General features: G+C 52.5%; 1 protein-coding gene, 1 long non-coding RNA gene and 1 other non-coding gene across 10 annotated transcripts; all 3 read left to right on the forward strand.

The window, feature by feature from the left end:
• Nucleotides 1-7,056: 7,056 nt before the first annotated feature.
• FLNC (filamin C) lies at nucleotides 7,057-90,754 on the forward strand. 8 transcript variants are annotated; one of them, XM_077340427.1, is made up of 49 exons: nucleotides 7,059-7,970; nucleotides 31,421-31,669; nucleotides 35,209-35,306; nucleotides 36,286-36,436; nucleotides 37,081-37,199; nucleotides 40,733-40,810; nucleotides 42,207-42,369; nucleotides 43,416-43,616; nucleotides 44,574-44,699; nucleotides 47,867-48,004; nucleotides 48,871-48,997; nucleotides 50,590-50,726; nucleotides 50,869-51,062; nucleotides 51,680-51,793; nucleotides 52,082-52,225; nucleotides 53,213-53,336; nucleotides 53,421-53,581; nucleotides 54,676-54,766; nucleotides 55,419-55,588; nucleotides 56,733-56,850; nucleotides 57,049-57,311; nucleotides 58,361-58,958; nucleotides 59,290-59,463; nucleotides 60,732-60,894; nucleotides 61,529-61,689; nucleotides 63,533-63,700; nucleotides 64,017-64,140; nucleotides 64,875-65,031; nucleotides 65,838-66,027; nucleotides 66,280-66,303; nucleotides 66,466-66,713; nucleotides 67,630-67,731; nucleotides 69,488-69,587; nucleotides 71,257-71,397; nucleotides 72,185-72,313; nucleotides 73,436-73,609; nucleotides 73,752-73,913; nucleotides 74,767-74,970; nucleotides 75,874-76,026; nucleotides 77,201-77,323; nucleotides 79,343-79,588; nucleotides 81,844-82,113; nucleotides 83,168-83,305; nucleotides 83,801-83,916; nucleotides 84,272-84,404; nucleotides 85,955-86,131; nucleotides 87,686-87,904; nucleotides 88,382-88,591; nucleotides 89,304-90,754. In XM_077340427.1, exons 1-49 carry the CDS (start codon nucleotides 7,613-7,615, stop codon nucleotides 89,489-89,491), a joined length of 8,316 nt encoding a protein of 2,771 aa, XP_077196542.1. In that variant the 5' UTR covers nucleotides 7,059-7,612; the 3' UTR covers nucleotides 89,492-90,754. The 8 variants fall into 8 exon arrangements, with proteins under 8 accessions (XP_077196546.1, XP_077196547.1, XP_077196548.1 ...); XM_077340431.1 differs by lacking the exon at nucleotides 79,343-79,588 and having other exon boundaries at nucleotides 7,057-7,970; XM_077340428.1 differs by lacking the exon at nucleotides 67,630-67,731.
• Nucleotides 10,289-10,360, forward strand: TRNAV-GAC (transfer RNA valine (anticodon GAC)). The gene has a single exon. It is a non-coding gene; the product is annotated as a tRNA-Val (tRNA).
• An 8,921-nt stretch (nucleotides 90,755-99,675) lies between the features above and the next one.
• LOC143838730 (uncharacterized) lies at nucleotides 99,676-104,374 on the forward strand. Its single transcript, XR_013231449.1, has 3 exons — nucleotides 99,676-99,735; nucleotides 100,166-100,298; nucleotides 102,719-104,374. It is a non-coding gene; the product is annotated as an uncharacterized LOC143838730 (long non-coding RNA).
• The last annotated feature ends 36,166 nt before the right edge of the window (nucleotides 104,375-140,540 follow it).

Below are 140,540 nucleotides of genomic sequence, written 5' to 3' on the forward strand. Positions count from 1 at the left end.
GAGCCCCCCTCCTACGGCACCCCCTACAACTCTGCCCACTGGGCTATCGGTAAGCGTTGATTTAATGTCCTCCATATTTTTCTGCTGTTCTGTTGCTTGTTGTTATCACTGCGTTATTGTTAAAGTAAGTTATCTGTATCGTTACTGTTTTATGTGAATCGCCCTGAGCCTTCGGGGACGGTGGCCCACAAACAAACAAACAAACCCAATATATAAAAACAAAATAAATTAATTAACCCTCCACCCATTCAGGAAGGCTTTCCATAGGAGGTAAGAAACCCCAGGGTTTCACAGAATCCTGTTTGATTGTAATGTTTGTGTTATTTCTGTATGTGTTTTTTTTTTTGCTTTTGTTCAGTGGTGACGTTGTTATGTTTAATGTTTTAAAAAAATTAAAATAAAAAAAAGAAACTCCAGGTTTTCACAATGCACAATATGATTGTGATGTTTGTGCAGGAGGCTCTTTGTATGGTGTTAACTCATGCACACCAAGAACCTCCCATATTCCAGCGCCTTCTTGGCTCAGGGCTAGGTTGCCAGCTACGGGGTGAGAAATACCCAGCAATTTGGGGGATGGAGCTGGGAGAAGGTGGGCTTTTGGGAAGGGAGGGGAGGGGCAGAGCAGAAAGGCACATTTTCTCCAGGGGAAGTAATCTTGGCCTTCTGGAGATCGGCTGTCATAGCGGGAGTTCTCCAGTTGGCCGTTCGGAGGCAGAATGCCAGAGCTATCCAGAGGATGGTCCCTCTGTGTGAATCATGCCCTGGACTTCTGACCTGGGCTGCCAAGGCTGTGACTTCAGGGCTGGGGGGTGGGTGCGGGACGTTCGGTCTCTCCCCTCCAAGGGACTGTGACTCACCCCTGACCGAACGGTGTGTTTCGCCGTTCCTTTTTTTAACCCGGCGTTTCTTCCCGTCCTCGGGTCACGGATCTATTTCGTGCCCCTCTCCTGGGGTCAGCCCCAGTGTAGGGCTCCTGAGTCACGGTCTCAGCATGCCGAGGGGGCCCCGGGAGAGTCGAAGGACGGCGCACGGCACACCCTCGCCGTTCTTCCACCGGCCCACCGAGCAAGCGGTTGTGAAGGGCCAGGCTGGGAGTGAGGCGAGGGGTCTAGAAAGCAGCTACTCCATGCTGGGATCCTTGAGGGAATGCCCACCAGCCCTGGTGACCACCTCCTCAGACAGCCCCAAAATGCTGCTTGTGGGAACAGGGTGCCCCCGGGCACCGTGTTGGGGACCACTGAGGTTTCCATCAAACTTTCTTTGAAAGGGGATGGGGCCAACAGAACAGATTGTCCATCGGAGATCTGCTAGATACTGCCAGATGTGCTTCTTATATTGATAGAGTATGCAACATTTTCAAATCACATCTTCACTTTAGAAAGTGTCTTGTTAAGCAGGGCTTCTCCCCGTCGCCTCACTCCCTGACAGCGTGTGGTTGGCTCCGCCTCCGGCAGCAGCCATGTTGTGGGTGTGTCCACCACCTTGTGTCAGATTTGCTGGCTCCAAAGAATTGGGGATACCTCTGTTCCCGGTTTGGTCTTTGCCTTCTCCTTCCAGAACATCCATCCACTTAGGATCTTTCCTAAATCGGTAGAATTACTGCTGAGTGGCTTTCCCCTTCCGACAACATAAGAGACGTTATATGGAGTTAAAAACCACTAACACCCTTAATTAACAATAAAAACAGAGAAACATTTCTTTAAAATTCCATTGACAACCTGTACCTGATAATTGCCGATCGGTATTCTTATTCCCGGGGGGAGAGGGGGTTGTCTCAGGAGGGAGCCGATGCAGAGGTTACTAGATTCCTGGCCTCAACCAAGAGCCTGGCGGGAGAACTGTGTCTTACAGGCCCTTCAAAACGGAGCTAATTCTTGAAGGGCCCAAAGCAGCTCTTGTGGGAGCTCATTCCACCAGGTAGGGGCCAGGCCCGAAAATTGTGCATTTTAGATTTGGTGCCGAAAAGCGTGGTCAAGTGGCAGGCAACCTCTGGCAGCCCCATAGGGTTACAACCAGGGCCCAGACCAAAAGGTTTGGCTGTGACTTGACCACGCTTTCAGCCACCAAATCTATAATATGCAATTGAGTTGCAAACAGATTTTGTGACAGGGTTGAAAGCGGCCGAAAGGCAGGACTGTGGCTTGTGGCCCATGCTGATGTCTCCAGCGTGGTGTCGTGGTTAAAAGCGATGGACTCTAATCTGGAGAAATGGATTTGATTCCCCGTTCCTCCTCCTCGTGGGTGCCAGCTGGGTGATCTTGGGCCACTGGCAGTTCTCTTAGAGCTGTTATCTAGGAGCAGTTCTCTCAGAGCTCCGTCAGCCCCACCTACCTCACAGGGTGTCTGTGGTGGGGAGAGGAAAGGGAAAGGCATTTGTAAGCTGCATGAGGACTGGCAGGGAGGGATCGCTGGAGAGCTGCTGCCGGTCAGAGCTGGAGATACAGCCCAGTGGAAGCAGAAGAGCCTCTGCTTTGCCTGCAGAAGGTCCCAAGTTCAATTCCTGGCAGCCCCTCTGGTGAAAAGACCAGTCAGTGGGTGACGGGGAAGACCTCTGCCTGAGACCCAGGAGAGCCCCTGCCGATCTGAGCTGACAGTACTGGACTGGACGGGTTGCCGGTTAAATTCAGTGGCAGACAGCTGCAGCTGTCCAAAGGAGGGGGACGGTGCCTCCGTCTCTGGGATTTCCTGCAGGACAGTCCGCGAGGGGAAAGCCATGCCCCTCTAGAGAGCAGAGCCCCCATGGCCAGAGGGGTGACCCTTCTGTTTGCTCTTTGCGGTGCAGGTCCCTGTTGGAGCGTTGCCTTCCCCTCCTCCACGTCACCAGCTTGTTCACAGTGACTGACGGCAGGGCTCATGGGCTATTCTGGGCAGCGGCCCATCAGAAGAGAAGAATGAGGCAGGACCCCGGCGTCTCCCCTCCCCTCCCCTCCCTCCCCCTCTCCTGGCCAGGCTGCTCTTTTGAGCCGTGAGTTGACAGCACCACCGAGGAGAAAGCTCTGGCCAAGGCCGGCTGGGGGAACCTCACCCTCCAGACAGAAAGGGTCCATGACGTCTCTGGGCAGGGGGAGGAGAAGGGGGAGACATCGGACACAGTCAGCAGAAGAAAGTTGGAGTCCAATGGCACTTTTCAGAGCAGCAAGAGGAGAACAAGAGTTGGGTTTTATACTTTTCACTACTGGAAAGACTCCCAAAGTGACTGAAAAACACCTTTCCCTTCCTCTCCCTATGACAGACACCCTGTGAGGGCTGAGAGAGTTACAAGAGAACTGCTTTGTGAGAATAGCTCTAAGAGAGCTGTGACCAGCCCAAGGTCCCCCAGCTGGCTGCATATGGAGGAGAGCTACAAGAGAATTGCTTTGTGAGAACAGCTCTAAGAGAGCTGTGACTAGCCCAAGGTCCCCCAGCTGGCTGCATGCGGAGGGAGGAGTGGGGAATCAAACTTGGCTCTCCAGATTAGAATCTGCAGCTCTTATCAACAACACAACGCTGGCTCTTAAAGTTTTATTCAAGGTATAAAGGGGCAGGAGAAATTTCACCCTTCACAGTGCTAGGGATCACAGGCACTTGAATTCGGCTGACGGGCAAAAAAAAAAGGAGGTCTCTCTTCATGCAAGACATGATTAGCTTGTGGAACTCACTGCCTCAAGAAGGGGCAATGACGGCTGGTTAGAATAAATAAGAAAAGAATTAAATCTTTATCCCTCTAAGCCGCGCTTCCAGTACAACTCAGGGCAGGAGATGACATCTTTTTTCCCTTTGGAATGTGAGAATGGCAGGTGGATTTGGATGGTTTTATAGAATCATAGAATCACAGAATCATGGAGTTGGAAGGGGCCACACAGGCCATCTAGTCCAACCCCCTGCTCAACGCAGGATCAGCCCTAAGCATCCTAAAGCATCCAAGAAAAGTGTGTACCACTGCTGAACTAGAATCACAGAATCATAGATTTGGAAGGGGCCATACAGGCCATCTAGTCCAACCCCCTGCTCAACACAGGATTAGCCCTAAGCATCCTAAAGCATCCAAGAAAAGTGTGTATCCAACCTTTGCTTGAAGACTGCCAGTGAGGGGGAGCTCACCACCTCCTTAGGCAGCCTATTCCACTGCTGAACTACTCTAACTGTGAAAAGTTTTTTCCTGATATCTAGCCTATATCGTTGTACTTGTAGTTTAAACCCATTACTGCGTGTCCTCTCCTCTGCAGCCAACAGAAACGGCATCCTGCCCTCCTCCAAGTGACAACCTTTCAAATACTTAAAGAGGGCTATCATGTCCTCTCTCCCCAGGGCAGGCCTGGTTTAAGTCCCCCGATGTGTCTACTAAAGTTTCACCTGTTCAGGCAGTTGGGGCCACAGGTGGGCCTTCTAAACTTCCTGTACTTTTGCTGTAACTTGGACTGAGTTTTTCAGAGCAGACATGTGCCAACGTGGGATAGAGAGCAATGCCTAGAGCATGAAGCTGGAAGGCTTGAGTTCGAGTCCTCCCCAGACTGAACCTTAGTATGCCCCTATGGGGAAAGTGGGCCTAACGGCCACCCAAGGTTGGCCAGAGGCAGTTTGGCTCTGCTCATGCTATTGGGGGCCACTTGGAACTGACCCTCTGCCGCTCAGCTGCCTAGCACGTGCCACGCATGCAGGAGGGCTTGGGTTGCATCTGGTGTCTCCCGCTCCAACGTTCAGGTAGCAGAGACTGGGAAAGGAAGGCCGCTGGAGTAGATGGGGGTGGGGAGGGACACGGCAGATGACTCTTCGACAGCCCTGCAAAGCTGTGTTGTGGGGCTGGCAGCTGAACTTGTGGGCAGTGTTGTGAGGAAGGGGGAAGGGGATAAATTTGCTTCGTTTCATTTATTTATGGTCTGCTGTTCTCACCAGGGACTCAGAGGCAGATGACCCCCAGTGAGTCAAGACAATCCACAAAAGGGACGTTCTGTGAACCCTGCTGTGGGATTAGGGTTGTAGAACCAACCAGAAGTCTAAAACCAGACATGAAGCCAGCCACACGTGCTGACAACATGACACGTCCAATGATGCAACAGAGAAGAGCTGGAGGCCAAGAGCACCTTCCAGAGTAACACAATTTGTGGCCGGGGAGGGGCTTCCATGAGTCCCGGATCTCTTCTCCTGCCAGAGGGTGGTCATGTTTCTCTGGAGCAGGATAAGAGAGCCAGAATCCAGGGGCACAATGAAGCCCAGCAAAATTGGTGGCAGTCTGTCTGTCTGTCTGTCTGTCCGTCTGTCTTCCTTGACCACCCCTCCACAAAAGGTTTTGGGGCAGCTTACAGCAAGAGGAATAACCTCATTCATTCATTCATTCATTCATTCATTCATTCATTCATTCATTCATTCAGTCAGTCAGTCAGTCAGTCAGTCAGTCAGTCAGTCAGTCAGTCATTCATCGGCCTTCCTCCCTGGACTCAAGGCGGATCATGTAATAGCGCCCTGTCAAATCCCATTAAAACCATTACATGCAGTCTTAAAATGCAACTAAAATGCCCCACAGCCCCGCAACCATGGCCAGCTAAACCAGGGGAATGGCTCAGGCAGAAGCCTGCTTGACAGTGCTGGTGGTTAGGCAGGGGAGCCCTTTCCAGTGGTGAGAGTCCGGCCTTGGCCTCAGCCCAACGCCTGGTGGAAGAGTGCTGTCTTGCAGGCCCGGATCCGCAAGGGCCCGGATTTCTGTGGGCAGCTCATTCTACCAGGCTGGTATTGATTATATTTACATTCCGCCCTCCCCTGAGGCTCAGGGTGGTTTACATCAAGCAGGGACGACAATGCAGGTAACTCAGTAGTTGTAAACAATAAAAATACAGTGATAACAAGAGAACATAATGGAACAGTAGAACAATGGTGAGAACATCAAGTCAACTACAGCATATTGATGGCTCTGTGGGGCGGTGGATTTCATGGGAGGGGGCTGGGGGGGCAATGGAGGGTGCTTGGTACAGGTCAACCTCAACCAAATGCCTGGCGGAAGAGCCCCCTTTGGTTCGAGTCCTGTCAGGGCCCTGATCTCCTCCGGGAGCTCCTTCCACCAGGTGAGGGCCGGGACAGAGAAAGCTCTGGCCCTGGTTGAGGTCAAGCGGGCTTCCCTGGGGACAGGGACCACCAGGAGGTTGGAAGTGGAGGAGCGCAAGGCTCTTGGAGGGGTGTGGGCAGAGAGGCGATCCCTCGGGTGCGCTGGGCCTTGATCAGATGTGGCCTTAAAGGTGACAAACCAAACTTTTAAGCCTGATCCGGAATTCGACCGGAAGCCCACACAGGTACAGCTGGAATCGAGTCCATTTGGCCTTTTGTCTCGGAGAGTGGAAAAATTCCCCTTCTTCGAATGCTGGAAGAATTCCATAGCAGGACCCTCCTCTCTGAAACCGTAATAAAGGCCCCAATCCTTTCCCCAAGAGATTTAGTGAAAGGTTTCCTATCGCAGGACCCCAAGCCAATGAACAGATTAACTGGGGAAAAAATTCATGCGACTCTTAAGTAAACCAATTTATTAATAGGAAAATGAATGAAAACACACTGGCTTCTGGAATGGGGGGGGGCAGCTCTCCCCCCCCCCCATTTGTGTCTTGTTTTACTTTCGGACTCCCCGGCCTTGAACTTGGTTCCCTTTTCAGCCCCCCCACCCCATTCCTCCTCCTTCCAACAGCAGGGAGCAGAAGGGCTCGCTCTCTCCAAGGGGGTGGGAGAACCCCGCCACACCCCCCCCCCCAATAGAGAGAAGACACTCCCCACAATATTCAGCCCTGCCTTTGTGGCCCGGGGGAGATTAAAAATAGCCCCTGATGCATCCCCCCTGCGTGCCAGCCGGAGGGGAGGGGGCTGCGCGGTGGCGTTTGGGGGGGGGGGACGGGGCGGGGGGGCGGAGGGGGGGGAGCCCTCCCTCCCTCCTCGTCCCGAGCCAATGGCGGCCCGCCTGCTATCCTTAGCGCCCAATCCACAGCTCGCGTATTATCTCAGGGGGGGATTAAAAGAAAGTTACTCATCCCTTTACTTGTATATGGTCAGAGCCCAGGCATTCCTGAGAGTCCTTCCCTCTGACGCGGAGCAGAGGGGTGGGCAGGGGGCCGAGGGGGTGGGGGAGGCCTTTAAGAACCCCCCTCCGCCCCTCCGGACCTTCCACTTTTGAATGGCACCGGGGATCGGCGCTCTCCGCCCCGTTCTCCGTCTCTCGCTCGCCCTTTCCCGATCTCTGCTCAGGAGCCCAGCTGCGCCGGGGACGCACGATCCGGAGCCAGATTAGCCAGGGAAAGGAAAGGAAGAGAAGACCCCCCGGGCCTCGGATCTTACACTCCCCTCCGCCGCTCCCCGGACTCTCCTTTCTGGCCCTTCCACCGGGAGCGGGAGGAAAAGGGCGCTTGGATTTGGAGGAGAAACTTTGCGCCAAGTTGAAGGCGAAAAGGAAGCGAGTCGGAAAGAGAAATCGGGCGAACGACCCGCGCCTTCCCGCGACTCCGCAGCCGCCGTCCGGCCGGAGCTGGTCAGTTTCACCTCGCCTCGAGTCAGAGCTGGTCAGTTTCACCTCGCCTGGGATCCGGGCTGGTCAGTTTCGCCTCCCCTCGAGCCAGGGCTGGTCAGTTTCACGCGCCCCGGGAAGCGCCTTTCGGACGGAGCCATGAACAGCAACAGCTACTACGACCAGCCGCCCCAGACTTACTACCAGGGCGAGGAGCAGGAGGAGATGCCGGCCACCGAGAAGGACCTGGCCGAGGATGCGCCCTGGAAGAAGATCCAGCAGAACACCTTCACGCGCTGGTGCAACGAGCACCTCAAGTGCATGAACAAGCGCATCGGCGACCTGCAGAAGGACCTGGGCGACGGCCTCAAGCTCATCGGCCTCCTCGAGGTGCTCAGCCAGAAGAAGATGTACCGAAAGTACCACGCCCGCCCCAACTTCAGGCAGATGAAGCTGGAGAACGTCTCCGTGGCCTTGGAGTTCCTCGACCGCGAACACATCAAGCTGGTCTCCATCGGTGAGTGGGAGGGGAAGGCCAGGGGTGGGTGGGGTCGGCAGCCCACTAAGGCGGGAGGTGGGGAAGGAGCTTGGAGCCTGTGGGAAGGTCTATCCCGGAGAGTCCCCCCCCCCCCGACCTCCAGAGGGCAGCTAGGCAGGAGTGGCCCTGGTGGGGACCTGGGTGGACAAGACTAGCCCCCTTTTAGCCGCTGAGCAGGGTGGGGAGACCACCCAGGAAGTCCAGGGGGCTGTGTAGAGGCAGGCCCTGGCCATGCAGCTCCGAATCTCTCTTGGCTTGACCTGGACGGCCCAGGCTGGTTGATCTGGTCAGATCTCGGAAGCTAAGCTGGTCGGTCCTCAGACGGGAGACCAAAGAGGCCGGCCCCACCTCTGCATGTCTCTCGCCTTGAAAATCCAGGAAGGGGGCTGTGGAGAGTCAGCTGTGAATTGGGCAGCCTTTCCTGCCCCCCGTGATGTGGTTCAGTAGGAAGGATTTTGTCACGAGACAATTGTCATTCATAAACACAAGTGCGAAATCACTAGTTGGGCCACGGCAAAACAATCTTGGTTCTTCACTCGCCTTGAGAACCCTGAGGGGTCGCTGCACATCAGCTGTGACATGATGGGAATGACGACCACAGCCATATCTGGGGAAAGAGACCGGGCTGCCCTTGAACGCTGTTGTTTCCTCGGCTCCAGCTTCTGGGGGCAACGCCAGCTTCCCCGGCTACACAGAACTCCGGGTCTGAGCTCTCGCAAGGCATCGGTACACACGTTCTGCCACATTTCCAGTTTGTGTCTCATTTCTGATGAAGTCACCTACAGAAGGGGGAAAGGCATAACTTTGTGGGGCAGAAGGAGTTTTGGGGAGGGGCCTGTCTTGTCTGCTGTGGAAGAGCTCTGTTTGTCTCTGATAACCCCTTAGATACCAAGCTTTTGGGGAATGAGATATTATTATTATTATTATTATTATTAATTTAAGGTTCAGGGCGGTTCATATATAGAACGTAATTTAGAGAGTTGGAGCTCCCTTTCTCAGTGTTGTTGGCTCCTTGGCCCACACAGGACGCATCGTTGCGTTGTGAAGAATTGCTCTGTGCAAACTGTTGTGTCGTTGAGCCTCTGGAATAAGAGTCTGTGGGCAGAATTTGTTCCTATTCCCTGAATTGCCTTTTGAGGAGGAGCGACATGGGACTCTTGCACTGAGAGATGTCTCCCAGATGAGGGAGACTTTCGGCTGCTTGAGCCAGCCAGGAAAGGTGATGACGGCTACCAAGGAATGGCGCATGAGTCTTGTCATGTTCCTTTTGTGGCTGAAGGGCTGACCGGAACAAAGTTTGAGTCCAGGGGCACCTTGAAGACAAGCACAACTTCATTCTGGGCGTGAGATTTCGTGTGCAGGCCCACTTCAGCGGATGAATGGTTGGTGAGGTCTCTTCCAGCGTATCTGAAGAGCTATGCCTGCACACGAAAGCTCAACCCCCAGAATAGATTTTTGTTGCTCTTGAAGGTGCCCCGGACTCAAACTTCGTTCTACCTGATGGGATTATTGTAAGGTTTGCTGTGTGATGCATAGAGGAGACTTGGCAAAAAGGCTCCCTCCCTTCTTGCAAGCGGGTGGATTTGAATCCAGGCCTCCGAGAGCTTTCTTTCCCTTTGCTAGGCAATGAGCTCCCGGTTTTGCCTCCCTGCTCCCTGCATTTTGAAAGCTGGCAGGGGCTCATGGGAATTGTAGTCCATGGACATCTGGAGGGCCGCAGTTTGGCTACCCCTGATCTAGGACAAGGGTTTCTAAACTGGCTCTCCAGATTATAGTTCCCATGAGCCTCTGCTGGCCTGGTCTGGAAGACCCGAATTCAATCCCCTGCTTGGGTCCGTCCCACATTCTTAGCCTATCCTACCTTGCAGGCTTGTTGTGAGGTTGAAATGGCGGAAGGGATGGTCTAATCCACTTTTGGTCCCCATTGGGGCAAGAGGCAGGGTAGGAATGAAGCAAATAAGATAATGATTTGCCAGAGCGATCATTGCAGAGGGTAGCTGGGTTGGTCTGCAGAAGAAGAGCTGGATTCCAGTCCAGATGTGGAAGACAAAAAGAATTCAGAACATCCAGCTCTTGGTGCTTTCTGGAACTGGGGACATTTCATCTGCGGAACTGGGACGTTCTGAAATAAGCTGGGTCTTCTGCTTCTTGGGGGCTCCCCTAAGACGTGTACATCAGTTTGAGCGACAGAAAGGATTTCGCTTTTGTTTGGGCAACCAAGCCCACCTGCCTCAAAGCATGGGTGTAGAGGGGGGTTCAGTGACAAGGGGCTCCCCCTTTCACGGCTTTCGGGCAGAGGGGCTGTGGCTCAGTGGCAGAGCCTCTGCTTGACATGCAGAAGGTCCCAGGTTCAATCCCCGGCATCTCCAGTGAAAAGGACCAGGCAGGAGGGGATGGGAAAGACCTTGGCCTGAGACCCTGGCTCAATGGCAGAGCCTCTGCTTGGCAGGCAGAAGGTCCCAGGTTCAATCCCCAGCATCTCCAGTGAAAAGGACCAGGCAGGAGGGGATGGGAAAGACCTTGGCCTGAGACCCTGGCTCAATGGCAGAGCCTCTGCTGGGCAGGCAGAAGGTCCCAGGTTCAATCCCCAGCATCTCCAGTGAAAAGGACCAGGCAGGAGGGGATGGGAAAGACCTTGGCCTGAGACCCTGGCTCAGTGGCAGAGCCTCTGCTTGACATGCAGAAGGTCCCAGGTTCAATCCCCGGCATCTCCAGTGAAAAGGACCAGGCAGGAGGGGATGGGAAAGGCCTTAGCCTGAGACCCTGGCTCAGTGGCAGAGCCTCTGCTTGGCAGGCAGAAGGTCCCAGGTTCAATCCCGGGCATCTCCAGTGAAAAGGACCAGGCAGGAGGGGATGGGAGAGACCTTGGCCTGAGACCCTGGCTCAGTGGCAGAGCCTCTGCTGGGCAGGCAGAAGGTCCCAGGTTCAATCCCCGGCATCTCCAGTCAAAAGGACCAGGCAGGAGGGGATGGGAAAGGCCTTGGCCTGAGACCCTGGCTCAGTGTCAGAGCCTCTGCTGGGCAGGCAGAAGGTCCCAGGTTCAATGCCTGGCATCTCCAGTGAAAAGGACCAGGCAGGAGGGGATGGGAAAGACCTTGGCCTGAGACCCTGGCTCAGTGGCAGAGCCTCTGCTGGGCAGGCAGAAGGTCCCAGGTTCAATCCCCGGCAGCATCTCCAGTGAAAAGGACCAGGCAGGAGGGGATGGGAAAAACCTTGACCTGAGACCCTGGCTCAGTGGCAGAGCCCCCGCTTGGCATGCAGAAGGTCCCAGTTCAATCCCCGGCATCCCCAGTTAAAAGGGCCAGGCAGGAGGGGATGGGAAAGACCTTGACCTGAGACCCTGGCTCAGTGGCAGAGCCTCCGCTTGGCATGCAGAAGGTCCCAGGTTCAATCCCCGGCATCCCCAGTTAAAAGGGCCAGGCAGGAGGGGATGGGAAAGACCTTGACCTGAGACCCTGGCTCAGTGGCAGAGCCCCCGCTTGGCATGCAGAAGGTCCCAGTTCAATCCCCGGCATCCCCAGTTAAAAGGGCCAGGCAGGAGGGGATGGGAAAAACCTTGACCTGAGACCCTGGCTCAGTGGCAGAGCCTCTGCTTGGTCCCAGGTTCAATGGTCCCAGGTTCAATGCCTGCACATAACCCAAACCCTGTTATTGGGTACTGAAAGCGGTCAAGCGAGTTTTGTAGCAGGGGGCGTCTTCCCCTTGAGGAGTCACCACCGAAAAGGCCCTGGTTTCCCCGCATGATCTCTACAAGAGGGCGCACAAAGCAAGGACCCCGTTGATTAGCAGATCCGTGGGGGAACCTGCTTCCGGTTCCCTGGTCCACAGTCCTTGTCGAGCAGGGGTGGCCAAATTGGCTCTCCCCATGTCCATGGACTACGGCCTCACGGCTCATGGGAATTGAAGTCCATGGACATGAGGAGAGCCACATTTTGGCCACCCCGGGGAGGAGCTTCCATGGCGATCCCTGACACTTTAATTCATCCCTGGAAGTGAACCTACAACCTGCTAGCAGTCCTGTTCGTCTGCCCCGAATTTGGGATGAAGGAGTGAAAGAAAATGGCCACAGGTGAGGAAATGTGTTCCTTTGGTCGAATGAACCCTAGACGCTAAAGGCACCAGCCCCCAGGTGGGCGGGACGTGGAAGAAACTAGCAGCTGGGCTACAGGATAATGAAATCAGCGTCCAAGGAATTGTTTTTTAAAAGCCTTTTGCCAAATGTTTCTTGGGGGATGGAGTGACTCAGACTACAAACTCACAAGTCATAGAATCATGGAAGGAGTCTGCTGGGTCATCTAGTCCAACCCCCTGCACTGTGCAGGACACTCACAACCCTCTTGCTCATCCACGGTCACCCCCTTGAAAGTTAAAAGCCTGGGTGAAAAGAAATGTTCTAGCCTGGAGCCCAAGACAGCAGAACAGCTAGAAGAAGCAGAGTTGGCTTTTATACCCCGCTTGTCACTACCCAAAGGAGTCTCAAAGCAGCTTAACAATCGCCTTCCCTTCCTCTCCTTAGGTGGGTCCGAAGGGGGGGGGTTGCTGTGTTAGTTTGAAGGAGCAGAACAGAAGTTTTGAGTGCACACGAAAGCCTAAATCCAGTTGGTCTTCAAGGTGCTTTGTTTGGGTTCAGCTCTGGGGCGAAAGCACTAAAGGAAATAAATGCGTCAAGATTGGAGGCTAAAGGACAGATGTATCCCCCACGGTGGAATGCGGAGAGCAATTAATTGAGAACTTGGCACCAGGTTCCACCCACCTCCTCTCAAGCACTCATTCCAGTCTCCCGCCCCAAATTACATTGCATGGAATCATAGAGCAGGAAGGGACCTCCAGAGGCATCTAGTCCAACCCCCTGCAGAATGCAGGAAACTCACAACAACCTGCCCCACAGTGCCCAGATGGGGCCTCCCCAGCAGCATCCTTGCCAGTCTGGCCTGGAGGAAATTCAACTTCCAACCCTGATTACATTATTGTGCAATCTGCACTGCTATTCTGTTATTCCAGATATAAGAAACAAAATCAAATGGAGAGGATGGAAAGGAGGATAGATATCAGGCCCATTATTAGCTTGTTATTCCCTGGGATCTGCTTCCTGATTCATTACTCAGCCTCTGCCTGGAAAGTTCCCCTTCCACTGGGTCCGAGGAAGCGTGAACAAGCATGAGGGCCAAAGAAAGTGAGCTAGTATTTCCAGAAGACTGAATTCTGGAACTAAATCCCCTGCTCAGCTGGGATTCTGATTTTAGAAGGAGGGAAAATGCCAGAAGTGGGCCTCGTTTCAGCCGTGTTGCTCTGGAATAAAGCCCCAGGCCAGGGGCACCTTGAAGAAGAAGAGGAAGAGTTGGGTTTTATATCCTGAAGGAGTCTCATAGCGGCTCACAATCGCCTTCCCTTCCTCTCCCCACAACAGGCACCCTGTGAGGGAGGTAAAGCTGAGAGAGCCCTGAGATTACTGAAGAAGAGTTGGTTCTTAGATGCCGCTTTTCTCTACCTGAAGGAGGCTCAAAGCGGCTCACAGTCGCCTTCCCTTTCCTCTCCCCACAACAGGAACCCTGTGAGGGAGGGGAGGCTGAGAGAGCCCTGAGATTACTGAAGAAGAAGAAGAGTTGGTTCTTAGATGCCGCTTTTCTCTACCCGAAGGAGGCTCAAAGCGGCTTACAGTCGCCTTCCCTTTCCTCTCCCCACAACAGACACCCTGTGAGGGAGGGGAGGCTGAGAGAGCCCTGAGATTACTGAAGAAGAAGAAGAGTTGGTTCTTAGATGCCGCTTTTCTCTACCCGAAGGAGGCTCAAAGCGGCTCACAGTCGCCTTCCCTTTCCTCTCCCCACAACAGGAACCCTGTGAGGTCGGTGGGCCTGAGAGAGCTCTAAGAGAACTGTTCTGTGAGACCACGATCCACACCTTGGACAATGCACTTTTGCAGCTGCATTTTCCTGTGTGGAACAGGATAATTACTTCTAAAGTGCCTTGAAAGTGCCTTGAAAGAGCCTTCTCAAACCCCTCCTCCTCCTCCCCCCACCCATTTGGGGAACTCTTCCAGGGCTGTCGAGAAACACCAGGCCTGCCCCGGAGGACGTGCCGGAGAAGGCCTGCCTGGGTGAGCATCACTCGTCACTCCGGAGGGGCCTGCGTTTGGCTTCCCACACCCCCCTGCTGTATTTTCCGTGTTTTGCAGGAAACAGAGATGCGGGGCAGGCATGCACAAACACGCCTGCACCATTGCAACCTCTTCACCTCTTCGCACGAGGCCGGCCAAACGGAGACGCAGCCTGCGCTTGGAGAGGAAATCTCTTTCAGAGACAGGGAGGGCGGCTGTGGACAGCAGCCATTTGTCAATGAGAACGGACAGGGTTGTTATCCTTGGCAGGGTGGACGGGCCAGCGGGGGTGGGCGGTGGGGGGGAGGCTTGTGCCTCTCTGCCCGCTTTGGTTTCAGCACTTCTGATCCTCCGAGGATCCCAGGGCAAGGGGGCCCTGTGCCCGCTCCCCTCCCCCTCCCCCTCCCCCTCCCCCTCCCCCTCCCCCTTGCTTGTCGGGCAGAACAAGAGAAGGCAGCTGCGTGCTGCCCATTGTGCCCGGTGGCACAGGCGCTGAGTCCGCTGGAGTGTGGGAATTTCTTCCTGGATTTAAACAGATTAGGGCGTGGCAGGGAGGGAGGCAGCAGCTGGCACTGGGGGGGGGGCACTGCAGGGGCCGGAGCCCATCCCAATCGTCAGCGAGACTCTGTCCTCTGCAGTTCTGTCTTGCAGGAATGCGCAAGATCGGTCGTGCGCACAATGCAACAGCGTACGGAGAATATCCTGCGTGGCGGGGTGGGGATTGGGGGAGGTGGGTAGTTAGCCTGTTCAGATTAAGAACTTCCTGGTATATTTCGAATGCTCTCTTCTTGTGTCCTGATCGGCTCCACTGGAGACCTCTGGCTCCTTTGTGCCCACTTCCTTTCTGCCTTCCCTCCCCAACAGTTAGTCAGTTAGGACACACACTCTCTCCCCTCTTGTCACAAACTTCTTCCTCTTCTTAATAAAGCAATTTGTGCTTTATGCAGCTGGAGCTTTGCTCCTCTCTTGCATATTTAAACCCTCCCAAAGCTGCAGTCCCTGCTGGGCGAGAAAAAGGAGGGCCCTTGAGGGGTGGAGGATACGGGACCTCGGTGCCGGGCTCAGTGGCACAGGCCGCCACCAGCTAAGATTAATTCTGGGAGCAAGGTTTTCTGCGCACGCACGCTTCCTCAGAGATAATGGAATGGGAGTTGGCAGCCCGTCCTTAAAAGTAAGATGTGAGCAGTAAATTAACAACCACATAAGGAAAACTTCTTAACGGATTCCAGGACCAAACAGGAATAACAGGTTTAGTTTAGAGGCTTTCAGGGGTTCTACTGTTTTTTTATTGTGTTATTGTGAACCACCGTGAGTTCAAATGGAGAGCAGCAGTATATAAATCAGAAAATAAATACAATAAAAATTGTACAGTTACTATCAGCTCCCTGGGAGACAACGGCCATCTTGGAGGGTGGACTTTGTGGCCCCTCCCCTCAAGCCCCCCCCCCCCCCCAATCTCCAGGTACTTCCCAACCCAGAGCTGTTTGGAGAGCTGGCTGTGGTGCCATGGTTTGAGTGTTGGCCGAGGTCACATTCTCTTTTGGACCTACCTCACAGGGATGTTGTGACGAGAAATGGACTGAAATGAGAACAATGAAATCTTTAAGAGAAAGAAAGAAAGAGAGCCAGTGTGATGCTGTGGTTAAGAACGGTGGCCTGTAATCTGGAGAACCGGGTTTGATTCCTCACTCCTCCCGCACATGCAGCCAGCTGGTTGTTTTCGGGCCAGTCCCAGTTCTCTCAGAGCTCTCCCAGCCCCACCCACCACACAGGGCGCCTGTTGCAGGGAATGGAAGGGGAAGGTGTTTGTAAGCCATTTTAGGAGTCCTTTGCATAGTGAAAAGTGGTGTATAAAAACCCAGCTTTTTTTTTAGCTCTTCTAAATCACCCCCCCTCCTATTTTCCCCACATTTACAGCAGTCTAGCTCAAATTCCCCTCCAGGTGAGAGGAACACCCCCCTTCCCTCTGCCCCTCCAAAGCCTATCAGAGGTGGTTTTGGGCACTCCTTAGGCGCTCCAGCGATGGACATGCTCTGAGCACCATCCACCCCTGCATGGGCATCTGACCCCTGGAGTTTTCCTCTCTGGCTCCCCTCCTGCAATGGAAAAACAGTGTCTGGGTGCAAAATGCATAAAGATGCACCAGTTCGTGTCCCTCCCCCCTGCCCCCCCCCAGCCTGCCCCCAGGCATTTGATAAGACCCTATCCTAGGAAGCAATGGCGGAATCAGGATCTGCTCCCAGGCCGCTGTTTCTCAGCCTCTGTCTCTTCCGGGACTCCCTTATTGCTCCCTCCTCCGGCCAAAGACGTGTGTGCGTGTGTGTGAATGAAACGGAGGCTGCTGTGTGTCTGCGGCCGTAGTAAAGCAAGGGTCTCTTAACCTTTCCTACCTACGGCGCTTGTTCTCCCTAATCTGTAGCCCTGTCTGAGACCAGGGACACCTTAGAACCATAGAGTTGGAAGGGGCCCTCCAGGGTCATCTAGTCCAACCCCCTGCCGAACGAAGACCCACAAAGTTGTATTCCGGGGATAAGCTTTTGTGTGCACGCACCCTACTTCACGTCCCCCATGAAGCGTGCGTGCACAAGGAAGTGTGTTCCTCGAATTGTTGGTCTTAAAGGTGCCGCTGGACCCAAACTTTGACTGGCGGCTTCACACCCACACAGTAACCCACTGAAATCTCTCTTTCAGTCATGTGAGTTTTGGGTGGGGGATGGGTTGATTTTTGGAGTGCAGATGTTTGAAGCTGGGAGTGCAGAGGGAGGCAGTATGGTGGCCCCGAGTGCATCAGAGAGAAGGGAGGAGCCCAAGGACAGCCACTGAAGCTCTCCCTACACGTGTGAGACTTTCCACCGTAGGGTTGCCAGCTCCAGTCTGGAAAATTCCTGGAGATCTGGGGCGTATAGGCTGGGATAGGGCGAGGTTTGTGGAGGGGAAGGGCATCAGCTGGGTATAATGCCGTTGATTTGGGTTTCCAACTGCGTATTTTGTTCAATCTGCAGGGGGTTAGATTAGATGACCTTGGAGGTCCCTTCCAATTCTATTATTCAGAGCGGCCGTGTCCTCCGCATGAGCTGATCTCTGTTGCCTGCAGATGTGTTGTAATTTTGGAGGATCTCCAGGCCCCACCTGGAGGCTGGCAACCCAAGAGGGTGTTGTGCATGCTGGGGAGAGGGCAGCTTCAGGTGTTTGTCACACAGTGAGAGACATTCACATTCCCATTCTGTATTTTAATTTATTTCTGTTCCTTCGTTTCTACTCTCTCCATGTTCTCCCCTCCTAAATGATGGCAGAGTTCAAATATGCAAAGGAGGAGGGGCAGAGCATTTGTCCTGGATGCTGAGGCTGATCCTGCACTGAGCAGGGGGTGGGACTAGATGGCCTCTAGGGCCCCTTCCCACTCTAGGACTCCAGGAGTTTTACTCACACAGAGCTCTTTCTGGCCTCCACTGAGTTTCCCTGCCCACCCCTTATAAACCTGGGATCTTGGAAGAACAGTTGTGGGTCAGCGATCTTTATAAAAGCTGAACCCTGGAACCTTTCCTTTCCCAAACGTGCTTAGTATTAAAATTCCCACTAGGGGTTGCCAGGTTCCAGGCAAGGTCTGGAGGTCTGGGGCAACCAACCCTCTCGGAGAAAATGGCTGATTAGGAAGGAGGGGGGCTCTAGAACAGGGGTAGTCAACCTGTGGTCCTCCAGATGTTCATGGACTACAATTCCCATGAGCCCCTGCCAGCATTTGCTGGCAGGGGCTCATGGGAATTGTAGTCCATGAACATCTGGAGGACCACAGGTTGACTACCCCTGCTCTAGAACATTCAGGCCTGTTGAGACCCCTCCCCTCCCAGATCCTGCCTTCTCAGGCTCCAGCCCCAAATCTCCAGGAAGTGTGGCAACCGTAGTGTGAATGCCGCTCCCCCCTCCCCAGTGGGGAGACTTAGGAGAAACTCCCGGATTCCCCCGTAGCAAAAGAGAAGCCGCTTTCTTCCTTGGGATGCCAGAAATTCCACCTCTCCCTCGGCCGGCTCCTGCGTTTCCTTGTCTATCTTTGGTAGTGGATTCTTCTCCTGGGCCTCGGGGAGGAGGGTGGCACAGCTCTGGGCCCGCGGGATGGCTGGGCTGGGAATCAGGACCCCACCGCAGCCCCCAGCTCCCCGCAGGGCAGACGGCTGCCTCCCGAGCCCGCAGCCCCGTTTCATTTAATCCATTTCCGAAATGTGTGCTCTCCCCTCTTTCTGCCCTTACAAGGCAGCTCGCCGTATAAAGCCATCCAAACTGCACGACAGGTTCGAGTGAGCTGACGTTTGGGTCTGGAGCAGCTTGAAGCTGGAAAGTTGGTTTTTATACCCTGTTTTTCACTGCCCGGTGGAGTCTCAAAGCGGTTTCCAATCGCCTTCCCTTCCTCTCCCCACAACAGACACCCTGTGAGGGAGGGGAGGCTGAGAGCTCTGACAGAACTGCTCTGTGAGAACAGCTCTAACAGGACTGTGACTAGCCCAGGGTCACCCAGCTGGCTGCGCATGTAGGAGCGGGGAATCAAACCCGGCTGGCCAGATTAGAAGCTGCCGCTCTTAACCAGGACACCAAGTTGGCTCGTCAAGAACAAGCAAGTTTTATTCAAGGTATAAGCTGTTAAGTGCGTGATCAGGAGAGCTTCCCCCTGGGATAAAACTGGGCGGGTCAATATGTAACAAATGTGTTATCAATAATATGGGAGAATGCATGTATTTTTATTCAAATCTGGATAAAATCCTACACTTAGGTTAGCCGTAGACCCAATGGGACCCTGAGCATTTAGCCCAGGGGTGGGCAAACTGTGGCCCTCCAGTTGTCCATGGACTACAAGTCCCATGAGCCCCTGCCAGCAATGCTTGTAGTCCATGGACATCTGGAGGGCCACAGTTTGCCCACCCCTGGTTTAGCCAGATGAGTTTCTTCCATGGTCAAAGACAGGTATGATACGCCGGTTCCAAACACTGCAAAACACTCTTGGAGATCTGGGGATGGATCCAGGGAAGGACAGGGATCTCAGTGGCGTACCGGACCATAGATTCCATCCATTGCTTCCATTGTCTCCAGGGGGAACTGATCTCTCTGGTGTGGAGATGGGTTGCAATCCTAAGGGATCCCCAGGCCCCACCTGGAGGCTGGACTCCCTGTTCGTAAAAGAGTAGGCGGTCCTTCTGGCCCCATTGAAAAATCCCCAGACTTTAACCCTTTGGGGGCTTTTGGGATGCCAGAGTGGGGGAAAGTTTGCAGCTTTATGGGAAGGATGAGCTGAGCCTGGCAGCTGGCTCTGGGTGAGGAGGGGCCTGGCGCTTCCAGTCCCTCTCCTCCCAGCTCACAAAGGGGCTACAGCCCAGGGCCTGGAATCCAAAGAATCTCCCCACATGCTCCTTGCCCTCAGCTGTTCGTCCTGGGACAGGTGGGAATAGCTGGGGGGGGGGGGGGAGGCTGAGCGAGCCCTGGGGCCCTCCCCTCCTGCGCCATTTAACCCTGGGCTCCCGGCTCCCGGCTCCCGGCTCCCAGCCTAATGTCCTCAGTCGCTGACAGGGAGCTCAGGAAAAGCTGTTGACGGTGCTGTTCTGCCCGGCTGGCTGCCCCGACCATGCCTCTGGGATGCTAGTTCGGGTGCCTTGTCCAGGCTATACCTTGGGGAGGTGCCTAGTGTCAACCCAGGCCACTGTAGGGTTGCCAGTCTCCAGGTGAGTCCTGGAGTCGTCCCGGAATGACAACTTATTTCTATAGAGATCAGTTTCCCTGGAGGGCGATGATTAGGGTTGCCAGCCTCCAGGGGAAGCCTGGAGGTGTCCCAGTATTACAGGTGATCTCCAGAGGACCAAAATCAGTTTCCCTGGAGAAAACGCCTGCTTTGGCGGGGGGTTTCTATGGCATTATACCCCCTCCCCCTCCCCAATCTCTGTCCTCAGACTCTACCCTCCGCCAGGTTGATAAATTCCTTGAGGTTTGGGATTGGAGCCCTGGGAAGGCAGGGTGTGAGCAGAGGAGTGTTTGTGTGTGTGTGGATGAAGCCATTGTATTCCCCCTCCAGACCAGACATTAGAGGAATAGACTTCTGTATTCTGAAATTCAGAACAGGAGATCTCCAGGTCCCACCCGGAGCCTGGCAACCCAAGGATTCACCGTGAGCTTTCACCTGCCACCTAGTTTAGCAGCCTGCCCCTTGGCCATCTCATCTCCTCTTAGGTGTGCCCTTCTTTCGCTGAAGCAGTGTGCCTGCCCAAAAGCTCATGCCTGGAATGGAACATTGTGGGTCTTCAAGGAGCCCCCGGACTCCGGCTTGGTTCTAATATTTAGCAAAAGTTAATCATCCTTCCTTCAGATATGTTTAACTAATCTGTTTTACCCCACATGGCCCGTTTTCGTCATTCCTTTCCTGCTTCTTCCATATGTCCCGTCTTATCACCTCTGCAGATCCACCTTACCGTAGCATATTTAATGTATAGAATCATAGAGTTGGAAGGGGCCTCATGGGTCATCTAGTCCAACCCCCCTGCACTATGCAGGACATCCACAACCCTCTCGCTCATCCACTGTCCCCTGCCACCCCCTTGAGCCTTCCCAGAATCAGCCTCTCCGTCAGATGGCTCTCCAGCCTCTGCTTAAAAATGCCCGTTCTCCAGACTAGGGGGTGCATGCGCAAGAATTCAGGCATGTGCAATAAGCTAAGAATAGCACAGCAAGCTTACCTAGCTAAATTGTCTGAGGACTGGCCTAGAAGAATGGGGTGGTGACAGGAAGAACTGTACCCGTCCCGATTGCAGGTTTGGGTGTTGTTGTTGGACCCCCCCCCAACAATTCTAGGCAATCAAAAATAAGGACATGGAGGAGCAGAGGGGAGAGAGAAGCACTTCTTACTAACTTTCTCTTGCTCTGGTTTATTACCTAGAGGGGTATTTCTATATCTGGGGGGTGTTCAAAAGTTTTCTCCATCCCCTCCCTCTTGAAAGGGCGTGGCTAGGGCAACCCACTCTGGGCTGGGGATACGTGGAGATTTGGAGGGAGGTGTGTGACGTCTGAGGGGGGCCAGATTTGGGAAGGGGAGGGACCCTAGTGTCCCCGCTTCTTCAGGGGTCCTGGAGAGCCATTGTAATATTGGCCGATGTCCCGCCTGGAGATTGGCAACCCTAGACAGGGCCCGGTCTGGTGGACCAGGGTGAGTCTGCGCTGTTGCCGCAGGTGTGTGCCCTCCAAGCAGATCTCAAGAGGGAAGGAAGGCAGCACTCTCTTTGAAGTTCTGACCCAAGGACATTTCTGACAGCCGGCCAAGAAGGAATGACCCCCCCCCCTCCCCGGATGGGCTGAAATCAGATATTTGGCAGGGGATTGTGGGAGGCTCTGAGCGCATGGCCGGAACAGGAACCCGGTTATTTTGGGACAGTTTAGCGTGATGCATATCAAATGTTTGGGCTCCGCGCATGAGTGTTCTGCTGGGCAACGTTTGTCCGTGGAAGACACTTAATTAAAGCGTGGGAAAGGGAGGAATTTTTGCAACTGGACTGCAGAAGGCCATTGGGGCTGTGTCCAAACAGACCCGCAAGAAGGCAGGGCTGTTTTCTGTCTTGAGAGGAGCACAACCTCTTTGCCACTCCTCCATTTGCCCTGCAACTTAGAGCATCCATGTGCCATGCCTCGGAAGGCTGGGTGCATTATTAGCTTTTTGTCCGAAATGCTTCTGGATGATTATACAGCTTAAAATGAAGTCAGCCCTGTATGGCAGGGGTAGTCAAACTGCGGCCCTCCAGATGTCCATGGACTACAATTCCCAGGAGCCCCTGCCAGCGTTCGCTGGCAGGGGCTCCTGGGAATTGTAGTCCATGGACATCTGGAGGGCCGCAGTTTGACTACCCCTGCTGCATGGCCTTAAAAACACTCACAATTTCAAGGGGGTGGCTGTGTTGGTCTGAAGCAGCAGAACAAATTTAGAGTCTAGTAGGTCCACCTTTAAGACCAACCAGGTTTTATGCAAGGCATGAGCTTTCGTGTGCATGCCCTCTTCCTCGGACACAATGTCGTGGCATGGAAGTAATCAGCTCAGACTTACAGCCAAAGCGGGAAGGCAAATTAACACACGGCACGATGAAAAAGGCGAACAGATTCCAGAGATAAATAGGAAGAACCAGCAATCTGGATTTGTTTGGATTCACTTGAGATTGAATTGCACGGGGGACATCTTGGGCTCCAGAAAGGGGTCCACACGAAGAGAATAGTGAGGAAATATCTGTCCAGTGGCTGACAGCCGTTAGGGGAGACCTCGCCCTTCTGCCCCCTTCGTCTCCTCTCAAGCATGGAAGCATCTGAGGGCCTCATCTGCTCTGAAGGAGAGCATTTGGCTGCCTCCTCTGTTTGTCAAGTTTTACCAAGCAGTTTGGAGAGGGAGTTTGATCTGTGATGTTAGGGGCGTTGACTGTGGTTAAAATCCATATGTTGAGTGCAGGGTGGATGCACCACAGCACCCACCAATACTTTCTTTGGTACCCACCAAGCTTTTCCAAAAGTAAGGCATGGCTCGTCATTGGCTCCCCTCATGCAAATTAAAGGGTTTTGATTGACTGCAAAGTAGGGAGGGAAGTATCCTGCAGCAGCCATTTTACTACTTGACTCCGCCTCCTGCGGCAGCCATTTTAGTACTTGACTCTGCCTCCTGCGGCAGCCATTTTAGTACTTGACTCCGCCTCCTGCAGCAGCCATTTTATGACGTGACTCTGCCTCCTGCGGCAGCCATTTTAGTACTTGACTCCGCCTCCTGCAGCAGCCGGTTTAATGCTTGACTCCGCCTCCTGCAGCAGCCATTTTAGTATTTGACCCATTTTAGTATTGAGGATTCGTGGCAGCCATTTTGGGGTGGTGCTCTACACTGCCTCTCAAAATTCTGTGGGTTCCGGTGGGCTCAAAAAAAGGCTGAGAGAGACTGGTGCTTTTTCTTTCAGCAAATCTCTACTTTGTCAGCTTGGAAAACAAACCGAAAGGGGCACATGAGGTGCTCCTTTTATTTGCAGTGGCTTGGATTTTGGAATCTCTGCTAACCACAAGAGAGCCAGGTAGTAGGACTTCCTTGTTTTGCATCTCCGTGAGAAAGGCAGCCTCTATAAATAACGCAAAGAAAGGGGCACTGTCTTCCTGCCAGTCAGCCCATGCGAGGGGAATTGTTCCTCTGCATCATTTGGAAGTCCCCGAGCGACAATCCTGCAGGGCGGTTAGGCTCTGACGCCAGCCTGTTGATCCTGTTCCTTTAGCTGTGCTGGGATCGGAACCCAGAGCACAGAAGGACTAGGAGTTATGTTTAGGGACCCACGGAAGGCGCTTGGGAGGCAGAAGCAGGCCACGGCTCTGGCCTTGAAAACCCTTTGCGTGTTGCCGTAAAAATCAGCGGTGACTTCTCCCTAAAGCCCCTTTAAAGCCTCCTGTGGCCATCACTCCATCCTCTGGCAGCAAATTCCATGTTTTCATTGCTCTGTGAGAAAAGTAGCCTTTCCTTTTGCCCGTCCTGAACCTCCTGCCCATCTGCGTCCCTGGACGCCTTCACGTTGTAGCACAGGGGTAGTCAAACTGCGGCCCTCCAGAGGTCCATGGACTACAATTCCCAGGAGCCCCTGCTGGCAGGGGCTCCTGGGAATTGTAGTCCATGGACATCTGGAGGGCCGCAGTTTGACTACCCCTGCCTTTTGGGAGAGGGAGAAGCGTTTCTCTTTGCCATCCTGTGCCTAATTTTAAAGACCTCTCTCTTGTCCTCCGTAGAGGACTCTTTTGCTAAACCGAATTCCCCCCCGACTCTTCAGCCTTTCCTCCTAGGGAGGGGGCTCCACACCCCGGATCCCCTTTTCCGCCCTCCTCTGTACTTTCTCCGTCTCTGCCTGGACAGGAAGCTGTGCCGGTGCTGGAATGGCCGAGCTCGGGACTTGGCTGGGCTTGGCAGCAGCTGGACAGTGCAAGGCTGGCAGAGGGTGGGGGGGAGGTGTGTGGGAAGGGGAGTCCGAAATTCCCGTGCTAATCCGGCTGTCTTCAGCCCCTACTGGGCAAGCACTCTTTCTGCTCCCAGAAGCAGCTGCTGAGAGCAGCTGACGGCAAAGTCAGGGGGAGCAGGAGCCAAAGGAACTTTCTGGAACCCCAGAGGGCGTCTGGGGGACCAGGGGGGCGTGGCTAGCCCAAGGGGGTCCAAAGCTGATCGACCCAGGAGCCAGTGGGCTTGGTGGGAGGAGCCTTGAGGCAAAGGGGTGGAGCCTGGCAGGTGTGGGTGGGGTCTGGTGGGAATTGTAGTCCATGGACATCTGGAGGGCCGCAGTTTGACTACTCCTGGTGGCTTGATGCTCCATAGCAGGGGTAGTCAAACTGCGGCCCTCCAGATGTCCATGGACTACGATTCCCATGAGCCCCCTGCCAGCAAACGCTGGGAATTGTAGTCCCTGGACATCTGGAGGGCCGCAGTTTGACTACCCCTGCTCCATAGTATTAACATTAGAGGCCTCAATTTGTCTTGGGACCATGCGGGGGCAGGAGATGAGGTTTAACTCTTCAGTTTCCAGTTATGCTTGAAAACCAGCTCCTCTTCTCTGCCGTTAACAATTTAAAGGGGAACATGTATGTTAAGATATGCATAGTTCCTCTACCAAAGTGCTCACAACCAACCAGGTTTCCCTGTTTGGAGCTGCAAAACTGAGCAGAGGCTAAAGGGTTAAACCCCTCTCTTTTCCATCCTTGACCTTAAGCTGATCGGCACTGGAGAACCCTGCAGTTTATGGGCAGCTGTCTGGCCTGGCTTCGGATTTATAATCTTTGTGTTTCCATGGATTGCAACAGTAGATTCACGGCTAGATTATTTTCGGCCGATGTCCTTTATTGTTTGCCTCTTTCACAGGTTTGTAAGGAGGAGCTTAAATCTCAAAGTAATAGAAATAATGCAGAGCCATTTTCCTCCACTGGACATTTTTTGGGGGTGGAGGGGTGTCTGGGGTCAGTGAAACCAGTGTGATGCAAGGTCCTGGGAGACCCAGGTTGGAATCCCCACTCTGTTGGGCCCCCTTGAGGCAGGCTCACCCTCTCAGCCTTACCTGTCTACCGTGCAGGGTTGTTTTGCAGATAAAATGGAGGAGGGAAGAAGGATTATCATCATCACCATCAACCCCCTTCGGCCAGCTGGCTCAGGTTTGGATTCCCGTAGGGGAGAAAAGTGGGCTAAGAATTAAATAAAACAAACAGAAATGAAATAGAACAAATAAATCAGAAATCCCCCAGGAAGGGAGAGAAACACAGATTGCTGCCCTTGAATGTGTTCTTAAAGCAGGTTTTTGAGGCAAGTACGGAAGGAGAGGCAGCACAGGAATTTGAACGGGGAAATGACCTCCCCCCCCCCCCCGAATAGTAGAGTTACTCAAGGCAGGATATGTGACCCCCCTACCCCATGCGTCCCAGGATGTGTCGGAGACAGAGATACTTCCTCTTGGCTCTCAAAGAGCGCAGGCTTCTTTGACAGGAGGGAGAAATAATCTGCCATCCACCTGGATTCTGTGCGAGCAAAAATCTGATGAGTCCAACAGATGGAGAGCGGGTGCTTGGTCAGCTTACGTCACTGGGCCAGAGCTACGATGCCGAGTACCCTTGCTCTGTCGCCTCGGCAACGGCCTCCCCCTCCCTCTCCTTGGTGCCTGTTAGACCTCCAGGGAATGCCACTCATTCCCAGCTACAAAGGGCCAGGGTATTTTTGCACCAGAAAGGAGCAGGAGCAAACGTTTGGGGTGTGTTTGCAGGGGGTGGAAGAGGATCCGTGTTTTTCAAGGCTGGGCATAGCTTTGCAGAGGGGGAAGGAACTCCTGGGCTCTCTCTCCGTCTCCTGTACGCACACAGGCTGCAGTGAGCTCATCCTCCCGGGGGAAATGAGAGATCACTTTGTATTCCTTCACACGTGCCTCTGGTTGACCTCAGTCCTCAGCTATGAGGCGCGGGGGAACTCAGTGTGCCTGCAAAGGGATCTGTGGAGGAGGCCGATGCCCCCGACTTTCCCAAGTTTGGCGTTCACCAGCCTGCCTGTTTAGCTGGACAATGGACGCCCAGAGCTGCCCCTTACCAAATCAGACCCTCAGACCATGGAGGCCAGTATTGTCAACTCAGGCCGGCAGCTGCTCTCCAGCGTCCTTCCCATCGCTTCCTGCCTGGTCCTTTTCACACTGGACAGGCCAGGATTGAACCTGGGACCTTCTGGGTGTCAAGCAGAGGCTCTCCCAGACTTGCTACCCTGGACCGTCTTGAGCAGGGGTAGTCAAACTGCGGCCCTCCAGATGTTAGTGGACTACAATTCCCAGGAGCCCCTGCCAGCATTCGCTGGCAGGGGCTCCTGGGAATTGTAGTCCACGGACATCTGGAGGGCCGCAGTTTGACTACCCCTGGTCTTGAGGGGTGTCCAAGCCAGTTTGTTCTTCCTCTGGGCCCCTCTTCAACCCCTTGGTTGCAAAAAGCTAGACTGCCCTGCCAGGCGAAACAGGACCGAACTCCAGAGGTGGCTTTTGGTGCAGCCTCAGAACGCGGAATAAGGTAGCCAAGTGACGTTGCCAACCTCCAGGTACGGCCTGGGGATCTTCTCTGTTACAACTGAACTCCAGAGGGTGAGCGCACCTAGAGAAAATGGCTGCTGGGGGGGCGTGGGGGGGGGCTGGTTGGCATTGTGCCCTGCTGATGTCCCAACCCGACCCAAACCCTGCCCTCATCAGAACCCACCCTCTACATGTCCAGGTATTGGCCCACCCGGAGCTGGCAACCTGACAGCCACGCGTGAGACTCAGCCTGTGCAGCATGTTCTCTGTTCAACGTTCAAATAATAGTGTTTCTTTTCCCCTCAAACCCCCCCTCTTGATAAAATTATTTTTTTTTAAGGGAAAGACAGACTAGAAATAGCGTGGATCATTCAACTGGAGTTGGCAACCGTGGCCCCTGCCTGCCTGCCTGGGCTTCCCCCCAGCTCCTGCCTCTTGCTGTTCTCTTCTCTGGATCCATTGCAGCTGTGCAGTCTCCAAAAATCCATTCCAGGAGTCCCAGTGCTCAGCTGGGGGCGGGGAGGAGGGTCAGACTCCCAAAACAGCTGCTGTAGACTCCTTTGAGGCAAGCCCCCCTCCCCACATCCTTTGCAGGGGGAGGGGACTGGTCTGCCAGCTGCCCCCACCAGCCATGGAGGAGTCCCCAGTTTCTGCGGTTGGAGGCCTGTCAAGTTGGTTATGCAGAAACAATGAAATCAGCAGTGAGCAATGCAACAAAAGAAGCTGGGGAGGGGGGGGATCCAGCTGTGAGCAGATGTTTGGTGTCTGCTCCCCGCAGCGCACTGCTTGCATTTTAATTCTTGCTTTGGCAGGAGGGATCGTAATTCTCCCCTCCTCCAGCTACCCAAATCTCATTGCAACCCCTACTCCCCCCCCTCCACAAGATATGGAGTGGAGAGGAGAAAATAAACTGTTGGTAGAATTTAAATATGCAAGAGTTAGGACAGGGGTAGTCAAACTGCGGCCCTCCAGATGTCCGTGGACTACAATTCCCAGGAGCCCCTGCCAGCGAATGCTGGCAGGGGCTCCTGGAAATTGTAGTCCACGGACATCTGGCAGGGGCTCCTGGGAATTGTAGGCCACGGACATCCGGCAGGGGCTCCTGGGAATTGTAGTCCACGGACATCTGGAGGGCCGCAGTTTGACTATCCCTGAGTTAGGAGCACCAGGTTTTTAAAAGAATAAAATAGTTTTACTGAGAAGAGAGACAAATTTGTTGAGCAAGAGAGGAGATAGTCCTAACAGTCTAACCGACTAAGGTTATCTGGGAAAAGCAGGTAGGAAGGGTACTCAAAGGAAGCCAGAAATCTCCCATTGACAATCAGGGCACAGGAGTTCCTAATCATGAAGTTCCTAATCTAAATATGCTAACTACCTACCTCCTTTGATGCCTGCTGGAGAATATTCTCATGCTGTTAAAATCACGCACCCAGCAGATTTTGCAAATTGTACCAAGGAATTCCATGCGCTGAGATTTGAAACATATGGGTAACAGAAAGAGTGCTTAAAAGCGTGTTAAAAAGCAGTTGTCCGCTTCCTTTCCGCAGGATAGAACTCTTCTGGCTGGCCAGCCTAGCACAAGCAATGGGTCTCCTCAAGTGTCCCCCTGTTGCTCTTCTGCGGATGAAAAAGCCGGTTTTATTATGTTTTGCAGGTAGATTCGGGTTGGTCTGAAGCAAGAGAGCAAGGTCCGTGTCCAGGGGAGCCTTTAAGACCAACCAAGTTCAGTTCTGGGTATAAACTTCCATGTTCGTGGCCAGAATGCAACTTCGTTGGTCTCAACGGAGCTGCTGGACTCTAACTTTGTTCTTTTGGATAGATTCAAGTGGGCCTCCGTGTTGGTCTGAAGAATCACGACAGAATCAGAGTCCAGGAGCACCTTTAAGACCAACAAAGATTTATTCAAGGCAGAAGCACTCTTCCTCAGTCTTGCACTCTGCTTGCACTCGAAAGCTCACGCCTTGAATAAATCTTTGTTGGTCTTAAAGGGGCCCCTGGACTCTGATTCTGTTTATTCTTTTGGATCCACTTCGTAAATTGCTGAGATTCGTGTCCAGCAACGTCCTGGAGACACGCACAAGAATTTCAGCTGATGCGCTTTTGAGAGTCAAAGTGTCCTTTGTCAGACAACTCCCAAAATCTCGCTGGCCTTTATGGTGCTACCGGACTCAAATCTCGATAGAAATGATGACCCCAAAGTTCCCAGGGGCATCAGTTCACCTTTGCCATCTGGTCCAGACCAGGGTCTTTAGGATGCTTTGGGCTGATCTTGCGTTGAGCAGGGGGTTGGACTAGATGGCCTGTATGGCCCCTTCCAACTCTATGATTCTGTGATTCTATGATTCTATAGGGTGGGGGCTCTCAGGTGGGATCTGTGGACCCCCTCGGGTGAGGGGTCATTTCTGGACTTTTTAACAAGCAAGCACAAATTGCGAGGAATCACTGGACATTTCCCCCCACGCAGGTTTCTTCTCTTTCCAGAAAGCCCCGAGATCCCTGCTGGTTTCTGCTGACTCATATTAGGAAAAAAATCCATGAACTGCTGGCTTGCTTGATTCTTTGTTTTGTTCCCTCCCGTTTTAAGCCAAAATTTCCTTTGCTCGGCTGGCGAATTCTATTTTGCACTGCAAGGAGGAATAGAGTCGCCAACCTCCAGGTAGGGCCTGGGGATCTCCAGACTACACAGAGGAGTTCCCCTGGAGAAAATGGTGGCTGCTTTGGTGGGGAGGGGGCTCTAAGACAAGATGAGACCCAGCGGAAGTCCCTCTCCCCCAACTCCCCCCTCCCCTAATCTCCAGGAAACTTGGGGACAGAGCCTGTGGAGGGCAGGGTCTTCAATGGGGTGTAATACTTAGGAAATGCAAGAGGGCGTCACCCCAAGGGTCAGACATGACCCGGTACTTGCACAGGGGATACCTTTACCTTTCAGAGCCTCTTGTGGCGCAGGGTGGTAAGGGAGCAGAAATGCTGTCTGAATCTGTCTGCCCATGAGGCTGGGAGTTCGATCCCAGCAGCCGGCTCAAGGTTGACTCAGCCTTCCATCCTTCCGAGGTCGGTAAAATGAGTCCCCAGCTTGCTTGCTGGGGGGTCAACGGTCATGACTGGGGAAGGCACTGGCAAACCACCCCGTATTGAGTCTGCCATGAAAATGCTAGAGGGCGTCACCCCAAGGGTCAGACATGACTCGGTGCTTGCACAGGGGAGACCTTGACCTTTACCTTTACCTTTACTTAGGGGGGTGTCCACCCTCCTAAGCAGCTGTTTTCTCCAGGGGAACTAATCTCTGTCAACGTGGGGGATCCCCAGGCCCCACCTGGAGGCTGGCATCCCTAGGAACAAGGCCCAAGAAGAAAGGCCCTGCGGTGCCTCAGTGGGAAGGCCTGGTCCGCCTTCCTTGGGGCTTCTTGGTGGGCCCCCCTTCTGGCCTTTGCACCTCGGCTGCAGCCTGGAGCCCAGCGGGACCTGTGCCTGGACACTGGGAGGGGGTGCCCTGGGCTGTCCCTGGGCTGCAGCTCCTCAGCCACCTTGGGAGGAGGAGGAGAGGAGGAGGAGGGGAGCAGGCTGTGGGGCTGGCCGTGCACTCTTGGCCAGGCCTGGTTGTTTGGCGGAGCCAGTGTTTATGGAAAGGCTGAGCTAAGGAGCGCTGTGCATTGTTCCCGAGAAAGCCCTGTGAGACTGTCAGAGATGGGGGGGGGATTTCCCTTCCATCTGCCCCCCCCCCCCAATCCTCCAGCCCAGCCTGCTTCCCTTTCCGCTTAGCAACCGGTACACAAAAGCTGTTTTCGGCCTGTTATTCCTTGGGAACCACAGAGGGAATCCCAGAGCTCTGGTTGCCAGCTCCAGGCTGGGGAAGAACTGGGGGATTTGGGGGGTGGAGGAGGGCATGGCTTGGAGGGGACCCCCACAGGGGGTTAACGCTGCAGATTCAACCCTGGACCTGAACTCCGTTATTGTGCTTTCACACACACACACATTCCATCCATTCCCTACGGTCATTTGCAAGTGGATTCTGCCATTTCACACAGTACAATGAAGTTGCAAAGTGCATAGGAAGAGGGTCTAAAGTGCATTATTTAGCACACGTGTGAAAGTGGACGAGGGGGGTAAAGGAGTCTTCTTTCCATGCCTGGGCAACAAGGAAAGGGTCTGAGCCCCCCCCCCCCCCCGCAAATCTACGCTTCACTGACCTTGCTCCTGCCCACCTCCCTCTTGAGCTCAAAAGCAATTTCAGCTAAACCCCCTGAAGAACTTCCTGACAACTAGAGTGGCCCCTCAGTGGAACAGGCTTCCTCGGGAGGTGGTGGGATCTCTGAGGCAGGGGTGGCCAGACTGTGGCTCTCCACTTGTCCATGGACTACAAGGACCATGCGCCCCTGCCAGCAGCATGTGCCTTTAAGAATGCACGCTGGCAGGGGGCTCATGGTCATTGTAGTCCATGGATATCTGGAGAGTCACAGCTTGGCCACCCCTGCGCTGGAGGCTTTCAAGCAGAGGTCAGATGGCCGTCGACAGGAATGCTGATTCTGTGAATTTAGACCAAGGGAGAAGGGCAGGAGCGAGTGCTCGGCTCCCTGCTGATTGCCACCTTGGAGTCAGGAACTTGGGGCTGACTCGGGCTTTTGCTATTCTCTGGGTATAGAGCAGGGGTCAATGGGGGAGATGGGACGTGTGTGTGTGTGTGTGCGGAGGAAGTAGTTGCGAATGTCCTGCCTTGTGCAGGGGGTTGGACTAGATGACCCCAAGGGTCCCTTCCAGCTCTATATTACTCTGTTTCCTTTGTCTGTCTGCAGACAGCAAGGCCATCGTGGATGGGAACTTGAAACTCATCCTGGGCTTGATCTGGACCCTGATCCTGCACTATTCCATCTCCATGCCCATGTGGGAGGACGAAGACGAAGAGGACGCCAAGAAGCAGACCCCCAAGCAGCGGCTGCTGGGCTGGATCCAGAACAAAGTGCCCCAGCTGCCCATCACCAACTTCAACCGGGACTGGCAGGACGGCAAGGCCTTGGGGGCCCTGGTGGACAACTGCGCTCCAGGTGAGTGAGTGAGGGCAGAGGGGCCGCCTCCAGCAGGCCCTGCCCCTGAACGTGCCTCCCTTTTCTGCATGGCTGCCTTTGCAGCCCCTTCTGACTATTCCTAACGAGTTCACAAGCATGGGCATTGTGATTGAGCGAGTTCAAAGTGCTTTATACATTTAAAAAATTTATTAGCTGCTTTTCTCCTTTATGGAGCTCGAGGTGGTTTGCGGTGGAGCTAAAAGACATAAAAGAGGACACATAAAATGCATTTAACAACCCCCCCCCCTCAATTTAATCCTAATTGAGGATTGCCAGTAAACGTATCCAAAGGCCGTGCTCAATAAAACCGTCTTCAGCTGTCTCCTGAAGATTCAAACCGAAGACGCCAGGTGTACATCCCTGGGGAGGTTGTCCCATTGTTGTGTAGCTGCCACTGAAAGGCCCCTGTCTCTTGGGCCTGCTGGACGAGCTTCTTTGATTTGGTGGGACAGTAGAATGGCAGAGTTGGGAGGGGTCTCCGGGGTCATCTAGTCCAACCCCCCGCAGAATGTAGGAAATTCACAACTGCCATCAAAAGTGCCATTTCTCTGAGATCTCAGTTCCTGGGCAGAAATATGGTCCTTCAGAGACCCTGGACCCTAGCCAAGTACGACTTTAAATATCTCTTTTGTGAGGGTGAGGATTACAACAAACTTGCAGGGTAGGTCTGTACGATCAAGGCTAGTTCTTTGTCTCAACGACCAGGTGGTAGATTCTGGAAGTAGCTGATGCAGCTTGGGCCTGGCTACTCCTTCTCAGTCTGGCCTACCCTAGCAGGTCGTTGTTAGGATAAAATGGGAGAAGATGGTTATTGTAGGCTGCTTTGGTTTCCCAGTTGGGAGGAAAAGGAGAGGATAAATGAAGCCGATAATTACACGATCCATGCCAAGGGGGCAGGGAAAGGTGCTTTTGAGAGGGGGGGAGCAGGCACGAAAATGCCTTTGGCCAGGGAGGGGGGAATACAATTCACTAAAGAATCTGGACCCGAAAAGGAATCTTTGATTTGCAATATTGAGCAAGGCATTTTGGGGACACGCATTTTGCATTTCTGCCGGCAAATGCCTGGTAGGAGGATTTGGGTTCAGAATTTTGTTTTGAAAGTTCTTTTTTGCAAGCTGTGCCTGAACCCAGGGCTTTGGTCCTGCTGTGCCCTGGAGGGCCTGCTGTGTTCCCTCCTCCTCCTCCCTGACATACCTGCCCCCCCCACCCCCCATAAACCACTTTTGCTGCCACTGTTGCCTGTTCCTGGACTGTGCAGCCTAAACAATTTGTCCTCTGAATTATGGCTGTGGAGAATCTGCCTCTGGCACGGGCTGGCCTGGCCAAATTTGGGCAAACCCAGAGGGTTGGGAGCCTGGGGTTTTGGGTGGGAGATCCAGGCTAAAACAGAACTGATTTGTGGTTACCCATCATGAGGGGGGGGATTTGGGGGAAATGGGGCTGTGGTCCTTTGGACAATTGCAATTTGCATAATCCCCAGGGTTTTTTTGTTGGGGGTGGATCCTTAGATTTAGTATCCCTCTCCTCTCGCCACCAAATTAGTGCATGGTTTCTCCTGCCTGCACCCAAATTCTCTCCCATCCATTTTTTTTAATGGGCCATAAACCGCATACGGCTAGATTTCCCGCCCAGAGATGCTGAAGTTACGTTCGGTTTGATCCTGTGCAGGCTTACTCAGAAGCAGTCCTCTCATTGATGGGGTTTCCTCCCAGGAAGGCATGCCGTGGATTGCTGCCTTCATGTCTCAAATGGGAACCGAGCCATCCTGGAGGCTTCCTGGGCAGATGGTTAAGGGGGCTGCATTCTGCACATGCTCAGATACCCAGTCAGCTCTGGCAGTGTCCGAGAGCTGTAGATCAGTTAGATTCCAGTCCCAGAGGACGTTAGAGACCAACCTGGTTCTTGGGCCTCACAAGGGTAGTGAAACTGCGGCCCTCCAGAGGTCCATGGACCACAATTCCCATGAGCCCCTGCCAGCATTCGCTGGCAGGGGCTCATGGGAATCGTAGTCCATGGACCTCTGGAGAGCTGCAGTTTGACTACCCCTGCAACGATGCTCCCTTCGTCAGATTCCGCAGCGTGGATTCTTGAGAGCTTCTCCCTCAAAAATCTCTGAGGTGCTACCAGACCTTAATCGAGCTTTACTGACTTTTTCCAGGGCACTGGAAAACTGGATTTCAGACCTGGTCACTCCTGGGTGGAATCAGCCCTTGGGAAAAGCGGGGGGTGGGTCACCTTTTCCGATGCCTCCTTGAAAGACCCCCTCAACCCGTTTAAGAGCACCCCCCCCCCCGACACACAAGCAGGCCCAATTCTCCATCCTCCTAGATTTGGGCAAAGGAGGAGGGGACTGCTGCAAGCCGGTTGCTCTGGACGGCGTCCCGTCAGCTGCTGCCCAAATTTACCTTCGCAGAAGCCCTGAAGGACCCTTATATGGGAAGGTTTCCTGCAAGCCTGCTCCCCCCCCCCCCCGCCTGCCTCTCAGTTCTTGGCCTAATTTCTCTCTTGCTCGGGGAGGGGGGGGGAGTGGGATTCCCACTGCCTGCGTTAGCGGCCGGATGTTTTCGAGCACCGCGTCATGCTCACGCCGCCAATTAATTGATCTCTGTCCTGATTTAATGCATTAAGTCCTCTCCCTGCCTACACTGGGCTGCTCACTCTGGCCTGTTGGCTAATCCTGCTGCATAGTGCAAGGAGCTCTCTGTAGTACACGATACTGGCCTACCATGCAGGGCTGTTGTTGAAACTTTGAACACTGGAGAATTAGAATCTGAGAATCCCAGAGTGGGAAGGGGCCATGCAGACCCTCTAGTCCCACCCCCTGCTCAATGCAGGATCGGCCCAAAGCATCCAGGAGAAGGACCTGTCCAGCCACCACTTGGGGACCTCCCGTTTCTGCATGCAGTTCAGTGGGATCCTGGTGTCACTCGATGGGGCATGTTAATACTCATGCCATGCTCCAGTTCTCTTTAGATTTGTTCTTGGCTCTGGGATTCTCCAGTCCTGTGGTATTTATTTTGATTGATTGATTATTTAATTTCTATGCCGCTGCTCCTAGACCAGCTAGCCTGTGGCGGCTTGCAACAATAATTGAACGCTCCGCCCTGCAGACTGCATTAGACTCACTCTGGGTCATCCGGCTTGAGTCCCAGAAAGGGAGGTGGACGATAAACGATGTCTCTCAACCAAATAAGATTGATTTCCCGGAGTCCTACGCTGCCCGTTTGCAGTTCCTCCCTCCCCAAATTTGCCCCCGTCCATTTCTTCAGCCCCCCATCTTGCCGGTATCCCCCCCCCCCGAAACAGGGATTCCTTGGTCTCCTCTGGAGGTTCCAGATGGCCTGGTTGGTTCTGCCCAGGAGCAGGTGGTGGACAGGATCCGGTGAGATGTGGCCAGATCTGGAGGGCCGGCCGGCCGGCCGTGCCAAGGGAAGCCACAATGCCCCTGTTGTCTTGAAATGAGGCCAAGGCCAGAGTGGGCCGTCTGACGCTTCCTCCTGCTTCTCTCCTTCTCCTAGGCCTGTGCCCCGACTGGGAGACTTGGGACCCCAACCAGCCAGTGGAGAACGCCCGGGAGGCCATGCAGCAGGCGGATGACTGGCTGGGGGTGCCTCAGGTAGCCGTTTTCCCCAAGGGCGGGGCGGGGGGAAGGAGCCATCGTGGTGTGGTGGTGGGCTTGATTCCCCACTCCTCCTCCTCTTCCATGTGCAGCCAGCTGGGTGACCTTGGGCCATTCACAGTTCTCTTAGAGCTCTTTCAGCCCCACCTCCCTCACAGGGTGTCTGTTCTGGGGAGAGGAAAGGGAAGGTGAATGGAAGCCTCTTTGAGACTCCTTTGGGTAGAGAAAAGGGGCATATAAGAACCAACTCTTTTTCTTCTTCTTCTTCAGTAATCTCAGGGCTCTCTCAGCCTCCCCTCCCTCACAGGGTGTCTGTTGTGGGGAGAGGAAAGGGAAGGCGACTGGAAGCCGCTTTGAGACTCCCTTGGAGTCCTCTTCTTCTTCTAGCCCAGAATAGGAGGTCTGCTCTGGAAGGTCACAGCCCCAAGGTCAGCTCAGGAGTTCAGCAAACTAATCTCTCTCTACCCAGCTGGGTGTCGTGGTTAACAGGGGCGGCTTCTAATCTGGAGAACCCGGTTTGATTCCAATCAGAAGGCCCCCCACGTGACCCTGCCTCTTCGGGGGGAGCCAGGAAAGACTCTGCGGCAGAACCCGCCTGCTTCTGCCTTGCCGGCCCTGTTCTGTCCTTGCCCACTCCCCGTTCTGGCTGGTTGCCAGCTCCAGGAGGGAGGCACATCGGACTCTCTCTGGGCAACACACGCTGCCACCACCTGGTTGTAGAACAGGGCCGCAGCTGGGGGAACCAGGACTCTGAGCCACCGCCGTCACTCCTGAGGCCTGGCCTCTGGGGTCTCCCACAGCTCCAGCACAATGGCGCCATGGGGATGAGCTACTGCAAGGGTCTCCCCTCCAGAGGAGTAGCTGCTTGCCAAGCTCCCTCCCTGGCCCTGGGTCTTCCCTTTGCACTGGGCTAGACGGGGAAATACTATGTGGATCAGAGGGGGTGCCTCTTGCCTGACTCCTCCCATTGCCGCAGGTGATAGCCCCCGAAGAGATCGTCGACCCCAACGTGGACGAGCACTCCGTCATGACCTACCTGTCTCAGTTCCCCAAAGCCAAGCTGAAACCGGGAGCCCCTCTGCGCTCGAAGCTCCTGAACCCCAAGAAGGCCAAGGCCTATGGCCCAGGTAGGAAGGGGGGGACCCTTCTGGGGAGGGGGAGGGAGGCCATGACGGGCCAGGAAAAGGGCAGCCAACCATTCCCAGCTTGGGGAATGCCTCCAGATGTGGGGGCCGTGTCCGCGGAGGGGGGAAGGATTTCGCTGAGATTCTACGGCAGAGTCCGCCCTCTAAGAGTCTCAGTGACTTATTGCTTACCGTGCCCGACTGGGAGACCCAGGTTCGAATCCCCACTCCACCATGGAAACTTGTTGGCTGACCTCGGGCCAGCCACACGCTCTCAGCCAAGTCTACCTCACAGGGCTGTTGTGTGGATAAAGGGAGGAGAGGGGAAATGAGCAACCCGCTTGCAGTTCGTAGGTCAGGTGTAATTTGGGGAGCTCAACAGTGCCAGGTCGGGGAAGAGGATGTGGCCTGCTTTGTGCGCAGGATGCCCTGGGTTCGAATCCTGAGATCTCCTGTTCTGGGCTGAAGACTAGCTACAAGGCTGATGTAGAAGAACGACTGGTCTGACTTAAGAGTGGGGGCAGTTCCTAAATTCAGTTCAGGATGGGGGACGAAGGGTGCCTCCATTATGGGAATGTGGTGGGGGTCTGAAAGATGCAGGCCCCCTGCCCCCCAGGCCCAGCTAACCCTCTGCACCCTTCCTGCAGGCATCGAGCCCCACGGCAACACCGTGCTAAAGCCAGCCCATTTCACAGTGGAAACCATCGAGGCCGGCTTGGGAGAGGTGCTGGTCTACATCGAAGACCCTGAAGGACACACGGAGGAGGTACCGGGCCTGGTGGCTGATGCTCTTTGCCCCTTTCCCTCCACCCCTTTGCCTTTTAACCCCCACACAGCCCTGAGGGTTGTGCCTTCTGGAAGAGAGGGATCAAAGAGTACCAAGGCAGCGCCCAGAAGCCATTCTGCCAAAACATCAGAGGAGCCCTGCTGGGTCAGACAAGGGAGGGTCCCTCCAGTGCAGGCTCCCGTCTCACCCAGGGGCCAGCCAGGTCCTCTGAAGGGCCAGCCACAGGGCAGGGAGGCCGAGGCCTTCCCCTGAGAAGACCCTCAGAAGAGCCCTGCTGGATCAGACCAGGGAGGGTCCCTCCAGTCCAGCCTCCCGTCTCACCCAGGGGCCAGCCAGTTCCTCTGCAGGGCCAGCCCCAGGGCAGAGAGGCCGAGGCCTTCCCCTGAGAAGACCCTCAGAAGAGCCCTGATGGGTCACGCCAGGGAGGGTCCCTCCAGTCCAGCCTCCCGTCTCACCCAGGGGCCAGCCAGTTCCTCTGCAGGGCCAGCCACAGGGCAGAGAGGCCGAGGCCTTCCCCTGAGAAGACCCTCAGAAGAGCCCTCCTGGGTCAGGCCAGGGAGGGTCCCTCCAGTCCAGCCTCCCGTCTCACACAGGGGCCAGCCAGTTCCTCTGCAGGGCCAGCCACAGGGCAGAGAGGCCGAGGCCTTCCTCTGAGAAGACCCTCAGAAGAGCCCTGCAGGGTCAGGCCAGGGAGGGTCCCTCCAGTCCAGCCTCCCGTCTCACCCAGGGGCCAGCCAGTTCCTCTGCAGGGCCAGCCACAGGGCAGAGAGGCCGAGGCCTTCCCCTGAGAAGACCCTCGGAAGAGCCCTGCTGGGTCACGCTAGGGAGGGTCCCTCCAGCCCAGCCTCCCGTCTCACCCAGGGGCCAGCCAGTTCCTCTGCAGGGCCAGCCACAGGGCAGAGAGGCCGAGGCCTTCCCCTGAGAAGACCCTCAGAAGAGCCCTGCTGGGTCAGGCCAGGGAGGGTCCCTCCAGTCCAGCCTCCCGTCTCACCCAGGGGCCAGCCAGTTCCTCTGCAGGGCCAGCCACAGGGCAGAGAGGCCGAGGCCTTCCCCTGAGAAGACCCTCAGAAGAGCCCTGCTGAGTCAGGACAGGGAGGGTCCCTCCAGTCCAGCCTCCCGTCTCACCCAGGGGCCAGCCAGTTCTTCTGCAGGGCCAGCCACAGGGCAGAGAGGCCGAGGCCTTCCCCTCAGAAGACCCTCAGAAGAGCCCTGCTGGGTCAGGCCAGGGAGGGTCTCTCCAGTCCAGCCTCCCGTCTCACCCAGGGGCCAGCCAGTTCCTCTGCAGGGCTAGCCACAGGGCAGAGAGGCCGAGGCCTTCCCCTGAGAAGACCCTCAGAAGAGCCCTGCTGGGTCAGGCCAGGGAGGGTCCCTCCAGTCCAGCCTCCCGTCTCACCCAGGGGCCAGCCAGTTCCTCTGCAGGGCCAGCCACAAGGCAGAGAGGCCGAGGCCTTCCCCTGAGAAGACCCTCAGAAGAGCCCTGCTGGGTCAGGCCAGGGAGAGCCCCTCCAGTCCAGCCTCCCGTCTCACCCAGGGGCCAGCCAGTTCCTCTGCAGGGCCAGCCACAGGGCAGAGAGGCCGAGGCCTTCCCCTGAGAAGACCCTCAGAAGAGCCCTGCTGGGTCAGGCCAGGGAGGGTCCCTCCAGTCCAGCCTCCCGTCTCACCCAGGGGCCAGCCAGTTCCTCTGCAGGGCCAGCCACAGGGCAGAGAGGCCGAGGCCTTCCCCTGAGAAGACCCTCGGAAGAGCCCTGCTGGGTCACGCTAGGGAGGGTCCCTCCAGCCCAGCCTCCCGTCTCACCCAGGGGCCAGCCAGTTCCTCTGCAGGGCCAGCCACAGGGCAGAGAGGCCGAGGCCTTCCCCTGAGAAGACCCTCAGAAGAGCCCTGCTGGGTCAGGCCAGGGAGGGTCCCTCCAGTCCAGCCTCCCGTCTCACCCAGGGGCCAGCCAGTTCCTCTGCAGGGCCAGCCACAGGGCAGAGAGGCCGAGGCCTTCCCCTGAGAAGAACCTCAGAAGAGCCCTGCTGGGTCAGGCCAGGGAGGGTCCCTCCAGTCCAGCCTCCCGTCTCACCCAGGGGCCAGCCAGTTCCTCTGCAGGGCCAGCCACAGGGCAGAGAGGCCGAGGCCTTCCCCTGAGAAGACCCTCAGAAGAGCCCTGCTGAGTCAGGACAGGGAGGGTCCCTCCAGTCCAGCCTCCCGTCTCACCCAGGGGCCAGCCAGTTCTTCTGCAGGGCCAGCCACAGGGCAGAGAGGCCGAGGCCTTCCCCTCAGAAGACCCTCAGAAGAGCCCTGCTGGGTCAGGCCAGGGAGGGTCTCTCCAGTCCAGCCTCCCGTCTCACCCAGGGGCCAGCCAGTTCCTCTGCAGGGCTAGCCACAGGGCAGAGAGGCCGAGGCCTTCCCCTGAGAAGACCCTCAGAAGAGCCCTGCTGGGTCAGGCCAGGGAGGGTCCCTCCAGTCCAGCCTCCCGTCTCACCCAGGGGCCAGCCAGTTCCTCTGCAGGGCCAGCCACAAGGCAGAGAGGCCGAGGCCTTCCCCTGAGAAGACCCTCAGAAGAGCCCTGCTGGGTCAGGCCAGGGAGAGCCCCTCCAGTCCAGCCTCCCGTCTCACCCAGGGGCCAGCCAGTTCCTCTGCAGGGCCAGCCACAGGGCAGAGAGGCCGAGGCCTTCCCCTGAGAAGACCCTCAGAAGAGCCCTGCTGGGTCAGGCCAGGGAGGGTCCCTCCAGTCCAGCCTCCCGTCTCACCCAGGGGCCAGCCAGTTCCTCTGCAGGGCCAGCCACAGGGCAGAGAGGCCGAGGCCTTCCCCTGAGAAGACCCTCAGAAGAGCCCTGCTGGGTCAGGCCAGGGAGGGTCCCTCCAGTCCAGCCTCCCGTCTCACCCAGGGGCCAGCCAGTTCCTCTGCAGGGCCAGCCACAGGGCAGAGAGGCCGAGGCCTTCCCCTGAGAAGACCCTCAGAAGAGCCCTGCTGGGTCAGGCCAGGGAGGGTCCCTCCAGTCCAGCCTCCCGTCTCACCCAGGGCCAGCAACAGGGCACAGATACTGCCTCCTGGCTCTGGGATTCAAAGGTTGACCATGGCTCGTAGCTCCTGATAGGCCTCTCCTCCATGTATCCGTGAATCTGTCCAGTCCCCTTTGGAAGCTGTTCATTCCTCTGACCATCGCTTCATCCCCTGGCAACGAATTCCACATTTTCACCCCTCTCTATGTAAGGCAGGATTTCCTTTGGTGCCCATCAGCTTTGCTGGAAACGAACCCCTCCCCCCCCCAACCCCCAAAAAACATTAACAACTGGGAATGTCTCCAGATGTGGCCCAATCTCTGTGAGATGAACTGGAGGTGTGCAATTTGGTACCTTGTGGTGTTTTCCCCGCACGAGAACAGCTGCTGAATTGCTCAGTTCTGCCTAGTCCCAAACCCACCTGCCTGGCCCTTTTCGCGACGTTTTGGAAACTGCTTTTGTTTTATCTTCTGGCTGCAAGGATCCTAGATGCCCCCGTGATGGTCTCCCCTTCCCCCCCCTCTAGGCCAAAGTGGTGGCAAACAATGACAAGAATCGAACGTATTCCGTCTCCTACGTGCCGAAGGTGGCCGGTCTCCACAAGGTGAGAGATTCCCTCCTTTGCTGGCATCTCAGCTTTGGCCCGAGTCTGTCGATGGGTCAAGACGGATTCCCTTGTGGGTGGCTAGCAGGCAGGGAGACCTCAAGGGGCGGTCTGCTTGGAGGAGGGATGAACTGAACAATTCATGGAATTCTACATAAATTAGGGTGGGAATCCCGCCCTGAGCTGAACGGCCCAGGCTAGCTCAGATCAGAGAAACTAGGCAGAGTCAGCCCTGGTTAGGACTTGGATGGGAGACCACAGAGGAAATGAAGGACTGCAACAGCAATCAGGACCCTATGAGGTCACCCTAAATTGACTGCAACGTGACAGCCGTTTCCATCCTCTGGGGGATCTACCTGTTGAATTTCTGTCTGTCGTGTATGTCTAAGCTAGGACCTCAGAGCTTCTGTTATGAAGAAACATGGTATTGTGTGAGCTTGGAGACTCCGCAGGTTTGCCCTGTAAGCTCAGAACTCATTGTCCAGCCGGGGAATTTGGCATATGAAATATCAGACCTGAGACTGAACAAAATAAAAGCACTCCTGGGGAGTTTCTAGACCTCATCGTAGTACAAATTAGCTGTTGTGGTTCTCTCCTCTTTCCCCTTTCTCCTGGCCACCCACCTGCATTCTTGACAAATCTGCCTTGCATTACGCTAAAGATATAGAAGCAAAGATATAGAAAAATTGTGCTGAATTGTCAAAGGCTTTCATAGCCGTAGGTGGTCTGTCAGTTTTAGTCCTGACATTTTGCCAGTCACTGTGGCTGGCACCATCAGAGGTTGGACATGACAAGATGGGAATAACTTGTGCCAAAGTGTGGAGAGTGTGAACAGTTGTTGGGCATTTTATTTACTTGGTGTGTGTGTGTGTGTGTGTGTGTGTGTGTGTACACATCAAACTCCTGTCTTATCTGGGAGTGGCTTGGAACTAGGAAGTGCTTTTTCTGTGTCTGGAATTCATTAGCAAGTCCATTAGCTTTTCCTGGGTCTGGGTGAGTTCATTAGAAAGTCCGTCAGTCAAGTTCTTAACTGGAGCAGCGTTGGGAGGTGTTTTTTTTTTTTTTTTTAGGAGCTGGTTGCCAGGTTTTGTTGCTTTTCAGACTTTCTTCTTTTTTGCTGAAACTGTGTGAATTTCATTAGCTCCCTTGTATGGTTTAACATAGTAGCCGTCGGTGTTGCCCAGTATTTCTGTGTCTTGTAATAGGCTTCTGCGTCCAGATTGGTTTAGAGCCTGTTCAGCTATGACTGATTTCTCAGGTGGTTTTAGTCTGCAGTGCTTTTCCTGCTCTGTTATGTTCTTTTCTGAGCGGTGTGGGGAGGGACCAGGTTCCTGGTAGTGCCAGGGCTGGCTGGGTGTCCTGAATTCCCCGTCTCATCCCTGCTTCCTGGGTCCAGGTCACCGTGCTCTTTGCGGGACAGAATATCGACAAGAGTCCCTTCGAGGTCAACGTAGGCATGGCCCTGGGAGATGCCAACAAGGTGACGGCCCGAGGCCCAGGACTGGAACCTGTGGGCAACGTGGCTAACAAGCCCACTTATTTCGACATCTACACGGCAGGTAAGTCACACCTGGCAGAAAGCAGATGGACCTAGTAGTTGGTCTTTCTGTGGGTGGGACTTGCCAGCCGGTGAGAGCTGGATTCATGGGAAGTCTGATGGGTTGGACAAAAGGTCATAGAATCACAGAATCCTAGAGTTGGAAGGTGCCATAGAGGCCATCTAGTCCAACCCCCTGCTCAACACAGGATCAGCCCAAAGCATCCAAGAAAAGTGTGTATCCAACCTTTGCTTGAAGACTGCCAGTGAGGGGGAGCTCACCACCTCCTTAGGCAGCCTATTCCACTGCTAAACTACTCTGACTGTGAAAATGTTTTTCCTGATATCTAGCCTATATCGTTGTACTTGAAGTTTAAACCCATTACTGCGTGTCCTCTCCTCTGCAGCCAACGGAAACAGCATCCTGCCCTCCTCCAAGTGACAACCTTTCAAATACTTAAAGAGGGCTATCATGTTCCCTCTCAACCTCCTTTTCTCCAGGCTGAACATTCCCAAGTCCCTCAACCTATCTTCATAGGGCTTGGTCCCTTCATAGGTCATGTGGTCTAGCATCTCCAAATGCCTCCTGGTCACTGTCATGCCCTGATTCTGGGCAGCATCTTCCAGTTGACCGCAGCAGCCGTTATTGGGAGGTATACTGCCTCAGGACACGGAGGTTCCATTTAGCAGTCATAACCAATAGCCATTGATGGACCTCTATGACCCTGTGTCAGCCTTCCAGAAAGCCATGAAAATCCACAGACATTTGCCACATGTCATGGCAACACAAGAATTACACGCCCTGTCATGGCAGCCCTGAAACCTCCCTCCCTCCAACAATGATAGATTCTGAGGCTGGCTGGAGCAAACGCAGGACTTTGAGGGGCCTCCTGATACGTGGAATTGTGGACACCACCGTTTGCCACGTGACCACTAAATCCCCCCTCTGCGCTCCATCCAGCATAGGCCGCTTGTCCCTGGACTGGAAGGGGGGTCGACTTGGGGGGGGAAGGGGGCCTGAGTACCGCAGGGCTCTGTCGTGTCTCTGAACGAGTCTCTGTCCACCAGGTGCGGGGACTGGTGATGTGGGCGTGGTCATCGTGGACCCCCAGGGTCGCCGCGACACAGTGGAGGTGGTCCTGGAGGACAAGGGGGACAGCATCTTCCGCTGCACGTACCGTCCTGTCCTGGAGGGCCCCCACACCATCTACGTCACCTTCGCTGGAGCTCAGATCCCCAAAAGCCCCTTCACGGTCAACGTGGCAGAAGGTACGCGCCTCTGGCAGTCCGTGCTCCGGCCATCTCTTCCCCTTCCCCTTCTTTTCTTGCCCTGTCCTGCCTTGCACCTGGATTTTCTTCACTCTATTCTAATGATTCCCCTAATGCTGGACTCACAGGAGCTATTCGGGTGTTGTGGTTAGAGGCGGGTCTCCAATTCAAATCCCTGTTTTGCCTGGGGACTGTGGGCCAGTCGCCCTTTCTCTCAGTTGGTCGGGCCTCCCTTGCAGTGGAAACAAAGGCAGGATTCGTCCGTTTGCCGCTCTGAGCCCATGGGAGAAAGCCCTTGGTAAAAAGGGACAATGAACAAGAGTACGAAGCGGGGCCTGTTTAAACACCCGTGCCCGCCCAGTCTGGATGTTGTTCTATCCCCGCAACATTTCTGGCCTGTCCTGCTTTGCTGTTTTGAATTGTTTTGAGGAAACAGGTCTTGGGCCTGTCTAGAAACCCGGAGTCCTGTGGCCGCCTACCCCCTTCGTTGTCCAGATAGGGAAAACAGGCATGTCTGCCCACATTCCTAGTTCCTGCCAAGTGTGCCCTGTACACTCTTTTTGGATTGATGCACAACGTCCCTGTGCAGAAGGCCTCCAGCAGTCCCGCTTGACCGACTTTGCTCAAGGTCCCCCAGTGGATCGACTGGCCTGGAAGTGCTTCTTGGACCAGCGGTCAGCCATGGCTAAAGGACTCTTGCTCTGCACATGCTCAGGAGCAGCCTCCGTTTTTTCTTCATGGGACGGGGTTTCTCTTTGAGGAGCCTTGGGAACAACCTCTAGGGCAGAGCTCGGCTCAGAAAATGATCAGGTTGCCAGATGGGCAAACAGAGGTCAAGATCCCCTTGCTCCTTCCCCAACCCAGGCTGCCTGCGCCTCAGGGAGGTTCCTGGCCAGGGCCCCGGTCCCCCTGCTTCTTCATCCCGCACTAACTCTTCCTCTCCTCCGACGCCCGCAGCGCTGCCTGCCCCACCTCTGCCCGGCGTCGCCCCTATTCAGATCGTCCCTCAGTCCGTCCGCACCCCGCCCGCTGACATTGCCAAGAAAATCCCACCCGCCACACTGCCCAAGTCGCGCAAACCAAGTTAGTAGAGCAAGCCTGGCCAGGCCTTGCCTCTGTCCCTCCTCAACCTGGCATGACCGGAACTGGCACGGCACGGGCATGGCGTCGGGAGCACCGTGGCGGCACCCCCTCCTCTTCTCTCCTCTCCTCTTCGATGGGTGCTTTGGCTCACCGCAGTGGCAAACAGTGCATTGAATCTGCCTGTCCCTCAACCTACCCAGGAGCTGAGGTTTTGCAGGGCAAAGGCTTGCCAACTTTGGACAGGGAGATTCCTGGAGATTTGGAGGGGAGGGATTCAGCGGGGTATGACGCCATAGAGATCCTCCGAAGGAGCCGTTTCCTCCTGGGGCTGATCTCTTGGAGTCTAAGGAGCAGTTGTAATTCTGGGAGACCTCCAGATTCCACCGGGAGGTTGGCAAGCCTATGCAAAGGCTGTTTCAACTTGGTGCGTAATGGCTGCAGAGAGCAGTGCCAACAGGAGCCCCACAAGTTTCGGGGGTGAGAGCAGCCAGCAAAGCTGTCGCTAAGATGCCCTGCAAAAGGATCTGGGCGTCTTTCATTTAGCAGAGGCAGGCAGAGCTCCCCCCTCTCCCCCCCGTCAGAGCCAGTCTGGTGTCGGGGTTAAGAGCAGAGGCCTCTAATCTGGAGAGCTGGTTGGATCCCCCTCTGCTGCTCTGCATGACTCCCGCAGGGTGACCTTGGGCCAGGGACAGTTTCCTTGGAGCTCTCTCTGCCCCACCTGCCTCCCAGGTTGTCTGTCGTGTGGAGAGGAAGGGGAGACGGTTATAAGCCGCTTTGAGGCTCCTTTGGGGAGTGAACAGTGGAGTGTTAAAAAACCAGCTCTTCTTCTTCTCGAGCACGCCCAGTTCTTTGCAAAACTGACCTGCGTAGCTTCTGTGGAGCAAGTGCAGCTCTCTGCAACATTTACCGACTCTGTTTAGTTAGGGGAACACAAGGAGGTGGGGACCAAAGGATAGGGCAGACCGGAGTCTGAAAGAGGAAAGAAGGAAGAAATAGGAAAAGGATCCCTTCTCCAGTGTGTGTGTGTGTGTGTGGGGGGGCAATCCCAGACCCATACCCCCCCCCCCCGGTCTTCCTTGGCCTGCTTCCCACATTTCTACTTCTTGCATGGCTGTGTGTGGCCTGGGCCCCGATCCCTCCCTAGAGTTGGTCCCTTTCCTTGCATCTGTCAGAATCTGTCTGTCCGTCCTCTGCCATCCAAGAACCCGGGCGACATAGCATGATTCCCTTTGAGCTGTGCTGCATTCTGGGAGTTGTAGTCTTTGCCAGTTGTCCCCCTGGGGCTTTTGTGCTTCCGCCTTCCTTCCAGCCTGCTTCCTGGACATCTGCTCTCTTCCCCACCTGGCCTTCATCCCTTCTGGCTACTCCAGCAATGCTCCCCCCCCCCCTTGCACTTTGGACCTGTCTTTTTCCTGTATGGGTTGATTGCACCTAGTGACATGCTCGGGGGGGGGGGGGGCTGACCCCCACAAGGTGGGAAAAGGGGTTGGAAAATCCTGGAGCACGAGGAAAGCACGCTCCCGTGGGACTTGGCACGTGTGTTGTTTTGCCTTGAAACTGGGGGGCTGCCCATGGTGGGGGAGCTCTAAGCAATTTCAGCCCAGGCCTGCCGATATTCAGCTGATGAGCGGGTGGAATGTGGGGCCAAAGGGGTCATGTGTGATTGTGCCGGGGAGAAAAAAATTGAAACGAAAAATAGTGCCTTGTCTGCTTAGGGGCGGCCAAACTGTGGCCTTCCTGATGTCCATGGACTACAATTACCATGAGCCCCTGCTGGCAGGGGCTCATGGTAATTGCAGTCCATGGACATCAGGAGAGCCACAGTTTGGCCGCCTCTGAATTATGGGAAGCTCTGACCATACTGTCTCTGGCAATTCCTAGAGTGACCCAAAGTGCTCAGTCCCAACCAGAGAGCTCCTGATAATTCCTAGAGCTGTCCAAATCAATGGTGGGTAGCTCTGGCAGTCACTAGAAACTCTGTGGTAAGATGGCTCGAGGGTAGCTCCAGCAATTGCCAGGAACTCTATGGTATATTTTGAAAAGTAGAAGACGTATTTCCCAGTTGACTGTTTCAAACAGATATGACAAATCTCATGTCTAAATACCCCTGACTGTTTAAGCGGAAGTGTGCCTCCCCTGGGGGACTTCAGGCCAAGACAGAGTCAGCCCCCCACCCCCAAAAGAGGATATTTTCATCAGGTTGTTTTTTAAAACTGCCCCAAAGAAGATGGACATCAAAAAAAATGTGTCCATGTCCCATAAAAAGTGCCCATCTGGTCACTCTGCTCCTCTGACCATAGAGTTTCTGGGGATTGCTAGAGGTACCCCTGTCTTTTTGGGACCTTGATGGAAAATTGCAAACAGTCCTGGAATACATTTTGCTTAGTAATGCGTTTTTATTTATAAATACTAAATGTCACACAGGTTATTTGTTCAGTACGGTGGGATTCTTGAGGAGAAGAAATTACGGATGAACCGTAGAAAGCCCAATCCGTTTAAGGGTGGGTTTTCTCTCAAAAACCACCAAAGAGCCAGCGTGGCATACTGGTTTGGGGAGACCTGGGGTCAACTTCTTGGGTGACCTTGGACCTGTCACGCCCTCCTGCCCTGGCCTACCTCAGAGGGTTGTTGTAAAGATACAGTGGAGGCAAGGGGGATTTGTGTAAGACGTCCTGGGCCCCCCAGTAGGGAGGAAGGTGGGCTTAGAAACCAATTCAGTAAACAAACAACCGCGGTGTCCGTGCCACATGCCCCTCCCAAGTTACACGGGGTGAGCCAAGCCAAATGGATCCCCTCCTTGGCCCAAGGCAGCCTGTTCGTGGCGCCCTCTGCATGCCCTCTGCTTGCCTCTAGGACCTGGCTGGCCCCCGCGAGCTGCTCCGGTGCCTGTCGGAACCTGCCCTTGCGTGCAAGTGTTTGGTCGGGCGAGGTCCTACCTGGCTGACCTGGCGAGATTTTGGTGGGCTTTGGGAGTTACCGAGCATCACCAAGCATCTTGGCACCACCAAGCGACCTGCCCCGCTCCTGCCTCCTCTGCTCCTGGCACGGATGGCGCCTGCGGAGTCTCAGGGGCAAAAGCGCACGGGGAATGGCGACACCGCAGGCAGGTCCTGCTCCGGACTCTGAGGCCGACATGACTCTTCTCTCGCCTCTCCTCCCCTTTGCAGCGTGTAACCCGAACGCCTGCAGGGCCATGGGCCGTGGGCTGCAGCCGAAGGGGGTGCGTGTGAAGGAAGTGGCCGATTTCAAGGTCTACACGAAAGGAGCCGGCACCGGGGAGCTGAAAGTCACCGTCAAGGGGCCAAGTAAAGACCTCCTTCTCCTCCTCCTCCTCCTCCTCCTCCTCCTCCTCCTTCTCCTTCTCCTCCTCCTCCTCCTCCTCCTCCTCCTCCTCCTTCTCCTTTTCCTTCTCCTTCTCCTTCTCCTCCTCCTCCTCCTTCTCCTCCTCCTCCTCCTCCTCCTCCTTCTCCTTCTCCTCCTCCTCCTCCTCCTCCTCCTCCTTCTTCTCCTTCTCCTCCTCCTCAGCAGGGTATCACACCCTACAACCCACCCTCCACATCAGGGGGTTGTGGGATTGTGAGCTGGCAGGGCAGGAGCAGCGGCCTAAAAGTATAATGATAACAAACAAACAAACTCCGGGGTGTGTGTCTGATCTCTGTGGTGTGGTGATCAGTTGTAATTCTGAGGGTTCTCCAGGACTCACCGGGAGGTTGGCAAGCAGGGAGGAAGCGTGCTCAAAGGAGCAGGAGGCCTCTAATGGAGCCAATCAGGACACGAGGAAATTCCCATCCTATCTGTGCTCAATACTCACCTCCTTTGCTGCCCCCTGCAGGCATTCAATTTGCAGATGATCCTAAACTGGGAGGTGCCCTCAGGAGGTCCACCAGCAGGGCCAGACCTCCAGGAGCCCTCCCACTGTTGCCCCCCAAGCACCAAGCAGAGAGAGCATCCCTGCCCCAGACATAAGACCATAAGAGAAGCCCTGTTGGGTCAGGTCACTGGCCCCTCCAGCCCAGCACTCTGGGTCACCCAGTGGCCAAAACCCAGGGGCCATCAGGAGGTCCAGCTGCAGGGTGAGAACTCCAGATGCCCTCCCACTGTGGGCCCCCAAGCACCAGTAAGACCTCCCTCCCTGCTCACCCGTCCTGCCTCTCCACCCTTTTTCTCCCAGAAGGCACGGAGGAACCAGTGAAGGTTCGGGACGCTGGCGACGGGGTGTACGAGTGTGACTATTACCCTGTGGTGCCCGGGAAGTACGTGGTGTCCATCACGTGGGGGGGCTACGCCATCCCGAGGAGGTGAGTGCAGGGCTGTGGGTCGGGTGCAACTCTGTGCGTGCAGAAAAGGTGGGGTTGGGTGCAGCATTGAACTTACAGCCTCAGCTTTAAAAATATAATCTATATCAGGCCAGTGACGCCCTCCAGCCCCACACTCTGTGTCACCCAATGGCTATACCCAGGTGCATTCAGATAGTCCACCAGCATGGCTAAAACTCCAGAAGCCCAGCCCCCATTGATGCCCCCCAAATCACAAGAACATAGAGCATGACTGCACCATAGAGTTATAGAGTTGGAGGGGACCTCCAGGGCTATCTAGTCCAACCCCCTGCACAATGCAGGGACTCACACCTACCTGCTTAGCCACAGTGACCCAAGTGATCCCTTCCCCAAATAAAATCTCCGAAATCCAGCCTGACCTGGAGGAAATTCACCCACCATCCCACAGTGGTGATTAGCAATTCCCTGGGTAGGCCAGGAAGGGCCTCAAGAGACAAACCCTGGCCCATCCCCAGACATAAGAACAGAAGAGAAACCACGTTGGATCAGGCCGGGGGCCCCTCCAGCCCAATACTCCAAGTCACACAGTGGCCAAAACCCAGGGGCCCTCAGGAGGTCTTCCAATGGGGCCATGACTCCAGAAGCCTTCCCACTCTTGTCCCCACAAGCACTCAGAATACAGAACACCCCTGCCCCAGATATGAACTTCAGAGAAGCTCAGTTGGGCCAGGCCAGGGGCCCCTCCAATCCAACAGGATCATCCAGAGGCCCGAACCCAGGGGTCCTCAGGAGGTCCACCAGTGCCAGAGCTCCAGAAACACTCCCACTGTGGCCCCCCAAGCACCGAGAATGCAGAACAACCCAAAGTATTCTCCAGACAAGCTCTGAATCACTTGGCATCTCCTGCAGGGTTGCCAACCTCCAGCTACTGGCTGGAGATCTTCTGTGATTACAGTTGATCTCCAGTCAACAGAGATCAGTTGGAGAAAATGTCCGTTTTGGAAGGTGGACCTTGTGGCCTTTGACCCCGTTGAAGTCCCTCCCCTCCCCTCTCCAACCCCCACCCTCCTCAGGCTCCACTCCAGGTGCTTCCCAACCCAGATGTCCAATTTCAGAGCTCCTGATTTGACTCAGATCTGCTTGAGGTGTCTTCCTTCAGGGTTCTGCAGTCCACCCCCAGCTGGATTTCTTCAGATGCAGCCAGAAAGTCTCTGAAATGCTGGTTCTGTGGACTTAGGCGGATGGTGGGTGGGTGGGCAGAGGGACTGTGTTGGTGCTTGGCTCTTGGGGCCCCTCCTTGCAGGCCCAGCAAAATGCCCATCGCCACTTTGGGGTCGGGAGGTGAATTTTCTTCAGAGATTCTGGTTTCCTTGGGGAGAGGGAGCATCATCTGGGCACGGACTTGGGGGTCACTGCAGGTGGGCAGGTAGTTGTGAGTTTCCTGCTTTCTGGGCTAGAAGACCCTGGAGGCCCCTTCCAACTCCGTGATTCTGTGATCCTACCGGCTGGCCCAGCCTGTTGCTGGGCGTTCCTTCCGCCATGACTTGCGCCTGACGAGCTCCTGCTAATGAAATCTTCAGGCCATCCTCATCCGTCTCCCTCTTCTCCTCCAGCCCCTTTGAGGTGCAGGTGGGACCGGAGGCTGGACTGCAGAAGGTCAGGGCCTGGGGGCCTGGCTTGGAGACCGGCATGGTGGGCAAGTCGGCGGACTTTGTCGTGGAGGCGATCGGCACCGAAGTTGGCACCCTGGGTGAGCGGGGCTTGCCGCAAGGACTCTGGGGCAGCCTGAGCTGGGCTGGGGGAGTGGGGTAGGGCTGCCAGCTCCAGGCTGGAGAATTCCTGGAGGTTCGGAGGTGCTCTCTGACTCCACTGCTCTTCTCTGCCTCCCGCAGGCTTCTCCATTGAGGGCCCCTCCCAGGCCAAGATCGAGTGCGACGATAAGGGGGACGGCTCTTGTGACGTCCGCTACTGGCCCACCGAGCCGGGCGAGTACGCCGTGCACGTCATCTGCGACGACGAGGACATCAAAGACAGCCCCTTCATCGCCCACATCCTGCCCGCCACCAATGAATACTTCCCCGAGAAGGTAGGCGGGCCTTCCCTAGCACGGGCAGCCAATCAGGGATCCCTCCTGCTGCGGCCCGGCCAATCAGGGCTAGCCTGCCCCACTCCTCCTTGGAGGAGCATGGTGCAGAAGGTGTGGTAGGTCAGCCAATCAGAGTGGCATTTGCTCGGGACTAACGGAGAGGTTACCAGCAGGGTTGCTGGGCCCTAGGGTGGCCAACCTCCAGGCGGGGGCTGGAGATGCCCTGAAATTACAACTGATCTCCAGACATCTCAGCTGGGTTTGAATCCCCGCTCCTCCACATGCAGCTGGCTGGATCACCTTGGGCCAGTCACAGTCCTGATAATATGGTTCTCACAGAGCAGTTCTCTCAGAGCTCTCCTAGCCCCACCTCCCTCACAGGGTCTCTTTTATGGGGAGAGGAAGGGAAAGTGATCCCAGGACTTATTCTCAAAACCTTCAGAGGGGACTTGCCACATATTTTCGAGCCTACCTTTGTGGCCGGGAGGCCAAGAAACTTGCCCCTTCCCAAAAGAATGACGGAGGCCTTTGGGAGACTGGATGACCGCCCAGCTGCTTCCCTGGCCGTTCCTGGGGGAGTTCTCCAGCTTGGTCACGCCTCTTTGCCGCTCTTCCAGGTCAAAGCGTTTGGCCCCGGCCTCGAGCCTGTCGGCTGCATCGTGAACAAACCCGCAGAGTTCACCATTGACGCCAGAGGAGCAGGGAAAGCTGAGCTCAAGATCTACGCTCAGGTAGGCGGCGTTCGAGCTGCATCTGAAGACGTGGGCAGCAGCACAAGAACTCCTCCCCTGCTGCAAAGTCCTGGAGGGGCCCCTGGGCTCTGGCTCTTTGCTGCTGCCCCAGACGGACTCCCAGGGCTGCCCATCTTGATCTGTCCCCAAGAACTAAGTCCCTCCCTCTTTGCCAAAGCTGATCTGCTTCGCCTGCAGGCGTCTGCCGGGGGTCGGTTTCTTGGCTGCACGGAGGGTTGGTTGGCCAAGAGCCGGAAGGACTTTGACCCGCGGGGTTCTTCTTTGCAGGACGCGGAAGGGGTCCCCATCAACATCAAGGTCAAGGACAACAGCGACCACACCTTCTCCTGCGTCTACGTCCCCACCAAGCCCATCAAACACACCATCATCATCAGCTGGGGGGGCGTCAACATCCCCAAGAGCCCCTTCCGGGTGAGCAGCTGTGCGGTCTTTCAGAGCAATCGCCCGTCTAGCTCAGCCTCCGCCCTTCTGCCTGGGGGTGGCCAGGTGCGGGGAGGGGAGCCCTGGCTCAGTGGGGGGGATGCCTGCTTGGCAGGCACAAGGTCCTGGGTTCAGTTCCTGACACCTCTCCCGTGAGAACATCAGGAACGGCCTTCAGGTTTGTGGTTTTGAGGACTAATCTTAGGGGAAAGAAGAGTTCCCCCCTCCCCTAAGGTTGGATTTGAGAATAGATTTTGGTAGGTTGAAAAAGAACAAAGGTTTTCTCTTATAACTTTGCAGTAATTTTAGAATACGTAAGTAATCTTATTATTCGTTTATAAATTCTGATTGTTTATATTTCCGTTGCCAAGAAACCTGAACGTTTTACTGTTATTGTTCTTTTTATTTTCTGGCTTCCTTTTTGTTTTTACTTGTTTTGTTTTTCTGAACGTTTAAATTTTTCTCTTAAAATTTTCATTTAAGAATACCGTTAAACAAGCAAACAGGAAAAGGAAAGGCCTTTAGGTACCCGAGGGCTTAGTGGGGAAGACGCTGTCAGTAGGAGCAGCCAGCTATGAATCAGACGGGGATTCCTCAGCCTTTCTGAGCCTGCGGGAACCTTTGGGGCTCTCCCCAAAATGGCTGCCCAACATGGCTGCCCTGGGAGGTGGAAGTAAGCAAGCAATGACTGTCTCAGCTGACCTGCAGCCACACCGTGAAATCCTCGTGCTGGCGTGGGAGAGGCTGCCAAAGCAACATTTTAAGAAATCTGCATGGCCAGTCAGACGCCCAGTGACCAATCAGAAGCCTTGGTGGGCAAAAGCCCCGCCTGGCCCTCCCACTTTCTGCAAAGACTTGGCAGGTGCCAGGAAAGGGGGCCCCACCTAGGCAGGCCAATACTTCCCTACAGTCAAAAGTAGCTGGGTGCGTTCATGAGTCGCCCATAGCGTTGACAGCCTGCGAATTCCCTCCCGGCAGGTGGCTGTGGGTGAAGGGAGCCATCCCAGCAAAGTCAAGGTGTACGGGCCCGGAGTCGAGAAGACGGGCCTGAAAGCCAACGAGCCCACCTACTTTACGGTCGATTGCAGCGAGGCGGGGCAAGGTAAGGGGGCGATCTCGGTGGGAAGGTGGCCTTTCTGACCCCGGCGTGTCCCGTTCACCGGGCGCTGCCCCTTCTGTCTTCCAGGGGACGTGAGCATCGGCATCAAGTGTGCGCCAGGTGTGGTGGGGCCGCTGGAGGCCGACATCGATTTCGACATCATCAAGAACGACAACGACACCTTCACCGTCAAGTACACCCCGCCGGGCCCAGGGCACTACACCATCATGGTCCTCTTTGCTAACCAGGTGGGCAGTGGGCGGGATCCTTTCTTTTGGTGCGCTTCTCTCCCATCCTTCTCGCAAGGGACTCCGGGTGGCAGTAACCTCCATGGCAGTGTGGGAATTTAAACTGCAGTGGTCCCCAACCCCCAGTCCGGGGACTGGTCTCGGTCCGTGGATCGGTTGGTACCGGTCCGCAGCTCGTCCTAGTCCTCCTCCCCGGCTGCTGCCTCGGGGGCTGCCCTGCCACTCTGCCGCCTGCTCACCTTTGGGGCTCTCCAGGGATCACCATGGCTGGGGCTCCCCCTCAGCATGGCACTACACAGTTGCTGCTGGCAGCGCCCCCCAGTGGGAGGCGGGAAGTCAGGGGCACCGGCAGAAAAGCAAGCGGATCAGGGGCTCGGCAAAAGACTCCCCCCCCCCCCCCAGGCCTCAGTAAAATTGTCAAGCGTTGACCGGTTCCCGGTGATAAAAAGGTTGGGGACCGCTGTGCTACTGTACGAAATATCAAATATACTTTAATTTTACAGGTGTAAAAATAACGTTTTAAAACCATCTTCTAAAGGTTCTGTGTATTTAGGTACCTATGCTTAATGTTGAGACAAGTTTAGACATTAACATAAATGCAAGTTAAAAAATACAAATTATTTCCATAAACAGGAACCGAACGTGTTTCGGCCAAAAGCCTTCCTCAGTGCTAAAGTTCAAATCGAGGTCTCCATAAATTAAACATAAATAACCATATTCAGATGGGACCAAAAACTCATGCAATGCAAAGTGATCCATATTTACACACAGATGTACAACAGGGAGTAACTGGAAATAATCTTAAAAGGGGACGTGGACAATTCGTCCAGTGGTGCATATTTCTTATGCCCAAGGATCTTTTTGGGCCTCATCCCCAAAATTCTGACTGGCTGCTCAGATGCACAATGAAAAACATCAAGATTCAAGGGGGTGGCAGGTGACAGTGGAGGAGCGAGAGGGTTGTGAGTGTCCTGCACAGTGCAGGGGTTGGACTAGATGACCCAGGAGGTCCCTTCCAACTCTGTTATTCTATCAACCAGGATTGTGGAGGAGTGTCCTTTAGACTCACAGTCTCGCCTTCCTTCCCCCCCCAGGAAATCCCCATCAGCCCTTTCCACATCAAAGTGGACCCCTCCCACGACGCCAGCAAGGTGAGAGCCGAGGGGCCCGGACTGTGCCGGACAGGTGAGCAAAAGTGGAGCAGAGAGGATGGTGGAAATTGCTGGAAAAAAGGAATGCCTGTGGGGCATTTGGGAGGGGGTGGGTGGGACCTTGAGGGTGAGAGGGGAAAAGGGGCTTCTTAAGAAATCTGCCTGCAGCCTAGAAGTCTCAGAGGGGACTTGGCCAAGGGTTTCCAACCTGGGTGGGGACATTCCTGGGGATTTGGTGGGTTTTGTTGTTGTTAGTTGTGAAGTCGTGTCCGACCCATCGCGACCCCATGGACCATGATCCTCCAGGCCTTCCTGTCCTCTCCCATTCCCCAGAGTCCATTTAAGTTTGCACCGACAGTGACTCGATCCAGCCACCTCATTCTCTGTCGTCCCCTTCTTCTTTTGGTGGTAGAGCCTGGGAAAGGCAGCGATGAGGGAGGGGAAGGGCCTCAGCAGGGTGTCATGCCGTTGACCCCATTTTCTCCAGGGGAGAGGCTCTTTGTCATCTGGAGAACAACTATAATTCTGGGAGAGCTCCAGGCTGTGCCTGGAGGTTGGCCACCATAGGTGGGCCAAGTGGGTTTCAGCAGTGGATAACGCCCGAGGACTCTGTTCTCTGCCAAGGAGGGTGTTTTGCAAGCGGGGGACCGAGGGGCTTCGTGCTGACTGTGGCGCTTTCTCCGCAGGCGTGGAAGTCGGGAAGCCCACCCACTTCACGGTCTTCACCAAAGGGTCCGGCAAAGCCAAGCTGGACGTCCACTTCGCGGGGGCCGCCAAGGGGGAAGTCGTGAGAGATTTCGAGATCATCGACAACCACGATTATTCGTACACCGTCAAGTACACGGCCGTGCAGCAGGTGAGTTGGACTTTTGCTGTTTTGACTTCAGCCCGGGGCCGACCCAGCAGTGCCCAAGAGAGCCAGGTTGGTGCCGTGGTGAGGAGGGCAGACTTCTAATCTGGCAAGCCGGGTTTGATTCCCTGCTCCTCCTCCACCTGCAGCCAGCTGGGTGACCTTGAGCCAATCACAGCACTGAGAACGCTGTTCTGACTGAGCAGGAATCTCAGGGCTCTCTCAGCCTCACCCACCTCACAGGGGGTCTGCTGTGGGGAGAGGAAAGGGAAGGGGATTGGAAGCTGCTTTGAGACTCCTTTGGGTAGAGAAAAGGGGCATATAAAAAACAACTCTTCTTCTTCTTCTTCTTCTTCTTCTTCAGTAATCCCAGGACTCTCTCTGCCTCTCCTCCCTCACAGGGTGTCTCTTGTGGGGAGAGGAAAGGGAAGGTGAATGGAAACTGCTTTGAGATTCCTGGTAGAGAAAAGCGGCATTTAAGAACCAACTCTTCTTCTTATTAAATATTACTATTAAATAATAAATTATTTTATATTATATTAAATTATTAAATCAAATTATTATAATAAATTAAATTATTACATATAAACAAACAAATGCATAAATGAATAAGATTATTTTGCTGCTCCTTCTAGTTCAGGGGTCTGCACACTTGTTTAGCCTGAGGGCCCCTGTGGAGTTCTGTGGGCACAGCTACAAAATGTTTGCCACACGAGGTGGAGCCAGCCACAGAATGCCTGTCACGTAGTAATTATAGATCCTTGTGCAGTGGGGACAGCTGCTGTTAAAGCCATGTTCTAAACCAGGGGTAGTCAAACTGCGGCCCTCCAGATGTCCATGGACTACAATTCCCAGAAGCCCCTGCCAGCATTTGCATTTGCTGGCAGGGGCTTCTGGGAATTGTGGTCCATGGACATCTGGAGGGCCGCAGTTTGACTACCCCTGTTCTAAACAATCTACATGCCCAATGCAATCCCAGTGTCCAGTCAGAAGCCCCACTTTTTATGTGATCGTCAGGGAAAGTGCTGACCGGCACCATTACACCCATGGGCTCCAACCTGGGACTGCTTGTGCTACATCCCCCCCCCCCCCCAGTATATATCTTGCTGCTTCTGACTTGTATCTGTTCCCTCCCCCTCCCATACACTAGGGCAACATGGCGGTGACCGTCACTTATGGTGGAGACCCCATCCCAAAGAGCCCCTTCCCGGTGACCGTGGCTCCACCCCTCGATCTCAGCAAGGTCAAAGTGCAAGGACTGAACAGCAGTAAGTGGGCGGAGAGCAGTGTTTGGGAAATGGGGTTGGACCCAGAGCCCCATGTGTTCTAGAGACATGTCGGGCAATTTTTGACAATCCCCAAGAAGGAGGGGAAGCAGGCCGCTCCTCTTGTCCGGACTCATAAGAACCAGTGTGAATTTTCTGCATGTCTGGTTACCCTGTTTCTCTTTCAATCTTTGCCCGCAGAGGTGGACGTAGGCCGCGACCAGGAATTTGCCGTCAACACAAAGGGGGCCGGGGGGCAGGGCCAGGTGGACGTGAAGATTAGCTCTCCCTCCCGGCGTCCCATCCCCTGCAAAGTGGAAACGGGCACCACCAATGACATCCACTCCGTCAAGTACATGCCACCTGAAGAGGGGCCTTACAAGGTGGACATCACGTACGATGGGCACCCCGTGCCTGGCAGCCCCTTCTCAGTGGAGGCCGTCATGCCCCCAGACCCATCCAAGGTGAGCGGCAGGCACTGAATGCTCGGGGGGGGGAGGGGAAAAAGTATCCCATGGCCCCTGTTGACCAACACCCAAGAATGTTCGTCACTAGGACTAAGATATTCACAGCAGACTGGGAAAGTCAGGAAAGCTTGCGTTATAAGGAAACTGGGGAGTAGTTTGTAGGCACCCTTCTGCAGAGAATTCTGGCCAAGAAGACTTGGATCCTAGTAACTCACTTTTTGACCAAGGTATTCCATCGCTGACATGAACATGCCAATTTTTGTACAGAGAAGCATCAAAGGTTGATTACAACGTGAGTGTGTGGAACTAGAATTCATTAACAAGTCCAGTCCCAACCAATTTGAATCGGGACATAAGATTCTTATCTCATTACAGACGCTAATTTTCTGCTCTTTGCTCTTCTGGGCATATCTCCTTTGTCTAGTCAAGTGGATCGTGTGCTAAGTTGTACCTCTGCATCCCGCCTGTAACTGAATGTTCTTTGTGATGCTCGTTCTGGGCTAGATAGAAGGGCTGACAGATCTGCGTTCTCATTTGCCGCTGAGATCTTTGACTCATGAAACCTTGCACCCTGGGAAGTTCTGTTGATTTTAAAAGTTCTACTGGAATCGAAATTTGGTTTGGCGAGATTCGGATCCAGTAGCAACTTGGATATTAACTGAATTTTAAGGGTATAAGCCACAGGTAGTCAAACTGCGTTCGCTGGCAGGGGCTCATGGGAATTGTAGTTCATGGACATCTGGAGGGCCGCAGTTTGACTACCTCTGGTATAACCTTTTGAATGTCAAAGGTTCCTTTCTTGGATTCCAGCTGAAAATACCATTGGTTTTAAGATGCTACTGGAATCATCCCCCCCCCTTTATATTCAAGTTCAGGAGCACCTTGGATACCAACAGAATTTTGGGGAAATGAGCTTTGGAAGTCAAAGGTCTCTCTCTGACCAAGGGAGCTTTGCCTCCCGAAAGTTCATTACACCCAAAATCTTGTTTGTTTCTGAGGTGCTGCAGGTCTTGCCTTTTGCAGCTGACTCCCTGTTTCCCTCCCAGGTGTGTGCCTACGGACCGGGGCTGAAGGGTGGCTTTGTTGGCAAGCCCGCCCCGTTCACCATCGACACCAAAGGGGCTGGCACCGGGGGGCTGGGCCTGACCGTGGAGGGCCCCTGTGAAGCCAAGATCGAGTGCCAAGACAACGGCGATGGCTCGTGCTCCGTTTCGTACCTCCCCACGGAGCCCGGCGAGTACGCCATTAACATCCTCTTTGCCGAGTCCCACATCCCGGGTTCGCCCTTCAAAGCCGACATCAAGCCCGTCTTCGACCCCTCCAAGGTCACGGCCAGCGGGCCCGGCCTGGAGCACGGCAAGGTGGGCGAGGTGGCGACCTTCATGGTCGACTGCTCCAAAGCGGGCGATGCCGAGCTGACCATCGAGATTATCTCCGACTCGGGGGTCAAGGCGGAGGTGCTGATCCAGAACAATAGCGACGGGACCTACAGCATCACCTACATCCCGTCCTTCCCGGGCACCTACACCATCACCATTAAATATGGCGGACACGCCGTGCCCAAGTTCCCTGCTCGCGTCAACGTTGATCCCGCCGTGGATACCAGCAACGTCAAGGTCTTCGGACCAGGGGTGGAGCCCCGAGGTGAGTGGTGACCATTAGCTGTTGTCTTCTCCACTTGCCCATCCCAATTGGATTTTAAAATGTGTTGCACTTTTCCATCCATCCATCCCTCTATCCATCCATCCATCCATCCATCCATCCATCCATCCATCCATCAGATCATCTTTCCAGGGCAGCCTGTGACAATCGTTCAGGTGATCACCCTCAAAAGTTCTACCTGTCGGTCCCTCTGCCCCCCCCTCTCTGGAGGTGCCTTCAGTTCCAGAGTGGTGGATTTGCAAAATTGCAGTGCATGCAACCCAAGCTCCCCCCCCAGCAAATCTAAAGCCTCCCCCTTCATGATCTCTTCCAGGTGTTCTACGGGAGGTTACCACCGAATTCACTGTGGACGCTCGTTCGCTCACCAAGACCGGTGGCAGCCACATCAAGGTGCGCGTCATCAACCCCTCAGGTGCCAAGACGGACACGTATATCACGGACAACGCAGACGGCACCTACCGTGTCCAATACACACCCTACGAGGATGGTAAGACCCCTTGATGCTTCCTGCCCCCCATCTGCACAGGTTCCTCCTGCCTATTTCCTATTCCCCTTCAACCTCCCATGTCCCTTTTTTACCTCCTAGGCAATTCAGGCCAGGAGGATGAAATCCCCCCAAATTTCCGTTGCTACTTAGAATGGGGTCTATTGGCTAGTGCCTGGGAGGTTTGCATTCTGCATGTGAAGCTCATAAAATTCTGCAATCCAGCTACTTATGCAAATACCTGTTTATATTTATCTGGGCCTGGTGCCCCCCCCCCACTAAACACATTTGTCGACTAATTGCATGTGTCTTAATCAATTAGTTAGCCGATGGTTTATTGACATTTGTCAATATGTATAGGGTTTCTATTGGGGTTTTTAATATTGTAACTCGCCTCGTGCCTTCGGGGAGAGGCGAGCTAGAAATGTAAATAATAATAATAATAATACTAATAATAATAATAATAATAATTTATACCCCACCTCCCCTAAAAGCTTGGAGGAGGACTTCCCTTTCCTATAATTTCCAATTCAATAACAATGGAAACATGTTGCCCAATTAATCAGGGACGTCCTGTAACGACTCAGGAAGCAGTGAGTTTATCGCCAATCCACCCTGCAAGACGTTGCTCCTATATCCGGCCTGATTCCTTCTGCTTCTGCTGGCTGTTTGGGAAAGGCCAAGGTCGGGAGAGGCTGCAAGGGGTCTAGCTGGTTTCTTGGTTGTCAGCATTTGTCTCACTCCCCTGCTTAAGGACTAGAGACTTGCTACTGTTTTAAAAAATGCAAACAAGGGTTTCTCTGGATTTTACTGTGTAGTTGGGGGAGGGGGCATGGCTTAGAATCATAGAATCCTAGAGTGGGAAGGGGCCATACAGGCCATCTGGTCCAACCCCCTGCTCAACGCAGGATCAGCCCAGAGCATCCTAAAGCATCCAAGAAAAGTGTGTATCCAACCTTTGCTTGAAGACTGCCAGTGAGGGGGAGCTCACCACCTCCTTAGGCAGCCTATTCCTTGTGGAGCAGAGGGAGGAATAAGTTTGCCAACCTCCAGGTAGGGCCTGGAGACTTCCCAGAATTATAATGGATGACCAAGATCAGTCCCCCTGGAGAAAATGGTGCTTGTGGGTGACACATTTCTGACGTAGTGCTGGATTCTATGGTGTGATTCCTGTCCTCTAAAGAGAGGGACCCCTAACTAGCCAGGTGAGCCCCCCTGGGATGGAGGGCATGGGGTCAGGACGCTGCCCCTCTGACTCTCTGGTCTCCCAGGTGTGCACCTTGTGGAAGTGACGTATGACGACGTGCCGGTGCCCAAGAGCCCCTTCCGTGTGGGTGTCACCGAGGGCTGTGACCCCAGCCGCGTGCGTGCCTACGGCCCCGGCCTCGAGGGAGGGCTGGTGAACAAGTCGAACCGCTTCACCGTGGAAACCAGGTAGCCGCCTTCTCCTTGGCCCAGGACTCAAGCACTGCAGTTTGGCTGTTCATAAACATTCCGAAATACAAATAAGGCACTTTTTATTGACGTTTTTTCATTCTCTGATTTGGGTAGGGATGGTTCGGTTTTGCCCTGACCTGGATGGCCCAGGCTAACTTGAGTCTCATCTCAGCAGCTAAGCAGGGTCGGCCCTACGCAGGACTTGGATGGGAGACCACTTGTGCATCACTTGCCTTGAAAACTGTGGGGGGGGGTCACCATATATCAATTTTGACTTGAGACTGTTTCACACACACAAGGGGGGGATGTTTATTAAAATTTAGAGTGATAGAAAAGTGATCTAAAAAGTCCTTCTCACCTAAACTGCGTGAACTCCAGGTGACCAAGAAGGCTGGATGGCCAAGTCACAGGGAGGTATATTCTAACAGTCCAACTAACACGGATTGTAAATTTAAAAGAACTCCAGGTTCCAAGCAACCAGGATCCACAGACCCACAGCCGAATTTGCTCAGGTTCCAGCAAACATGCTGAAGTTGCAGATTTCTTGAACTAGATGCTGAGGTTTCCTGCAGAAAGGCATTGATCCTGCATGAATGCACCTGACCGGTCTCTCCCGTTTCTTTCTTCGCAGGGGCGCTGGGACTGGTGGTCTCGGCTTGGCCATCGAGGGCCCATCGGAGGCCAAGATGTCTTGCAAAGACAACAAGGACGGGAGCTGCAGTGTGGAGTACATCCCGTTCACGCCGGGCGACTACGACGTCAACATCACCTTTGGGGGGCGCCCCATCCCTGGTAGGTGGAGGGGAGGGCTGCAGGCGGGGGCACGTTAGGGGCCAACAGGATTTCCAAGAACCAAAGCCACCTGGATCACTGCATGCGATGCGTTCTTCTTAGAGATGCTGGGCTGTTGCGGCATGTCTTTAACATCTGAGGCTGGTGTGTGTACAAAAGGGCCATTATGGGGTCTGACCCCGTGGACAGAGACCCGGGGTCATCTCAAATGCTGGGGCCTTTACATCAGGGGCTGGACACTGAGCACGTAGCAATCTATCTGCACGCACGTGTAGATGAGCTGCAGAATGCAGAAAATGTGTTGATCGAATCACCTTTTAAAAGCACTATGTTGGAGATGCTCGGGAGGTCAAGTCCGTAGCTGGAGGACCCCTTTGGCGCCACGGTTTGCTGTACCACACGGTCCTGATAATAGGTACAAATTAACAAATGGGATCACAGTGTCCAGAAACTTTAAATAAACATCCCCTGTGCAAGACAATTGCTCCATCTTTGGTATAATTACATTAGATTACATGTTATTCTTACAACGAAATTGTCAAAAAGGTCCGCGTGATACAATAGCATAAACGTAATAGGATCCTGGCTTTGTAATGTTACACAGCAGAACAAAATTTGAGCCCAGGGGCACCTTGAAGACTAACACAGTTTAATTGAAGGCATAAGCTTTCGTGTGCAGGCTTCCTTCCTTCCTTCCTTCCTTCCTTCCTTCCTTCCTTCCTTCCTTCCTTCCTTCCTTCCTTCCTTCCTTCCTTCCTTCCTTCCTTCCTTCCTTCCTTCCCTCCCTCCCTCCTCCCTCCTTCCTCCTTCCTTCCTTCCTCTTTCTTTCTTTCTTTCTTTCTTTCTTTCTTTCTTTCTTTCTTTCTTTCTTTCTTTCTTTCTTTCTTTCTTTCTTTCTTTCTTTCTTTCTTTCTTTCTTTCTTCCTTCTCCTTCCTTCTTCCTTCCTTCCTTCCTTCCTTCCTTCCTTCCTTCCTTCCTTCCTTCCTTCCTTCCTTCCTTCCTTCCTTCCTCTTTCCTTCCTTCCTTCCTCTTTCCCTTCCTTCCTTCCTTCCTTCCTTCCTTCCTTCCTTCCTTCCTTCCTTCCTTCCTTCCTTCGCCCTCCCCTGAGGCTCAGGCTGGTTCACATGGAACATGAACATAAGCAATACGTGGAACTTTGCTTCTTCATTATATCTTGATTAAAACTTTGCTGGGCTTAAATTTCCCCCTGGACTCAAACCTTGTTTTTGTAACAAACGGCGAGTGATGAGTATGTAGCCCGGGCTTTCTCAACCAGGGTTTGGTAAAATCCTGGGGTTTCCCAAATGGATGAAAGTTAGTTAATTTTTTAATATATCTTTTAAATTTGTTAAACATTTATTGGGTGATATGACCATATATGGTCACGTTGACCTGCCCCCTCCCCAAATGGCCAATGAGGGGCCTGGAGAGGTGGGAAGGGGAGGGGCCCTGGGTGGGCGTGTCCACAGCTCTGCTTCCCAACCGTATTCTGCACGATTGCACCATTTCTGGGGTTTCTTGAAGCCTGGAGAATATTTCAGGGGTTTCCCAGAGGTAAAGAAGTTGAGAAAGCCTGATCCAGATGCAGGCCCATTCTGCGGAGATCTCCCTCAGCGATTTTGTCATCTTTTCCTAAAACGAACCGCAACAGCTGAGAGGAATCGAAGCGTTCCATAACATCATAAGCTTTCCTGTTTCCCTGCTCTGGTGTATTTGTTATGGTTTCCCTTAAGAAAATACAGTAAAGAAGGCTTATTTGAATTCATAGAGGTGCGTGAACCTCTTCTGAGAAGGTAGGGCCCCTTTGAGGGAACCATCCGCGTGACTCTCTTCCTCTCTCAGGGAGTCCCTTCCGCGTGCCCGTCAAGGACGTGGTCGACCCCGGCAAGGTGAAGTGCTCAGGCCCCGGGCTGGGGGCCGGCGTGAGAGCGCGTGTCCCCCAGACCTTCACCGTGGACTGCAGCAAGGCTGGTCTCGCTCCCCTGGAGGTGATGGTCTTGGGACCCTCAGGTACAGAATATGAGAGGAGGGACGGTCACTGGGCAGGGGCCGATCTGTCAGTCCTCCAAGTGCAGAAGCATTTCTGTGTGGCCCAGGGCAGGGGGCACACCCCAGATTTCAGGGGTACCTAAAGGAGGCTGGGGGGGCCAGGATGCTCTGAGCTTATGCCAGGGACAAAGGGGTCTCCGAACTCCTTCCTGCTTGCCATGAGTTTGGACCCACAGGGCATTGTAAGCCCAATTCTGTCCCCCCCCCCAGCAGGTTCGGACCCAATGAAGCTCTGTTTCCTTCCCTTGCTGTGAGCCTCTCCCCTCTCTCCCCGCAGGGGTGGCCGAACCAGTGGAAGTGCGTGACAACGGGGACGGAACCCACAAGGTCAACTACACCCCCGCCACGGACGGGCCGTACACGGTGTCTGTCAAGTATGCCGGGCAAGACGTCCCCCGCAGGTGAGTGCATGGGGGGGGGTAGTTCCTGGCATCGCGAGGGGTAGCTCCCCCTTTGAGACTGGGGACTGCCAGTCCTCGGGGCAGAAGAGGACGCTGGGGTGGTGCCAGAGACCCCCGAGAGATGCGAGTGCCCGCATCCAGGGCCTGTGTCTTGTTCAGCTGTGCCCGTCCATCTTGCCTCCAGCTCCCCCCATGCTCGGCCTATGCGTTGGGGCCGAGCAGAAATACGTGTCCTGGCGGGGGTCCGGCCTGCGAGGAATCTCAGCTGCTGTCCACTCCCCGCCTCGGGCAGATTGGATGGCGGCTCTGTATTTAGCCTGGCCAAAAGCCTCGTCCGCTTGGCTGAGAGCAGGCAGGGTGTCTGAGGGAGGGTGATCTGGGCCAGGGCCTAGAAGGTTCCGCGTGGGCAGGCCTGGAAGAGACGACCAGGACAGGGTCAGGTCAAAGCCAAAGCACCCCTTGGGCTGAGACATGCCGTCCCACTCAGAGAATCCTGGAATCCTAGAGTTGGAAGGGACCTCCTGGGTCATCTAGTCCAACCCCCTGCACTATGCAGGCCACTCCCAACCCAAAGTCTCCAGGCATCTCCCTCTCCAGAGTTGGCAGCCTCAGATGTCCCACCCCTGCCAGAATCCTCAGGCACCCCTCCCCCCAGTTGGGTCCTCTTCTGGAGGCCTGGAAGGTGTCCCCGTCCAGCCGGACATGCTCTGATCCCCGTCCGTCTCTCCCTTTAGCCCATTCAAGATCAAGGTCCTCCCAGCCCATGATGCCAGCAAAGTGCGAGCCAGTGGGCCCGGCCTCAACGCCTCCGGCATCCCTGCCAGCCTTCCTGTGGAGTTCACCATCGATGCCCGAGATGCGGGCGAGGGGCTCCTCACGGTACAGATCTTGGTGAGTAGCCCATTCACGCAGGGTCGGATAGAGGTGTATGTTGTGTGTGTGTGTGTGTGTTTTTTTGTGGGAGGAACATGAGATCTGGGTGCAGGAGCCTGTCTTAGAAGGGACATTGATGTGCCAGGAGCATGTGGGAAGGGGAGGGGCCCCGGGTGGGCGTGTCCACAGCTCTGCTTCCCAGCCATATTCTGCATGATCACATCACTTCTGGGGTTTCTTGAAGCCTGAAGAATGTTTCAGAGGCTTCTCAATGGGGAAAAAAGTTGGGAAGGATTAGTGTTGACAGTGGGGGAGTCTGCTTTCTGAACATGCTCAGAGGCATTCTTTGTATGAACCCTGGGGCTGAAAAAAGGTTCTAGGGCAAAGAGCGTCAAGTGTATCTAGATTGTAGGGAATAGACCAGGGGTAGTCAAACTGCGGCCCTCCAGATGTCCATGGACTACAATTCCCATGAGCGATTGCTGGCAGGGGCTCATGGGAATTGTAGTCCATGGACATCTGGAGGGCCGCAGTTTGACTACCCCTGGAATAGACTTTAGGGAAATACAGAATCAACCCCGGACTCTCCTCCTCAGTGCCAAATTGTGGAAAATAAAGTGATAATATAAATATTAAATATAAGTAATATAAAGAAAACTCAGAAAAGAAAAAAAAGAGATTATATATCATAATCATTTAAATCAAATGCGGATGCCGCTTTTGATTGAGCGAGTTCCCTGTGGCGTGCACTTCTGTATGCCGTGAAGCACAGACTGGCTAATGCCCGTAGCGCTACCAACCCCCTCCCCCTTTCCGTCTCACAGGACCCCGAGGGCAAGCCGAAGAAGGCCAACATCCGGGACAATGGAGACGGGACCTACACAGTCTCTTATGTGCCGGACATGACCGGACGCTACACCATCACGATCAAATATGGCGGCGATGAGATCCCCTACTCGCCGTTCCGCATTCATGCGCTCCCTGCGGGGGATGCCAGCAAGTGCCTTGTCACAGGTGGGTCACAGGTGACTGCTGGAAGCTCAAACCCTCCCAAACCAGGCTGACCTTTTGTGGGCAGGGTCAAGAATCGCAGAATCCTAGAGGGGGAAGGGGCCCTAGAGGCCATATAGTCCCACCCCCTGCTCCCAGGCCAAGCTTTGCCCTTCAATTGTTCTGCTCTCCCTGATGCCCCTTAGGTGCTGCCCACTCTCCCTTCCCCGATTCAAGGTCTCATGGGTCTTTCCTTCTCTCTCTCTCTCTCTGCAGTGTCCATAGGAGGTCACGGATTGGGTAAGTCCCTGCAGGACATCTGCAAGCTCCAAAGCCAGGAGGGGAGCTGACCCCTGGGCCCTGCTGACCCTCGTCCCGTGGCCCCGCCACAGTGCCGCGTGGGGTCTTGCCTGGCCTTCCTTATTCCTCTGCCCCCCTGACCCCCGTCCTTTGGGCCCTCAGGGACCTGCCTGGGCCCCACCATCCAGATCGGGGAGGAGACGGTGATCACGGTGGACGCCAAGGCGGCGGGGAAAGGAAAGGTGACCTGCAAGGTCTCCACGCCGGACGGGGCGGAGCTCGACGTGGACGTGGTGGAGAACCACGACGGCACCTTCGACATCTACTACACGGCCCCCGAGCCCGGCAAATACGTCATCACCATCCGCTTTGGGGGCGAGCAGATCCCCAACAGCCCCTTCCACGTGGTGGTGAGTCTGGGATAGGGGCGGGGTGGGGGCTCACCTTGGCCAAGCTCAGCCCAGAGGCAGCCAACTCTCGTAGCCAGGAAGGTGGAGGGAGGAACCTCTGGCCCTCTGACAGAACTGGCAGGCAGGAAGTTGGGGTGGATGGGGGGCCGAGTAGACATCCATCATTGGCTCCAACCACAAGGTAGCAGGGGTGCGGCCCTCCAGATGTCCATGGACTACAATTCCCATGAGCCCCTGGGAATTGTAGTCCATGGACATCTGGAGGGCCGCAGTTTGACTACCCCCAGGTCTAGAGGAAACACTACCTGGGGCAGCGATGCTGTGTATTCTGGAGGGTACCATAGTTTTGACCATTGTGTGGCGTAGATTATTGGGCTGGAGGGGCCCCTGGCCTGATCCAACATGGCTTCTCTCATGTTCTTCTGTCTGGGGCAGGGGATGCTCTGCCTTCTTTCTTTTATTACAGTTGTGAAGAGTGTTTGAAACTGTTGAATTATCTTATGTCGGGGACCGTCCCGAGCCTGCTTGCAGGGGGGAGCAGCCTAAAAATTGAATAAATAATAATGGTGTGTTGGGGAGATGCTGCAGTTTTGGGGCAGAGCCTCTGCTTGGCCTGCTGAAGGCCCCGAGTTCAGTCCCCGGCATCTCCACTCAAAAGGACGAGGCGGGAGGAGATGGGAAGGACCTCTGCCAGTCTGAGTTGACAATACCCGTCTTGAGGGACCGAAGCCCTGATTCAGTCTAAGGCAGCTCCCTGTGGGAGGGCCTTGGTGCCCACCTCCATGGTCCTCCATTCCCGTAGGGACTGCTGCATATCTGTCACCACTGGAAGAGGCACGATGACCTTTCCACACCCCCAGTGGCGGGCGGTTGTGTTGCCGGCGCTTCTACTGACCTGTCCCTTGCTTCCCCCCAGGCCTGTGACGCCGTCCCCCAAGTAGAGGAGCCCTGCGACGGCACCCAGCTCCAGCAGCCTTTCCCGGCTCCCCATGCCGGTGGTGGCTACCCCACACACTGGGTACCAAGAGCCTGTCCTCACCTCTCCGCCTCTGCCTGCTCTCGCTGCCTCTCTCCTTCTCTCTGGGGAACGGGGGGGGGGCAGTGGGTCTCCTGGCATTGTCCCATCAGAGTGTCCTTCATCCCAGATGTTGGGGCTTTGCCCAAAACTCGGCCCGTCTCCTGTGTTCGGCGTCAACCAGCTGGCAAGGTTGCTTTGGGCGAGTGCAAAATGGCGCCTCTGGAGTCCTGGCTTGAATGGTTGTGACACAGACAATAGGGAGGGGCTGTGGCTCAGGGGCAGAGCTTCTCCTCGGCCTGCAGAAGGTCCCAGGGTCAATCCCCGGCATCTCCAGTTAAAAGGACCAGGCAGGAGGGGATGGGAAAGACCTTGGCCTGAGACCCTGGCTCAGTGGCAGAGCCCCTCCTGGGCAGGCAGAAGGTCCCAGGGTCAATCCCCGGCATCTCCAGCTAAAAGGACCAGGCAGGAGGGGATGGGAAAGACCTTGGCCTGAGACCCTGGCTCAGTGGCAGAGCCTCTGCTTGGCAGGCAGAAGGCCCCAAGTTCAATCACCAGGAGGGGATGAGAAAGACTTCTGCCTTGGAGAGCAGCTGCCAGTCTGAGTCGGCAATGCTGACCTCAATGGACCTCAGTGATTCAGAAGAAAGGAGCTTCATGTGTTCTTCAGAGTCAGGTTCAGGACTTCATCCCCAGCTTCATCTTGCTGGCCATTTCTGTTTTTTTTCCAGGGTTTTCTGGAATTCAAATATTATTTGTGATCACAAAATCAGTACACATCACTTAATACATCGATACACAAACCTAAAACTCAGACCCAGGTAGTGACTGGCATGTAATCCTCTCCAACTCTAAAATGTCATTAATTGTTTTTAATAGAATATCCACTAATTCCTCTTTAACATTCCAAAGAGTTTCCAACTCTTCCCCGGCCGTTTGGAATTGATTACTTAAACCAGGGGTAGTCAAACTGCGGCCCTCCAGATGTTCATGGACCACAATTCCCAGAAGCCCCTGCCAGCGAATACTGGCAGGGGCTTTTGGGAGTTGTAGTCCATGGACACCTGGAGGGCCGCAGTTTGACTACCCCTGACTTAAACAATCGCCCATTCATTTCTCTGGAGTTTCATCAACAGAATATAGTTTATTATAATACTCCCAAAAGATTTTTTTTTTCCCGATCTGCTTTTGTTCACATATTATTTTCTGCCCACTTTTGATTTTAACAATCGGTTGGTTTTTCTTAGGCAGTTTCCGAGCCAAATATTCACCCAGTTTATTGGCGCCCTCAAAATGCTCTTTGTTTGGCCCATTTTACCCGTTGGCCCATCAAGCACCTTAGTCTCAATATTCCACATTTTGGCTAGGCCTGCCGCTAAAAAGTCTCTTAGGCCTAACCCTTCCCTCTCCGGCAAGCCTCTCAACCTCTGCATTAATATTTCCGGTCGGTATTCCTACAAAGCCGCATTATTTTCCATCAGTTCCAAATCGTCTCTCGGTGTTTCTATCGGTTTTCTTCTTGTTCTCTTTAAATCCATCCTTTAGCTTTCTTCAGGGCCATTTGCTCTCCTCTTTCTTGGGGTATTTTTTGGGGGTAGGGGGCTTTCTCGCTGTCTTTGTGCAGCTCTGCCTTCTTCAACTGCATGCGCTGTCGGGGCTCCTGCCCCCCTTTTCCTTCACTCGCCCTTGGGTGCCCTTCCGTGCTCTGTATTTAGTGCTCTCTCTCTCTCTCTCCCCCCCCCACAACCCCCCTCGCCAGGCCACGGATGAGCCCATCGCCCCTCCGGAGACCGTGGAGTCCATGTTGCGGCCGTTCAACCTGGTCATCCCTTTTACCGTGCAGAAGGGGGAGATCACAGGTAGGGGGTGAGGGGCTCAGGTGTGGAGCGGATGGGAACTGGGAGGCTTTTGCATCTTTCCAGAGGTGGATGCGGGGTCTTAGATGGGGAAGAGTGGGCTCAAAATAAATCCCTGTGAGGGACGGTTAAAGAGTTGGAGACTTTTCAGTTTTGAAAAGGGACTAAGGGGGGACACAGTAAGAGGTTATAACATGAAGCAGGGCGTGGAGAGATGGGCAGGAAGCTGATGGGCAGGAAGTTCAAGACCAGGGGTAGTCAAACTGCAGCTCTCCAGATGTCCATGGACTACAATTCCCAGGAGCCCCTGCCAGCATCTGCTGGCAGGGGCTTATGGGAATTGTAGTCCATGGACATCTGGAGGGCCGCAGTTTGACTACCCCTGTAGACGGACGAAAGGAAGTCTTGCTTTACACGGAGAGTGATCAAAACATGGGATTTTGGAGCGATGGCCGTAGGACTCAATAGCTTCAGAAGGAACATCCCTGTTCAGAGGCAGTCATTCTGAGTGCCAGTCTCCATGCTCTATTGTTGGCCCTCCAGGGGAACTGGTTGGACTCTGTGTGGGGTGGGGTGGTGGTCTGGGTGGACCCTCAGTGGCCTGATCCAGCAGGACTCTTCTGATGTGCTTCTGAAGGCCACAGACTCCATGCCCTGTGGTTGGCCTTCCCTTTTGTGATGCGCCCCCCAGCCACTTGGGGAGGCAGATTGTGATGGGGCAGGCAACTGGATTGGCTGGAGAAGGGGCGGATCAGGCCCAGAGGGCCTGAGTTGGCAACAGAGCCATGGACTGGGTGGTCTTTCATCCTCTGAGTGAGTGGGGTGCCTGTGCAGCAGGGGTGTCCAACACAGCACCACATGATGATGTCCAGGGGCCCAGGGCAGAGTTACCTTCACGGAGCCATAATAATATCAATATTGAGCCCGATAGGGTTGTGAGTGTCCTGCATAGTGCAGGGGGTTGGACCCAGGACGTCCCTTCCAACTCTAGGATTCTGTGATTTTAACCCTCAGTTGTTGGCCTTCCAAAGGAACTGGCTGGCCCCTGGGTGAGACGGGAGGCTGGACTGGAGGGACCTTCCCTGGTCTGACCCAGCAGGGCTCTTCTGAGGGTCTTCTCAGGGGAAGGCCTCGGCCTCTCTGCCCTGTGGCTGGCCCTGCAGAGGAACTGGCTGGTCCCTGGGTGAGACGGGAGGCTGGACTGGAGGGACCCTCCCTGGCCTGACCCAGCAGGGCTCTTCTGAGGGTCTTCTCAGGGGAAGGCCTCGGCCTCCCTGCCCTGTGGCTGGCCCTGCAGAGGAACTGGCTGGCCCCTGGGTGAGACGGGAGGCTGGACTGGATGGGCCCTCCCTGGCCTGACCCAGCAGGGCTCTTCTGAGGGTCTTCTTAGGGGAAGGCCTCGGCCTCTCTGCCCTGTGGCTGGCCCTGCAGAGGAACTGGCTGGCCCCTGGGTGAGGCAGGCGGCTGGACTGGAGGGACCCTCCTCCCTGGCCTGACCCAGCAGGGCTCTTCTGAGGGTCTTCTCAGGGGAAGGCCTCGGCCTCTCTGCCCTGTGGCTGGCCCTGCAGAGGAACTGGCTGGCCCCTGTGTGAGACGGGAGGCTGGACTGGAGGGACCCTCCCTGGCCTGACCCAGCAGGGCTCTTCTGATGTTCTTGTCCCTCTCCTTCCAGGTGAAGTGCGAATGCCCTCTGGCAAGACTGCGCGTCCCCACATCACCGATAACAAGGATGGCACTGTGACGGTGAAATACGCCCCTGTGGAGAAGGGTCTCCATGAGATGGACATCAAATATGATGGCAACCACATCCCAGGTGAGCTCCGGAGGGAAGTGCATTCTGAGGGAGCCACTTTGGGTCCATTGGATGACCCTTTAGCGGCAGGGGAAAAATCGAGAGTGGGATGCATCTCCAGTTAAAAGGACCAGGCAGGAGGGGATGGGAAAGACCTTGGCCTGAGACCCTGGCTCAGTGGCAGAGCCTCTGCTGGGCACGCAAAAGGTCCCAGGTTCAATCCCCGGCATCTCCAGTTAAAAGGACCAGGCAGGAGGGGATGGGAAAGACCTTGGCCTGAGACCCTGGCTCAGTGGCAGAGCCTCTGCTGGGCAGGCAGAAGGTTCCAGGTTCAGTCCCCAGCATCTCCAGTTGAATGAAAGGACCAGAAGAAAAAAGAACCTATCCTAGACTGTAACAAACAGTTATACAACATACAATAAATGGAAGGGACCAGGCAGGAGGAGAAAGACCCCCACCCGAGACCCTGAAGAGCAGCTGCCAGTCAGAGTCAGCAATGCTGTTCTTGCCAAACCAACCCTCTGGCTCAGGGTGAGACAGCTTGAGGAGTGCTCATGTCTGTGCAGGGGTGTTCCCGCAGGATTCTGCTTGGGGAGACTCTCCCTGCAGTCGGCCCTGGGCCCCCCAGGCAGGCTCCCTTGTGCCAGATGCATCTTGGCCACACGCTGCAGGAAAGTCCCCCTTTGGGCCAGGGTGCAGGAGGGGGGGGGAGCTTCCCAGGAATGCTGCAGACCAGCTGGCAGGAAGACTCCACTGCTGACCCTGCGTCCCCCTCCCCCCCCTCCCCCTCCCCCCTGTGCCTGCCCAGGGAGCCCGCTGCAGTTCTACGTGGATGCCATCAATGCCCGCCACGTGAGCGCCTACGGACCGGGCCTGAGCCACGGCATGGTCAACAAACCCGCCACGTTCACAATCGTCACCAAAGACGCTGGCGAAGGTCGGTTCGCGGGCGGAGGAGACGTCTGGGAGGGTGGGAAGCGGAGGGTGTTGAGGGGCAGGGAATGGGGGGGGTATGGGGGGAGGCCGCTTAACATATGGGCCTGGGAAGGCATCTGAGACCAGGAAAGTGGGGTGGGGGCCAGGGTGGAAAATGCCCTCCAGTGGCAACCTGCTTATGGTGACCCCAGTAGAGGCGATTGGTCATGACCAGCCTCTGCAGAGCAACTCAGGGATTCTTGGGGGGTCTCCCGTCCAAGTCCTAAGCAGAGTCCACCCTTTTTAGCTTCCAGAGTCAGACCAGATCAGGACCACCCAGGTCAAGGCAGGAGACAAAGAGAGGCGGTTGGTCAGTGCCTGCCTCTGCAGAGCAGCCCTCGGCTTCCTCGTTCTTCAGCAAACTCCGTCCCAAATAGAATCACAGAATCCTAGAGTTGGAAGGGGCCATACAGGCCATCTAGTCCAGCCCCCTGCTCTACGCAGGATCAGCCCTAAGCATCCTAAAGCAAAATAATCAAGATCATCCCTAAGCATCCTAAAACAAAATAAAGCTCTCTTCAGCTGCTTCCTGAAGGCGAACGGGGACGGGAGACCGAAGCAGGAAGGCTGTTCCGTTATCCTGGAGACACCCGGGAGGGCCTTTTCCAGTCATCTTAATTCGCAGGCAGGAGCTTCTGGGAGGGGACAGCCCTTCAGATACCCTTTTCCAAAGCCGTGTAGTGCTTTAGACCAGGGAGGTGGGGGAGGACATCCGATCCTAGGGATTCTTGAGCTTGGGTGACACCTCTGTGTCCCTAAATCTCCATCGGCTAAGTGGCTAAATGGCTGTAAGCCACGGGATAGGCTGCCCACCACCCGGCTCCTCGGGGCAGAAATGTCAGCAAAAGAGTGTTGACAATCAGCGCAGCTGTTGCAGGGGAAGTGAAAGGTCAGTTTGGCAGGGACGGGGGGGGGAAATTTACGTGGACTTTGGAGGAACCCTGTGCCGTTGTCAGGAAGGGAGGGCGGATCAGAGGTGAGGGGGAGATCTTGTACCCAAGGATGGGTGGGTGAGGGCGGGTGGTAGGGAGAGGATGTTGGACAGGCAGGGACAGGCTCTAAGACTGGTGTCTCCTCCCTCTAGGGGGTCTGTCCCTCGCCGTGGAGGGCCCCTCCAAGGCCGAGATCACCTGTAAAGATAACAAGGACGGGACCTGCACCGTCTCCTACCTGCCGACGGCGCCTGGCGATTACAACATCATCGTGCGCTTTGACGACAAGCACATCCCCGGAAGCCCTTTCACGGCCAAGATCACAAGTGAGCCTTTCAGGGATCCGCGTTCCTCCCCCGTGCCCCCTGCCCCCTGCCCCCGCACCGCCTCAGCCCTCGCCCCCTCCCCACCTGCTGAGCCCACGAATCCCCCCTCCTGATGCCCCCTGGCCTCTCCTCCCAACGCCAGGTGACGATTCCATGCGCACCTCCCAGCTGAACGTGGGCACCTCCACCGACGTGTCCCTGAAGATCACGGAGAGCGACCTCAGTTTGCTGACGGCCAGCATCCGGGCGCCCTCCGGCAACGAGGAGCCCTGTCTGCTCAAGCGGCTGCCCAACCGGCATATCGGTGAGCCCACCGGGGGTTGTGGGCTGGCGAGTCTGGGCTGTGGGGGGGGGGGGGCTGGCGAGTCACAGCTGCCTTATGGCGCCCCCTGGTGGGGGCTGCCAGGCAAGGGGCGATCAGAGGTGGTTTGCTGTTTGCCAGCCTCTGCATCGCGACCCTGGACTTCCCTCGTGGTCCCCCATCCATGTGCTAACCAAGGCCAGCCCCATTTAGCTTCCATTGCCCATAGGTGGACCAGTTGCTTAGAATCATAGAATCATAGAGTTGGAAGGGACCTCCTGGGTCATCTAGTCCTACCTCCTGCACTATGCAGGACACTCACAACCCTATCAATCATCCACTGTCACCTGCCACTCCCTTGAACTTTCCCAGAATCATCCTCTCTGTCAGATGGCTCTCCAGCCTCTGTTTAGAAATCTCCAAAGATGGAGAACCCACCACCTCCCAAGGAAGCCTGTTCCCCTGAGAGACCGCTCTGACTGTCAGGAACTTCTTCCGGATGTTTAGATGGAATTTCTTTTGCATTAATTTCATCCAATTGGTTCTGGTCCGTCCCTCCGGGGCAAGAGACAACAATTCTGCTCCATCCTCCATATGGCAGCCTTTTCAATACTTGAAGATGATTCTCAGATCCCCTCTCAGTCGCCTCCTCTCCAGGCTGAACAGACCAAGCTCCCCCACCCTTTCCTCTACATCTTGGTCTCCAAACCCCCCATCATCTTAGCTGCCCTCCTCTGGACACGCTCCAGCTTGTCTCCTTCCGCACGTGGAGGGTCTCGCTGCCTTGCCGGGTCTTTCCCCACCCAGCTTCTCCTGCCGCCTTGACCCCTTTCCGCCCCCTCTCTCCCCCCCCCAGGGATCTCGTTCACCCCCAAGGAGGTGGGGGAGCACATTGTGAGTGTGAAGAAGAGCAGCAAGCATGTCACCAACAGCCCCTTCAAGATCATGGTGGGACAGTCAGAGATCGGAGACGCCAGCAAGGTGAAGGTGTCTGGCAAAGGGCTGATAGAAGGACGCACCTTCGAGGTGTCGGAATTCATCGTCGACACACGGACTGCAGGTGAAGAGCAAGGGGATCGTGGCCGGTTGTGCAGAGATGTGGGGAGCATGGGTGGGAGATATTCTCTGACCCTAGAGGTTCTGGTTCCTGCCCTGTATTCCTTAGCTCCACCAATAACCATCTGGTCGGCTCCTACTTTGGCCCTACAAAGGAAAAAAAGTAGCTGTCCAATGGCTTAATCAAAATTTAAGAGTCTCTGTTATCTCTTTATTATTATTATAATTTCCACCTGGACCCCACCAAAACAGTCTCTAAGCCTACAGCCTTTACTCTCCACACCACGAGAGCGTTTTCCGCCTAATTATATTTCAAGTAGATGAACAATACAACACAGGACACGGAGTGAATATATAGAATTTATTAAGACCACTCTTAAATTTTGATTAAGCCATAGGGCAGATTCTTTTCTCCTTTGTTGTGTTTTTGGGATCGTCCACTTTCTTCTTGCAGCATCTACTTTGGCCCTGGCTGCCCAATTCCTCTAGGGCACCGGTAGTCAAACTGCGGCCCTCCAGATGTCCATGGACTACAATTCCCATGAGCCCCTGCCGCTGTAGTCCATGGACATCTGGAGGGCCACAGTTTGACTACCCCTGCTCTCGGGCAAGGGTCCCCAACATGGTGCCACGTATGCCACATTTCCTAGGGGATAAAATACAGGACAGTTTCGCAGGGCATACACAGAGTGCAATTAGTAATTAGTCGTTAATATTTTGAATATTCCAAAAACGGAATGATGGATTGCACTCTGTACAATCATTGTTTAATTGTCGTTCGGTGATTGAAGGTTCTTTTCCTCCCGCCCCCTTTGTTTCTTCTCCGTCGTTTCGCCTCCCTGAGCCCTACAGAGAGGCCCCCAGTAAAGAGAACTGCATCTCAGGCCCTCTGCTTTCTCCCCTCTAGGCTACGGCGGTCTAGGCCTCTCCATCGAAGGTCCCAGCAAGGTGGACATAAACTGTGAAGATATGGAAGACGGGACCTGCAAGGTCACCTACTGCCCCACCGAGCCTGGAAACTATATAATCAACATCAAGTTTGCCGACAAACATGTCCCAGGTACCTGCCTTCCTAGGTATGCCAGCTCCGCAGGTGGGGCCTGGGCATCCCCTGGAATTACAGCTCATCTCTAGTTAATAGAGATCAGTTCCCCTGGAGAAAATGGATGCTTTGGAAGGTGGTAGGCTCCCCATCCCAGATCCTGCCCACTCCCCACTCCCCCCCAAGTCTTCAGGCCTTTCCCAACCCAGCGCTGGCAACCCCATGTCTTCCCCACCCTGCCCTCCTCAGAGTCTTTGAATTCCCAGGTTCGCAGTCTCTGACTTCTTGGTCTCAAACAACAGAACGGTTTCACTTTGTAGTTTAGAGAACGCTGCCATTGCTGTGGAAATGCCTTTTGGGGTGCAAATCCTCTCCAGAAAGGGGGTGGGCGGGAGGGTATAGCTGTTCCTGAAGAACCATGTAAGGCATCTTTGTGATGGCAGGTTCTGGTTGCTGCTCCCCTAAAGCTAATTTTTACTCAGCTCTGTGAAGAGCCCTGTGTCTGCTTTGGGGCCTTCGTGGGCGGGTATCCCGAGGTCATGACACAAAGCTCACTTCGTCAGATATCTAGTATCTGAGGAAGGGAGCTTTGACTCTTGAAATCTGGTTGGTCTGTACCTTACGCCTGGACTTCATTCTAGCTCGCAGTAGAAGATGTGTCCAGATGACAAGAAGTCATGGAGCCCCTCTCTGCACTTTCACATGAGCCGGACAATGGACTTTCAATCCTTTTCCAATGTACTTTAGCTGTCATCTGCAAGTGTTTTTTCCCCCAGTTCATGTAGTAAAATACAGTTGCAAAGTGCATTGAAATAGATTTAAAGTGCATTAGATTCTGCCATTTCGTGCAGCAGAATCCAATTGCAAAGTGCATTGAAATGGATTTAAAGTGCATTAGACTCCAATTGCAAAGTGCTTTGAAATGGATTTAAAGTGCATTAGACTCCAATTGCAAAGTGCTTTGAAATAGATTTAAAGTGCATTAGACTCCAATTGCAAAGTGCATTGAAATGGATTTAAAGTGCACGATTCAGCAATGGGTGGAAGTGGCTGCAATTCTGTGGCCATCGGACTTTCTCGGAAGGTCTTGCTGCAGAGCTCTGTGCTTTCAGAAGGATGCAGGGAAGCTGAGATGGGCTCAGAGGAGGGCTATTAAATGGTCTAAAATTCTGTGGCTTCCGTATCCTTCCAGGGAGTCCTTTCACGGTGAAGGTGACGGGCGAGGGGCGCATGAAGGAGAGCATCACCCGTCGGCGCCAAGCCCCGTCCATCGCCACCATTGGCAGCACCTGCGATCTGAACCTCAAGATTCCAGGTAGGAGCCGGGCCACAGCCAAGGCCACGGAGGGCCCGGGAGTGGAAGAGCTGGGGGGCGACCCATAGGAATTTGCTCTCCCCCTTCCCCCCCTGCTTCTGTACACCTTCTTTCTCCCGCTCTTCTGTCTTGGGGACGGGGTCCAGAGTCCAGATTAGAGAACTGTTTCTTGTTTGCAAAGATTTGAAACTGGGTTGCAGAATTTAGACTGTGAATCCCAACATCCCCAAAACATTTCATGGATTGTAATATTTGGTTTTGAGGGACCCTGGGGAGAAACGAAAGCCTGGCGGCTAAATGCTGAAGGAACGCAAGATCCCTGAGGTCTACGCTTCCCCCCTCCCTTTCTCCCAAAAACCTAGCTCCAAAATAGGGCAATGTCCAAGTATGTAAAATATCAGAATATTGGGTTTGTTTGTATTTTTGCAGAAGTATTGTAGAATAATTATTTTTGTGGGTTCCGTTTTTTGGTTTCTGGGCATTACATTACTCCTTGTCATAAGAACTGAAGAAGAGCCCTGCTGGATCAGGCCAGGGAGGGTTCCTCTAATGTAGCATCCTGTCTCACACAGAGGCTGACCAGTTCCCCTGTAGAGCAAACAACAGGGCACAACAGAGGCCAAGGACTTCCCCTTCTGCTGCCTCCTGGCTCCGGGTCAGAGGTTTAAATGCCTCTAAATGTGGAGGTCCCCCTCAGTCACCATGCCTAGTAGCCACGGACAGACTTATCCTCCATGAATCTATCTCATCCCCTTTTAAAAGCGCCCCCCCTCCCACCCCCGTGGCCATCACTGCATCCTCTGGCAGCGAATTCCACACCTTAATCTAGTATTTCCTTTTGTCTGTCCTGAACCTGTGGCCCATTGATGCCCTTGAGGTCTAGTATTTTGGGAGAGGGGAGAATGTTTATCTTGTTCAACTCTCTCCACCTCATGTTCAATTCTATAAACCCCTATCATGTTCAGCCTTTCCTCTTAAGGAGGGTGTTCCAGCCCCCTCATTGTTTTCATCTCCCACCTCGGTGCTTTTCCCCCACTTTGGGATGTCCCCTTGGAGACACGGTGACCAGGACTGTGCAGAGTTTTCCAAATGAGTATTCCAGATCGAGGCTCCGAAGGGCTCAACTCTTCCGTGTTGCTAGCAGGGACCAAAAGGCCCAAATCCCACCCAGTTGTTACCAACAGCTCCACTTCCACCTGCTGACGGGTAACAGCCGTCAAAGCTCTGGAGAAATGTGCTGCATCTGTGCATTTGAGGCCCTTTAAGAAAGAATCCTCGGTTTTGCGAGCAGAATTTGAGCAGATCGTTGTGAGCTTATTTCTCTGCTTGGGTGGGCTGCAGGGTTTGGAGAGAGTTAGTGGGAATCTTACTCTCCATTCAAAAGTTATGATTTGGAACAAGCAGAAAGATCCCTAAAAAGATGAAGGCGCTTAGGGGGAAATGGGGAGAGCTCAAGTATATGTCTTCCCCCCGGACCCTGTCCTGTTTGTCAGTTTACAGAACTATCCGGAACAACGAGGACTAGAAACATGATTTTAAAGTTGTGTAGCTTAGGTCTTAAGAGCCTCTTGTGGCACAGAGTGGTAAGGCAGCCGACATGCAGTCTGACGCTCTGCCCATGAGGCTGGGAGTTCAATCCCAGCAGCCGGCTCAAGGTCGACTCAGCCTTCCATCCTTCCGAGGTCGGTAAAATGAGGACCCAGCTTGCTGGGGGGTAAACGGTCATGACTGGGGAAGGCACTGGCAAACCACCCTGTATTGAGTCTGCCATGAAAATGCTAGAGGGCGTCACCCCAAGGGTCAGACATGACTCGGTGCTTGCACAGGGGATACCTTTACCTTTAGGTCTAGATTCTTCCCTGCTGAGAGGGAGTCCAGCCCAGAGTCTAGTTGACACTCAGAGGGCTGAGGGCTCCTACCCTGGCTTTCTCCCCCCCCTCCCCATTTCTAACCTGCATCTCCTCCCCTCTTGCTTCGGCCTCTTCCTCCTCGCTCCCCCCCTCCCCCTCCCTGGCGCAGGGAACTGGTTCCAGATGGTGTCGGCTCAAGAGCGGCTGACGCGCACCTTCACGCGCAGCAGCCACACCTACACGCGCACCGAGCGGACGGAGATCAGCAAGACGCGCGGCGGCGAGACCAAGCGCGAGGTGCGGGTGGAGGAGTCCACCCAGGTGGGCGGGGACCCTTTCCACAACGTCTTCGGCGACTTCCTCGGCCGCGAGAGCCTCGGCTCCTTCGGCACCACCATCGCCCGGACCCAGGAGGGTGTGTGGCCTGGCGGGCGTGCACTGCGTGTGTGTGTGTCTGTGTGTGTGTGAGAAGCGGGGGGCACGCAGCATGGGGTTCCACGGGTCCCTTGCACGGGGAGGGACGGAACCGTGTGTTTGCATGCGAGGAGGCCTGGGCATCTGGACCGGACCTTGCTCCGCCAATATTTCTAGCAGTGGTTCTCAACCTGGGGGCTGAACGGCCTTTTCACAGGGGTCGCGGCAGGGCAAGCGGCTTGGCCGGGGGTGTGTGGGGGGGGTGCCATCCACACAACAGACTAACGTGGGCAGCTATGCACTTGGAACCAGCTTAAATGTGTGTGTGGGAATCATAATACCAGCATGTGTTCACCTCTGTGCTGTAGGGGACATGACTCTGGATCAGTGGTTCTCAATCTGGGGGTCGGGACCCCTTTGGGGGTCGAACAACCCTTTCACGGGGGTTGCAGCAGGGCAAGCAGCCTGGCCATGGGGGGCATCCACACAACAGCCTTGCAGGGTAGATTAAGATAGAGCATTTGTCTGTCTGGAGAGAGATCGGCATGGGGGGACAAGAGGCAGAACTGAACTGAGATACCCTGAAAACAAACAATTTATATCCAATCATGAACAAGGGATCTTCATGCCATGGGTCAGTCTCAGCTTAATTTCTGTGAAACAACTCTTGCATAATTTTATGGTTTGGGGTCCCCCCAACAGGAGGAGCTGCATTAAAGGGTCGTGGCATTAGGAAGGTTGAGAACCACTGGCCTAGAATTCTAGAACAAAGTTTTTGAGTCCAGCGAAAGACCAGGAAATGTAATTCTGGGAAGAAGCTTTCCTGTACATGCAGACGTGACTGATAAAGTGTATCTGGTGAAGTCTCTATGCACAGGTATGCACCTGCACACTTCTTCAGAGCCATCTTTATCAGAGACCATCTGCAGGCCCACGAGAGCTTCTACCCGGAATAAACGTCTTAAAGGTGCCCCTGCTGGACTCCAACTTTATCCTATGGCTTCAGACTGGCTTCCCAGCTGAATCCTGAATACTTATTTTCCACTGGCTGTTCTAAAGCAGAGGAGAACGAAGAAGTGGGCTTTGACTGAATCATGCAGTGGGATGCTGTTCACACAGACCTGCTTTTTAGGCCTTTAGTGCAACCTCAGCAGCACACCTTATTGCGCTAATAATGGGAAGGCGACTGTAAGCCGCTTTGAGCCTCCTTCGGGTAGGGAAAAGCAGCATATAAGAACCAACTCTTCTTCTTCTTCTTCTTCTTAATTCTGAGTATGTTTGACAAGTGGCCAGGGCGTCAGGTGTGAAGGCCAGGGGAACCCACATTTGGGGCTGTGGAACTGGGCAGGAGGTGCCAGTGACTAGATCTATGGTTGCCAACTCTGGGTGGGGAAATTTCTGGAGATTTTGAGGTGGAGCCGGCGGAGGGGAGGGAATTCAGTGGGAGATATATACTCCCTTCTCCACAACATCCACTGACTGATCTTCGTGGTTTGAAGATCAGATGTGATTCCAGGAGAGCTCCAGGCCCCGCCTGGAGGTTGGCAGCCATAACTAGAACCCCCTTTGAAGAAGCATTCTGAAGCCGGGCTTCTGTGTGATGTTGAAACAAACTTCTTCTTCATTCCAGAGAATGTAGAGTCGGTGCCAAAACATGGCCCGGTTAATTACCCATTTTCAATGAGATTTCCTCAGTGGTGAAAATTAACTTGCTTCAGTCTACTCAAAAATACCAGTGTCTTTGAAGTCAGTGTTGAGGACTTATGAGGTTTGCATTACTCAGTCCCTCAATAAACATTCTGACAAAAACAATTCCTAAGCCACGCAAACTTCAGATGGTCTTAATAATATTAATGAATTTGAGTAGACTTAAGCGAATTAGAATCATAGAATCACAGAGTTGGAAGGGGCCACACAGGCCATCTAGTCCAACCCCCTGCTCAACGCAGGATCAGCCCTAAGCATCCTAAAGCATCCAAGAAAAGTGTGTATCCAGCCTTTGCTTGAAGACTGCCAGTGAGGGGGAGCTCACCACCTCCTTAGGCAGCCTATTCCACTGCTGAACTACTCTGACTGTGAAAAAATTTTGTCACTGAGGAAATCTCATTGACAACGGGTAATTAACCGGGCCATGTTTTGGGAGCATGGGCCTGTCTTGGAAGATGCTCAGGCTTGGTTGAGCCTTTGGACTGGCCAGCCCTTTTGCAGTCGATGGGCTGACCGTCCTGTTTCTCTGTGTCCTTGTCCACGGTGCAGGCGAGGCAGGCTTACAGGCCATGACGGCCCAAGTGACCAGCCCGTCAGGAAAGATGGCTGAGGCAGAGATCATCGAGGGAGAGGACAGCGCCTACTCCGTACGCTTTGTGCCCCAAGAAATGGGCCCCCATACCGTGAACGTCAAGTACCGTGGCCAGCACGTGCCGGGCAGCCCCTTCCAATTCACCGTGGGCCCGCTGGGAGAGGGGGGCGCCCACAAGGTGCGAGCCGGAGGCACCGGCTTGGAGAGGGGCGTGGCTGGAGTGCCAGGTAAGGGCTGCGGGGTGGAAGCCGGGACTAGAAGTATGACTTGGCTAGAAAGTACTGATGCATACCTTCCGATATACTGCCGCTTTTGCACACGCTGAATAATGCACTTTCAATCTGCTTTTGATGCACTTTGCAATCAGATTCTACCGTGTGAAATGCTAAAATCCACTTGTTAACAACTGCCAAAATGCATTATTCAGGGTATGCAAAAGCAATGACTAGTTTTGTTTTAGACCAACAGTTAAAACATGGAAGGAGCAGTAAAATCCAGAGCCAGTTTGGTGTCGTGGTTGGGAGTGCGGACTTCTAATCTGGTGAACTGGGTTCGATTCTGCGCTCCCCCACATGCAGCCAGCTGGGTGACCTTGGGCTAGTCACAGCACTGAGAAAGCTGTTCTGACTGAGCAGGAATCTCAGGGAGAGGGAAGGGAAGGGGATTGGAAGCCGCTTTGAGCCTCCTTCAGGTAGAGAAAAGCGGCATAGAAGAACCAGCTCTTCTTCTTCATAATATATGCATGGTTGCAAGAGCTAGACGCATGCCCGTGGAGAGGCAATGGCTCAGTGGTAGAGCTCAGAAGCTGCCTATCACAGATTCAATCCTCGGCGACTCTAGTTAAAAGATACCTGGAGGTGATGCGAAAGACCTCCTCTGGCCACCCCACAGAGCCGCTGCCCGTCTGAGTTGACAATACTGATCTCGATGGGCCAATGGTCAGACTCAATAGAAGGCAGCTTTGGAAGGCCATAGCAACAAGCTGTGCTCTTTCGGAGCTTCTTCTGGAGAGCATGGCCAGCCTGTCCCATGAAGACCTCCAGAGAAGAACCTTTTGGCAGGGTCGGAACTAGAACCCAGGGCAGGGGAGTGGGGAACCTGATTTTTGCCTCCTTGGGGGGAGGGACACTCTTTGGGTGGAAGGGCGGCCTCGAAATGCTTTCAGTGACTCAACAGATAAAACAATTTGGCTCGTAGCCGTTTTGGCTGGCCTGGGAGAAGGGCAGAGGCCTTGGGGCTTCCCTGGGGCTCACGCTGATTGTCCCTCCTCTCTCCGGCCAGCTGAGTTCAGCATCTGGACCCGGGAGGCGGGCGCCGGCGGCCTCTCCATCGCAGTCGAGGGACCAAGCAAGGCAGAGATTGCCTTTGAGGACAGGAAAGACGGTTCTTGCGGGGTCTCCTACATTGTCCAGGAAGCAGGTAAGATGGCCGCAGGAAGCAGATCCAGGGTGGGGGAAACTCCCAAGGTTTCAGGGGGTGGAGCCTGGGAAGGGCAGGGACCCCCGTGGGGTGCAATGCCAGAGAGCCCACCCTCAAAAGTATGATTCCCACTGGGGGGCTGGCATGCCTTCTTCCCACCCACATCCCCACCTGCTAGTGTGTCCATCTCCTGCACTGCACGTCCTTTCCTGTGTGGTCCTGGGTGGTGTGTGGAATACATCATCATGCCAGTCCGAGGGGCTTCCACGCCATACCACCTGCACGTCTTTCCCTGGACCCCATTGGGGGCTCCGTGCCCTGGCAGCCGTCTCGCTTCAGCACACACTGAGGCCAGCGCTGGGTGGACGCATTCGTTCCTGCCACCCAGGAAGGGCCCTGGAACCAGCTTTTAGTGGAGTCTAGCCAGCCTCATTGATAGCCAGCTCGATTTGGGCTCCCCTCAGTGACTGCAGCCGCCTCCCTCCCCTCTCCCAGGCGACTATGAGGTCTCCATCAAGTTCAACGACGAGCACATCCCGGACAGCCCCTTCGTTGTCCCGGTGGCTTCGCTCTCGGATGACGCCCACCGCCTGACGGTCACCAGCCTCCAGGTACCCGCTGGCCCCGTCAGGCCTCCCCTGCTTATTTTTATCTAAGTTAGTAGGAGTTATTTTCTGCTCAAATACCAGAGTGTTCTGGTGGTGCTGGCAATGTAATGATGTCACTTCCTGTGTGCACCAGAAGTGACATCACTACATTGCCAGAGATGCAGCCGAGGACTTGTTTCCTTGCTGCTATGCCTTCTGCTGGTCAGCTAATCAGCCCTGGAGGAGCGACCCTGATCAGGGTGGGGGGGAGTCCCCTGTCCCTGGCAGGGGCCTGGCATTGGTAGGACACATTCCCCTGTTGCCTCGTTCCCCATCTCCCCCCTGCGGGTCTGAGTGCCCCCTTTCTGTTCATCTGCAGGAGACCGGCTTGAAGGTGAACCAGCCGGCTTCCTTCGCGGTCCAGCTGAATGGGGCCCGGGGCGTGATCGACGCGAAGGTTCACACGCCATCCGGGCTGGTGGAAGAGTGCTACGTCTCGGAGCTGGACAGTGGTGAGTCCTGGGTGGGAGCAGGGTGGGAGCCCGACGTCTTTGCAGGAGAGAGAGAGAGAGAGCGGGGAAGGGATGCTGGTGGGAGTCCAGCAGTGCAACAGGAAGGCTCTGCTCCGTCCCCTCCTGCTGGCCTACCAAAGGAAAGAGAGTCCGCGACTGAAAGGTCTCAGTAGGGGCCTTGGAGAATTGCTGCTGGTTCAAGGAGAACTACTCTGAGCTAGATTTCTTGTTGTGTGTATGACCTCAGTGCTGCCTTTTGAAAAGGTAGATTCTGGTGGGATGCCGTATTGGTTTCAAGCAGTAGGACGAATTTTGAGGCCATAGGCACCTTAGGGTAGGGGTAGTCAACTTGCTGTCCTCCAAATGCTGGCAGGGGCTCATGAGAATTGTAGTCCATGGAGGACCACAGGTTGACTAGCCTTAGAGGACAAGCAAAGTTTCTCATGCAAGCTATAAGCTTTGGTGTGCATGCTGCGTCAGAGATAAAGGGCTGGGGAATCTCACAAAACGGCAGAGCCAGCCCCGGAATTTGTTTTCCGGCTTGGGGTTTAATGCCAGAGCACAGAAAAATAAAATAATAACCCACGAGCACGTGCAGAGTGCTTTTCCTTCACCTCACCCTGGCTATACTCCACCTGTGATTAGGGGTTTCCAGATAATCTCAAATGTCGACGCCTTCCAAATTAACATTTTTTGTCAAAAAACAATAGTGTTAATTTGGAAGGCGTCGACATTTGAGATTATCTGGAAACCCCTAATGACGTATTTAGCATCTCTGTGGCATGTTTTAAGCGTGAGGTATGTCACAAACGTTTCCTCAGTAATCCTTACAGCCTCCCTGCAGTTTTATCCATTCTTGCAGATCAGAGGCTGGAAAAGGACTATCTTGCTTTGGGCCACCTTGTGAATTTGTGTGTGTGTGTGTAGGGGGGTGATATTTGAACTGGGGGCTTCTACCTGCCAGGAAACCTCAGATTTGCCTAGAGAATCTGTGATTTGCAAACCATCTAGGAAGGATGCTATTAAGGAGAACACGACTGTCATCTGGTGGCCAACATGAGAATGCATCCACCTCTCCATTTCTGGGGAAAATTATGGGAGCCAAAACTAAGCTATGCTGAGCCAGATGGGTTTGACAGATGGCCTGAAAGGAGTCCCAAAAGCTGGGAAACCTCATTGAACATCTTTCTGTCTGTTATTACCTTTCTAGTAATATTTTTATGAACCAATCAGTTAGCATCTGAAGGAGTGTGGCTGCACACAAAAGCACACCCAGAATACAACTTTGCTGTTCATAAAGGTGCCCCTGGGCTTGAACTTTGCTATTCAGCTTCCACAAGAGTGGGTTGGATCCAACCAACTTTTCTGCTTTTAAAAAAGAGAGGAGAGGATGTTTCCCTTAACGCCCCCCCCCCCCCCCAGCTGTGCTGAGAACCTTGGGTCTCGCATTGGCCTAAGCCGGGTGGGACGGAGGCTGCACCACGGAGGAGGAGACGGCTTAGGTGAGCTTGAGTGGGAAAGACAAACATCTCGTTTCCCCCCTCCCCTAGACAAGTACGGCATCCGCTTCATCCCTCACGAGAACGGCGTCCACTCCATTGACGTCCGGTTCAACGGCCGGCACATCCCCGGCAGCCCATTCAAGATCCGCGTCGGAGAACAGAGCCAGGCCGGAGACCCGGGGCTCGTCACGGCCTACGGGCCAGGGCTGGAGGGCGGAACCACAGGTAAGAGAACCGTGCCGTCCCCGGAAATGCTCTTCCACAGCTTGATTCGCCACAGGGAGACTTTGGGGCATAAGGCTATAATTCTTTGCAACTGGTATGTGGATAGAATCATAGAATCATAGAATCACAGAGTTGGAAGGGACCTCCAGGGTCATCTAGTCCAGCCCCTGCAGATTGTAAAAAACTCAATGCCCAGATGGTGCCCCCCCAAAACCAGAATCACTCTAGCCAGTCTGGCCTGGGAGAAGTTCGATTCTTGACCCCAAAGCGGCAATCGGCGTTTCCCTGGGCATGCAAGAAAGGTCATAGAATCCTAGAGTTGGAAGGGGCCATAGAGGCCATCTAGTTCAACCCCCTGCTCAACGCAGGATCAGCCCTAAGCATCCTAAAGCATCCAAGAAAAGTGTGCATCCAACCTTTGCTTGAAGACTGCCAGTGAACATCATAACATAGGAGAAACCGTGCTGGATCAGGCCCATGGCCCATCCCATCCAACACTCTGTGTCACACAAGGGCCACAGCTCAGGGGCCCTCAGGAGGACCACCACTAGAGCACGGACACCAGAAGCCCTCCCCCTGTGGCCCCCCAAGCACTAAGAAGACAGAGCGTTCGTAGAATCCTAGAGTTGGAAGGGCCTTCCTGGGTCATCTATTCCAACCCCCTGCACCATGCAGGATGCTCACAACCCTCTCGCTCATCCACTGTCACCTGCCACCCCCTTGAGCCTTCCCAGAATCAGTCCCTGCCCCAGTCAGTGTTCCCCCTGTGCCTTGTGGCTATATGGACTTCTACTCCAGATGTTTATCTCCCTGCATGGCCCTCAAAGGGAAGGGGTCCCATCTTGGACGGTGGAACAAAACTCTTTACAAAACGGAAACACTCAAGGCCAAGTTTGCAGGAAACAATAAACACCGTCTGAATAGCCCTGTTGTTATATGTAATGCAGGGCAACGGTCGTACCACACAACACAAGGAAATAAATACAAAAACAACAATCGGCATTGAATTATACAAGGAAAAATTGTGTATTGCACCTGGCAAGAATCTACGGTCGCCAGACTACAGAGATCAGTTCCCCTGGCAGCTGTGGGGGTAGACTTTGTGGCATTGTGCCCCACGGAGCGCCTTTCCCTCCACCCCCATGTTCTTCCCCCAAATCTCCAGGTATTTCCCACCCTGGAGTTGGCAACTCCTTAGAGGCTACAGAAAAATACAAACAGGAGAAAGGAAAATGGGATGGGAGGGCAAAGCTCCCAGATATGATCTGGAACAGCTGGAGGATTACCCTTTTCTCCCATCAACCCTACTTTGCATTTTCATTCATTCATTCATTCATTCATTCATTCATTCATTCATTCATTCATTCATTCATTCATTCATTCATTCATTCATTCATTCATTCATTCATTCATTCGCCACCTTTTTCCCTAAAGAGTTCAAGGCGGCTTGCAATAGAAATAAAACACATCAGATTTCAAGATCACAGGGCAGACCCACTCTCTCGCTTCCTCCGTTGTTCTCCCCTCTCCGACGTCCCGTCTCTCTTCCCCCAGGAGTCTCCTCTGAGTTCTTTGTCAAGACGCGGAACGCCGGCTCAGGAGCGCTCTCGGTCACCATCGACGGGCCCTCCAAGGTGCAGATGGACTGCCAGGAGTGCCCCGAGGGCCACAAGGTCACCTACATGCCCATGGCGCCGGGCAACTACCTCATCTCCATCAAGTATGGAGGACCCCAGCACATCGTGGGCAGCCCCTTCAAGGCCAAGGTCACGGGTAAGAGGACAGGGCAGTGGTCACTCTTGAGCAGGTGTGGGAGCTGCTGCCCCTGCTGGCCGGGCCTCTGGGCGCCTCTTGTGGTTAGTCACACAGGAATCTGCCTTCTGCTGAATTTGCCCCTCGTCCTGGCAAGGTCAGGATTGTCTACTCAGCCTGGCAGCTCTTCTCCAGGGTCTTTCCCGTCACCCCCCGCCCTTTTGATCTGGCAGTGCTGGGGATTGACCTGAGGTAGTCAGGGCTGAGAGAACTCTGAGAGAACAGCTCTGAGAGAACTGTGACTGGCCCAAGATGGTTGCATGTGGAGGAGGATCGGGGAATAGAACCTGGTTCTCCAGATTAGAGTCTGCTGCTCTTTAGCCACAAGACCACACTGGCCCTCATGGGGGGAGAAGGGCGGCCCCAGATTGCCTCAAGCGGCCCCAATTTCCCGCCGGAGCTGACGGTGATCCATCGTTCTCGCCTCCCTCCCTGCAGGGCCTCGCCTGTCTGGCGGGCACAGCCTCCACGAGACGTCCACCGTGCTGGTGGAGACCGTCACCAAGGCCTCGTCGTCCGTGGGCAGCAGCTACAGCCCTCTGCCCAAGTTCTCCTCGGATGCCAGCAAGGTGGTGGCCAGGGGCCCCGGGCTCACCAAGGCCTTCGTGGGCCAGAAGAATACCTTCACGGTGGACTGCAGCAAGGCAGGTGAGTAACGTGGAGCAGGTGGAGGGGAAAGAGGGCTTGATTTAACAGGCTGAGGAAATAGGAGTTTAGTTCCAAAAATGAAGGCTTGCAGACAGTCAAGTAGACTTTCAAAATCTGTAAATGTTGATCCTGTGATTGAAGCAGGGTGGCCATAATTTTGTGAACGAAAGAGGCACTCTGTTGGGTCAGACCAGTGAAGGTCCACCAGACATCCTGTCTGATAGAGAGGCCAGTCAGTTCCTCTAGAAGGCCCACAACAGGACATGTAGGCTGTGGCCTTTAGGAGAACATCAGAAGAGCCCTGGTGGTCCTGGCCAGTGGTTCGTCTCGTCCTCCATCCTATCCCACAAAGTGGCCAACCTGTGCCTCTGTAGGGCCACCAACAGGGCAGAGAGGCCAAAGCCTTCATAAGAACATCAGAAGAGCCCTGCTGGATCAGACCAGGGAGGGTTCATTCAGTCCTCCATCCTGTCCCACCCAGTGGCCAACCATTTCCCCTGGAGGTCCAACAAGAAGGCTCAGAGGCCGAGGCCTTCATAAGAACATCAGAAGGGCCCCGCCCAATCAGACCAGTGGCCCATCCAGTCCAGCATTCTCTCTGACTAAGAGTCCAGCCAGTTACTCCAGAGGTCCCACAATGGAGCCTTTCAGAAACATCTGTCCGTATTCCTTGGTGTCCACAGCCTAGGCCTCTCCTCTCCCCTCTCCACAGGTACCAACATGCTAATGGTGGGCGTCCACGGTCCCAAGACCCCCTGCGAGGAGGTTTACGTGAAGCACATGGGCAACCGCGTGTACAACGTCACCTACACCGTCAAGGAGAAAGGCGACTACATCCTCATTGTCAAGTGGGGGGACGAGGGGGTCCCCGGGAGCCCCTACCAAGTCAACGTGCCCTAGGGGGTTTGTGGAGGTCACCCCCCTTCAGCCCCGCCCTGCACCTCCGTGCCTTGGACCGGTCTTGACAAACTACTTGTGTTGCCCCAGGGCGGGGCGCGTGTGAAGAAGGACTTTGGGACAATGGGGTGGGGTAGTTTTTTTGCCTGTTTGGACTTTGCCTTTTAGGGATGTCTCCCGGCGAAGGGATCGGGAGGGGGGAGGGGAGGCGGACGGGTAGCATTGTGGCCAGTTAGGGCTGGGGTCTCAGGGAGGCCCTGGGGGAGAGACAGGAAAGGGGCTGAAGTGAGGACATGAGGCAGGAAGTGGTTCTGTGAACAGGAAGTGGTTCTGTGAACAGGAAGCGGCTCTGTGAACAGGAAGTGGCTCTGTGAACAGGAAGTGGCTCTGTGAACAGGAAGTGTGTCGCGCGATGCCCTCTAGCGGTGGATGTGAGGACGATGCGGGGAGCGCCAGGCGGTTCCTCTTCCCAGGATGCTTTTCTTCGGGAGGAAGTCTGGCTGCAGCCCCGTCACCAGCGAACGGGAGCGGCTTAGCATGGCTTGTCCCTCCAGCGGAGCTGATTCTTCAGTCTTCCCGCATCAAGTCGTCTTGGAGGAAGGATAATTCCACCGAAGGAGATTCGGAGCAGGGAGAGATGAGGAGGTGGAGAAGCAGAGTCCGGAGGCTTCTGCAGGGACCAGGTGTCTTGGTGAAGAGAGGGGTCTTCGGTACCCCCGTGAACTGTCGGACCCCAACACACAAGGATCAAGGGAAATGACGCTGTGGAGTGACTCGTTCCCCGGAAGCAACAACCCAGCGTGCGAAGGCAGGCAAAGGGCGGAAAGCCTCCAGCCAAAGCCCCACCGGAAGACCCGGGAGCTGTGCCAGACATTAAGTTCGGGGCCGATGGGTAGCTTCCCCCCCCCCAGGCCGTTTGCCACGATCTCTGCCCTCTCTTCATCGGCCATCACTGTGAAGAAAAACAGCCCAAACCGAAGAGAGAGAATTTTTAAATAATAAATGAAAAAAGGAAGAAGGATAAAAAAAATAAAATAAAATATTGCGGGGGAAATGGGAGGAGGGGGGAATAAGAATCTGGGTTTGCGAGGGGAGGACGTGAGTCACTGAATCCCCCTCACGGGGGTTGGGGGGGAGGGACATTTTTTTAGTGTGGTGTTTTGTGGTTGCGTGTGTCCTACAGGGCTGGATTGGCACCTCCACTAGCCAATGGTAGTCGAGGCAGAGCAGAGACCTGCCGCCAGCAATAAAGGCGACTTGCTATCACCCGCCCTGGCTGCCTCTGGTCTTTGGCTGCTTTTCTGCTGGGCGTTACCTAAAGTGGCCTTGGGGACAGGTCAGGAAGCTGGTTGACCATGACTGCATGGGCCAGTCCCCGTGGCGGTTGAGCCAGGTACGCATCCGCCTGCGTGTGTTGCAACCCACTTTCAGAACTGGCCCCTCACCAGCAGGGTGTGTGAAGAAGAGTTGGGTCTTATATGCCGCTTTTCCCTACCCGAAGGAGGCTCAAAGCCGGCTTACAGTCGCCTTCCCATTCCTCTCCCCACAACAGACACCCTGTGGGGTGGGTGAGGCTGAGAGAGCCCTGATATCACTGCTCGGTCAGAACAGTTTTATCAGTGCCGTGGCGAGCCCAAGGTCACCCAGCTGGATGCATGTGGGGGAGCGCAGAATTGAACCCGGCATGCCAGATTAGAAATCCGCATTCCTGGCACGGGCTCATGGGAATTGTAGTCCATGGACATCTGGAGGGCCGCAGTTTGACTACCCCTGATCTAGAGGTTAGGGCTGCTGATTCTGTGCCAAAAGGTTTCTGGCATGCCAGATTAGAAGTCCGCACTCCTAACCACGACACCAAACTGGCTCTACACCAAATATGTGTGGCATATTAATTGGCAGTTAAGGGTACCAGATCCTTCAATGCTGCTGGTGGGAGGTGGAGGGTGCTTTCCACGGCCGGGGAGGAGTCCCACCACGTGCTGACATCACCCGGAAGTGATGTCAGCATTTTGGAAACGTCGAGGAGCGATGGGGCAAAACTCTATGGTAAGATTTGCTTCAAACCATAGAGTTTTGCCCAAAAACCAGAGTGTTGCTCTCTGGCAACACCGACGTCACTTCACTTCTGAGTGATGCCAGCATGTAGCATTTACTCCCTGGCTGTCCCATCGCCGCACGTGGTGAGTTCCCCTGAAATTAAGGGAGAGGAGCCAAACTGGGGATCCCCAGGCCCCAGAAGGAGTCTGGTAACTTTAATTGCAGCAAATAATAGGCTACAGGAGGAAAATGGACGAACGCCTGAGCTCGGGTGAGAGAACACCTATCAAGAAGGATCCCAAGTACGCCAGCGGTCATAGGATGGGTCCCTTTGGTGGGCTGGAAGTCGAGAGTATGAAGAAATGGACACTCCTTGCAATGGAGCGATCTGCGGCATCCCCCAGGGGCCGGTCTTGGCAACAAAGCTGTTTAAGTAATGAATTATCTGGGCTGGGAGGCAAATAGCGTCTCAGGGCTCTGAGCTGCTGGCTTCAGCATGCAGGAAGTCCCAGGTTCGATCCCCAGCATCTCCACTTGAGGGATCTGCCAGGTTTGTGTGCTCAGTGTGGTGTCCAGGTTTGCTGAGATTATTGTAGAGGGTGAGACCCAAAAGGGATAGGAAAGGGATCCAGGGAGGTCTCTCCAAACTGGATGAGTGGGCAACAAAGGAGGCTAAAAGATGCACACTGGGGCGAAGAACTCTTTACACAGACTCAGGTGGGCAGCTGTTCTGAAGCAGCAGACCAGCAAAGTTTAAATCTGGGGATCAGCTTTCATGGGAGGGTTGTGAGGCCTGCTGGTCCAGGCAGGGGTCTTCTGCTTTCTGGATGCACCTCGGCCCCCCTCAAACTCCCCCCCCCAACTCATTCAAACCTGGAAGAACATGCCTTTTTAGCATAATGTGAGAACCCAGAAGTGATATCGACACATGGGTTGATGAGAAGAGGGTGACGCTCTGGTTTTTTGGTCAAAACTCTCCTGTTAGAAGCAGATTCTACCATAGACCTCTCTGATGTGCCAACGTTGCTCCTTGGTTATGTCAGTGCATTGGAAAGTTCCCAGAGAGTGGCCCCTATTCCCCACTGGAAGCCCCAAAGCACCTGGCAACCTGCTTCATGTGCTGGCAGACTTAAGTGCGTGAAGCACCCATGCACATGCAGGCTTCTACCCAGAATTAAGATTTGTTGGTCTTGACATTACATCTCCATGGGGTTTGAACTGGTGGGGATGGACCAAGGAAGAGATCGAGATGTTGTGATGGGTGACTCAATTAAAATGCCATTTCTGAAAAACATCAGAAGAGCTCTGCTGGGTGAGGCCAGCGGTTGACTGTTGGGTGAACCTCTGGAGGAATAGCTGCTTCCCACTTTCTCTGCTCCATGGAGCTCTTGTTTTCAACAGCGTTTCCGAGATGGTGGGGGTCTATGTGTAACTGAGAGCCACTACCAGCATCGAAAATTACAGATTTATCCACAAACGAAAATGTTTACAAGTATTTTTAGAGCTGCAAGAACTGAACAAGAAGAACAAGAAGAAGAAGAGTTGGTTCTTATATGCCGCTTTTCCCTACCCAAAGGAGGCTCAAAGCGGCTTACAGTCGCCTTCCCTTTCCTCTCCCCACAACAGACACCCTGTGGGGTGGGTGAGGCTGAGAGAGCCCTGATATTACTGAAGAAGAAGAAGAGTTGGTTCTTATATGCCGCTTTTCTCTACCCAAAGGAGGCTCACAGCGGCTTACAGTCGCCTTCCCTTTCCTCTCCCCACAACAGACACCCTGTGGGGTGGGTGAGGCTGAGAGAGCCCTGATATTACTGAAGAAGAAGAAGAGTTGGTTCTTATATGCCGCTTTTCCCTACCCGAAGGAGTCTCAGAGTGGCTTACAGTTGCCTTCCCATTCCTCTCCCCACAAGAGACACCCTGTGGGGTGGGTGAGGCTGAGAGAGCCCTGATATTACTGAAGAAGAAGAAGAGTTGGTTCTTAGATGCCGCTTTTCCCTCCCCAAAGGAGGCTCAAAGCGGCTTACAGTCGCCTTCCCATTCCTCTCCGCACAACAGACACCCTGTGAGGGAGGGGAGGCTGAGAGAGCCCTGAGATTACTGAAGAAGAAGAAGAGTTGGTTCTTATATGCTGCTTTTCTCTACCCGAAGGAGTCTCAAAGGGGCTTACAGTCGCCTTCCCTTTCCTCTCCCCACAACAGACACCCTGTGAGGGAGGGGAGGCTGAAAGAGCCCTGAGATTACTGAAGAAGAAGAAGAGTTGGTTCTTAGATGCCGCTTTTCTCTACCCGAAGGAGTCTCAAAGCGGCTTACGTTCGCCTTCCCTTTCCTCTCCCCACAACAGACACCCTGTGAGGGAGGGGAGGCTGAGAGAGCCCTGAGATTACTGAAGAAGAAGAAGAGTTGGTTCTTAGATGCCGCTTTTCTCTACCCGAAGGAGTCTCAAAGGGGCTTACAGTCGCCTTCCCTTTCCTCTCCCCACAACAGACACCCTGTGGGGTGGGTGAGGCTGAGAGAGCCTGAGAGAGCTCGGTCAGAACAGTTTTATCAGTGCTGTGACTAGCCCAAGGTCACCCAGCTGGCTGCATGTGGGGGAGCGCAGAATCAAACCCGGCATGCCAGATTAGAAGTCCGCACTCCTAACCCCTACACCAAACAGAAGAAATTGGTTAAAATGCCATCCTCTCTTCCTCTTGCTTTGCCCTACAAGTTCCCTACAGGACAAGCACCAGTTACTTAAAAAAAACTTCAGAAGAAGATGAGCTGATTTTTGTGCCTCACTTTTTACTACCCAGAGGAGTCTCAAAGCAGTTTAGAACCACCATTCCCTTTCCTCTCCTCACAACAGATATCCTGCGAGGGAGGTGAGGCTGAGAGAGCTCTGAGAGAACAGCTTGGTGAAAACAGCTCTAGGAGGACTGTGACTGGCCCAAGTTCATCCAGCTGGCTGCATGTGGAGGAGGAGTGGGGAATTGAACCTGGTTCTCTCCAGATTAGAGACCACTGCTCTTAAACACTACTCCAAGCTGTCTCTCAGCTTCCTTTGGGCTGATCCTGCGTTGAGCAGGGGGTTGGACTAGATGGCCTGTAGGGCCCCTTCCAAGCTCTATGATTCTGTGATTCCATATTGTTCCCCTGACCTCAAAAAATTCTTCACACCTCCTTTTATCACCTCTCTTTCCCCATCCATACTGCCCTGGTCAGTTGGGTCAAAGAACAACTTCCTCGAGAGCCCAGAGGAATCTGCTTTCTGGGGGCCAATCTAGTTTTTCACCCCTCCTTCTTTCTGACACCTGTGAGGTGGAAGCAGAGAGCATCTGTCTTTCAGCCTAGTCAATTAGCATTTCAGTAAAGGGGAGCCATTGGGCTAACTCCTCCCCCCCTTCCAAAGAACAAGAAAAAAATGGATCAAAAATGTCCAAGTTGTTCTCTCTTGCCCCAGAAGGTCAGACCACAACCAATGGGTTGAAATTAATTCAAAAGAATTTTCTGCTAAACATCTGGAAGTTCCTGACAGCTAGAGCGGTTTCTCAGTGGAACAGGCTTCCTCGGGAGGTGGTGGGTTCTCCATCTTTAAGCTGAGGCTGGAGAGCCACCTGACGGAGAGGCTGATTCTGGGAAGGCTCAAGGGGGTGGCAGGTGACAGTGGGTGAGCGAGAGGGTTGGGAGTGTCCTGCACAAGGCAGGGGGTTGGACTAGATGACCCAGGAGATCCCTTCCACCTCTATGATTCTAGGATTCTAAATTCCGTCTCAACCTCCGGAAGAAGTTCCTGACAGTCAGAGCAGTTTCTCAGTGGAACAGGCTTCCTCGGGAGGTGGTGGGCTCTCCATCTTTGGTTGTTTTTAATCAGAGGCTAGTGGACTGAGGCAGATAGTGAGTGGGTGGGCAGAATGGCTGTGCTGGTGTTTGTCTCTTGGGACCCTTCTTGTCATACCCAGGGATACACAGTGATCACCACTGTGGGATGGTGGGTGAATTCCCTCCAGGTCAGGCTGGATTCTGGAGATATTTGATGGGTGGGGTCACTTGGGCATGAAATTGGGGTCACTGTGGGTGGGCAGGTAGTTGTGAGTTCCTGAATTGTGCAGGGGGTTGGACTAGATGACCCTGGAGATCCCTTCCAACTCTATGACACAGCTAGACTGTATCTAAATGCTGATTCTGTGGATTTAGGCATATTGTAAGTGGGTGGGCAGAAAAGGATTGTGTCCATGCTTGGCTCTTGTGGCCCTTCCTTGCAGGCCCAGGGAAATGCCGATCACTTTGTAGTCAGGAAGTGAATTTCCACCAGGCCAGACTGGCCAGGGATTCCTGTGTGCAAGCATGTGTGTGTTTTTAGGAGGGGCGCATCATCTAGGCATGGAATTGGGGTCACTGTGGGTGGGCAGTAGTTGTGAATCCCCTGCATTCTGTAGGGGGTTGGACTAGATGACCCTGGAGGTCCCTTCCTACTGTGTGTGAGTCCATGTGCCCTTATGTCACAAAGTTGATGGTTTTCCATTCTGCATGGCTAGGTGCGGTGCCTTCCAGAAGACAGATCCATGTGTGTGGCCGTGTTTGTCTGTCTGCAGCAGCAGAAAAGAGCAAGAATCCAGGAGCAGCTTCAAGACAAACCAAATTTGTGGCAGGGGAGGAGCTTTAAAGCTCATACCCAGCCACAAATTGTGTTTGTCTTCACATGGCCCCTGGACCGGTCTTTCCTGGTGCAGGAAAAAGTGGCATATAAGAACCAACTCTTCTTCTTCTTCTTTTTAGTCCTGTGTTTTCAGGAAGAGAGCATCACAGAGCAGAGGGGCCGGGGTGGGTGAGCCAGGGCCTCAGATGGAAGGACAGCTAAAAGGACATGCTCCTTCACAATGAGCAGGATTAAAATGTGGGGTTCTCTGCCAGAGGACGGCTACAGGAAGAAAGAGCTTTAAAAGGGGGTTAGAGAGCCAGTGGGGTGTAGTGGTTAGGAGCACTGATTTCTAATCTGGTGACCTGGGTTTGATTCCCTGCTCCTCCCCCGCATGCAGCCAGCTGGGTGACCAAGGTCTAGTCAGAGTCCTGTTAGAGTTGATATCCAGATCTGTCAGAGCTCTCTCAGCCTCGCCTCCTTGGCCTCTATGCCCTGTTGTCTGTTCAAGATGGTGGATTAGATGGACCCTCACAGGTTTGACCCAGCAGGGCTCTCCTGATGTTCTTATGGAGGCCTTCACATCTCTGCCCTGCTGTTGGCCCTACAGAGGATCTGGACGACCACTGCATGAAACAAGATGGTGGACTAAATGGACCATTGGTCTGATCCAGCAGGGCTCTTCTGATGTTCTTAGGAAGGCCTCAGCCTCTAAGCCTGGTTCCTGGCCCTGCAGAGGAACTGGCTGGTCCCTGGGTGAGACGGGAGGCTGGACTGGAGGGACCCTCCCTGGCCTGACCCAGCAGGGCTCTCCTGATGTTCTTAGGAAGGCCTTGGCCACTCTGCCCTGTGGCTGGCCCTGCAGAGGAACTGGCTGGCCCCTGTGTGAGACAGGAGGCTGGACTGGATCGACCCTTGTTCTGATCCAGCAGGGCTCTTCTGGTTTTCTTAGGAAGGCCTCGGACACTCTGCCCCGTTGATGGCCCTCCAGAGGAACCAGTTGGCCACTGTGAGAGACGGGAGGCTGGATTATTTGGACTCCTACTTGTCTGATCCAGCAGGCCTCTTCTCCTGTTTTTAAGGCTGCTGGGGCTTCAAAGAAATGAATGAAAAACAGTGATTCCCCCATCACTAGCAGAAACCCTTTTGTCCAGCCCCGGTGACCATCAATATCTGAACATTTATGATTGCCAACTGGTTCTCCTTAATGTCTGTTCCTGTAGCTGGGGTTCTTCAAGGAAGGCACAGCAATCTCTTCCTGCTGACTCTGATGGCAAACTCTGCAGAGTCAGGGCCTGAAATCTACTATGTTCAAAGATGGAACCCTATAACTGCACCTACCCAGGAGCAAAAATGGTCCAGGATTTACAACGTTAGGGTCGGAAATGCCTCTTGTGAATACAGCTGCCAACCATTTGGGGAGGGGGGGTCTTTCCCTTTAATAGAAGCTGCATGCATGGAAGCTCTCAGGTGAAGCTTTTCACCTGTGGGTTTCCTGCTAAATGACACTTCATTAAGACTCTTAAAGGGGTAGGACAGTATTTCTCCACTTGGCGCCACCTTCAGTGACTAAGAACAAGCTTCTTAAAAAAAACCCACGGCAGCTTTACAAGTGCCAGCAGAAACAGGTCTCCTCCAGACTCTATTGAAGGATGCTCAATGGAGCTTACTCCCAGGAAACTGTTCGTGGGAGGGCACTTTTAATTAATTCACTCACAGTATTCCCATTCCCTCCTGACACGCTCATTTCTCCTTAGTGCAATTTGATGGTGCTTCTCCTTGAACAAAAGCCACAAGGTTAAAAACCCATTTAACTTCCAAAAATTCTCTGCTGGACCAATTCCTCCCTAAGGTTGCTGACTCTGGGTTGGGAAATTCCAGAAGATTTGTGGGTACAGCCTGAGCGGGGCGAGTTGGGAGGAATGGGATCTCAGATGGGTACGGTGCCCACAGGGCTAGTCAACCTGTGGTCTTCCAGATCATAGAATCATAGAATCACAGAGTTGGAAGGGGCCATAAAGGCCACCTAGTCCAACCCCCTGCTCAACGCAGGATCAGCCCTAAGCACCCTAAAGCATCCAAGAAAAGTGTGTATCCAGCCTTTGCTTGAAGACTGCCAGTGAGGGGGAGCTCACCACCTCCTTGGGCAGCCTATTCCACTGCTGAACTACTCTGACTGTGAAAAACTTTTTCCTGATATCTAGCCTATATCGTTGTACTTGAAGTTTCAACCCATTACTGCGTGTCCTCTCCTCTGCAGCCAACAGAAACAGCATCCTGCCCTCCTCCAAGTGACAACCTTTCAAATACTTAAAGAGGGCTATCATGTCCCCTCTCAACCTCCTTTTCTCCAGGCTGAACATTCCCAAGTCCCTCAACCTATCTTCATAGGGCTTGGTCCCTTGGCCCCTGATCATTTTCGTCGCTCTCCTCTGTACCCTTTCAATTTTATCTATGTCCTTCTTGAAGTGAGGCCTCCATGGACTACAGATGTCCATGGACTACAATTCCCATGAGCCCCTGCCAGCATTTGCTGGCAGGGGCACATGGAAATTGTAGTCCATGAACATCTGCAGGACCACAGGTTGACTAGAATCCACCTTCCTAAGCAGGGGAACAGACCTCTGTGGCTGGGAGATCTTTGTCATCTGGAGATCACTTGGGATTCCTGGAGATCTCCAGGTGCCACCTGGAGGTTAGCAATCCTTATCCCACCATAGCGACTGTCCTGTTAGAAACATTGCAAAACTAGTTCACCTGCAACTTAGTTTTCCCAACTTCAAGATTTCATGTCCCCCCAACTGTGTCTTAAAAATCCGCAATCAAGGTTGGCTTCTGAATATCTGAAATACCTCTGAAGGCATTGCATCTAGGGTTGCCAATCTCCAGGCAGTGGCTGGAGATCTCCGGTATTACAATGACATAGGTCACAGTTTACAATCACCTGGGGAAAACGGCTGCTTTCAAAGTGGAGTCTATACCATAGTGGACTCTATGGCATTATACCCCACTGAAGTTTCTCCCCTTCCTGATCCTCCTCATGCTCCACCCTCCACCCCCCCCCCAAATCTCCAGGTATTGCTCAACCTGGTGCTGGCAAACAACATTACATTAGGCAAGAAATATGCTGAGATACAAACAGTTTTGAGTCCCACAGCTGGCACCTTTGAGACCAGCAAGATTTGGGGTGATAAGATTTGGGTGGGTCCCCGTGTTGGTCTGAAGTCTGAGTTTAGGGGCACCTCAAAGACCACGAGCATAAAACTTTAAAACTGGAGTCCAAAAGCTGCTTCAGAGCCACATGGCTGCCCACTGGAATAAAACTTGGTGGGTCTTTAAGGTGCACCCCCCCACCACCACCACTTAGCCTTTGGCAGTTGAACGGGCCACAGGGATGACACAGGTGTGTTGGATTTGGGATTAGGCGCTCTGCTCCTTTGTTATCAGGGGAAGAGCTCATTAGCAGCTTCAGGTGCACACCTGGACCTTGTTATAAAAAGGAGTAGTATAACGCCAACCTTTCTTTTTCTTGCTGGGAAGACAGAAAGAGTGTCTGCATGCTGTCCGGTGAGCTACAGTGTATTTCTGCTGAAAGGTATTGGCTACTCTATACTTTGGGATAGTTTTGACCAGCTGCAAATGCTGCCTGTTTAGCTGTTATTGTAAATGAGCTGTGTGGGAGGCTGAAAGGGAGTTGTTCAGCTGGAAGGAGAAAGCGGGAGGGGAAAAGCTGTCTTTGCAAGCTTTCTTCTTTCGGTTTCCTTGTTGTTTTCTAATTGGGTGCTTTATCTGAAATGAAAACCTTCCGCTTTGATAACAAAGTGGCTCTGAAGTTTATTCCCCCGGCTCTTATTCTTTTAAATGGCTGTATTTTGTTTTGGAGCATTATTAGCGGCTGCTCTGGGGCAGTGTGCATGAAAATTCCCCCCACCCCCCTGGAATGACGCTTTGTGGGTTTTAAAGGTGCCCCTGGACTCGGATTTTGTTCTGCTGCTTAATCTGCACTCTGTTCTTGATATTTTCAGGTTGGTTGGCTGGCTCTCGGCTTCCTTGAGAGACGAAAACTGCAACCTGATTCCAGCTCTAGTTCTGACAAGCCTGGGCTTCATCACTTTCAGTTCACCTGCTTTTTGACCCTGGGTGCAGCTGTGAGCTCAGGTAACAACACGCCTACTTTTTTACCTGTCTTTTTATTAATATCCAGCCTCCTGAACTTTAGGGACCTTAAACATGCAGGTGCTGCTTGTGTGGTTCTAATGGTTCTCATGTGGAAAAAAAAAACCCAAAACATTGCATGGCTTTTTACTTTAGTGCTTATTGCTCATATGTGGTTAGCAGAAAATTCAGTAATGGCTGAAAGTCAGCTTATAGGGAAAATGTATGCTGTTTAGGGTTGGTTCTATGCTCAGGGCTGCCAATTCCAGGAGGTTTAAAGCGTGGAGCCTAGGAAAAACCTTAAAGAGACATTCTTTGAAAGCAGCCATTCCCCCCCAGGGATACTGATCTCTGAAGGCAGGAGAGTGCCAGGTCCTACCTGGAATCTGGCAACCCATGCCCCGTGTTCTACACAGAACACACTCCCAACCACTACACTAAGATAGGGTTATATACTCAAACTGGCAGCCGCTCTGCAGGGTCTTGGGCTGAGGTCTTCCCCAGCACCTGCAGACTAGCCCTTTTTAAACTTGGCGATGGCAGGGATTGAACTTGGGACCTTCTGCATGCAAAGCTGGTGCTCTCCCACTAAACCACAGCCCCTCCCCAAATTGCATTCTGCAGTGCTATGCCTGAAAAGGACCTGACACTACCCCCAAGTAGCTCATAACAACAGATTGCCTTTTTTTAAAACTGTCCAAGGCCAGACACTTAAAACTAATCTTTATACCTCAGAAAGGGGGCAAGGAAGACCTGTGTGATCCCCCAGTTTTAGAGCTCATGTCCAGATGACAGAGCCTAGTTCCTGTGGAGAAAATGGCTGTGTGTATGTGTGTGTGTGTGTGTGTGGGGGCTCCATAGCATTATACTCCGCTGAGCCCCCCACCCTGAATTCTGCCTACTCTTGGCTCCTCCCCCAAAGACTCCAGGTATTTCCCAACCCAGAGCTGGCAACCCTAGGAAGAGAGCATCTTAGAGATGGTGCAGGGGGCTGAATCGTGCCACATAATCCGGTTTCTCTGTCCCTCGTTAAAGAGCCAGGCATCCACACACAAATCTGCCTAATATTGAATTTGGCCCTTGGTCTATGGAGGTCGGTCTTGTCTCCTCCGACTGGAAGGGCTCTCTTGGGTCTTTCCCATCATCTCCTGCCTGGCCCTTCTTGACTGAGCCTGGGACCTTCTGCAAGCCAAGCAGTAGCTCTGACTTTGAGCCACAGACTCTCCCCTCCTAGGGTAGCAAATGCTGTAGCTCGGGAGTAGTCAACCTGTAGTCCTCCAGATGTCCATGGACTACAATTCCCATGAGCCCCTGCCAGCAAACGCTGGCAGGGGCTCGTGGGAATTGTAGTCCATGGACATCTGGAGGACCACAGGTTGACTACCCCTGGATCAGAACATAGAATATAGACATGCACAATAGGAATTAGATACTAAATTCTAAAATTAAAAGAAATGTAATTGTAGTCCATGAACATCTGGAGGACCACAGGTTGACTACCCCTGCTCGAACTTGCTGACTTTAGGTTTGTGTCCGTTTTACAGACCCTGCTTTTACAACTGGCCCCAGAGGGTCAGAGTCAAGGGGGTGACAGGTTACAGTGGATGAGCGATCCTAGAATCATGGAGTTTGAAGGAGGGTCCTGGGTCATCTAGTCCAACCCCTATTGGGTTGTGAGTGTTCTGCATAATGCAGGGGGCTGGACTAGCTGACCCATGAGGTCCCTATTGGGTTGTGGGTGTCCTGCATAGTGCAGGAGGTTGGATTAGATGACCCCAGGAGGTCCCTTCCAACTCTATGATTCTATATCCATTTCCTTGGAGAAAATGGCTGCTTTGAAGGGTAGACTCTATGGCATTGTATTTTGCTGACCCACCCTCCCCCCACAAAAAAGCCCACAACATTTTCAGTAGGGATGTCAGTCCCCAAGGGAGCCCTGGAGGTCCCCTGAAATTCTATCCTATCTCATCTCCAGGCAACAGACATCAAAGCAGAGAATTTTGCTGGAGGGGTGGGGTCCGTAGCATTGCACTTCACTGTGCTCCCTCCCCGCCCCAAATCCTTCCTACTCCTGGCTCCGCTCCCAAAGCCTCCAGGCATTTTCCAACCTGGAGCTGGCGACCCTACCTGTGATGTTATTTGCATCCTTCTCTTGTAGAATTCTTGGCCAGGAGTTCTAAACCTTTGGTCCTTGAGCAGCTAGAGGGGATGGCTGTGCTTACTAAGAGATCAGCGTGGACATGGAATCGGGGGTCCCTGTGGGTGGGCAGGTCGTTGTGAATTTCCTGTGTTCTGCGGGGGCTGGACTAGATGATCCTGGAGGCCCCTTTCAGTTCAATAATTCTAGGAGGCAACAGTTTGAAATATGTTCAGTGAATTTGAGCTTTGGGGGAACGTCATCGCCTCTCTTTTCCTGTCTGCAGAGGTGTGCCCCTCTCCTCCTGTTGTGCTCAAGAGCTCCGGCCGTCCTGCGTCCTCGCTCCACCGTTTGCCTGGCCCGGGAAGAGGCTCCCCTGACAGTCTGCACCGAGATGGCCGCTGGAAGGGCCTCATCTCTGCCTGGCCGTGAGTCTTTACAAGACTGGTCCTCCTGCCCTTTGTCTACCTGATTCATCTAGCTTGAGACTTGGGCTCCACGAACTGCTGCTGGGTCTTCGGGCTGGAGAGCCCAGGATCCCCCGGGCTGCACATTGCCCTCCCTGCTCTTCACCCGGCTTGGGACAGGTGGGCTCTGGCTGGATCCAGCTGCAAGGGGAGTGGCTCTGTGTCTTCACTCGGGGGTGGTCCCCAGATGTTTTGACCCTGAAGGCTCCTTTGGAATTCTGACCCAGCATGGTGGGCACAGCAGCAAAACAGCTGCCCGCAAAGGGCCGCCCCAGGAGGCGGAGCTGGAGATAAAATGCCAGCTGCTACAGCTTCCCTCCAGTCACACAGTGAAGCTCCTTATGCAGCCGTGGCAGCTTCTGTTCTGACCATTTCAGAAATCTGCACAGCCAGTTAGAGGCCTTGCTGAATGCAAGCGCCACCAGGCCTCGTCCACTTCCTGAAAACAATTGGGCCCCAGGAAACGTGCTGGTTTGGGGGGGCTTGGTGCCCAGGGCACCACGTTGGGGGGCTCTGTTTTAGTGGCTGGGAGAAGCCCATGCAAAGAACTCGGTGACTTTTCAAAGGGACAGTGCAGTTCATGCTGGTGCCACGTACAACGGTGGGAATGCCCACTCTAACCTTGCCCAATTTCACCTGTCTGAGTTAAGCTACTGAGGTGAGGCTGTAGGTGGCAACTTGAGCTAAAAGATCAAGGTGGATATCTCGCTTGCCCCCAAGACCTCGTGAGAGGGGCCAAAGCTGGCTTGCCTGCCGCAGTGTCGGGGTGCCTTGGATCCCCCGGCTCAGACGATGTTTGAATCTCTCTGGAGCGCTGGCTCAGGATTGGCTCCACCTGGCTGTGCTTATTCACTGCAGGGCTTGGAGGTTTGGGGGGGTTAATCCAGGAGCGGGTGGAATTTGGGGCAGGGAGTGTAGGGCTCCGGAGTCCCCCCTCCCAAGCAGCCATTTTCTCCAGGGGAACTGATCTCTGTGGCCTGGAGATGTGGCCAAACCGGGGGATCTCCAGGAGCCACCTGGAGGTTGGCATCTCTGCTACCGATTCTGCTAGGATGAGACACCTGGTCTTGTGGATGCTGGAGCTGGACCACAGTGATCCACGTATACTTCTGCAGATGTCTTTTCCGCGTGCACTCAGGCACGGTCACCAGCCGGTGTTTTAGTCCATGTCTACACAGGCAGACGCTGCCCAGGTTTAACATCCCACCTCAGGAAGGAAGAGAGGGACTTGGGCAGGTTTTGTCTTCATTGACCTAACTAAAAATCCAGGGTAGACACTGAGGTTGCCCATTCTCCCTGGGAAATGCCTAGAGATTTGCGGTGCTGCTCCAGACCTATAACCTGGATCTGCCAGTAACCACATGCAAATTCCTACAAATCCAGTTTCCTTTACATCCCCCCACCCCAAATCTGTTCCACCCAGACCTACTCCAGGGCAAAGGGACCCAGGGAAAGAGAGCAGGGGTGTGCCCATCCGTGCAAGAATGGGGGGGGGAAAGGTGGGGGGGAGATCCAGTTCAAGGAGGAGGGGCAGCAGTGCATGAAGGGTCCGGACCAGGATGGGGAGGGGGACGAGAGAAGTTGGGTCCCCTTCTGCCTGCCCTGAAGGGAGAGACTTGTCTTGTGTTGGGGACAGAAGGAGGTCCAGGGATCACTTGCTCAGGATGTCAGGCCTTGGGGAACCTTTGCTATACTCCTTTTCTCTCTCTCTTTCCAGCTGAGGCTCTTCAATTCAACCTTAATTAATATAGTGGTAATATTGTGGAGAGGTGGTAAGAGATGGGGTGGTCCTGCCGATCTTCTTACGACTGGGTCTGTATTTATTTGATTTTTATGCTGCCCTCCCAGTGACCCTGCTTGGGTCGGTGTGCAACATTATATATATATACAAATACAATACTTAAAGTAGCTTAATATAATGTACATGAACAATTGAAATGTCTGGAGAAAGAACCCCTTTTTCTCTTTGCGCTCTCCCAAAGCTCAGGCTGGGATCTGGGGCCTCTTGTCTTGCGATAAATAAGTCCTGGGTAGGGCTGCAGTAGAAGAGCTAGATGGAAGCCCAGGATCATCTGGAGACCAACCGGATTTGGGGGGGGGGGGAGGGAAGGTCGGGGCTTTTGAGAGCCCAAAGCTCCCCTGGAACCTTGCTGGTCTCCAAGACGGTGTTTCATTGCTTGGTGAATGGACCGTCCCTCTGATCAAGTGGGATCAGAACAGTTTACATCAATAGATAACAACCTTCATAAACAGATTTAAAACATCCTAAAAATTAAAATCTACCAAACCTCATTTTCTCCCCCCCCCTCACTCCCCCTCCGAACCCAGCCTGGGCTGAAGTCTAGATTCAATTTAATTGTGTGCAACTTTGATCATGGGAAGCAGGACGAGCGGAATTGGGTCTCCTTCTGCCTGCCCTGAAGGGAAAGAGTTGTCTTGTGTTGGGGACGGAAGGCGGTCCAGGGATCACTTGCTCAGGATGTCAGGCCTTGGGGAATCTTTTCTGTACTCCTTATTTCCTCTGTTTGCGGCTGAAATTCAAACTGTGCTAATTAACATAGTGATAATGTTCTCGAATGGGGCAAGAGCTGGGGTGGTCCGGCGGATCTATATTGGTTTTTATACTGCCTCCCAGTGAGCCTGCTTGGGGAGGTGTGCAACGTTTTATATATAATTAAAAATGTGATTTGAAGTTAGCTTAAAATAATGAACTTGGAAATATCCGGAGCAAGAACCCATTTTCAGGAGATCTGTTTGTGTTCTCCCAAAGCTCAGGCTGGGGTCTGGGGGCTCTTGTCTTGCGATAAATAAGTCCTGGTTAGGTTAGGCATGGTGGATGCTAACTTTGGCTCCAGCCAAAGGCCTGGCAGAAGATCTCCGTCTTGTAGCCCCTGTGGAACTCCACCAGCCCCGACAGGGCCCTGATATGTCCTGGGAGCTCATCATACCTGGCCCAGGTTGAGGCCAGATGTGCTTCCTTGGAGGAGAGCTAGAGTCGTTCTTTTGGCAACATGGGTTGTTCTTCATGGCCTGTGTGAGAGTTAGGGTCTCGAAGAGTCAAAGGACCAGCTGTTCACATGTGACTTTGTGTTCCTGGAATAACAGAGTTGTGTTTTCACTTAGACAAGTTTAGTTTCAGCAGATAGCCCTGGGGGGCTGCAGTAGAGGAGCTAGATTGAAGCCCAGGATCATCTTGGAGACCAACCAGATTTTAGGAGGATCGGGACTTTTGGACATCAAAGCTCTGCTGGAACCCTGTTGGTCTCCAAGGCGGTGTTTCATTGCTAGGTGAATGGACCGTCCCTCTAAGCAAGTGGACTCAGGTTGGATTACATAAACAGATTTAAAACATCCTAAAAATTAAAATCTACCAAACCAAACCTCATTTCCCCCCCACTCCTCCTCCGAACCCAGCCTGGGCTGAAGTCTAGATTCAATTTAATTGCATTCAACTTTGATCATGGGAAGCAGGACGAGCGGAATTTGGTCCCCCTCTGCTTGCCCTGAAGGGAGGGAGTTGTCTTGTGTTGGGGATGGAGGGAGGTCCAGGGATCACTTGCTCAGGATGTCAGGCCTTGGGGAATCTTTACTATACTTATTTCCTCTCTTTGCGGCTGAGGCTCTGCAATTCAAACGGAGGGTATCCATGCTAATTAACATAGCGGTAATATTCTGGGGAGGGGTACGAATGGGGCAGGAAATGGGTCCTGCTACTCTCAAGAATGGGTCTGTGTTGTTATTTGATTTTTATACAGCCCTCCCAGCAAGCAGGCAAGCAAACATTATATATAAAACATTATATATAAAAACACAGTAATGAGAATAGATTTGAAATTACCTTAAAATAATGAATTTGGACAATTAAAATGTCCAGAGCAAGAACCCGTTTTCAGGGGGTCTCTTTGTGCTCTCCCAAAGCTCAGGCTGGGATCTGGGGCCATGTGTCTTGCGATAAAGAAGTCCTCGGTTAGTGAGATGTGTTAGATTTTACTTTGGCTCCAACCACAGACCTGGCAGAAGAGCTCCATCTTGCAGCTCCTGAGGAACTCCCAACAGCCCCGACAGGGCCCTGATACGTCCTGGGAGCTCATTCCGCCTGGCCCCAGTTGATACCAGATGTGCTTCCTTGGAGGAGACCCAGAGTCATTCTTTTGGCAACGTGGTTATTTTTTTTAAATTAAAAATATTCTTCCACTGGCCTTCTGTTAACCATGCTAGTAAGTATAGCCATTTTGATAGTTCAGCTACTTTCTCCAACAACTGAGGAACAGATGGATTCTCTGTCACTTTCCAATTCTCCGTCCATGCCAACCTTGTTGCTGTTGTAGCATACAAAAAGAAAGTCCTTGTTGTATTCGGCCTAGCGTCTATACTTAATAACACACAAGCCGGTTTGAGTGGGAATCTGAGTTTAAGTATTTCCTGTCATATATGTATTTTACCCCAAAAGCTTTTAACGTGTTCACAATTCCACCACATGGATGTTCTTCATGGCCTGTGTGTGTGTTAGGGTCTCAAAGAGTCAAAAGACCAACTCTTCACGTGTGTCTCTGCATTCCTGGGAGAGTCAAGTTGTGCCTTCGCTTAGATAAGTTTAGTTTTCAGCAGCTAGCCCTGTGGGTCTGCAGTAGAAGAGTTAGATTGAAGCCTAGGATCATCTTGAGACCAACCGGATTTCGGGAGGGCCGGGGATTTTGAGACCGAAAGCTCCCCTGGAACCTTGTTGGTCTCCAAGGAGCTGTTATATGGTGTGATAAATGGAAAATCCCTCTGAGCAAGCTGACTCAGGGCGGTTTACATCACTAGGTAACAAACCTCATAAACATATGTAATACATCCTAAAAATTACAAGCTCCCCTCCGAACCCAGCCTGGGGTGAAGTCTAGATTCAATTATTTTTCAATTTATACCCTGCCCCTCCCAGCATGCTGGCTTCCAACTTTGTTACACAAAAACCTGTAATGCGCGAAAACATTTACAATTTAAAATACCACCAAAAAACTGCAGTCTTGCCAGCTCTGCAGGCGAACCTCAGTGCGTCTCGGTTTCCAGATTCTGTTTGGGTTGTGCTTTCCTTGAAGTGTGTCTCTGCGTTCCCGGGAGGGTCGAGTTGTGTCACCACTTAGATACGTTCAGTTTCAGCAGGTAGCCCTGTGGGTCTGCAGTAGAAGAGCTGGATGGAAGCCCAGGATTGTCTTGAGACCAACCGGATTTTGGGAGGGTCGGGGGCTTTTGGGAGCCAAAGCTCCCCTGGAACCTTGCTTGTCTCCAAGACGGTGTTTCGTTGTTTGATGAATGGACCGTCCTTCTGAGCAAGTGTGCTCAGGACAGTTTACATCAATAGATAATAACCCTCATAAACGGATTTAAAACATCCTAAAAGTTAAAATCTACCAACCAAACCTCATTTCCCTCCCCCCCCCACTCCCCCTCCGAATCCAGCCTGGGCTGAAGTCTAGATTCAGTTTAATTGCACACAGCTTTGATCATGGGAAGCAGGACGAGTGGAATTGGGTCCCCCTCTGCCTGCCCTGAAGGGAGAGACTTGTCTTGTGTTGGGGACGGAGGGAGGTCCGGGGATCACTTGCTCAGGATGTCAGGCCTTGGGGAATCTTTTCTGTACTTATTTCCTCTCTTTGCGGCTGAGGCTCTGCAATTCAAACTGAAAGGGTATCCATGCTAATTAACATAGCGGTAATATTCTGGGGAGGGGTACGAATGGGGCAAGAGATGGGGTGGTCCTGCTGGTCTTAAGAGAGGGTCTGTATTGCTGTCCCAGCGAGAGCCGGCTTGGGGCGGAGTGCAACCTTATATATGCAAACCCAATAATTTGAATGGATTTGAAATTAGCTTAAAGTAATGAACATGGACAATTTAAATGTCTGGAGCAATAACCCATTTTCAGGGGATCTGTTTGCGCTCTCCCAAAGCTCAGGCTGGGATCTGGGGCCTTTTGACTTCCGTAAAGAAAGCCAGCCCCGACAGGGCCCTGATACGTCCTGGGAGCTCATCATACCTGGCCCTGGCTGAGGCCAGATGTGTTTCTTTGGAAGAGAGCCAGAGTCATTCTTTTGGCGACGTGGGTGGTTCTTCATGGTCTTAGGGTCTCAAAGAATCAAAGGACCAACTCTTGCTGTGTGTGTCTCTGCATTCCTGGGAGAATTGAGTTGTGTCTTCACTTAGGTAAGTTTAGTTTCAGCAGGTAGCTCTGTGGGTCTGCAGTAGAAGAGCTAAATTCAATTTCAGGATCATCCTTAGGCCAACCGAATTTTTTGGGGGGGGGCGGGTTGGGGCTTTTTAAGCCCAGGATCATCTTGAATCGTGATCTCCAAGGTGGTGTTTGGTGAATGGGGACCGTCCCTCTGAGCAAGCGGACGGTCAGGGCGGTTTACATCAATAGATAACAACCCTCATAAACAGATTTAAAACATCCTAGGAATTAAATACTACCAAACAAAACCCTATTCTCCCCCCCTTTCTCCAACCACCCTTCCCAGTGTCCTGCAGTGTGCTCCCACAGTGTCGGTGGTTCCCGCCGGGGGGGGGGGGTCCTCCCATACTGCGAAAGCCATTCCTGGGACACACCGCACCACACTGGAGCACTGCAATATTGACCCATCAAACCAGCTTGGCCTCCTCATTCTGCACATGCTTGGCCCCCTCTCACCATCGCTTCTCTTCGGAGCCCTCCCCAAGCCATTCCCCGTCCCCCTCCTGCCCCCGTCACAATGCAGCTTCTTTCCTTGCCCATCAAATAGTCTGGACTGGAGCACCTCTGAGGATGAGAGTCCTTTTTCCCTGATCGTCACGAGATCGTGACTCAGAGGGATCCGTCTCCACCACCATGCCAGGCTCTGGCAGTAGAGCTTTCTGAGGCTGAGGCTGTGGCGGGCGGGTCTCCTCTTGCTTCGCAAATGTTACCGTCAAGCTCTGCGCCACACGGCTGCACTGAGCACTGGTGACCCCTCCCAGGGTCTGTTTCCGCTCACGACTGGACTTCACCGGATGTCCTCCTCCGCCATCATGGCAAACTCCCCAAGGAGGGCCTTCCCGGCCGGATGTTTCCTTGTCAAACACTTGGGATCTGGCCTCCAACATCAGAGGTGCACGACCCGACCGGTGTTGCCCCTGACTGGCTGGCTATGCGCTCAGTGCGCTTCTTTGAGGGATGCTCCGCGCATCTCCTCATCTTCCAGCGGCTGCTTTGTGTGGCTCATTCTGTAAATTCCTTCTGGCATTCCTGAGCAGGGTTTGATCGGCTGCGGGCGAGGAGGAAGGGGGGCGGACGAGGAGGTGCTTTGCGCCTCCCGATTAGTCAGTCCGGGGGAAGGGGCCTACGGGCTCCCTTCCTCACCACGGACAGGGCTCATCCTTGGGGTCCTTAACGAATTATTTTACCCGCTCCGCTAGGAGCGGTTAAAGATAGAAGATATGATTTGCTATCGGATTCTGAATAAGCCTCCCCCCCCCTTCATGCTGTTTGTCAGTTTCACTTGAAACTGACCTGATCTGGCTGCTTGTTGGTCAATTTCAGTGGAGGCGTCCAGTCCTCCCTGGGACCTCGAGCTTGATCTTCGGCAGAACTGCAGCCCCAACAGCGCTTATCCCTATATATACCCGTGGCTTCTGCCAAGATTTGGGAGGAGCCATTAAAGGAGGCCCGTGATTGGTCCTTAAATCTTCTCACTGATTGGCTGGGAACCATTGAATCATTAGGAAGAGTCTTGGCCCTCTGGCTCGGTCTACAAGTTCCCAGTCTCTGAATGTTGACCGACACAGCATTTGTCACCCAGTACACCTGGTTTTAAAAAAATGAGGATATTTTTGTTCCAAATCTATCTCTCTGCTCTGATCTGGCCATAATAATGGCTCCTTCTTTGTTAGCTTATTTATTGTTTTGACTTATTACCCACCACTCTCATAACTGCCTCACGGTGGGTTACAATTGTCCGTGTTAAAAGCCCCATTAAAACAATTCTGGACATTCATCCATATATTTATTTATCATACTTCTATTTATCATACTTCTATATTTATCATATATGAGACTCCTGAAACACTTAAGAACCATGCTGGTCTACAGCCCACTTAACCCCCCAGTAAACTAGTACAGGAGTGGGATGAGGGTGTGCAGATCACATAGTGGGTTCTTATGCTCATAACTAGGCGACCAGAACCATCTCCACCCCATGGCCAGGACGGAAGCCTGACTGGTATGGGTCTAGAGCAGGGGTAGTCAAACTGCGGCCCTCCAGATGTCCATGGACTACAATTCCCAGGAGCCCCTGCCAGCCGCTGGCAGGGGCTCCTGGGAATTGTAGTCCATGGACATCTGGAGGGCCGCAGTTTGACTACCCCTGCTCTAGAGTAACAGAAAGAACAGGGAACCTTGTGGCAAACTCAACAAGAAGTAAATAAACTCACCACAAAGAAATGTCAACGATCAAAATAATTATACAAATAGAACAGGTATACAGATCATCTTACAATTAGAAAAGGTATACAAAAGGTGCACAATTAGCAATCTTCTATATTCTTTATACAAACTCAATGATAATGTGTAATACAAATGAACAGTCACTCCCACTTTGTGGGTGTCCCCAACAGGACCAGGAGCCCAGCTTGTTTTGCAATAGCTTCTGCCAGGGAGCAAACAGCTGACTAAAGTTTTTCTTTTAATAGGAAGTGGATTATAATTTGTGTAGAAGGAGGACCACAAGTCCTTTGCTGCTTGTCAGAGCCAAAAACAGGTCATGAGAAGGCTTTACTCTCCAGCCAAAAAAGGTTTCTACATGGGCTACCAAATAAGACGTCATGTATCTTAAGTGCCCGCTCCACCACCTTCCCCAGGAACGTCAAATCGGATCACCAAATATGACACTGGGTGGTTGCTGGCCTGGTCCCATGGGTCCAGAGATGTTTTTTTTAAGAAGAGGGCATACCACCACCTCCTCTAGCTGCTCAGGAACTCCCCAGTAGTCCGAAGAGATTGCAATCTCCCTGAGCTGACCTCCTATCCGCCGGTCACCCACTTTGAGGAGCTAAGATGGGCAGGGATCAAGAGGACCCCAATAACTTGTCCACTTTGGGCTTTGAGAGTCATTTGAAGCCATCAAACGGCACCTCCGAAGGCAGCCAACAGGCCTCCGGTTCATGTACTGTATCGGCCGTGGCCAGAAGGTCATGGCAGAGTGACAAGACCTTATCCGCAAAGTAGCTCGCTAATGCCTCACAGCCAAGTTCCAATTGACTAATGCTTTGGCACCCTTCCTCTAGGGTGGTGAGAGATCGAACTACCCTAAATAATTGGGCCGGGCGAGAGCTTGTGGCAAAACAAAGTCCCGTCTTGCCACTTTCTGCACCGTCTCATACGCCCTCATGAGCGTGCGCTGAGGCATTTTTGCTGCTTCGACGTGAATTTTCCGCCGTGAATTGTGGTTGTTGCCAAGAATGTCTGTTGCGTTTTCTTTCATGTGTGGTCGAGGTTCTGTTGCAAGAAGTGATGCTTGTCGGTCTGCCAGCTTGGCCGCAAGGGGACCCGTGTGTCGAGATCTAGTCTGGTGTTCTGACCTGGACGGGGTTGTGGTCCAGCTTTCACCGCTGCCATAATTGGCTCTTGGAAATAAGATAGGTTGGACTAAATCTCCCTTTAGTAGTCTGGCTTATGGCCCCACTTTTCATCACTGTTGGGCAGCCCCCAAACAATCCGACATTTCATTTCCACGCTGCAGTTGCAACTCACGTCGATTTGTGACCCAAGAAAACTGAGTTCTTGGACACATTTGATCTCCTCCTCAATTGTTATTGTGACCTGTCTGTCGTTATTTTTGTCCTTTTGGTGTTAAACAAAGGGCCAAATGACTGACCGGCTTGCTTCGTTGACCTTTGAACCAGCTGTTCTAGGCCTTCCTCTCTTTGTGGTAGGAGGATGGCGTCACACAGGGCTGTCTGCTCTGTTATAGGTGTTGGCAGAATAGTTTTCCCTGCCAGGCTGCGTGTGCCATGAACAGATGAATTCTTATCTGTGAGCTTTTGGTGCAGAGGTCGGTCTTTTTGTCTTGTGATGAAAATCGTAGTACCAGTTGATCTAAATTTGACAGAACTGTGCTTCTGGTTCACAGGATATTTGCATGTAAATAACCTGAAAAGTTGAAATACGGTAATTATTAAAATTTAGGAAAATTCCAATGCAGAAGTAAAATATATAGCATTAAAAGAAACCTAGCTATCTGGGTTAGCCAAGCTGGTTTGCCTTACGTACCTATGAGTGGACTTAATCCTCCGATTTTTGTCAGAATTCAGCCTCGCAGGATGCCGACTCATTTCCCATCCAGACAAACAGCGGTCCCTTTTGCTCCCTTCCTACAACTGGCCAGATGAGCATCCTGAGCCAATTGAACCCCCATTGACATGGGAAAAGTCTGAACCCAAATTGCACACTTCTGCCCACCCCCTCTCCTCCTGTCTTCACAGGCAATCAATCCAGCTGGTTTATGGCCTTGGATCAAGGCTTTGATACTTCCCTCATCTTGTGATGACCTCCCTTTCCAGCCCCGTGCAGACCCAAGGGCCAGAGCAAAGAGGAATAAATGTTCTATCCAGATAGCAGCCCAAAAGACACTTTCTTCACACAGACCTTTGCCCACACACCTAATACAAACTTCATATTTTTATCATGTTGGTCGAGCCAGTTATGGAAATCCAATGGTTGGCCCTGATTTCCCTTCTCTAGAAAGAAAGCCCTACCGATGTAACTCTGTCATTTGATTTTGCAATCTGCCAGGGGATTGTTATTGTTGTTAGGTGCGAAGTCGTGTCTGACCCATCATGACCCCATGGACAATGATCCTCCAGGCCTTCCTGTCCTCTACCATTCCCCCGAGGCCATTTAAGTTTGCACCTACTGCTTCAGTGACTCCATCCAGCCACCTCATTCTCTGTCGTCCCCTTCTTCTTTTGCCCTCGATCACTCCCAGCATTAGGCTCTTCTCCAGGGAGTCCTTCCTTCTCATGAGGTGGCCAAAGTATTTGAGTTTGCCAGGGGGATAGCCCTTGGCAAAGATACATTACCGTTCCAATATCCCCATGTACCAGCCAGCAGTCTCTGGGTGATGTGCAAGAACCCAGAGGAATGCAAGAAAAATAGAGCCCGATAGCACCTTTAAGACTAACAAAGATTGATTCAAGGCCATGTGCATGCACTCTGTGCTTGCACTCAAAAGCTCCCACCTTGAATCAACCTTTGTTGGTCTTAAAGGTGCTATTGGGCTCTATTTTTCTTGTGCTGCTTCAGACTGACACGGCTACTCACTTGTACCAGAGAAATACTGTTGACCTGAGTTCTAAAGTCAATCAGGCTCGATAAACGTGGTGCCCCAGTAGATTTATTTTTACATTTGTACCCTGCCTCTCACGAGGAGGTCGCCTCGAGGCAGCTTACAGAGTAAAATCATAAAACAATACATCCCATAAAATCCCATTTAAAACGGCAGTAGCACAAAACACAGTATCCCACCAGACATAAGTTGGTGGGAACGATAATCTCTCCCACCCAACTCTGCTGATCCCAGCCAGAACCGATGTTGTTTATGACCTTAATTATAATCCTGAGATGTTCAGATAGGGTGGGACCCCCCCCCAATTAAAACTCCGGTCAACCACCCCTGGCCTCAACCAAACGCTTGGTGGAAGATGAGGCATCAAAGATCACCCCGAATTCCTGGTGGTCGGTGTAGGTGTTGGTTGCACCCCGTCCAGGCATGGGAGGTGCACAGCCCGTTCCTGTCCCCTTCTCCCCAGCCACAGGACCTCCGTCTTGGAGGGGTAGAGTTTCAGATGACTCTGCCCGAGCCATCCAGCCACTGCTTCCAAACAACTGGCTAATGTTTCCAGGGTGAGGGGAGTCCGTCCGTCTGTCCATCAGGAGAAAGAGCTGGGTGTCATCCTCATGTTGGCAACAACCCAGCCCAAAACTCCAGAACCTTTATGCCATTAAAGGTTCTGAATTTGTTTTGGCCCAATAGCCTCCTTCAATGGCCCGGGGAAATAGATTGGCCCACGCGGTGATGAGGTTTGATGAGAGGCCAGCAGTGAAAAGGGATGCAAATGAAATAGTTCATTCTGACCACAAAGCCTTAACAAAAAAGCTTCAGGTGTGTTCAGATTGATGAATCCTCCCGAAATAATGCTTTGAATCCCTATTGATGAGAGCGATCGCTTGAAATTTTTCATTGCACCTGAAGAGTTGACTTAGAGTCAGTCCTTCTCCTCCCTCTTGGTGGTCAAGAGCCAGGCATATATAAGCCGTAAAATACCAGAGCTCCAGACATAGAATGTAGTATTATCAAAATAGAAAGGACCCAGGGGAGAGGAAGCTAAAGAGGAAGACAAGGAAGGGGCGGGGGAGGTAACCAAGAAGCCGAAAAGGACTGGACCGGATCAAAGTCAATACCGTTTCTTTGGGCCCAGGGATCCCAAGCAGATTTTGTTTGTTCGATCTAAGTGGTGTTTGGGGAAAGCAGTGGGAGAGGTGGTCCTACAGATGCGACAGTCTCACGTCCCCCAATAGTAGGGTCTTCCAGCCCCTTAACTGGCCTTCCTGTCTTCTGCCCAGTAGCCTCTCTTACGTGGTTCCCTTCCAAACCCTCCCATGACAATACAATCCCCCACAACAGTATATCACACTAATCATTAATAATAATACAATTCCTGCTCACCTCCCCCATGGTAACAATCCTTATATTGAGACACAAACTGAGGGCTATCAGGAACAAGATATTGTCCAATGAGAATCTTTCTGATGGGACATAAAGCTCCTAGGGTGGGGGATCCGTAGCAGCTAGACCAAACGATTTCCTGATCCCTCGAGCCAGTGATAAAAGCTCGAATGCCGATAGGAAAACGTTGAGCGTCATTTGGTGGTGTCTAAGCTCCTCTAAGCAGCCCCCATGGCCTGAGGTTGCCTGGGGTCATGTGGGGGAGTTACGAGGAAGCTTCCATTTTCGTGTCTGCCCCTCGGACGGTAAGAAGGATCAAAGGGTTCTTTGAAGCCAAGACTGGAGATCTCACTTTGATGGACGCATAATTCTTGAAGAGTTCAGCAGGACAGATCTTCCCCGTCCAAAGAGCCTGGCTTTCTGGGGGCCTTGGGATAAACAGAACGGGGTCTCCAGTGCTGACCCCTGTGGCGGAACCGGCCGCCTGCTTGCCAGATGCCACCTTCCGCCCTTTCCCTGGGCGGGGCCTATCTCTTCCTTTCCGTCGCTGCCACCACTCACGGACTGTGAGACCCCTTGGCTGGGTTCCTGGTGTTCTTGAGTCAAAACTATAAATCTTCGTGTCCCTCCTGGACAGTTGGCAACCGCCCGGTTTGTTTATCTGCTTTCACCTGGGTGCTCCCAACTTACCAGTAGTACTCGAGTGGGGGAGACTAGGTGGTCCAGAGCACCAGTTCTATGCAAAACTCAACACTCAGATATTTAAATTTACACTCCCTCCAGCACACCACATGGAATCAAGCCAGAGCACTTAGACACGCCCCAGGCATGAACTTAATGGATGCCTAAACTCCCTCCTCTTTCCTACACTCCCTGCGGAAGAGGGGGAGAGGCCCCTGTGGCCAGTTACCTGGCCTGCTCACGGCCCACCTGATTGGTGGCTGCTTCTCTTGTGGCCATGTCAGACCCTGTCCCTCTGCCCAGGGCGGGCAAGCAGAGCCTTCTCCCTTGGAGATCCTGGACGGCCTGCCCCCTCCCGGGAGGTCTGGAGCTTAAATACTCACAAGCTCCTCCCCCTGGTGGAGCCTGACTCCTCCCTTCCCGTTGGGGCATGTGACCTTTTCCCTTCCCTGAGTCTCCTGGGCAGTGTAGGGCATTACAGCCTTCCTACCCCCTTAGCAGCCATTTTAACCTGCAGGCCCAGGGCAGCCATTTTAGAGCACCAAACCACTTCCAGGACTCATTTTGCCACAGCCTCCGTCACTCCAAAGCGCCAGTGAAAGTATGATTCCTGGCAGAGAAGAATGCCGTGTTCAGCAGTCTGCTCTCCGCCAAGGAGGAGGACCAGGGACTTCCATGGCATGTTGCTCTTTGCTCTTGGTTGTTGGCTCCCAGCTGATGGCTCAGACCGGTTCTGTTCAGGGCAAGAAGCTCAGCTGGCACCGTCAAGGCTCCATTCTGCAGCCAAAAATGTTCTTTTGCATACAGGCATGGTGCCCTGCTGGCCTCATTCAGTCTCACTTTTCTCTCATTTCTTCATTTTCAGTGAGGACTCCCTTCATTCGTAGTCACTTAATTTGATTTCCAGTTCATTCACACCAGCACCCTGTGGCTGGTGCACTGGGGCTGCCCCAGATGCAAGAGCATTATCGATTTCATTTATTCGAGTTTCCATGCAGCTTCTTGCCTGGCTTCCTGGTTCTGGTCACTTCAGCAGAGTGACCACCCTCCTCCTTTTGGATCCAGGCTGGGGGCTGGCCTTGGTGGGGTTCCTCACACGGCAAGAAGAATCTAATGGTTCTCCAAAGCCAAGAGACAGGGGCGATCTCACCAGTATAATGCACCCTAGTGACTGCTTACTTCTTGAAGAATTCCGGAGGATGGATCTTCCCCATCCCTAAGAACATGGCTTTCTGGAGGCCTTGGGATATATAGAATGGTGTCTCCAGTGTGAACCTCCATCACTCCAAAGCTCCAGTGAATGTATGATTCCTGGCAGAGAAGAATGCCATGTTCAGTGCAGTATCTATTGGTCTGCTCTCCACCATGCAGGAGGAGAAAGGACTTTGTGGCACGTTGCTCTTTGCTCCCAGTTGATAGCACATTCTTGCAGCTGAAAGTAATGGGAAAATTTGACCCGCAGATTGCCTTTCCTGACTTTCCTTGGGAGGACAACTTGATAAATAGTGGGACTGGTTGTCTTTGTCATGGGCACCGGGCCCAACCATTCTGCCATTAAGATGTGTTCCTTCACAAAGATTTCCCTGTATGTAACCATAGGTCACTCCCCACTCACTATTGCTCCAGGAGGGTGGGGCAGGATGTCTGCTGGTGCACTAAGGTGGTTGGTACAACAGCCAGATGGCCATATGCATTGTTTAGGACTGAAGGTGTGCAGAGTGCCCTGAATTAGAGATTACTGGTGAGGATTGCCAATCTCCCCTCCTGACAGGTAAGCCCTTTCCTCACATACAGTGCCACTCCTCCACCTCTTCGATCTATTCTGTTTTTTCTGAACAGTTCATTTCCATCCACCATTACATTCCAGTCATGAGAATCATTCCACCAAGTTTCTGTGATGCCTACTAGATCATACCTTTCCGTCAGCATGAGAAGTTCCAGCACTTCCTTTTTATTGCCCATGCTTCGGGCGTTAGTATAAAGACATCTGAATCCTTTTACTTTTGGTTCCCTAAGAGCTGGCCTTGCCGGTTGGGCTGTCCCCGATTGTTCTCCTTCTTTACACTCCCTATGTTGATCGTCTCCTTCCCCTAGTGGCTTCAGTTTAAAGCTCTCCTGATGAATCTCCCCAGGTTCCTGCCAAACACATTCTTCCCCAGTTTCGATAAGTGCAGTCCATCAGGTGCTAGTAGGCCTTCCTCAAGAAAGCCTATCCCATGGTCCCAGAAACCAAATCTCTCGTGCCGGCACCAACTACTCAGCCAGTGATTCACCTCCATTATCTTCCTCCCCTGACGCATTCCTCTTCCCTTGACAGGCAAGATTGAAGAGAATACCACTTGTGCCCCCATTTGCTTGAGCTTCCTCCCGAGATCTTGATAGTCTTTTTTAATAGGAGTGATGGTATTCATGGACCATCATAAATGGGTAGTGATCTGTAGATTTGAGGAGTTTGGGCAGCTGTTCTGAAATGTCTTTAATTTTCGCCCCTGGCAAGCAACACACCTCTCGGGTTAGGGGGTCGGGCCCAGCCACATGGTGATCCATTCCTCTTAGCAGGGAGTCTCCAATTACCAGGACTCTCCTTTTATTTTTTTTCTCAATTCCGTTTCCTTCTGTCCCCGTGGCCTCTTCCCTTGGTCTTAGACTTTGTTCTGGGACCTCTTCCCTCGTTGACACTTTCACCTCCTCTGCAAGGGCCTGAAATCTATTCTGGAACTCCAAAGAACCGTCTCGCAATATGCCGTTGATTCTTTTTCCGAACTGTCTGCAGAGGCTCCATAATGAGGTCAATCCCCTTATCCTCTTCAGGACTGGTTGTATCCTCTTTATTCCATGTTGTAGAGCTCTGGACTATAAACTCCTCCCCTTAATTTGGGTCAGAGTAATAACGCTGTTTTTTATTCCCCTAATCCTCTAAAAGTCTAGCTATAGTAGTAGCTAAATAATTTCCTACAGCCGGTGATACAGAAAGATGTTGAGCATCAACTGGTGGTGTCTAAGATTATCTAAGCAGCCCCCATAGTCGGAGGTTGCCAGGGGTCACGTGGGGAGCTCCGGGGAACCTTCTATTTCCGGTAAGGAGAAGGGTTTTTTGAAGCCAAGACTGGTGATCCCTCCTCGGTGACAGCACACTTCTTGAAGAATTCCAGAGGTCCGATTTTCCCCATCCAAAGAGTATGTCTTTCTGGGGTGGGGGCCTTGGGAAAAACAGAATGGTGTCTCCAGTGTCAACCTCCAGGGTCCCGGTTGGAGAGTTGGCAACCACCCGGTTTCACCTGGTTTTCCTCCCCTTGGCCCTCCCAATGCACCAGTAGTACTCAAGCAGGGGGGAGACTAGGAGACTAGGTCACTCCAAAGCTCCAGTGAATGTATGATTCGTGGCAGAGAAGAATGCCGTGTTCAGTGGTCTGCTCTCCGCCAAGCAGGAGGAACAGGGACTTCCATGGCATGTTGCTCTTTGTTCTTGACTCTCAGCTGATGGTTCAGACTGGTTCTGTTCAGGGCAGGAAGTGCAGTTGGTACTGTCAAGGCTACATTCTGCAGCCAAAAAAGGGGTCTTTTGGACACAGCCTCACTAGGTCATACCTTTTGCTGGGAAAATGCTCGTGGTGGCTCATGGCCCTGCACCCTCGTGCCGGTTACCAACCAACTGGGACTTGGGTTTCATCCCTGCTTGTGTCAGTCCTTTCAGTCATACACATCTGCTGTTCTTCTGAGGTACCTGATGAACGTGTCGATGAGACCCGGCCTTGCAGGAGCGTTGTTGTCTTTGGATAAAGAGGGATAAAACCCATTGGTGTATTTAGTGTTAGCGTTAGGGTTAGGGTTCCATCTTATCCTTTAGGGTTTTTTATGCTTCAATTCTTTTAGTACTTCCTTGAGCCATGGTAATGACTTGTCCCGACTTCTGCGCGTTCTGTTCAAAAATGGTCCCAGTCTGTCTTTCCCGTAGCACCCCAGTTAATTCCTTTTTACCCAGGATCAAAACTCATTCTCCAAAAAAAGAGGTTGAAACTTGGGTTGAACGTGGCAGTATCTGAATCAGCCAACGCAGCCAGTGCGGCAGTGGGTGGGGGGGAGGGGAGGCGCCAGTGTGTAACCCTGCACCTGCTTGTGTGTGCTGAGTTACACACTGGCACCTGTGCCTCTCCTCCCCTCCCCCCCCCCCCCGTGGCATGTCACTGGCTGCATCGCCCTGGAACAGCTGATTTTGTGCACAACCCTATTTGAAACCTTTATGGTCCAGACAGGGAGGGTGTGCTTGACAATAAGGCGCAGAGTGGCATGAACAAGCAGATTGGTTGGAAGAAACCAGAGCAACTTTGCTGTGGTCTGAATGCTTCTAGTTTGGCATTACTTTCAGGTTGGTTGGCAGGTTTCCCTTTCCATTCTTCCAGATCAAAACTTTGGATCAATTTGAGCCCCACTCTACCTTTCTTTGGGATTGTGACTGGTCCTCTTTGTTATGGGCCCCAGGCGCAGCGATTTTGCTGTTAAGCCGTGCTCCTTTCCTGCATTTGCCCTTCCTCCTACTGGGGCGGGTTTCTGATCCAGTCCAATCTTTTGTCCACAGCTTTCTGGGCCACCCCTGCATTGTAAACAGTTGCAACTGGTGTCCTCATGGCACATACCCATTTACCCATTCCTTGTTTGCATCTAATGCCTTGGGAGTGGCAGGGAGATTCGTGTTCAGCCTTAGGTTTTCTGGAAGAAACATCGAGCATCATCCGGTGATCATTAAAATCCTGTAACCAGACCCAATAATCTAAGGCGACACGGAGTCGTTTGGGCAGTTCCATTGAATCTTCTCTAGACACAATTTTGCTGTCCGTGTTTGCACCTCACCTATTCTTCTTCTTATCCTTTAGCTGGCGATTGGTCCTTTAGACGGATTTCTTGCCTTGTTTATTATATGCTTCCATCTTGGCAATTGGTGGCAGTAGTTTTCAGCAGTGATGGTTTACCGGAGAGCCTTACTTTGTGTAGTATATCCATCATCACCCATGAGTTCATGTTCATCTTTCTTTTCCGTCCAGGCAGTGGCCAAAGGATGCTGTGAAAGCCTTCTTGCCCCAGCCCTCTTTCCCCAATATTAGCTCTCTTGCTAAGGGATCTAAGATCCATTCCGATAACGCCGTCAGTACGGCAGCAAGTAAAGTTTTAAGTTTGGTACTCCTTGACCTCCTCTTTTCTTTTCGTCTTGTAAAACTTTAACAGCAATACTTGGTCTGTCATTACACGCAAATGGCAATGCGGAGTAAACAAACTAATTTGGGATAACAGAGTCTTTAATTTGTTAATCTAAAACTTGAAACAAAAAACTGAACTCGGGTAAAATGTTCATTTTTACAATGGCCATGTGCACACCAGGATAGTTTCATCTTAGACCATTTTGAGATTTCCTTTTGGATTACTTAACATAACTTGGAATACTTGTTATCCATTTTTAAAAATATCCTTGTCTACCAAGATATTTTACCCAGGGTGGATTGACTTCACACCCAGAACTGGTTTGAATGTGTTTTATTAGCTGCTAAGAGAGCCCTGGAAAATTTCTTTTTTTGTTTTACTGTTATTGGTTTTATACCCAGAATATACACCAAACCTTATTAAAATATCAAATAGTAAGTAAATAAAAGTTTTGGGGTAAGTCATTACACAAACAGCATCATCAGCATAGTTTTTCAATTTAAATACTTCTCCCTCAACCTTAAGACCTGTGAGGTATACAAGTTGATCTAAACTTAGTGGCCAACATGTCTAATACCAGATTAAACTATAATGGAGAAAGTGGACTACCTTGCCTTGTACTTTTAGTAATTTTGGTATCATCAACCGTGAGCATTCCGATAACCAAAATTCTTGCAGTTTGAGTAGCATAGATTTGTTGAATTGGCAATTTAAATTAATGACAAAGTTAGCCGCAAGAATTTCCAGGATACATTATCAAATGCCTTTTGATAAGTTTTCTTTAGGACGGGGCACAGAAGTAGCTAAATGGATTTCCAATTTCCTACAGCCAGTGATACAGGGTTGAATACAGATAGAAAGATGTTGAGTATCACCTGGTGGTGCCTTAAGATTTCCTAAGGAGCCCCCATAGTCTGTTACTTGGGGTCAAGTGGGGAGGTACGAGGAAGCTTCCATTTCTGTTTTTTCTCCTCGGGTTTTTTGAAGCCAAGACTGGTGATCTCCCTTCAGTGACCGCACACTTCTTGAGGAATTCCAGAGGACAGATCTTCCCCGTCCAAAGAGCGTGGCTTTCTGGGGGCCTTGGGATACAGAATGGTGTCTCCAGCACTCCATAGCAGCCAGCCTCCATCACTCCAATGCTCCAGTGAGTGTATGATTCGTGGCAGAGAAGAATGCCGTGTTCGGTGGTCTGCTCTCCGCCAAGCAGGAGGACCAGGGACTTCCATGGCATGTTGCTCTTTGTTCTTGGCTCTCAGCTGATGGTTCAGACTGGTTCTGTTCAGGGCAGGAAGTGCAGTTGGTACTGTCAAGGCTACATTCTGCAGCCAAAAAAGGGGTCTTTTGGACACAGCCTCACTAGGTCATACCTTTTGCTGGGAAAATGCTCGTGGTGGCTCATGGCCCTGCACCCTCGTGCCGGTTACCAACCAACTGGGACTTGGGTTTCATCCTTGCTTGTGTCAGTCCTTTCAGTCGTACATATCTGCTGTTCTTCTGAGGTAACTGATGAATGTGTCGATGAGACCCGGCCTTGCAGAAACGTTGTTGTCTTTGGATAAAGAGGGATAAAACACGTTGGTGTGGTTAGCGTTAATGTTAGGGTTGGGGTTCCATCTTATCCTTTAGGGATTTTTTATGCTACGATTCTGTTAGTTCTTCCTTGACCCGTGGTAATGACTTGTCCCGGCTTCTGCGGGTTCTGTTCAAAAATGGTCCCAGTCTGCCTTTCCCGTAGCACCCCAGTTAATTCCTTTTTACCCAGGATCAAAACTCATTCATGTCTGAGAAATTCTCCAAATTCCCTAGCTGTTGAAAGGGTTAGGGAGAGATTTGCCTGCTGGCAATTGAGGATCCTGGAGCAGACAACCCCGAATTTGCTTGCTCTTGCAAATTACGTTCAGATTGGTCAGGAGGTTTCCCTTCCCTTTATTTCAGCCGAAAGCTTTGGGAAGAACACATTTAAAAAAAAAAACAGGGAAATGAAAGTGGCTTTGGAATATTTATTTTAGAGAAAGTTGATGCTTGTAGGTACAGCGATAAAATACACCAAAAAAAGCGAGGTTGAAACTTGGGTTGTCCGTGGCGACATCTGAATCTGCCGATGCAGCCAGCCCCGCTCAGTGAGGGGGAAGGGAGGCATGGGCACCGGTGCATAAATGCGCCTGCCTTCATGCACTGAGTTACGCACTGGCCCTGCGCCTCGCCTCCCCCCACAGCGCGGTGCTGGCTGCGTCTGCCTAGACCGGCTGATTTGGGTGCTGTCGCGTACAACCCTATTTGAAACCTTTCTGGTCCAGACAGGGAGGGTGTGCTTGATAATAAGGCGCAGAGTGGCACGAACAAGCAAATTGGTTAGAAGAAACCAGAGTTTGGCATTACTTTCAGGTTGGTCGGGAGGTTTCCCTTTCCATTCTTCCAGGTCAAAAACTTTGGATCAATTTGAGCCCCGCTCCATCTTTCCTTGGGAGTGTGACTGGGTCTCTTGGTTATGAGCACCAGGTGCAGCCGTTTTGCTGTTAAGACGTGCTCCTTTCCTGCATTTGTCCTTCCTCCTACTGGGGCGGGTTTCCGATCCAGTCCAATCTTTTGTCCACAGCTTTCTGGGCCACCCCTGCATTGTGAATAGTTGCAACCGGTGTCCTCATTCATGGCACATACCCATTCCTTGTTTGCATCTAATGCCTTGGGAGTGGCAGGGAGATTCGCGTCCAGCTATAGGTTTTCTGGAAGAAGCATCGAGCATCATTCGGTGATGATTAAAATCCTGTCACCAGACCCAATATTCTAAGGTGACACGGAGTCGTTTGGACAGTTCCATTGAATCTTATTGGTTTTATACCCAGAATATACACAAAACTCTATTAAAATATCAAATAGCAAGTAAATACAAGTTTGGGGGTAAGTCGTTACACAAACAGCATCATCAGCATAGCTTTTCAACAAATTCTTCTCCATTAACCTTAAGACCTGTGAGGTATACATTAAACTTAGTGGCCAACATTTCTAACACCAGATTAAACAATAATGGAGAAAGTGGACTACCTTGCCTTGTACTTTTAGTAATTTGGGTATTATCAACCGTGAGCATTCCGATAACCAAAATTCTCGTAGTTTGAGTAGCATAGATTTGTTGAATCAGCGATTTAAATTAATGACTACAGTCCAATGTTAGTAAAGTTGGCCGCAAGAAATCCCATGATACATTATCAAATGCCTTTTCTGCATCCAAGAACATAAATGCTGCACCTTGCTAATGTTTATGTATTTAATCCATGGCATTTAACATAAAATGTATATTTTTCATCAACGTTTTTTGCATAATGACCATTTGATCAACATGTACAACCTCTCCTGTTCATTTCTTTAGCCTCTCTACTAATATCTTAACAAAAATTTTATAATCCACATTGAGAAGAGATATTGGCCTGTAAGACTACGGGGGGAGTGGCTCATGGCCATCTTTGTGAATTAAGGTTATGAATTAAGGTTGTTGCCAAGGTTCTGGTAATTTATTATGTGAATTGTCTAATATACCATTCAACAACTTAAGGAGAATCGGGAAAGAATTTGGATTAATGTCTTATAATAAATAGCCCAGAGCCCATTTCATTGCTGCTATAGCTTTAGTTATATACTGGGTTGAAACTTTTTGATCCAAAATTCTACAATGTTCACCTGAGAATCTTTTGAATGGGATGTTCTTTAGATATTTTAGCTCTTCAATGCTCTGATGTTTCCCATCAGTTTGGTAAAGATTTTGAAAAAACCTAAAACACCTTTGTATCTCCTTCTCCAAAACATGCTCTGCTCACTTATATTTTAATCATGAGATATTCTGGTTTTGAATATTTTTGGTATCTTACATGCCAACCATCATCCAGGTTTATCTGCGAATTCAAAATACTTTTGTCCGAGAGTCTCATTTTCCCCTCATTTCTTCGGTTTCAGTGAGGTCTCTCTTAATTCTTAGTAGTTTAATTTGATTTCCAGTTAATTCTCACTAGCACCCTGGTGCATTGGGGCTGCCCCAGATGCGGGAGCATTATCGATTTAATTTATTTGAGTTTCCATGCAGTTTCTTGCCAGGCTTCCTGGTTCTGGTCACTTCAGCAGAGTGGCCACCCTCCTCCTTTTGCATCCAGGCTGGGGACTGGCCTTGGCAGAGTTCCTCACATGGCAAGAAGAATCTAATGGTTCTCCAAAGCCAAGAGACAGGGGCTATCTCACCAGTAAATGCGCACTAGTGAGTGCTTACTTCTTGAAGAATTCCGGAGGACGGATCTTCCTCATCCCAAAGAGCATGGCTTTCTGGAGGCCTTGGGATAAACAGAATAGTGTCTCCAGTGCTGACCTCCATCATAGCAGCCAGCCTCCAAAACTCCTGTGAAAGTATGATTCCTGGTAGAGAAGAATGTGGTGTTCAGCGGTCTGCTGTTCGCCAAGCAGGAGGACCAGGGTCTTCCATGGCATGCTGCTCTTTGCTCTTGGCTCTCAGCTGATGGTTCAGACCTGTTTTTTTAGGGCAAGAAGCTCAGCTGGCACCGTCAAGGCTCCATTCTGCAGCCAAAAATGTTCTTTTGCAGACAGGCATGGTGCCCTGCTGGCCTCATTCAGTCTCATTTTTCCCTCATTTCTTCATTTTCAGTGAGGACTCTCTTCATTCGTAGTCACTTAATTTGATTTCCGGTTCATTCACACCAGCACCCTGTGGCTGGTGCACTGGCTGCCCCGGATGTGGTAGCATAATCGATTTCATTTATTCGAGTTTCCATGCAGTTTCTTGCCAGGCTTCCTGGTTCTGGTCACTTCAGCAGAGTCGCCACCCTCCTCCTTTTGCATCCAGGCTGGGGACTGGCCTTGATGTGGTTCCTCACATGGTAGGAAGAATCAAATGGTTCTTCGAAGCCAAGAGACAGGAGCTATCTCACCAGTATATAATGCGCCTCAGTGACTGCTTGCTTCTTGAAGAATTCCGGAGGAATTCGACTTCCATCATTCCAAAGTTCCAATGAGAGCATGCTTCCTGCCAGGAAATTATGCCATGATCAGTGCAGTGTCTGTTGGTTTGCTCCCCTCCATGCAGGAGGAGGAAGGACTTAGTTGCTGTTTGCTTTCAGTTGACGGTGCATTCTTGCAGCCAACAGTAATGGCAAAATTTGAGCTGCAGATTGACTGTCCTTGGGAGCACAACTCGATCAATAGTGGGACTGGTCATCTTTGTCATGGGCACCGGGCCCAACCGTTCTGCCGTCCTTCTCAGAGAATTCCCTGTATGTGACATATGTAACTCCTGACTCACTATTGCTCCAGGAGGGTCTGTTGCTTCATGAGGTGGTCAGTCCAACTGCCTGATGGCTGTACTCCCCTCCATATGGTCATCACAATCAATACTTGGGACTGATGGTGTGCGGAGGGGCTTGAAGGAGAGATTACCAGTGGAGTATTGACATTCCCCCCCTAACCTTTAATATGAGATCGGTGGAAGACCGAGTAACAGTTGGGGTAAGTTCCTTCAGGGTGACCATTTCACCCATCCTCGCCCAGGTCTCAGTTGTCTATGCCCAGTCCATATTTTGCTCTGCAATGAACTGCAAGATGGCGGTCTTATTCCTCATGGACCTGCCATTGCACAACACCAGTGGTGGGAAGATGTTGTCCAATCCCCACCACTATCTCATTTTGAGATGGGGAGATTAGAGGGGGTGGGACCTTTCCCATATTTCACGCCACTTTGTTTAAAAACCTCCTCTCACATCCCCCAATAGTAGGGATTCCCCACCCCTTCCTGGTCTCCCAGTTTTCCACCAAGCCGGCTCCCCTGCATTGTTCCCTTCCAAATGCTTCCTGAATTCTCCCCCCACTACAATGCCCCATAACAATATATCATATTTAACATTGATATTAATACAACCCTTTCGCCGCCCCTTCCATGGCAACAGTCCTTACGATGATGATGTTGTTATCCGTTCAGTTGGCGATTCTATAGGAAAGATTTCACGATATGCTTCTGCCAATGGCCTCTTCTTTTCATTGGTTCTTGGTCCTTCTACACAGACACAAAATGATTCCCCCCATCTCCCTGTAATGCTTTCAGGGGTCACGATATTAAATCCAATGAGGATTTTGCTGTTGGAGCAAAAGTCACACTGCTGACTCTTGCTAAATGTGTGGTCCTAGATCCTTTTTGCACATGCTACTGCCAAGACAAGACTCCCACATCTTATATTGGTGCATTTGGTTTTTCCTCCCTAAATGCAGAACTTTACATTTGTCCCTATTGAACTTCATTTTATTCCGTTTGGCCTACTTCTCGAGCCTATCAAGATCATCCTGTATTCTGTTGCTGTCTTCAGTTGTGTTTGCTACCCCTCCCAGTTTAGTATCATCTGCAAATTTAATAAGCATCCCCTCTAATCCCTCACCCAAATCATTTATAAATACGTTGACCAACACAGGCCCCAGGACAGATCCTTGGGGAACTCCACTTGTCACTCTTTTCCAAGAAGATGCTGAACCATTAACAAGGACCCTCTGGGTATGATTTGTCAACCAGTTATTGATCCACCTGATAGAATTAGGATCCAGACTGCATTTTACCAACTTGTGAACAAGAATATCATGGGAAACCTTAATCAAAAGCTTTACTGTTGGTGTTGTGGAATGTGTCAATATGACCCTTCCTTGCAGGAGCGTTGTGTTCTTTTGATAAACAGGGATAAAACCTGTTGGTGTTCTCTTTGGGTTCCTTGTTATCCTTTAGGGATTTTTTATGCTTCAATTCTTTTAGTTCTTCCTTGAGCTATTGTAATGACTTGTCCTGGCTTCTGTGGGTTCTGTTCAAAAATGGTCCCAGTCTTTCCCGTAGCACCTTAGCTAATTCCTTTTAAGCCAGGATCGAAGCCATTTAATTTCTCTCACAGATTCTCTAGCCCTTGAAAGGGTTTGGAAGAAATTTGCTTGCTGGCTATTGCGGACCCTGGAGCAGGCAGCTCCGAATCTGCTTGCTCTTGCAAATTTAGTTTTAGGTTGGTTGGGAAAGTTTCCCTTCCCATTCCTTTCAGCTGAGAGCTTTGGGGAAAAACATCTTTTTTATTTAACAAAGAAACAAAAGTGGCATTGGAATACTTACTGTAGAGTATTAGATACAGTGATAAAATATACCAAAAAATAGGTTGATACCTTTATGGTCCAGACAGGGAGGGTGTGCTTGACAATAAGGCACAGAGAGGCATGAACAAGCAATTTGGTTAGAAGAAACCAGAGCAGCTTTGCTGTGGTCTGAATGCTTCTCGTTTGGCATTACTTTCAGGTTCTTGCAGATGAGAGCTTTGGAACAATTTGAGCCCCGCGCCATCTTTCCTTGGGAGCACAGCTTGATAAACAGTGGGACTGGTTCTCCTTGTTATGGACGCAACCATTTTGCCATTAAGACGTACTCCTTTCCTTCTATTTGGCCTTCCTCCCACTGGGTTGGGTTTCTGATCCAGCCCAATCTTTTATCCTCAGGTTTCTGGGCCACCCCTGCTTCAGTGGTAACTGCATTGTGAATAGCTGCAACGGGTATACACATGGCACACATCCATGAGGACATGGTCACTTCCCCCTAGGGTCCCCACCTCCGTCACCTCATCCACCAACTCTTGCCTGTTGGTCAGTATTAAGTCCAGTATGGCTGAACCTCTTGTGGGTTCATCTACCATTTGATAAATGAAATTGTCAGCCAGGCAGGTCAGAAACTTGCATGACTGAGAACGCTTCGCAGAGTTTGTTTCCCAGCACACATCTGGGAAATTGAAGTCACCCATGATGACAAGGTCCTGCCGCTTGGATATTTTCTCAAGCTGCTCACAAAGTGCAGCATCCACATCCTCTCGTTGGTCAGGCGGTCGGTAGCAGACACCAACCACCACACTGTTTGTTTTCCCCTCGCTTATTTTCACCCAGATGCTTTCCACTGTAGATATGCTCTCCTTCACTAGAATTTCCTGACAGGTAAGCCCTTTCCTCACATACAGTGCCACTCCTCCACCTCTTCGATCTATTCTGTTTTTTCTGAACAGTTCATATCCATCCACTGTTACATTCCAGTCATGAGAATCATTCCACCAAGTTTCTGTGATGCCTACTAGATCATACCTTTCCATCAGCATGAGAAGTTCCAGCTCTTCCTTCTTATTGCCCATGCTTCGGGCGTTAGTATAAAGACATCTGAATCCTTTTACTTTTGTTTCCTTATGAGCTGACCTTCCTGGTTGGGTCGCCCCCGATTGGTCTTCTTCCTTACACTCCCTATGTTGATCGTCTCCTTCCCCTAGTGGCTTCAGTTTAAAGCTCTCCTGATGAATCTCCCCAGGTTCCTGCCAAACACATTCTTCCCCAGCTTCGATAAGTGCAGTCCATCTGGTGCTAGTAGGCCTTCCTCAAGAAAGCCTATCCCATGGTCCCAGAAACCAAATCTCTCCTGCCGGCACCAACTACGCAGCCAGTGATTCACCTCCATTATCTTCCTCTCCCGACGCATTCCTCTTCCCTTGACAGGCAAGATTGAAGAGAATAACACTTGTGCCCCCATTTGCTTGAGCTTCCTCCCCAGATCTTGATAGTCTGTTTTAATATTCAACTTTTACTAGAGCGATGGTATTCGCGGACATGTCATTTGTTCCCACATGGACCATCACAAATGGGTAGCAATCTGTAGATTTGAGGAGTTTGGGCAGCTGTTCTGAAACGTCTTTAATTTTCGCCCCTGGCAAGCAACTCATCTCTCTGGTTAGGGGGTCGGGCCCAGCCACATGGCGATCCATTCCTCTTAGCAGGGAGTCTCCAATTACCAGGACTCTCATTTTTTTCTCTACACCATTTCCTTCTATCCCCGTGGCCTCTTCACTCAGACTTTGTTTTGGGACCTCTTCCCTCGTTGACACTTGCACCTCCTCTGCAAGGGCCTGAAATCTGTTCTGTAGCTCCAAAGGCCCCGAGAACTGTCTCGCTCTACGCCGTTGAGTCTTTTTCCGAACTGTCTGCAGAGGCTCCGTAGTGAGGTCAATCTCCTTATCCTCTTCAGGACTGGTTGTATCCTCTTTATTCCGAGTTGCATGGCTCTGGTCTATGAACTCCTCCCCTTTCGTACTTTGGGTCAGAGTAATAATGCTGTCTTCTAATCCCCTAATCCTTTCCTCCAAAAGTCTTACCAGTTTATACTTGGGGCAGATGTAGTCCATCTTGTCTTCTGGGAGGAAGGCAATCATGTCACACTCAACTGCAGATGATGGGATGGGTGTCCTTGGAGGTCCATTGTAACTTCTAGGCAGTGCAACTACTAGGAAAACGTAATCTACAGATTCTAATTGCTCGGCCAAGAATCCCAGGCTAAGAGCCCTTCGGCTTGTGCCTCTGGTGAGGAGCAGCCCATTTTAATTCTCCCAGCAGAGCAGAGGGCGGGCCCCTGCTTCCGTCCTTCCTTCCTCCTCAATCACCCCACTCAGCACCACAATAGCCTTACCTGGTCAGCAGCAGTAGCTCCCCCCTGCAGCTCTCTCCACGTGCTCCGAGCTGTCTGAGCTCTGCATTCAGATTTCCATGAAGTTTCTTGCCTGGTTTCCCAGTTCTGGTCACTTCAGCAGAGTGACCCACCCTCCTCCTTTTGCATCCAGGCTGGGGACTGGCCTTGGTGGAGTTCCTCACACGCTAAGAAGAATCAAATGGTTCTTCGAAGCCAAGAGACAGGGGCTATCTCACCAGTATAATGCGCCTCAGTGGTGCCAGATCTTTTAGGGCGACTGTCTCCCCCTCGCTTTCTTGCATTTCTTTTTCTTTGGGATGGTTGTTCTCCCCCCCCCCCTCAATTATTGAACCTCCCCCCACTGCTGGGCCTCCAATGCCTTAAGCAAAATCAGAAGGCCAAAATAATGAGTCTCTCATCCGCTCTTATTCGGTATGTTAATCAAACAACTTCTTGGCAATCAGAATGGTCTCCTAGGTACATTTCTCCCGTTTTCTGATTCTTGTTCAATGATTACCACTCCAAAATCTTCAAATAAATATTTTCATTGTCTTGTCATTTCTTGTTTGACCACGTCCAGCTTGCCTTGATTCATGGATCTGACATTCCAGGTTCCTATGGAATAAAAATCTTTACAGCATCGGACTGTCTTTTCGCCACCAGTCACCTCCACAACTGAGCGTCCTTTCGGCTTTGGCCCAGTCGCTTCCTTCATTCTGGCGCTACTCGTACTAGCCGTCTGCTCATCCCCAGTGGCATACTGGACACCTTCCGACCTGAGGGGCTCATCTTCCGGCGTCATATCGTTTTGCCTTTTGAACTTGTCCATTGGGTTTTCCTGGCAGAGATCCTGGAGTGGCTTGCCATTTCCTTCTCCAGGTGGTTGGTACGGCAGCCAGATGGCCTCCTGGTGTCTCCAGTGTCGACCTCCATCATTCCATAGCAGCCAGCCCCGTCACTCCAGAGCTCCAATGAAGGTGTGATTCCTGGCAGAAGAGAATGCCGTGATCAGTGCTCTCCATGAGGACATGGTCACTGCTCTCCACCCAGCTAGGAGGACCAGGAACTTCCATGGCGTGCTGCTCTTTGCTTTCAGCTGATGGCTCAGACCGGTTCTGTTCAGAAGTGCAGTTGGTACCGTCCAGATTCCTTTCTGCAGCCCAAAAGGGGCTGGCACCGTCAAGGATCCATTCTGCAGCCAAAAAAAGTTCTTTTGCATACAGCCAGGGTGTCCTGCTGGCCTCGTTCAGTCTCATTTTCCCCTCATTTCTTCATTTTCAGTGAGGACTCTCTTCATTCGTAGTCATTTAATTTGATTTCCAATTCGTTCTCACCAGCACCCTCAAATTTAATTTATTTGAGTTTCCATGCAGTTTCTTGCCTGGCTTCCTGGTTCTGGTCACTTCAGCAGAGTGGCCACCCTCCTCCTTTTGGATCCAGGCTGGGGACTGGCCTTGGCAGAGTTCCTCACATGGCAAGAAGAATCTAATGGTTCTCCAAAGCCAAGAGACAGGGGCGATCTCACCAGTATAATGCACCCTAGTGACTGCTTACTTCTGGAAGAATTCCAGCGGACGGATCTTCCCCATCCAAAGAGCATGGCTTCCTTGGGGGCCTTGGGATAAACAGAATAGTGTCTCCAGTGCTGACCTCCATCATAGCAGCCAGCCTCCAAAACTCCTGTGAAAGTATGATTCCTGGTAGAGAAGAACGTGGTGTTCAGCGGTCTGCTGTTCGCCAAGCAGGAGGACCAGGGTCTTCCATGGCATGCTGCTCTTTGCTTTTGGCTCTCAGCTGATGGTTCAGACCTGTTTTTTTAGGGCAAGAAGCTCAGCTGGCACCGTCAAGGCTCCATTCTGCAGCCAAAAATGTTCTTTTGCAGACAGGCATGGTGGCCTGCTGGCCTCATTCAGTCTCACTTTTCTCTCATTTCTTCATTTTCAGTGAGGACTCTCTTCATTCGTAGTCACTTAATTCGTAGTCACTTTTGCATCCAGGCTGGAGACTGGCCTTGGTGGGGTACTTCGAAGCCAAGAGACAAGGGCGATCTCACCAGTATAGTGTGCCTCAGCGACTGCTTACTTCTGGAAGAATTCCGCAGGACGGATCTTCCCCATCCAAAGAGCATGGCTTCCTTGGGGGGCCTTGGGATAAACAGGGTGGTGTCTCCAGTGTTGACCTCCATCACTCCATAGCAGCCAGCCCCCGTCATTCCAAAGCTCCAGTGAAAGTAAGGTTCCAGGCAGAGAAGAATGCCATGATCAGCACCCTATTTATTGGCCTGCCCTCCCCAAGCAGGAGGACAGGGGATTTCCATGGCACGTTGCTCTTTGCTCTCAGCTGATGGCTCAGACTGGTTCTGTTCAGGACAAGAAGCACAGCTGCTTCTGACCAGGTTCTATTCTGCAGCCAGAAAAGGGGTCGTTTAGGTACAGCCATGGTGCCCTGCTGGCCTTACTTTTGTTGAGTAATTGCTCAGCACCCCGGGGTCCCTGCCTGCCTGGAGCCCCTCGTGGGTCACACGCCCCACACAGCCGGAAGCACACTTCCTTCCCCGCCAATGCATCTTGCCAGTGGTGCCTTACAATAGGCGACTGCAGACTGGCTGGGCTGGTGGTGGAGCACTCCCTGCAGATATTTGGGAGTGCTCCATGTCCCATCACCACAATTGCATGGCCCTCCCCATCCTATGGTGATGGCCCCCTCAGCAGCCTCATTACCGCCCATCTCCCAACACATTCCAGATGGATTATGCATAGCGGTAGAGCTGTTGGTGCTGCTTGTGGTGGGGTGGGGTCATGGGGGGGGCCTGACTCGCGCTCTTCCTGGCTAACCTCTGTGGCTTCCCCATGCCTTTCCTCTGGACTGCATGCCAAAGTCACCCCTTCCTCTGTGAATGTCTTCCTTTTCTTTGTCTCCCACCACGATGGCATTCCCAGTGCTGAAGAATGGATGAAGATACAACCTTGTGCTCCCAGGTCCTTTACTTTTCTCCCCAACCCTGTCCGAGCCCCAGTCTCTTTTGACATGCTCCATCTTGCACTGGGCAGTATAATTTGTTCCCCCGTGAATGAGGAAGGGATAACGATCCGTGGGCTTTACGAGCCTTTCCGGGGCATCAAAAGCCTCAATTCTTTGACGCTCGGCCTTCCTTATGGTCCAACTTTCGCAGCCATACATTGCAACTGGGAAGACCATAGCCTTGACTAAACGCACTTTTGTTGGCAGGGTGATGTCTCTGCTTTTTAGGATGCTGTCTAGATTTGCCATAGCTTTCCTCCCCAGGAGCAAGCGTCTTTTAATTTCTTTGCTGCAGTCCCCATCTGCAGTGATCCTGGAGCCCAGGAAAATAAAATCTGTCACTACCTCAATTTCTTCCCCATCTATTTGCCATGAATTGAGAGGGCCGGATGCCATGATCTTTGTTTTCTTGATGTTGAGTTTCAAGCCAACTTTTGCACTCTCCTCCTTCACCCACATCAACAGGCTCTTTAGTTCCTCTTCGCTTTCTGCCATTAGAGTGGTATCGTCTGCATATCTGAGGTTGTTGACATTTCTCCCTGCAATCTTGATCCCAATTTGTGATTCCTCCTTATTCTTCTAGTCCTATGCATAACAGCCTCCCATTTAATACCCTCCTGTGTTCGGTGCTCCTGTGTTTATTTTGATAACTTTCCCTCCTCCTGCACCTGCTCTCTCAAGGGTGCTTCATGAGTTCTGTCCAAGACCTCTTCATCCTCCTTTATATGTTGCAGTGTAGTCAGGCGTTAATCCCTGTAGCTTGTCCTCCAGCAGAACCACTAACCGACACTTGCTGCATGTGTAAAAGCCGTCCCCCTGAGGTAAGAAGACAAACCTGCCACAGACGGTACATGTCACTACCTCAGCCCCTTCAGGTGCCATGCTGCTGTGATCGATTCCAAATGCCTTGTAAAATGCCCAGGGCCACCCAGCAGAGGGCAGATACAGTGGTCAGTGTCTCCCCGCTTTGTACTCACTCAACACCACAATGGGACAGTGAGATAATCCCCCACCAAATGCAGTCACTCATGCAACACTCACACAAACAGCACCCTGCCCTGCAGGTGATGTGCAATTACACATCCCCACACAATGTGACTTCTCCTGGAAATGGTACCCAAACTATCATTTTCCATTGATTTATATAGGAATTTATATCCCACTCCTTCACCCAAAGGTCTCGGGGTGGCTCGCAACAATATAGAATAAAATAATGTGAAGTACATTTAAAACATCCCAAACAGGACCCCAACCCCTCCCTCCCTCCCTCCATCCCTCACACCCTGGCAGGGACGGCACAGAGGAAACTAGTTGTTGGAGGCCTGGGTAGAGAGGTGTGTTTTTACCAGGTGCCAAGAACCAGACAATGAAGATACCTGGCAAATCACGAGTCTTGGGGTCACCACAGAAAAGGTCCTCATGAATGCCAGTGACCCTTGCACTTCTGAGAGGGGCAGAACTACAAAAAGCTTTTCTCTTTGAGGGCAGGCCTGTGTGTGAGAAGGGTTTTCTTCACATAGTTAGAGCTTTATATAGTATATTGAATTCCGGTTTCCCTGAAATGGTAAGCAAAACCATCAATGATCTGTACATCAGGTCCGAGGGCTTGACAGCCTTGGCAAATTCAAGTGTTGTGTCGATACCAACAGGTGACAGGGTTGTGTTTGGCCTGATTGCAGCATGCAGGTTATAGTACTTAAGAAAAAAGTAACAAAAAGTAACAAAATTTTAGAGCACAAAGAGTAAGAATAAGAAAAAAATCATACTAATAGAATAGAAATATATAGTGAGAACAGACTATTAACAGTTATAGCTGTTGGAATGAAAACTGACCTTTTCCAGTCCGGTGGCCACTGTTGAGTTTTCCAGATTTGCTGGCATATTGAGTGTAGCACTTTTTACTGCATCGTCTTAGGATTTTGAATAGTTTAACTGGAATGCTGACACCTCCACTAGCTTTATTGTTGCTCAGACTTCCTAAGGCCCATTTGACTTGACATTCCAGGATGTCTGGCTCCAGGTCAGTGACTACCCCCTTGTGGTTATCAGGGATGTTAAGCTCGCTCTTGTATAGTTCTTCTGTATAATTTTGCCACCTTTTAAAAATCTCTTTGGCTTCTGTTGGTCCCTGCCATTTTGGTCCTTTATCATACTCAACTTGGCATTGAAACGTTCTCTTCATATCTCCAATTTTCTTGAAGAGATCTCTGGTCCTCCCTATTCTATTGTTTTCTTCTCTTTGTCCTGTTTATTTAAGAAGGCATTCTTATTTCTAGTAATTCTCTGGAATTCTGCATTCAGTTGGGTGTATCTTTCTCCTTCTCCCTAAGCTATAATGAAACAATTTATAAACAATTTAACAATGGATAAAAATAATAATACAGTTTCTTATCTCTTGTTTTAATAGTACTCAACAACCAAAATGGACTCCAGATTTGTACTGTTTTCAATGTGGCATTTTCAACAGTGGTTGTTTCCTCTTATAACTATTTTATGAACATAAAGTCCTCAAATAGTATTGTTCCTTTTAGGTAGCCAACTAGTTTGTGCTGAGGATTTAGTTTTTCACGAATGATCTATTATTCTTCACTTAAATTATAATGGCCCCAGGTCTGGGCTGTTTCTGGAGGATGACAGCTCTGCATGGAAATTTAAAGTCCCCCAGAACTAGCAGTCTGGTACTGTAATGCCTCTAGCCAGACCTGATAAGACATCTGGAGGGGCACTGGGCAGTTGGGGATATGAACCAGATGGACAAGCACTCAACTGCACTCCATTCAAGGCTGAAATTCAAGGGCTGAAATAGTCTGTGCGGAGAGTGTCCTGTAGGAGTAAGCTTCTTGTACTAGTATTACCGCCTCTCCCCACAACCTGAAGTCCGTGACTGATGAAGGACCGAGAACCCAGGAGGAGGCAGTTCTTTTAGGGTGACATTTTCATCCTCCCTCACCCAGGTCTTGGTCACGCACAGGAGGCCCACCTTGTGTTCCGCAAAATACGTTTGCAGGATTGAGGTTTTGTTGTTAACTGACCTGGCATTACACAATGCCAGTGTCAGACACAGGTTTACAACCCTAACCTCCATCCATGTATTCTTAGAGATGGATCAGAGTTTAGAAGGCTTATGCGCATGTGCATATCTTGTACTCCTTCTGTCGTCTAGCCTCCTCCCACCTCCATATCTGCCATATCCCCCAGTTGTCCGAATTCCTGACCCCAGATGGGCCTCCCGATTTTCAGCACCCTCCCCACCCTCCTTCTTCTGATTGGCGCCCAATCGTTGGTAATTGCTACCAAAGGAATCTTGGTATCCTTCATTGCCTTGGAAATCTCATCACTGAAATTCCCTGTCAGTCGCCGTCTTGCTCTTCAAAATTTGTACTTCTTTTTAAAATCCCGACTGTAAAATATCGGCCTTTGGAGCTCTGGACAGGGAAATTAGTTGGGCAGATAACTGGTTTGATGTTACCCACAGATTTGATTGGAGCCAGGTGGGCTTGTGCCAAATCTTTCTTAACAAGCTCCCTTCTGAAATTCCCGAGATCCAATTTTGCAGTTGATTCAGTCTACTTTTGACCGTGTGCAGCGTCAGGTTGTTGGAGTAGTTCATCTGCTACTTCTTGGTCTTGGGTGTGGAGGAAATTTTGAGACAGCCTCTTGCTCTGTTTGCTCCAGCCTGGAGTGTATTCTTTCTTGTCACCCTTGAGGAATGTACCTGTTGGCTGTAGATGCAACCGCTCCAATGGATTGGCAGAAGTTACGTGTTGGAGGGAGCCATCCACACCTCCCCTGGAACCTTTCCATTCTGTTGTTGTCTTGAAAAAGATCTGATAAGTGGTATTTGAATCCTTAGCTTGAGAATTACAGGTTGACGCTGGCTGAGTGTCTAAGATACATTTAAAACCGTCCCGTCCCTCATGAGCAGGATATCACCCAGAAGAAGCGAAACATTAAAGGCTTAGGTGAAGAGGCGTGTTTTCAAAAGCGAATCACTGGGGGGGGGGGGCTGTTCCACAGACTGGGGGTCACCACACAGAAGACTTTCATGCATGTCCCTATCCCTTGTGCTTCCAAGAGAGGCAAAACTTCACAAAGGCTCTCTCCTGGAGATCCCAGTGCTTTTCCCCGAAGACTCAGGGTGCGTACGTTGATCAGGACAGCGGGTCGTCAACCTGTGGTCCTCCAGATGTCCATGGAGTACAATTCCCAGGAGCCCCTGCCAGCGAATGCTGGCAGGGGCTCCTGGAAATTGTAGTCCATGGACATCTGGAGGACCACAGGTTGACTACCCCTGGATCAGAACACAGAATGTAGACATGCACAATAGGAATTAGATACTAAATTCTAAAATTAAAAGAAATATAAATTTAATTAGACATAAAATTGTTCTACGCTGCCTCTCCAGGGGGGAAAGAGGGGGAGGGCTTCTATATCCTCTGATGAATGGGTTGGATGGAGTTTGGGCAGGGAGTCTGTGGATTGTAATGGCATTTCAGGGCCTCAACCACTGGTCTGGTGGAACAGCACTGCCTTTCAGGCCGATTATTGCATCCTCTCACTGCTGTTGAGTTCTGTCAAGTCCTTTCCCACTCAGGGGGGATTTATGAACAAAGGCCCACCCTCCAACTCGGTTGGCAGTCTTTTCTTTATGTTTTTGCAGCGTTCATCTACTTGGGATCGCCTCCTGTTTGCCTGGTGACAAAGGTTCCCCCAAGCGCCTGTCCCAACAAGTGGGGTGGAGTTCTCCCTTTTGGAGGGTGCCAAATGGGTGGTGGGGAGGGATCATCATCCAAAAAGTCACCCTCTTCGCCCACCCAGGAGGGCTCCCTCTCAGCCTCCTCCAGCACAAGGCTGCATTACACTGCTGCCTCCCAATGATCTTCCCCTTCTGACCGTCCTGTTACTCCTCAGCCCTCTGTCTGTCTGTCCTCCTTTGCCCTCCTCCATCGGGTTGTCCGCCCACCTCTCCTGCTCCTGCTTCTGACCTTGTGCTCCTCACTACCCTGACTTCTATTCACCCAGTGCTCCCCTCAACCCTTGAGTCTGCCCTCCCCCGAGCTCACAATAGCCTCTGCCCCCGTGTTGGCATTCTGCTTCTGGGTGCTGCCCCCTCTTGCCCATGGCGGCCATGGAGCATGGCAAGTGCGCCCAAGGTCCGCCAGGCCAGCAGGGGTCACGAGCCGGGGCCAGCACTCTGGTTCCTGGCTCAGCCCACTGCTCTTCACAGTTGCTTCCCAGCTGGGATGTTGTGTGGCCCTGCCCTGGTGTCTGCCAGGGTGCCACACAGTTCCTGAATGGTGCTTGTTTGGGCATTGGGCTGCCCTGGCCTGGCTGGAGCCGGACCTCAGAGGTGGAAGTTTGAGGCTTGCAGCTGGCTGGTTTCTGTACCAGGTTGCTGTAGCCATCCACAGGCCTGTCCTGTCCTCCAGTAGCTTAGTGGTATCCGTGTGTGGAAGTGCTTGTGTTGGGGAGTGCTTGAGGCCGGCCGGCTGAGCGGGAGCCCGGGGGAGGCTGGACATCACTTATGCCTTTGATTCTGTCCATCCATCTTGTTCGTTGACTAGCTCTTCTGTTTTCTCAAACTTACATAATCACTTTTCCCCCAGTCCATCAGTTGCACGTATTATGTGACCAAATTATGAGTGTTTCTGTTTACAGATCGTTGCTCAAGAGAGCAGTTGGGTTTAATTTGGTCCAGGACAGATCAATTTGCTCCTGTTTTCTATAATCATCTCCAGGGACTTGTTATTTCTCAAGGCTGCATTTCACGAGTCAAGGGTGGCATTGGGCAAGTGGCTGGCCAGACAGCTGTCAGAGTTCTGTGCATGTTGGTGAGGGCACCTTTTCTTATATGTATCATAAATCTAGTCCTACTGAAGGTTCAAAAAAATTTTTTTGACCTTTGTCAGGTTTGACATACCTCTACTTTCTTATCTTATTAGTCCAGAATGTTGCATAAAACGTTATCAGGATTTCCCCCCCCCCGTCTAGAAAATCATCAATCTTATAAGTATTGCATATTATTATTATTAGTGCGTCTGCCCAACCTGGATGGTGTGCAGCTCTCACCAATGCACTCTGCCAGGAACCTGGGTGTGATCCTGGACGCTTACAATGGAAGCCCAAGTCACAAAGGTAGCATGGCTGGCATTCTACCACCTCTGCCAAGCTACTAGCGCCCTACTTGGACCCAGAGCACCTAGCCACAGTGATCCATACAATGGTCACCTCTAGAGTCTAGGTGAACCTCTAGTCTAGAGGTTCTGCAACTCACTCTACGTTGGCCTACCCTCATCCTTGATCCGGAAACTACAGCTGGTGCAGAATGCTTTAGCCAGGATTCTCACTAAAACATCATGGAGATCCCACATCTGGCCGGTACTCCCAACAACTTGGCTGGATCCCAGTTGAATTCCGGATTAAGCTTAAGGTTCTGGTAATCACCTTTAAGGCCATACGCGGTTTGGGTCCAGTGTATCTGAGAGACCGCCTCCCTGCCTATACCCCCAAAAGAGTCTTATGCTC

Source organism: Paroedura picta, chromosome 5 (assembly GCF_049243985.1).
Source record: "Paroedura picta isolate Pp20150507F chromosome 5, Ppicta_v3.0, whole genome shotgun sequence".
Classification (NCBI taxonomy): domain Eukaryota; kingdom Metazoa; phylum Chordata; class Lepidosauria; order Squamata; family Gekkonidae; genus Paroedura; species Paroedura picta.

What these genes read in the sequence shown, in the direction of transcription:
- FLNC (XM_077340427.1), top strand. Translation starts at nt 7,613, where the DNA reads ATGAACAGCAACAGCTACTACGACCAGCCGCCCCAGACTTACTACCAG. An exon ending in TGATGGCAACCACATCCCAG is followed by an intron (nt 71,398 to 72,184) that starts GTGAGCTCCGGA and finishes GTGCCTGCCCAG; the next exon opens with GGAGCCCGCTGCAGTTCTAC. An exon ending in CTACATTGTCCAGGAAGCAG is followed by an intron (nt 83,306 to 83,800) that starts GTAAGATGGCCG and finishes CCCCTCTCCCAG; the next exon opens with GCGACTATGAGGTCTCCATC.